General features: G+C 39.2%; 2 protein-coding genes, 1 long non-coding RNA gene and 1 pseudogene across 7 annotated transcripts; 2 read left to right on the top strand and 2 right to left on the bottom strand.

Annotated features, from left to right (window-relative positions):
• The first annotated feature begins 24682 nt into the window (after positions 1 to 24682).
• On the top strand, positions 24683 to 35353 carry METTL21C (methyltransferase 21C, AARS1 lysine). Of its 2 annotated transcripts, XM_081290324.1 has the most exons (5): positions 24683 to 24832; positions 27052 to 27204; positions 30110 to 30261; positions 33864 to 33981; positions 34499 to 35353. In XM_081290324.1, the coding sequence occupies exons 2-5, from the start codon at positions 27078 to 27080 to the stop codon at positions 34891 to 34893; spliced, it is 792 nt and encodes a 263-aa protein (XP_081146450.1). In that variant the 5' UTR covers positions 24683 to 24832; positions 27052 to 27077; the 3' UTR covers positions 34894 to 35353. The 2 variants fall into 2 exon arrangements, with proteins under 2 accessions (XP_081146450.1, XP_081146449.1); XM_081290323.1 differs by lacking the exon at positions 24683 to 24832 and having other exon boundaries at positions 24839 to 27204; positions 34499 to 35350.
• Positions 30268 to 32816, top strand: LOC308646879. Its single transcript, XR_014021503.1, has 2 exons — positions 30268 to 30837; positions 31925 to 32816. It is a non-coding gene; the product is annotated as an uncharacterized lncRNA (long non-coding RNA).
• A 7664-nt stretch (positions 35354 to 43017) lies between the features above and the next one.
• On the bottom strand, positions 43018 to 111247 carry TPP2 (tripeptidyl peptidase 2). Of its 3 annotated transcripts, XM_081291376.1 has the most exons (30): positions 110469 to 111246; positions 103451 to 103579; positions 95487 to 95582; positions 93376 to 93480; positions 91945 to 92069; positions 88546 to 88709; positions 85864 to 86018; positions 85176 to 85252; positions 83107 to 83234; positions 82560 to 82659; positions 79354 to 79502; positions 77438 to 77553; positions 76436 to 76604; positions 75358 to 75515; positions 74401 to 74477; positions 71932 to 72038; positions 69815 to 69969; positions 68612 to 68728; positions 68277 to 68377; positions 66645 to 66741; positions 65574 to 65711; positions 64094 to 64338; positions 63772 to 63850; positions 61964 to 62002; positions 57092 to 57243; positions 53546 to 53642; positions 52362 to 52492; positions 47195 to 47402; positions 45080 to 45199; positions 43018 to 43293 (listed from the first exon to the last, which is right to left on the bottom strand). In XM_081291376.1, exons 1-30 carry the CDS (start codon positions 110631 to 110633, stop codon positions 43204 to 43206), a joined length of 3789 nt encoding a protein of 1262 aa, XP_081147502.1. In that variant the 5' UTR covers positions 110634 to 111246; the 3' UTR covers positions 43018 to 43203. The 3 variants fall into 3 exon arrangements, with proteins under 3 accessions (XP_081147502.1, XP_081147503.1, XP_081147504.1); XM_081291377.1 differs by lacking the exon at positions 61964 to 62002 and having other exon boundaries at positions 110469 to 111245; XM_081291378.1 differs by lacking the exons at positions 43018 to 43293; positions 45080 to 45199 and having other exon boundaries at positions 47234 to 47402; positions 52351 to 52492; positions 110469 to 111247.
• A 10997-nt stretch (positions 111248 to 122244) lies between these two features.
• LOC308652607 (ribonuclease P protein subunit p38-like) lies at positions 122245 to 127224 on the bottom strand (annotated as a pseudogene). Its single transcript has 2 exons — positions 127057 to 127224; positions 122245 to 123077 (listed from the first exon to the last, which is right to left on the bottom strand). The product of its transcript is annotated as a ribonuclease P protein subunit p38-like (transcript).
• Between the last annotated feature and the right edge of the window lie 16955 nt (positions 127225 to 144179).

Here is a 144179-nt window from a genome sequence, read left to right on the forward strand (position 1 = left end):
GAGTCAGCTGACCATGGACTAAGACATCTGGAACCATGAGCCAAAGTAAGCCTCTCCTCTTTCAAGTGTTCTGGTCACAGTGATGAGAAACAGTAACACAGGGGTGTGTGTGTAAAGGGACCTAAATGATAAGGTTTCTCATTCTACCACTTACTACTTTTTAAATATTTGTACTTAAAGTTGTGGGAAGACTCTCAAGTAACCAATTCATAAAACCAACCAGAATCAACACAGCAATAGGTTTTAGAAGAGAAGTACAGTGTCAAATAACATCCTGATCCACATTCTGAGTCTGTAGTTAAGTACTTAAATGCTCATACTAGTGAACTGTGATTACTTATATCTGTATATTTGATCTCCTAGAGCAACCACCAAAATTTCAAAAACACCCCAAAAATTATAAAAGGGATATGCTAACAAAATCTTCAGGTAAATAAAAATGAGATGCTAAAAATATTTCAGGTAACCTTGCTCAAGGAGGTAGGAAAAGGAAAGCAAAACAAAAATCAAAAGGACCAAACTTTTAAAAAATCATAAAATGGTCAACTTAGCTCCTAACATTAACAATTAACTTTCATGTAAATGTTTTAAATATGCCATTAAAGCCAAATTAACAGAGAGGATCAGAATTATGTTGACTATAAGAAACTCATTTCAAAGATAATGATATAAATAAATTGAAAGGTGGAAAAGATATACCAGGCATACACCAATCAAAATAAAACTGGACTAGCTATACTAATATCAGATAAGTCAATTACAGAGCAAAGAAAATTTCCATGGACAGAGTGAGATTAAATGATAGAAGGGTCCATCCTTAAGAAGACTAAATAGTTCTGAGTCATGTATACAGAGAACAGCAGAGCTTCAAAGCATGCTCAGCAAAAACTGACAGACCCAGAAGGAGAAATGGACAGGTCCACATTTGTATTTGGGGATTTCAACACCCTCTTTCAATAACTGGTAGAAAATCAGCAAAGGAGAAAAAATACCTGAACAGCACCATCAACCAAAGTATCACCTAGATCAGTGAGGTCTCTGGGATCCATGATATCTAGCTAGTATTTATTGAATACGTCACCTGACACAGCAAAACAGACTCTCTGTTAATGTGCACCTAGGAATGCACCAAGACAGATAACATCCTAGGTCATAAAACAAGCTGAAAGTACATAGAGTGTGTTTTCTGACCATAATGGGAAAAAATATAGAAAATTGAAAAGAGGTAAAAGGGAAACCCCCACGTATTTAGAAACTGAACAACATACTTCCAAATACTCTATAAAGAAGACATCTCAGTGAAAATTTAAAAACACAATGAACTAAACAAAAATTAAAATATACCACATGGACATGAAGATGTAGCTCTATGGTAGAGTGCTTATCTAGCATGTAAAACACTGAGTTTAATCCCCAACCACACATACAACCCACCAAAAAATAAAGGGAAAAAAAGGAAAATTTACACTAAATAAATCTGTGCACTAGGGCAGAGCTTAGAGGGAAAATCATACTAAATATAAATTTAAAAAGAAAAAGTTCTCAAATTATTTGGCTTTTGCTTCAAGAAATCAGAAAAAAAGAACAAATGCAAAGCAAACAGAAGCAAGAAAATAAGCACAAGAGCAGGAATCAAGAGAATTGAAAGCAATAACAAAAAAGTTATTCAGTTCAAAAGACAGTTCTTTGAAGAGTTTTGAAGGTTCAATAAAATTGATACCTAGACCAACAAATTAAAAAGATACAAATTTGCATGTTCAGAAATTAATTAGGGGATATCACTATAGACCCCCAAAGATATTAAAAGGCATAATAAGACAATACTACAAACAACTTTATGTATATAAATTTGACAATTTAGATGAATTGGATCAATTTCTCAAAAACCAAAAATTATCAAAATATACCATAAATGAAATAAATTATATGACTATTTCTATAACTTTTAAAGAAAATAAGTTCTTATCTTAAATCTTGGAGAAAGAAATCTCCAAGCCTAGATGATTCCACTGGAGAACTATAGCAAACATTTAAGGAAGATATAGTATTACTTCCACACAAGCTCTTCCATAAAATAGAAGAGGAAACATTTCTCAGCTCATCTTAGGATATCAGTATTACCAAAAAGCAAAACCAGATGGAGATAGCCGCCCCCCAAAAAAGTTCTGACTAAAAATCCTCAATAGCATAGATGCATACTTCCTCAAATATGTTAGTATGTTAACACTATGTTTAAAATATACACAAAAAATGTGATTTATTTCAGAAATAAAAACCTGGCTTGATATTTTAAAAAGTGTGCAATCCATCATATAAGAAGCTAAAGAAGAAAAACAACATGATACTCATTGATGTGAAAAAATTAATAAAATTCTGTGCCCATTCATGATAAAAAACACTTAGCAAACTAGGAATACACAAGAACTTCCTCAACCTAATAAAAAGCAATTTTACTGTTCTTAACATCACACTTAATGGTTAAAGGCTGAAATTTTTTCCCTTCAATTCAGGAGATGTTTATTTTGACCACAACAACTAAACAAAGCACTGAAATCCTAACCATTACAATAAGGGGAAAAAAGGCATGTGGATTGTGAAAAAATAAGTAAAACTCTTCCTATTTGTGGACAACATGATTGCTTATGCAGAAATTCCCATTATCATTGGGGGAAGCAATTGGAAGTGTACCTGGGAACCACCTGTGCAATTTTTACAACTTCATATGAGTATAACATTTATTTAAAATAGAAAGTAAAAAGAAACAAAACAAGATTCTGTGTCTGGTCAAGGGGCCATTTTATAGATGGTGACTTTTCCCTGTATCCTCACCTAGGGAAGGGAAGAACTCTGGTCTCTTAAGACTCTTTAAAGGCACAAATCTCATTCATGAGGCACCACCCTCAAGACTTAATCACCTCCCCAGACCCCGCCTCTTAAGACTACCATATTGAGGGTCAGCTTTCAACATGTGGATATGGAGAAGCAAACATTCAGACCATAGCAAAAACGAGCCAACAAGAAGTCCTAGAATTGATATTCTGACATGAAGAAAAGCACATCACTGACCTGCCTTCAAGTTTTTGAATGAAAGGAACTTTGGTGTCCTCATCTAACCAACTCCCAATTTGACTTGTTGGTTGGAGTAGAAGAAAAAGCCCTAGATTGGTTTATAGGCTAATTGCACATGTGTATATTACAAATGTGTATGTTTATTTTTGTCCATCTTTAAAATTTGCTCTGATTAGTTATACATGGCAGTAGAATGCATTTTGACACATCACTCTTCTATTTCTTTCACATTACATATCTAATTCATCACAAAATTCTATTTGTCCTAATAGTCATGAATCTGGCTTCTTCTGATTTTCTCTTCTGCTACTACCCTGAGCTAAGCTCATCACCTTTTGCATGGGGGAAATTCCTAATTGTGCTCCCTCTTTTTCCTTTCTCACCATTCAGCAGAGAAACCAGATCTCTTGCAACTCACAATCACTCGTGGCCCCTCATTTCATTCAAAGGAACATTTTTTTAAAAGGTCTTTACAACAGCCTTCGACATCCTACCTGGTCTGGCTGTCTTCTAACCTTCCAAGTTCGTCTTACACTTCTCTTCCTGTGACTCCATTCTAGCCACCCTGGCTTCCTTTCTGTTCCTCGAATGCACCAGATGTACTTCTACCTGGGACCTTTGCTCTAGCCTAGTTCCCTTCCCACTGAACTTTTCCCCAAACACTTGTTGAATTACTTGAATGAGAAAAGAGAACGAGAATATCAGCGTGATGTACATTTAAAAGGCTTCCATTCCTTCACTAAAATATCCTGCGTGGGTCCCGGGGTGCTACTCTGGTAACATCAAGGAGTTACTTGAATGACATGTACTCTAGGGTCAGATCATATCCTTTGCAGTATCATTTAATAATAGCAACTAAAGGAATTTTTGGAAATAGTAATAGCTAACTCTTGGATCAGGGAAAGCAAGACAGGCCTAGAACTCAAGAGTTGCTTGAAAGCAGTGATTCTTCGAGGAATATTTGTGAGGTACTGCCAAGCGGGACAGAGAGGTCTGTTACAGAAAGGATCCTGCCCAGGGACGTGGCCAGCCAATGGCAATTTGAGCATGTAAAGAACAATTTCTATCAATTTGAAGAGGATGAGTTCATGCAAGCAGAAACAAAAACATTGAGTCTATAATTATGACATGAGTAAAAGTGATGTGAAATATGCCAAAAGATAGCTGTCTCTTAAACACCTCACGTGTTTTGTGATGTCCAAACTATTAGAGAATTCTATCTAACTAGCAAGCCAGATTATGGTGGGGGTACAGTACAAATTTTGTGTGTCATGCAGATTATTTATAACAAATGCTTGTTGCCCCACCTTCAGACTTGTCTAGTTTAGTTTGGTCAGAAAGGAAAAGCAGTTCTTTTTCAAGGGGACAACAGATGTTCCTTTCTGCATCTTCTAGCTGCATGGCCTCCATATGAAAACCTGTTGTTCCATCAGTCTCCTCCAGAAGTCTTTATGCTGTCCTGTGATAGAAGCTTTTGAGACCAATTCAGTAAATTTTCCAGGTGACTTTTGCTCTTCAGCCCTATCACAAAGTCCTGTGAAAGCAATAAAACTAGGCTGGATACCTCCATGGGTGGAGGAAGGAAAAGGGGCAATTGCATAGAAAATTTCCATGGGGGTGGGGCTACCACTGAGTATGCCTAGCATAAGAGAGGCCCTGAGATAGATCCCTAGCACTGCCAAAAGAAAATTCCAGAAATGAATATCTTAAGATATTTTTCAGCCACACTCAAAGAAGAAACTACTTTGCTGAAGGGAAGGTAGAATAAGCCCCTTCTGACCTGACACTCTTCCTTGACTTGTCTTCCTTCTATGTTGAAAATGCACAGCTCCTCAGAGCTCTCTGAAAAGTGCTCAACAGCAATGGAGACAGATGGAACTCAAAGGATGTGAGATTTCATCAACAACCAACAAAAACACTGAGTCCCTACAACCAGGGCTGAATCCTTAGCTACTTCCCACATTAGTGGTGCTACAAAGAACATAGCATGGCCCAGTGTCTCCATGTTGGGATGGTACAGTCATGACTGTGTTCAGACCTCTGGTGATAAACACTGTTAATATTTTGAAACTTGAATGAGTGCATACAGTGGCAAATCTCTGAGAAATGGCTGGCCAACTCAGAAGACAGACTAGAGCTATCCCATGGAAACAAATTTGCCTGTTCATTGATGGAGCACAGTTAGATTGTGTAATGTTAACATACTTTAAAATGAATAACCAAACTTTTAAAATGTTTTGAAAATACTGAACTTCATTGTCAACCCTGAAAGGTCAAGTTTGAAAGAGAGGATTGTTGAAAATGTTCTGTTAGGCCAAACGAGAATCTTTACAGGGCTAGAAGTAATTACTATCACCCTGTCTTTTGCAAATAAATCAAATGAGAGAAAATGACCTCGACTAAAGTTGGAAAGTACAAAACCTCCTATTTAATCATTTCCCATAAGAGTTAAGTATAACTTTTATTCTTTTGTGCCAAATAAAATTTGTAATAGAAAATTAAACTATGAGTGATATACAATAAATAAAATATTCAAAGACTTAGAAAAATCTGTAGTACTACCTTAATGAAAGCATCCCAGCTTTGGAGTCAGACAAACCTGAATTTGATTCTTGTTATTGATTTAATTTATCAATCTCATTTTAAAGCCAAAGAGGAACCAAGGCCACTGTACCATATTAAAGTAGAACTGAGGATGTGGCTTAGTGGTTGAGTGCCCCTGAGTTCAATCCCCAGTAAACCCCCCAACTCCTGAAAAAAAAATAAATAAATCCACAGGGGTAGGGAGAGAACAATTCTGTTACTTTGCAGTAACATAGTGATAGTCCCATACAATTTCACATTCTGTTTCTTTGTAGACTTCATAGCCCCTGCAAGGAAAATATAACTCCAGAACCATTTTTTTCTAATGTCATAACATGATTTTGTAACACTTGAGATGGCTGCTGGTTTTACTGTAACACTGATCTACTCCTGATCCCTTATGCACACCATATACATTTACCCATGGCTTTTCCAGCAACTTGTATTTTTCAGCAATCCAGAAAAGCAGTAACATGTCATCGTAACCAACTCATCAGTAGATTTAGACCAAGAGTATAATCACAGGTTCACAAGAATTGTTACAAAATAAGTCATGTCAGCTCTCCTTGCTGACAAAAGTAGAAAAGAACTCTGGAAAGAAAGGCTTGCCCTTTAGCATGCATCTGAAATGGTTGTGAGCCATGACACAGGAAATGTTCTTGGCGTCAGCATGACTCTGCATCCACTCTCAAGTTAACATGGCACAAATTCTTCAAAACTGTTGCTGAGTACATCCTAAGCACTAAATAATACCATCCTGATGTTCAAAATTGAGGTATGGGACCAGACTCTGAGAGACTATTCGTTGGGGAAGTTCTGTCCTCAAACATGCAGGGAGGTTTATTTTCCAAGATTATTAAGCACAAAGCATTTTGATATATAGTATGTCATCTAACCCCACCCTGGAATTGTTACTCCATTTACAAAGGTAGAAACCAAGGTATAATGGTCCAATACCTTGCCCAAAGTTACTAACAAAGGGGCAGCTGGAGCTCTGCCCTCAGTCTAATTCCCAAGCCTTGTTAGAGAACAGAATACACACTTCACATGACTTTGAAAGCTCAGGTGGGAGATTTTTTTTATATGTTTATTTACTTGTAGATGAACACACAGTATCTTTACTTATTTTTCTGTGGTGCTGAGGGTTGAACCCAGCACCCCCCACAAGCAAGGCAAGCACTTTACCACTGAGCCACAGTTCCAGCCCCAAGGTGTGAGATCTTAAAGGTGCTTTCTTCAGGCTATTTTCAGTCATAGTGAAGAGGCATCCATCCATTCAGCTGTAGTTAGAAAAGTGTCAGGACTCTGGTCTCCTCTATGCCATCTTTGGACCTCCCTCCACATGCCTTGTTTTTTCCAAAGCAGCTTCTCCTAGCCCACAGGGAGCATCCCAGAAGTGGAAGAGCCTGAGCTCACAGCAAGAGGCCCAGGGTTAGACCCAGGTATGTTACTATCTGCAGAAACGCCCTGGGCTTTCTTTTGTAAAGTATGAGGATTGTACTAGATTAATGATTTCCCCCATTTTTCTTTTTTGAGAAGGATTCTTAATAGTCTCGCTATGTTTCCCAGACTTGTCTGCAAGTGGTGGCCTCAAGTGGTCCTCCCACCTCAGCCTCCCAACTACCTGGAAGTGCAGGTGTGTGCCACCATGCCCAGCTCAAGATACTGGATGCTTTAGGTAACCTCAACAGCCTCTTCTTAACCTAAGATGACATTATCTGCAGTGAGCGCTCAGAAAGACTTTTGTTAAAGCTCTAACCAACCTACCACAGTGTCCTCCCCTCTGAACTCATGGCTCATCATTTGCAATGAGCCGTGTACAATGTGCCCAAACATTTAGGTAGTCCAGGGAAAGACTGTAAAGGGAGAGCCACATACCATTTATTTAAATATTTGTTGAGGGCCACAACCAAGTTAAGATGGCACCTGGCACTTTTCCAGGAGGAGTGGTTTGTGAAGTAGCGCCAGAAAGCCATTAAGATGATGAAGATTCCTTAATGACTGACTGCTGTATCTAGACGATGTTAATTAAGTTAAGCTGTGTGTAATTAGTTGGGTATATATACCTCTACTGTCCGGTAAGAAAGCGGCTCCTGCTGTTTCAATCTTCACAAGTTGCTTGTCACCACCCCCCACCCCCAGGTTATTTTGCCCAGCCAGACTGTGGCAAATATTTACAACTTATAAATCAAACTTTCAAGTTGTCATATAAAGTAGGTTCTATCCTTGAAGTGTGACAAATCTTTCCATACGCTGAAGCCCGGGCTTGCATTTACAATCCTCGGAGATCTTGGAGATCTGTCCTGGAAAAGGACATCACAGGCAGGGCCACCCTTGGTTCAGGACTCTGGCTATAGTCCTCCCTCTTCCTTCTTAACAAGGAAGAGGGGCGTTAGGTTCCTGGGTGTGGACACACCAGCACACACACAAGCTCCATCAACTTCCCCTAATGCATACACATAGATGCACACTTATAAATAGCACATAGTGGTCTATAAACAGCAGAAATTTGTTTTTCACAAATTTCTGAAGGCTGAAATTCTAAGTTCTGAAAGTTTCTGAAGTTCTGAAAGCTGGAATTCCAAGATTCAGGGTGCTGGCACGATTGGGTTCTGGTGAACGTTCTCCACCAGGCTGCAGCCTGCTGTCTTTTCATTGTATTCTCTTGGAGAAAGAACAAGAGAACGCTCTGGTATCTCTTTTATGAGGGCTCTAATCCCATTCACAAGGGCTCTACCTCATGACCTCCTTAACCCCCAAAGTCCTACTCCATCACACCAACCTATTTGGGTTAGGACTTCTACAAGCGAATCTTGAGAGAACACAACATTCAGTCCATAACAATAAGTGAATATCTTTTTAAAAAACTTTTAAAATTGTAGATGGACACAATACCATTATTTATTTGTTTTTACATGGTGCTGAGGATCGAACCCAGTGACCTACATGCAAGGCAAGCACTCTATCACTGAGCCACAATCCCAGCCCATAAATATCTTATTTATAGGTTGTTGATGAATTTTTTTTTGCAGATGACCTTTTACGTTACAAGAATATTTAGCATTTATACAGAATTCTAGAAACCTAAATAATCTGTACTCAACCATTTAGATTAAACCACACGTGTATCGCTAGAGTCATAGCTCCAAAATATTTCTTCCCCACTGCATATTCCTCCATATTTGAGTTAATTTTCTAAGTTATTTTTGAGTTATTATTAGTAGACTTCTCTAGTGTATTTATCTCATAGAACCTGAGCTTTATGCTCTCTGAAACTGGCCATATTTGCCCAATTATTTTGAAATATATAGCAAGTTGTTGTAAGCCATACTTAATCTACAGCTCACTGTGTGTTTTTTTGCAAGAACACACTCACTTAACCACCTTCCAAAGCAAGGTATAGAATACTGCCAGCACCTCAGAAGCCTCATCTAGACTCTTCCCAGAAATCACCCCAACAAAACCACTCTTCTGACTCCCATCTCCATAGGCGCACTGTGCCTCTTTATTTGGGGGTGTTATGTATGCATTGTGTCTGGCTTCTTTCACTCAACGTTTTGTTTGTGGCAGTTATCTGTGCAGAACTTGTGGTTTATCCTTATTATGGAATAATACTCCACCACATGAACACATGGCCTTTTATCCATTCTCTTGTCTGCCCTGGAAAATGACTGCAAATGGGAACAAGGGAAAGCATGAGGACAGACACGATGGATGTTCATACAGGAGATTCAGGAGCTGGGACAAGCCCTGGCTGATTCTAATCCATTACTCTGTCAGGTTGAGGAGACTGGTGACCAAATTGTGGTCAGTGCACTTTCAGGGTATCGCAGGTCTGGCAGCAGCTAATGCAAAGTGTTTGCAACTGCTTGTGAGAGACACCAGGTGTTTTCCTTAGATGGGCACCTCTAGGAGCTCTAGTTCTAAAATAAAAAGATTATTAATGCCTCTCATTTCTCTGTCCCTCATGGAATCTGAGTCATCCCTCCCAGGTGCTTCATCGCTGTAAAATTGTCAGACCCTGTTCTGGTTTCTGACAATTTTATTTGTTCCACCTAGTGATCCCCTATTCATACCCAGACCTTCCTCAAACAGGGTAAGGTGCAAGAGGTACAAGGGCATTTTTCATAAACTTAGAATGAAAAATGGTTCACATATGACTTGTGAGGGGTCTTGGTGAGCTGTATGTGAAGCTAAGGGTCCTCATCCTTATGATGCTTATGACGTCAATCCCAGAAGAGAATTCAGGGCCTAAGCCAGAAACAAGTTTGAATCTCCCAGCCTCTTCTTTGTCTAAGCTTCTGTCAAAAAACTATAAAACCAGAAAACTATGGGTTTGCTTTGATGGAAAGCAATAAAAACAAAAACAAAAAGAAGCATTGCAACTGAAAAGGGCCAGAGTGAAATCCGTCTTCAAAACAGGTCCCTTTCTCATCTCCCCACCCGACTTTCATCCTGATTATAGCCTAGGAAGTGGTACAGAGATTATAATCCCTCTGTGGTCACAGCTGTATTCAGTGACCAAGCTGTTTCACTGAGGGGTGTGGACCAGAGAGAGGTGAGGGAAGCAGGGTCAAATCTTTGAATCAAATTTTTTAGATGCTGGCAGGGAGAGTGGAAGCGCTAATGATCCAGAAAGATGACAATATAGCAAAGATGAACTTCAAGGACCTCAATTGAGTGTCCAGAGTTTGCTAATTGAACTGCAACAATAGCATCAAACCTGAAAAAAGTGTCCAGAGGGGCATGGTGCCCCCCATAGCCCCATAAGGGAGCTGAGGTCTGAATTAGTCAAACTGCCAGGAGCAGCACCCTGTGCCCTGCAGCCTCTCCATGGCCAACAAGCAGGTCACCTTGTGGCTGGGCTGCAGTCTCATATGCAGGGCCCCTGCAGCAGGAACATGGAGCTTGGCTTTGTGCCCAAGCTGGGGATGTGTGCCACATCCAGTGCGACTTGGGACCCAGGTAACAAGGTGGCAGTTTGACACGCCAGGCTCCATCCAGGCGTGGCTCTAACAGTGTCATCAGAGAAGGATTCCTGTTTGCATCTGTGTGAGATGGTCCTCTCAGCAGTTACCATTGGCAGCCTCCAAAGAGGGTGTTAATATGGAGTCTGCACAAGAGTGGCAGACCACACATCTGCCATTTGCCAGTGACAACAGCAGAAGAATGATTAACACACAGGACGTCTACACACAAGGAAGAACTGGCCTTCCACAAAAACTGTGTAAGCTCTGACCTCTGGGCAGAGAGACCCCATCTGTCTTTGGTCCTGTGTGGGCAGCATGGCCACAGAGCCCAGGGGACCCCAAACCATTCACTAATGCCCAGGCCAGGCATTTAGGGGAGACTGAATTTAGGGCCCCACAAAGCTACATCTTTGCTTTAGGTGGTGAAGTGGGGGGTGAAATTTCCTTTTGAAGTCCAGAGGTGACTTTTCCACCTAAAGCCAAGGTACTTCCAGGGGGTTGATTGAACTTCATCTTCCACATGGGTCCTTCCCACTTCCCTAGTCATGGGGACCAAACTCACTGACCTGAGAATGGAAAGATCAGTTCACAGAGTCATGTGGCCTCTGTGGGTCAGGTGTGCAGATTCAATGGCAGCCAGAGAGCAAACCAATAGTATTTCTTCGAAAGGGGCGTGCCCTGTGGTCACACTAGGAAAGTAATAAGTCCAGAACTTACAGATGCTCATCTGGGCAGAGACTGTCTCCTGTGGCCAGACTCTCATCAGAATGGTCATTGGTCTCAGGGACTCACAGCTCACAAAAGCCAGGAGTATGAAGAATTCCCAAGGCTACTAACATGTCCCTACATGTGGCTCTTCCCAATTAGAATCTGCTACTGATGGGCAAAAAGTACAAGCTTAGAATACATGGATTCCTACTACACATCCAGATATAGAACATGCTATGGCAAGAACATTAATTAATTTTACATCTTATTAAAAAGCGATAAATCTCATACACTTATTCAAAAGAATCTTTGCTTGTATCTATTTCTGCTTGGGTCCAATCAGGAAAAAGAAACCACTCTACAACTTAAACAAGGAAATTGGAGATAAAAGTATAACAGGGGCTTGGAATAATGGTGCATCCACTCATAAGAGGAAAACTCTAAAGAATGTAGAAATAGCAAACACAGGGAGAAATCACTGTGTTCAGGACTGAGATAGAACTTGCTCTGTCAACAGGACAGAGGTCCAGAGCTCCTTGAGAAGGCACAGCCATGGCTCTCTGGATTGCAGGGGACTCATCGTGATAGTGTTCTGTCCCAGCTTGAGTCTACCCCTCTGCTCCAGAGGGTGCCCGGGAAAGCAGCTCATGGGCAGAATGGAGCTACAAAATTACCCAAGGGTACAGTAGGGGAGGCAAACTGATGACCACTGGGTGCTGTTGGCTGCTCTGCCCTGTGGGAGCTCTGCAGGATCTACACCCCGGGAAACAATGTGCTAGAAACTGGAGAAGCTGCTGGGCTGCAGAAGCACACCTGAGCCAGGAACAGAACCCTTTCTGCGAATCGCCTACTGACAAAGGTTAGCCTCCTTCCAGCTGACTAAGGATACATGTTAAGGTCCCATATCTGTTGGAAGGGACCTTTGCTTGGGTCTTCTATTTTATTGTTGTTGTTGTTGTTGTTGTTATTTGTAGAGCTGGGGATGAGACCCAGGGCTTCATGCATTCTAGGCAAGTACTCTAATACTGAGCTACATCACCATCCTGTGTATCCATCCATGTCTTTAAAAAAGAGAGGTATGTGATAAAATATAAAGTTCAAATCTTAAGTGGTGGGAATTTGGGTGTTTATTAGGTTAGTTTTTAGCTTTCTATATAAGTTTAGCAATGAAAATCTTGGTGAGAAAAGTGATACTTAAACTTGAGAAGCTGGACGCTGGTAGTAGAACTTCTCCACTTACAAAGAAGCTGATTTACACCAACTCTTCAAATCTGTGCGATCTGAATTCTGTTGAGGAAAAAAGCTGGTCCCATGTTTATTCACACATCTTACTTATTCTTTAAATATTTAATGAGCATCTTTTCTATGCCAATAACCAGACCAGGTACATTGTCTCAACTATCATGGTCCTTGGGGTCCAATGGGCAAGAGAGAAATTCTCAGATAATTAAACTGGACTATAAGAAAAGAGAACACAAGACCAGAACTTAGTAAGAAAGTGTTCTAGGCAACCTCCTGGTGGCTGATGTTTGAGTTGTGCTGGAAGGAAATAGTAAGAATTACTTGGGCAGAGAGAGGTAGCAAGAAATTTCCAGAGAGAAAAACAACTGTTTAGAAAAAAGAAAAGTCTTATCTCCATTTTCCACCTATAAAATAACGAAACCAAGAGATGGGGGAAAGCTACACTCTAAGGAACGTCTATAAATGAGCTCTATTCTAAATAAAATGATTTACGCTTCCTGGTGTTAGCGCATTTATAAATGATCTATGATCCTTCCACTCCCACTGTGCCAGGAGAGCTAAAAAAAGAGAGGCTGAATTTGGGTCTCAGTTTCCCAGCAATCTGCTAATGCAGAGGGTTTTAAGTGGTTGGAACAGCTCAGCATGCATTTCAGATTAGAAGCAACGCTTTCTGGGACAGGTGACACAGGTATCTTGGGTGAAATTCACATTTTATCACATTCGTGTCCCCTCTTCAGTGAAAGGAGAGTGACACTTTGGTGCTCTGACCTGTATATCCTGGGCTTCCAAAGAGGCACCGCTAGATGAGGGTGTTGTTTCCATGCGGGTGTAGTGGAGTATTTCCAATCCTATTGCCTATGTATGAAGGCACGCTGCTTTGTTTGGGGAGCGGAGAAGAAGCCACAGTTGTTGTTTCAATACCAAAGTGATTCACACGTCTGGAATGAAGACACAATCCTGCATTGGAGCCACCGATAACGCCATCGCTGTTGCTGTGCTGGGCAGGGAACCAAGGCTGGGCCTAATCAGCTGACTGTCCACACATGTGTAAAGCACTTAAGCTGCCTGCAATTCAGGGTTTCAGCTTGCAGGGACCTGACGATTGACTCCTGACTACCACTTGGGGTTTTCTATTAACGTTGTGAGACAGGGTTAGGAGAATATCGACCCATCAGAATTGTTTTCTCAGAGAGCTGAAATGGAGCCTGACCTATTATTACGAAGAAAGTCTCTTTTAACAAGCTTTCTTAAAGATTTTTGTTGCCATTTACTTTTATTATGTAGGAAGATTTTTAAAAAGTAGATTTTATTTGTTAGAGCAGTTTTAGGTTGTAGAAAATTGAGTGGAAAATACAGAGAATTCCCGTTTACTCTGTGTGCTATGCATCCCTCCCCAGTTTCTCCCTGTCAGTGGCCTGGGCCTCAGTGGTACTTCTGTTACCATTGATGGACTTATGCCGATATATCACCAAAAGCCCCTAGTTTACATTAAGGTTCACTTTTTTTTTCCTACTAGGGATTGAATATTGAATCCTGGGCACTATTTCACAGAGTTACATCCCCAGTCCTTTTTATTTTTTGTTTTGAGATAGGTTCTCACTAAGTTGCTGAGGGTCCTAATTTTAATGAGTCCAGCTTATCCAATTCTTTCTTGATTGGATGAAGGTTTTTTTTTTTTTTTCACTCATTGTTTTCCTTTCTATTCTGGTAAAGATTGCTGTCCTTGCAGCAACCTGCTGGCCTTGGAGAGGTGACTAGCAGGGTGGGAGCTCTCCTCCTCCACACTCTGTCCCAGGTGCTGATGACCTGAGCTTAAAATGAGATAACATTTGCCAACGGGTCTTTAACTGAAAAGTGGCTGTGTGCATGGCGGCAGCATTAAAAAAGAGATCGACGTCTCATTACGGTTGACAGTGTCACTGGAAATCTGAGCATCAAAAGCTGGGAATGGAACCACCATTTGACCCAGCTATTCCCCTTCTCGGTCTATTCCCTAAAGACCTAAAAAGAGCATGCTATAGGGACACTGCTATATCGATGTTCATAGCAGCACAATTCACGATAGCAAGATTGTGGAACCAACCTAGAAGCCCTTCAATAGATGAATGGATTAAAAAATGTGGCATTTATACACAATGGAGTATTACTCTGCAATAAGAAATGACAAAATCATAGAATTTGGAGGGAAATGGATGGCATTAGAGCAGATTATGCTAAGTGAAGCTAGCCAATCCTTAAAAAACAAATGTCAAATGTCTTCTTTGATATAAGGGGAGTAACCAAGGACAGGGTAGAGACGAAGAGCTGGAGAAGAAGATTAACATTAAACAGGGATGATAGGCGGGAGGGAAAGTGAGAGTTAAGGGAAATTGCATGGAATTGGAAGGTGAGCTTCAGGGTTATACACAATTACATATAAGAGGAAAGGAGGAATAGGAGAAAAATATATAAGTGGAAGAAACGATTTATAGTAGAGGGGATGGAGAGACAGAAGGGGAGGGGAGGGGAGGGGAGGGGAGGGGGGACAGTTGAGAATGGGATAGACAGCAGAATTCATCAGTCACTAGAAAGGCAATTTGTAAATCAATGGAAATGTAACTGATGTGACACAGCAATCTGTATACGGGGTAAAAATGGGAGTTCATAACCCACTTGAATCAATCTGTGAAATATGGTATATTAAGAACTATGTAATGTTTTGAACAACCAACAATAAAATAAAAAAAAAAAGGTTGCAAACATCCTCTTTAATTCCAGAGCTTTGAAGAGCTTGTGAACTTCCAGCCACCTCTGGGAGAGTGTGGGTCTGCATCAGTGCCACTGTCTCTGTAAGGGACAAAGATTCTCGGCTGGACCAAACCACACCAGTCCCTGAACCTTCGCTCGGCCTTTCTGTGTTCTTGTAAAAGCTGGTTTAGCAACACTGACCCTGACCCGTGCTCAGTATCTGATCACTCTTCAACTCTCAAAGTCCTGAACTTTCACCACCCCCTGGTGATGTCTGTAGAGAGAATCCTGAGAGGTGGGTACTGCTGGAAGCCCCTGCCCCTGATATTTCCTCTTAACATTTTTCCATTCACTGACAACCCCCCACCCCTCCCCCGCTTTGCTGCTACTCCACTTTGAATTCTCACTCGCCAATGTGAGAGTTAGATCTGAGCCCAGTCCCTCCTCAAGTGCAAAACCCCATTGCCGTGCTGCCCCCTACCTTGATGGTCCTAGGCAAAGTGTGCCTTACCACACTTTAACGATCCTCTTTGGTTTTTTTCCTTTGACAGAAGCACCAGGAATTGTTCTGTGATGTGCAAGATTTTCCTAGTTTACATTAACAAATGTAAATGTAAATGCTTCAGGTTTCTTTCCCCCCATGTGTTATGATAAAAATAAATGCAACTACACCTGACTTTAACTGAATAACTAAAGGCAACAAAAGAAAACAGAGACAGAAATAGAATTGAGAGAGAGGGAGAGAATTACAATGAATTCTCTGGAGCCAGAGGTAGCCTCTAAGGTTCCGTCTTCTGGCCGGGCTGGCCGACCTCGGTGGACTGGTGTGGGAGCTGCCTAATTATGTAAGATATGGAAAGAGGAGAGAAAATCGGAAGGAAGAGAGTAGGAATAGTAACAGAGGACATCATGTCAAGTTTCAAACATTGCTGAAGCTCTAGCCATCAACTATAGGTAGGAATTACATAAATAGACCTTTTTTTTTTTTCCAACAGTGAAGAAAGATTTTCTTTTCATTAGCTCAATAATGCATACTTGTCGTAGAAAACTCAGTCAGTGTCTGCATTAGGACTATAAACCATCCTGCCCCTAGACCTGCTTCAGTGGTGTAGCCCGCCCATCTGGGCTTCATGATCACAACCAAGGACACTTCTCAGGCCCTGTCCCATCTGCTGCTTGACCCCAGGCTTCTCCCTTGCAAGGGCATCAGGCACCCTTGGAACTGCTGGTTCCTAGGCAAGAACAACCCAGAAACATGGTGGAGTCACCCTTGACCAATGCTAACAGGAGCAGATGGAAAGGATTTCCCCCTGGGACCTCTGGGTGAATAGTATTGAGGTGCAGTTCAGAAAGCTCCTGAGAAGGTCCCAGAGAAGTGAGTTCCAGTTACCTGCCACCAGAAAGAGTGCCTGAAGTTGGCTCTCCCTTCTTTGTTTCTTTTCCCGTTTCCCAGCAGCATGTCTTAATCAACCTCACTGGGGGAGGCCAGAGCAAGACGGAATGTAAAGAAGCAACAAAAACCACCCCCCACAAGCCCTCCAGGTGCAACGCACTGGTTACCCTCTACTCAAGCATGGGATCATATCACAAGTGCCTTTTTAAAAATCAGCCTTTACATTCCCTCTAAGATCTGGTACAAGACAGGGATGCCCTCTCTCACCACTTCTGTTCAACATAGTCCTCGAAACACTGGCCAGAGCAATTAGACAGACGAAAGAAATTAAAGGCATAAAAATAGGAAAAGAAGAACTTAAATTATCACTATTTGCAGATGACATGATTCTATACCTAGCAGACCCAAAAGGGTCTACAAAGAAACTATTAGAGCTAATAAATGAATTCAGCAAAGTGGCAGGATATAAAATCAACACGCATAAATCAAAGGCATTCCTGTATATCAGCGACAAACCCTCTGAAATGGAAATGAGGACAACCACTCCATCCACAATATCCCCCCCAAAAATAAAATACTTGGGAATCAACCTAACAAAAGAGGTGAAAGACTTATACAATGAAAACTACAGAACCCTAAAGAGAGATATAGAAGAAGACCTCAGAAGATGGAAAAATATACCCTGTTCATGGATAGGCAGAACTAACATCATCAAAATGGCGATATTACCAAAAGTTCTCTATAAGTTCAATGCAATGCCAATCAAAATCCCAACAGCATTTCTTGTAGAAATAGATAAAACAATCATGAAATTAATATGGAATAATAAAAGACCCAGAATAGCAAAAACAATGCTAAGCAGGAAGTGTGAATCAGGCGGTATAGCAATACCAGACTTCAAACTATACTACAGAGCAATAGTAACAAAAACAGCATGGTACTGGTACCAAAACAGGCGGGTGGACCAATGGTACAGAATAGAGGACACAGTAACCAATCCACAAAACTACAACTATCTTATATTTGATAAAGGGGTTAAAAGCATGCAATGGAGGAAGGATAGCATCTTCAACAAATGGTGCCGGGAAAACTGGAAATCCATTTGCATCAAAATGAAACTGAATCCCTTTCTCTCGCCATGCACAAAAGTTAACTCAAAATGGATCAAGGAGCTTGATATTAAATCAGAGACACAGCATCTGATAGAAGAAAAAGTGGGCTATGATCTACATACTGTGGGGTCGGGCTCCAAATTCCTCAATAGGACACCCATAGCGCAAGAGTTAACAACTAGAATCAACAAATGGGACTTACTCAAACTAAAAAGTTTTTTCTCAGCAAAAGAAACAATAAGAGAGGTAAACAGGGAGCCTACATCCTGGGAACAAATCTTTACTCCACACACTTCAGATAGAGCCCTAATATCCAGAGTATACAAAGAACTCAAAAAATTAGACAATAAGATAACAAATAACCCAATCAACAAATGGGCCAAGGACCTGAACAGACACTTCTCAGAGGAGGACATACAATCAATTAATAAGTACATGAAAAAATGCTCACCATCGCTAGCAGTCAGAGAAATGCAAATCAAAACCACCCTAAGATACCATCTCACTCCAGTAAGATTGGCAGCCATTATGAAGTCCAACAACAACAAGTGCTGGAGAGGATGCGGGGAAAAGGGTACACTTGTTCATTGCTGGTGGGACTGCAAATTGGTGCAGCCAATTTGGAAAGCAGTATGGAGATTTCTTGGAAAGCTGGGAATGGAACCACCATTTGACCCAGCTATTCCCCTTCTCGGTCTATTCCCTAAAGACCTAAAAAGAGCATGCTACAGGGACACTGCTACATCAATGTTCATAGCAGCACAATTCACGATAGCAAGATTGTGGAACCAACCTAGATGCCCTTCAATAGATGAATGGATAAAAAAAAAATGTGGCATTTATACACAATGGAGTATTACTCTGCATTAAAAAATGACAAAATCATAGAATTTGGAGGGAAATGGATGGCATTAGAGCAGATTATGCTAAGTGAAGCTAGCCAATCCTTAAAAAACAAATGCCAAATGACTGCTTTGATATAAGGGGAGTAACCAAGGACAGGGTAGGCATGAAGAGCTTGAGAAGAAGATTAACATTAAACAGGGATGAGAGGTGGGAGGGAAAGGGAGTGAGAAGGGAAATCGCATGGAAATGGAAGGTGATCCTCAGGGTTTTACAAAATTACATATAAGAGGAAATGAGGGGTAAGAGAAGAATAATACAAGTGGAAGAAATGATTTACAGTAGAGGGGGTGGAGAGAGAAAAGGGGAGGGGAGGGAAGGAGAGGGGAGGAGGATAGTAGAGAATAGGATAGACAGCAGAATACATCAGACACTAGAATGGCAACATGTAAATCAATGGAAGTGTAACTGATGTGACACAGCAATCTGTATACGGGGTAAAAATGGGAGTTCATACCCACTTGAATCAAACTGTGAAATATGATATATTAAGAACTACGTAATGTTTTGAACAACCAACAATAAAAAAATCAGCCTTTATAATCATAATAATATTTGCATATCCCTCTTTTCCTTGCTCCCAGCTAATTCCCTCTCCACGCACTAATCCCGGATGCTCATAGGGCCGTGCTCTGACATGAGGAGGCACACAGCCGCACACACGCAGACCACCAGTCGGGCTGCACTAGAATTCTGTGTGCTCACAAGACCCTGGCATCTCAGTGGTCTCTTGCCCCAGGTTTTGTCTCAATGGCATAAGATCAGCAGGCCCTGAGGCAACTTCCTGGGGCAGCTGTGCCCAGGACAGCAGTTGTCCTTGAGGCCGCTGAGCCGTTGAGCAGTTTATGGGATGTCCTCGTGGATTCTCCATCCCAGGTCTTTGCTTTTACTAGGGCAGAGGAGAGGGACTCAGCCCTGCCCAGAGACATTTTCTTCCAGAACTTTCTGGGGTAGATATGGTAAAGGTGTTGAAGGAAACAGAGCCTCAAAAATGAAGTGATTTGTCTGAGGCCCCAGTTGGAAAGCAGGACAAAATTCCCTCGCCGCCTCCTGCAGCCCTCTCCATCTGGATCAGTACTTCAGTAGTGCACGCATTTCCTCCCCATCCTGACACCGTGGCTTTGCAGGAGAGCATGCCTATCAGATCCAGTTTGCCCTGGAAGTGGGGAAAGAATGAAAGGAATTGCCCTCTGAGGAATATCCCAGAATAGTTCCACCAGGTAAACACATTCTTTCCTAATAGAAGCCTGTTTGGAAAAAATTGCCTTTCAGAACAGTAGTCAACTGCTGTTGCTAAAATCAGAGGATGATTAATTACAGCCAAGTCCACCCTAAAAAGTGCCATTTCCCACAGGCAGATGGCAATGTGGAAAGAGCAGGGTGCAGAGGCTGCTGGTTGAGCTGCAGGGTGGCAGAGCTGGGGGTGGCCTGTGCTGCCTTACCCCGAGGGCTCTGGTGGAAGACCAGGGGTCTGTCTTGGGTACTTACATCCATTGTGGAGAATTGGATGTGTGTAGGCATTTCTATTTTTTATTTTATTTTTTGTTAACAGGTCTGACAGTGAAACTAGAATTAAGGCCTATGTTTCCTCCCTACTCTCAAATAAGCCATGTTTCCATAATGTCAAATTTATTTGGATTCATTTGTTCTGGGGTTAAGGCTTTCATTTTTTCAATTTTAAGACAGATTCAATGTCTTTACCAAATTAACACTCTATTTTAAAGACATTTTCTTTGTTAGAATTTTTCATCAAAACCTGCTTCCAAGCACAGCATTCCTCATGGAATTAATACCATAGGCCCTTAGCTCAACCCCAGAGCATTCTTGGCTGCTGTGATTCCACAAAACCTGACAGTTGCCCATTGTGAGTTACATGCTGTTGCAGTTGGAGATCTTTCTAATAAAATTATAATAAAAGTTCTTTGAGAAGAAATCTGCCTTAAGAAATGGATTGGGAAATGAAAGAACAAACAAGGCTTGTTGTGGGAGCAAATGCCCCTTTATTGAGGAACAGCTCTGCATATTTATAGAGCCAGGGGTGGTTTGACAGTTGGCATGGGGTGCTTTTTGATTGGAGGGTAAGGATCAGGTGAGCCAGCAGGGGCTAGTCTGATTGGTGGGTAGGAACAGGTGAGCCAGCAGGGCTCTGATTGGTGGGTAAGGATCATGTGAGCAAGCAGGGCTCTGATTGGTGGGTAAGGATCATGTGAGCCAGCAGAGTGTATGGGTTGGGAACCAAAGGATGTATGTTGTAGGCCCAGAAGAACTTTATGGGCCTAACGGAAGTGTTGATGAGTCATAGGTAGGACCCATTGGGCTTTTTTACCACTAGTATGGGAGTAAGGGGAATGAGCAGGACGGAGGTACCCCTTGCTAAGAAGATCCTGAAAAATCAGGAAATGGTGGAGGGGGTGTGGGTATCCCATACAATCGGGTCAAGTAGGTTAGTGTGGTATTTCATGTCAGCCTCACAAGTGGAGCAGAATGGCCAGTTTTCTGCCAAAGGGGCCAGAAAAGATGAACAGACCGATTCTGGGGCCTGACTGATGCTAGGAGCCTGTATATTGATTGTTGTATTGAATTTAGAGAGAATATCTCAGCCGAGCAAAGGAACTTGACATTGGGGCATAACTAGGAATGTCTGAGAGGTTGGGAAGTTGTCTATGGAACAGAGTAATAGGGGAGTCTTTCTTGGATAGATGGTCTTTCCTCCTACCCCGACAATAGGAGAGGTGGACGGCACTGTTTGCCCCCAGAATTCTGTCAGGACTGAGAAGGTGGCCCCAGTGTCAAGGAGAAAATCAATCTTGTATCCATCCACCTGGATTCGCACCCTGGGTTCCTGTCTATTGATCATTATGGCTGGGGACAAGGACCCAAGGCACCATCAATTTGAAATTTGAAAATAGAAACAAACAACTGTTCTTCAAAATGCTTATAAGTCCATCAAAGCAACTCACTGGTTTTGTGACCGAGCTGCTTTATAGAGTAGATAAGTAACTGACAGCCTTGTGATGAAGTATTTCTCAAGGCTGTATGTTTGGTTTTTCCACTTGATTTGGTGGCGGACCCAGAATCCTCGACAAGAGCCCTCGGAATTCAACCTCCTTGAGTCACATGACACAGTACAAAACATTAATTTATCCGTGATCTTCTTGGGGTGCAATGGGCACCAGGCACCAAATGCTTCAAGGTACATAAACTTTCATTGACTCCTCTGAGACTGCAGGAAGGGTGGGGCTGTCACAGATGTCTGGCTCACAGTGCTCAGACGCATCTGAGTACCCAGCTGCTGCTCTCTTTGTGTCTGAGGTGTTTCTGTAAAAAGACCCCAGAAGCTCTCAGAACCGGGAGTAGAATGATTGTCAAATGCAAGATTTGCCCAGCTCCCCCGCCCTAGTCCAGTGCGGGTGCCCACTGAGGACACGGCTCCTCAGCTCTCGCTTTGCGGGCTGCAGTCTCCCCTGGGTGACTTCTACCTTCTGCCTGAGTTACTCATACTTCCCAGACATGCTCCGGCTCACATGGCTGTCTGCACGTCTGCATCTTAGAGAAACCAGTCTAAGTAAACTGGGGAAGGAAGGTGGTGAAGATGTAGCTCAGCATCGGCCATGTGTTGAGTGCCCTGCAAATGGCTAGTCCACCTCTATTTTACACACGTGGACCCCGAGGGACAAAGGAGACAGGGTACTCACCCACGGTCACTCAGCTAGTAGGTGGAGTGCTCAGGATGGTCATCACCCCGCATGACAGCTCTGGTCCACTGTCTGGACAAGGGCTTCTGGAACGTGGCACTGTTGACATTTGGGGCCGGGTAATATTTTATTTTTGTTTTGTTTTTAATTTTGATTTGTTCTACTTCCTTGTACATGACAGCAGAATGCATTTCAATTCATCGTACCCAAATGGAGTGCAACATTTCAGTTCTCTGGTGCAATCATACCCGTACCTAGGGTAACGATGTCCACCTCGTTCCACCATCTTTCCTGTCCTCATGACCCCTCGTGACCCTCCCCTCTGCCCAATCCAAAGTTCCTCCATTCTTCCCATGCCCACCCCCATCATAGATCAACATCCACGAATCAGAGAAAACATTCAGCCTTTATTTTTGGGGGGATTGGCTTACTTCACTTAGCATAATATTGTCCAACTCCATCCATTCAAGACCAACAAAGAATTACCTGGAGTTGGAGAGTATTACTGATGACTGTCTGGGTCATTCTTTATTGGGGCTTGACCTACGCATTGCGGGATGTTAATCAGCATCCCAGCTGGTGGGCATGGGTCCCCTTAGCATCTCACTGCCTGTTTTGACAACCAAACAAGCAAAACTCCCCAAAATGCAAGATGCCCTCAGTAGGAAGGGAAGGATTCCCCCAAGAGAACCAGGGGCCAGAGAGCCAGCTTTAATCAGAAAAAGCGCAGGGACAAGGGTCTGTGCTGAAGGAGGGAAGCAGAGCGGCCCCATGCAGACAGCCTAGCTTGAACCCCAGGTAAGCCGTCACCGTCTGTGTCTTCTGACTCCAGCCCTGGCCCACCTTTCCAGTGTGCGGGGCCTGCTGGGATCAATTGTTCCACTGCTGTGCTGGTTAGAAAGTTCTTTCCTACTGAGCCCATGCCGCCTCCTGGTAACTGACTTCATCAGTGAGCCCTGCAGAGCCCTGCCGAGGGCTTGATCCCTCCTCATGGGCTGGCACTTGAACTATTTGAAAACAACTCATGTGTGCCCGCCCTGTGCACGGCGCCAGCCCCTCCAGGGCCTCTGGGTGTCTTCCCGGCTGCTCTGGCACTGGGAAAATTCACTCTGAACAACAAAGGCAGCGACCACACGTGCCAGGGAACTATTCTTACAGGGACAATGACATCTGGTGGAATAAGTGACAGGAATGCAGGATGCAATCCCAGAAGTGGACCCACGGGGAGCAGAAGGGTGGTAGGATGGCGGAGCAGGAAAATGCCAGGTCTCCCCAGCACCTGAGGAACTGGAGAGAAGACCCCGAAGCTATGGCACCACAACACATCCAGACAAAGTTCCAAGAAACTGACATAAAGAACAAAAAAAATAGCAATGGCAGAGAAGTGAATGCGAAGGTTGGAATAAGTCGGTATCGATTCAGCTGCTGGTTGAACAGAGCCCTACATAAATGAGAATAATTAGATAATTCCCATTTGCCTGAGGCTTTACTTTACATGACCCATATTCTATTTTAAGGGTTTCCAAGCTCCATTAAGGAGCATGTAATTTTACTCCTTCCTTTAGCTGTCCCTTATTTCCTTAAATAAATCACAGTGGCTTGCTCCTTTTTGGGGGGAGTGAGTATTTCTGATATCCTATTCCTGCTGCCCCTCTGAAACAGCCCAGATGCAACTCTAAGCCTTTGACTCAAGTCCCTTCTAATGGATAGATGTCCTCCTTTCTTCCTCACCAACATCTTCCTTTCCTCTGGCTCATGTTATTTCTGGCTGCCCTGATCGGGTCCTGGGCAGAGTCTGCAGCAGACACTCCCCTCCCTTGAGCCTCAAGGAGTCTGGATGATGAGCACAAAGTTTGTAAGTGGGTAAAGACCCCAGCTGCCACACCTCCACTTCTTTTAAAAGTAAAATGGAAGTCCACCTTGAAACCACACCACAGCAGCTGGGCACCCTCCCGGAAGTCTCTGTTCTGCTGGAGTTATATTCATGGAATTTTTTAATGTTTATTTTTTTGGTAGCTGTACACAATAACTTTTATTTATTTTTATGTGGTGTTGAGGATCGAACCCAGGGCCTTGCACATGAGAGGCGAACGCTCTACCGCTGAAAGATAACCCCAGCCCCATATTTATGGATCTTTTGAGGGAAATTCCATTTCATGTTGCAAGGTCTCTCTCTCTCCCTCCCCCCACGTGTGTGTGTGTGTGTGTGTGTGTGTGTGTGTGTGTGTGTGTGTTGGGGAAGAGAGAGCATGAGAGAGAATCATAGCAAAGCAATGTGCCTCTGCATACTGGTGGGTAATGCTCCCCTAAATAACTTGAGCTTCCACTGGCTGGCTGTTGTTCATGAAAAGCTAATCCTTTCAGGACAGATCTATATAAACACATGATTAAAGGGTGCCCAGAAACCTCAAATCTCTTCTGCTCCATAAGGTAAAGGCATATCTAACAGAAATCATTTTGAGGGTACTAACAAATAATCTTTTTTTAAAAAAAAAACTGTCCAGATCTTTAAAATATATGAATGTACAGTGTAGACACTAAGTAGATTATAGGACTTATTTTTCTGGCTTGTTTTTCAATGTACTGCTGTCTTTTGGGAGGGAATCTGTTATGTCAACTATAATGACAGGGAAGGAGTGACTTTGTCTCACAAGAAAAAGTGTAGCGGGTATTTGAATGGAAACAGGTCTTCTTCTCTTGTGTGCCAGATGCAGAAATGTCTTGAACTTAATGTGCAGCATCTCAGGGTGACATGTGGGAATTCCACATGCAGTGTCACGCTGCAGTCTCCTCTGAAGCCTGGAGATGACGGTAGCAGTTGATATTGTGTGTGTGACAGGCTTTGGTGGGTTACAGCTCTCAATACCCACAGCCCTCCTAGGAGGGGGGACATTATCTGCGCTTTCAACGCAGATCACTTATGGTGGAGCCGCCAGATGCAGGCTTCTCACCAGAGCTGAGGGGTCTGCACTCAGGACCTACTGTGTACTTTTCGGTAGCCAGACTGCTATTTTTTAGGCAGAACCATTAACTTCCTGAAATTGTGGGGAAGTGGAAAAGAAGGAGCAAGTACCTGCAAGAGAAAAAAAAACTCCTGTGTAGCACAGACTGGTGGGACAGTTTCCACTAGTGTGTGAGTTAGAGAACGGGGGCGGGGGTAAATGTTTGAATGGCTGATTCTAGAGTCAGTGGAAAACATCACATTACCTGCACCACAGCCTACTTCCTGTGTGATTCTGATGCCTGGAGGTGAGAGGGGCAGGCCCCCTGTCAGGGTGTGGGATGGAATTCCAGATGCTGCACAGGCTGGGGTCCTTCTCTGTGTGCCTGTTCACTGGTCAACTCCTCACCTGAATAGCTGGCTTCGGTGTGGTGTTTACATGCTCAGTAGTCATGGGTGGGTGAGGTGTCTGGTTGCCATCCTCCACTGGCTGAGACAGTAGGATACAGCAGTGACAGTGTGTGTAGAATAGACCCAGATGGTAAAAATGGGTAAGGAAAAGCATTTATGTTTTGTGAGAAAGACCAGGGTTGTCACTGTCACAGCATGGAGGCAAGCCAAGTGTTGCAAGTAGTTTCAGGGCAAACTAGACAAGGAACACTAAGGCTGAACCCAGGCAGCTTGGGCTGCGCTGACTGGTGGGTACCAGGCAGGGTCTGCAGATGGGCTCCTGCTCTGCCTCAGGGCCCTGTCACTGGCCACCTGCAGCTGCTCTTGGGCTGCTTTTCAATTTCTCCCTGTCTGGATTCCCCACCTGAGACAGGATGTAACAACAGTGCCTGATTCAGGGGGTTGTTGAGAAGGTACACACAGAGCACTACAGCACTGTGCTGGGCAGTGGTGAGCACGGTGGTCCTCAGGCTGCCTCGGGCATTTCTGAGTTGATGCCAGTCAGTGATCCCCATAGCCAGGTCTCCTGTGCCCAGGCAGGTGGAGTTCTCGGTGGCTTATAATCACTTTGGCTCTTCTGTCTCTCACCATTGCCCCATGAGCGAGGCAGATGCTGTCATCCCCTTTCTGCTGGTGAGGAAATGGGTGCTGAGGGGATTAGGTGGCTTGCCAAGTGTGAAGAGTGGGGAGCCAGGCCAGGTTCCTGGCGTGCAGCCCAGTGCTCTCTACCGTCTTCCAACGGAGCCTCAGATGAAAGTAGAGCAGCCTGGCGCTTGCTCCAAACCCTGGCTTGGCTCCTCGGCCATGATACCATTACCCTTTATCATCCCCGATGGTATGCAAAGCGGGGCAGATCTTCTTTATTGGAATTCAGATCCAAAAGTTATTGGAAATGCATTTTAGATCCCCAGAACTTAGTGATGTGTTACAACACTGGGTGACACTAGAGAATGGCAAAGGTTACAAAATAACCAAACCTTGCTCTAGCCCCGAGTGACAGTCTTGTTCCCGGGCTACACCTGCTCTGAGTTTGCCTTTCTCCATGTGAGGACTCGGTTGTGTTTCATCTTCTCTCTGTACCTTGCTCTGCAAAGCCAAATGGCAGTTCCTTGGGTGGCTCCTGGCTCTCCCAGGGAACTAAGCTGAAAAGCAGTTGATCTTTTCAGCTCAGCAGATGCTAAGGCGATAAGCTACACTCTTTGGATCCTTCAGGGAGAGTCAGACTTTCCTTGGGCCAAGTGACACGGGTCTTGTCCAGTTCTTTCCTCCCAGCAGGCTCCAGCTATGGACGCGTGTCTCAGCTCTGCGCAGCAGTTCCTGTGCCTGGGAGAGGCACCGAACTCCCCAGGTGGCTGGTTGGAGGAAGAGGAGGGGGCTCTCCAGGAAGATGGCACCGGGGGACCCCCAGGAGGTAAATTCCTTTTCCTCACTGCCACAGCTTTCCTCAGTTGCTTTCCTAACGATGACATTTTCAAGTTAACTTGGGCCGCAAGAATTTCCATTTCCTTTTAACTCTAAATCCTTACCACAATGAAGCATGGTTGACAACGCCTTTGTGTGTAGACTGAAACATCACCCCGATTTTCTCATTCGCTTTATCAAGTCTGCAACTTTGTTTTATCTTGTATTTAAATCTGAGAGTGCCATATGTTTGTAACAAGAACTTTAAAATATAGTTTGTTCTTTGCCGAAATGCATTCCAGCAGCGTGATGGACCCTTGTCAATCACGGTGCATTTCTCCACTAGGACAGCAGAGTGGCAGTGTAGCTGCATTTCTGGGCACAGCTTCAGAAGTACATAAATAACAGACATAAAAATGGTATCATAGGAGCCATTTAAAACACAATCATTTATAGAGTACAAATATGTCTTAATTCTACTAAATGAGCATGTTATTTATTTTTACTGACTCATTTACATAAAAATGCAACTCTACCTTCTCTCTCAGATCTGATCTCTGAACTACCAGGCTAGCACAGACAAAAATAGATGAAAATATTTAAAGTGTTGCAGTCATACAATTTTCTGTGTTTGTAGAACTTCAGAGGGTCTTATGGGAAAACATTTGTATGCCAGCGTTTCTTAATAGTGTTGATCAGAAAAGTACACCGTCAAGCTCATTCTTTGTCAGTTTACTTACTTGTGAAGGGATGAGCTAGGCAAAATCAATCCACCAACTTTTCCTACAGTTCTGAGAGAAAGATAACTCCCCAACAGGCTGTCCTTGGGAGGAAGGGAGGAAGGTGCACCTGACCACAGGGCAGGGGCGCAGGGGCTGGCAGGTGCTGGCTGCTGTCAGTCTCCCACCCCAGAGGCATGCTGGAGATGGCACTGAATTTCAGGAATTCTGGTTGCGGAACATGCTATATTAAAATTTAGAATATATAGACTTAGAATTCAATAGATTATATTAAAGGCAAATGTCTATTAAGAAGCCTAAACAATAAATGCTCAAAGCTCCTCAGCAGTTACTTTACTCCAGTTCACTCTCAGCCATGCTCTTGAGGTGCTTTCTGGGGGCTGATCTGTGTGCGGGCAATATCGCTGGGCTGTGTGTGGCTGCCTGTATTTCCCATCAAGTGGCAGAAGTTGGGACTCCGCCATGATTGGAGTATTTGCACCAGGGCCTTTGCCAGACACTACAAATCAGGGCTTTTTCCGTCTCTCAGAAGTGGCTGCTCCACCTGCTTCAGCACAGGCAGCCTGTCCTCTGGCTTCTGCCTCTCAGCCCAAGGGTGAGGAGCTGGCCCTCCTTGGTCACTCAGAAGTGCCAGGCTGGTTTTGTTTGGTGTGCATCGCCTCCTATGACAAGAGGCAAGTGAAGGCCTGAAGTCTCCTTCTTACCTGGCAGCCTTCTGACCACCCCTGACAGGGCATGTGACAGCAAAGAGCCCAGTCTCAGGCCACACTGGCTATTTATTGCCAGGCACTTACCAGCTCAGGAAGCTCACCTTTTTGAGATTCCTCTTCCAAGTGGTAGAACATACAGAGGAGAACCATGGCCATGAGCAACACTGGGCAGAGCTCAGGGCATTTTCTGCTAATTTACAAATGACTCACTTCAGCCGTGGTCAAGGATCATCTCCTAAGATACTGCAAATGATACTTCAATAAAGTACAATGAAAAAGGACAAAAAGAAATGAAACCTACATAGACATTTCTGGGCCCTTTCTTCATAACTATACTCAAGGGACATCATCAACTGGTATTTCTAATGCTCACTCCACATTCCCCTACTGATGGGTTAGCCTGTTGGAATCAATATGCCACCTCCCAGCATAGAGCACTCAGGTGCATACTGAAATCAGTGATGTTGGAAATAGCTGTGGAACCTGCCTGCGAGGAGCGGACTGCAGATCAGCTTTCTTCCAAGGCTCACTTTTCTGGTATCCACATCTCCCTCTTCCACCTTGAGTGGCTACTTCTGATGAGGGCATTTCAAATGTTAACTGACAGCTCTTCTCCCAAGCCCAGATTTCACTGCTGTTTAAAGATCTTCTATCGTATCCCAGGCAACAAGGCAAGTTTCCTGCAGATAAAACCAGTCCCTGAGCTAGGAAACTCCTCCCTGCTAATCCCTTCCCAGGGTCCACAGCCCCCCTCCGCCCCCACCAGGAAGGGTCCCTGAGTGCGCGCTCAGCATCCTCCCTCCTGACCTTTCTACCCGCTGCTCTTTTATCCTGAAACCTTCTGGGAAACCCTTAACCATCTGCGATTCTGTGATGTCAGCCCCGTCAGGCGCCCTTCCCCTCATTTTATATGCTATTTGAGAGCGGCTATCGTGGGTCATGGGGGTTAAAGGAGTATTTAAAGTCTTCGTAACTTAATAGCCAGGTCTCATGTGACAGCCGCCCCACTCTAGTGGCCTGTGCCTTTTGAGGGGCAGTTGCGGGAAGGATTTTGGGAGCTCGTGGCAGTCAGCATGTGGGAATGTTACTTCACGTCAAGATCTAAAAATAGCCGGGTTCCTGTTCACCTAGTTCCTCCTTAATTGCAGAGATCTGCTCTCAGGTGCCATGTTCCTGATAATTTCGCTTTCTCCTGACACCAGAACACAGGTTGGGGATGGGTCTTCACCTCTTCAGGAGAAGGGAGAAGCCAAGGGCCTCCTCCAGGGAGGATGCATGATGAAAAGGTCACATCTGAACCTTGTGTCCCATCCCCTCATAGAACACAGTTTGGTGTTAATTGCAGACCCTGGTTGATGGCACTGCCCCACTGGGGGAAAGATTGCTGGTCTCCTCCGTCTTATCCAGTGTAGGTTCACCCCGGATCCATGGAGCATGAAGCCTGTCTTATTTTTGTGCTTCACAGACGCTAACAACATAGAATCGTCTCTTCGTAGCCTCCAGAAATTCGTTCCGACAGATTATGCCAGCTACACTCAGGAGCATTACCAGTTTGCCGGCAAGAAGATAGTCATCCAAGAGTCAATAGAGAGCTATGGAGCGGTGGTGTGGCCAGCGGTGAGCGCATGGTGACGTTTGTGCCCTTAGTCTTTCTGAAGGTGACAGTTTTGTACATCTGTATTGCTGTGGGTAGGTGGCCACCTACTTCTACCTCTTGTGCTTCTCAAGTTGAGGATGGATTACCTGGTCCCCCAGAGATGCTGGTGGTGTGCTTGGACCCCAAAGAAGCATAGCATTTCCTTCAGAAGCATTGGTTTTGCTTTAAGTGATGTTCCTTAAACAATATTTTTATGTTAAATAAACCTGACCTTATTGGGAAGTAGAATGCAGCATGAATACAATTGCTAAGTAAAAAAAAAAAAAAAAGAATATCAGGAATTTAGAGTTTAGACTTTGCAATAGGCACCTTTGGGTCACACCCACTGGCTCTTGACCATCCATACCTCCTTGACTTGATGGATATTTTCACAGAAATATTTAGGAGGTATTATTCCACCTGATGTCACCTCTGTGATGGCCCAGCAAGGATGGTGCAAGAATGGAGGAAAACCTGCCATTTTCAAGCTGCAGGGGCCCAGGTGCTCACTGCACCTCCAATTGCCTCCATTTCCACATTTGAAACCTGGAGTAGAGGTAATGTCTAGTTCCTGACATGGTTATAACAAATGCACTGCTACACGTAAGCCTACATTAATTGTAATTATTAATGCAACACTGTTCTCACCTCCTGACTAAGGACAAGGGAGTTCAGAAAGCTTCCTTGGCTTGATGATAAAGCTATTCTCCTGGGGCACACATGGCTCTTTCCAGCCCAAAGGCTGTCAGCCTGAGCTTAGAAAGGCTCCAGAGCAGAACTTCTCAGCCTTTCTGTTCTGAGTCACACTGAGATCTTATTAAATGCAGACTGTGATTCAGGTGTGGGATGGTGTGAGTGTGTGCATGTCTGTGGTCCTGCATGTCTTAAAAACTCCCCAGTGAGGCACATCTCCTGGTCCAGGATCTTGAGCAGAAGTTCATGACAAGAGGTTCTCAGGAGCTGTCCAGGCAGTCCTGGGAAGTGGTAGCAAGTGAACTGGGAGAAGAGGAGCCAAAGGGCCCCAGGTTTTTAGGGTTCTGCTCCCTTCTAAGCAGAACCTTATTCATGAGTATGATTCTCTTCAAACAAAGGCTTTCTTTTGCTTTAATAAGTTTGAAAATACCTAATGCCTTCCGAAGCTTCCTATTCTAATGAATTTAGCAAATAGACAACCAGAGCGGTGGTAACAGATTAGGAATGGAAACGGCACATTTGTCCACTCAATTGTTTTACACTAAGGCCTCAGCCATTTATGCACCCAAACGCACCTCTCGTGGGATCCCCTGAAAGCTTTAGGAGAATCGCATGTCAAGTGGGAAGACCCTCTGGGTGTCTGCAGGGGCGGAATCTGTGAAGGAGCTCCTTTTAGAGTTTGCTCACAGGGCTAAGAGGGATGGGTGTTTGTCATGTCAAAAGTTGTAGCTGTTCTTGAGAAGGCTTTTATCTCCAGACGACCCCTGACTGGGGCCAGACCCTCCTGGAGGACAGGGCAGCATGTGTCCTCTGGCCAAGCCAGTGCCACTCTCCTCTTGTTGAACGCCCTCACAGAAAAACTCAACTCCTTCCTCAGAACTCCTCTTCTCAACTCTGAGTGCCTTGCCAAGTGCTGCAGGTTGGTGCTATTTGACACCATTGTCTCACCAGGTGGCCTCACCTGGAGTGCCCATCTTTTCACACTTGGCTCACCTCTCCCTGGCACCCAGAATGCAGCCCTGACTCCCAGCAGCTCTATCATGTGCCGCCCCCAACCTGGTATATATCTCCCTGAAATCACTGGAATTAGTTTACAATTGGTTTGCTTACCTCTAGCTCTGCCACCAAATGTCTTGGCAGTAGAGAAAAAGGTGATGTTCATGTTTGCATGTGTCCATTCCCTATGCACACATGAGGATGAAGTAAAGTGACTTATGGGGTAAAATCTGCAGTACTAGCCTTGTTACTGGCAATCATAAGTGGCAGGTCTGGAATCACCCTGGCCACTCCTCTCCAACCTAGACTAGAACCTGGAGTCCAGAGGCAGAAGAGCATATCTATACCTGGGGCCAAAACATAAAAACCAATTATAGAGCTCAATAGTTTTTCATCTCAATGTTCCTTCCCCAGCGCATTGCTAGTGGACACTTCCTTTATATAAATAACGCCTGGAGAAGCAATGCAAATGGAACATTCATTTTCTCTTTCCAGAAATGTCAGGACAAGGTAGAGACAGAATAGAATGAATAAAGGAGAGAGATGGTTGGTTTCATGTATAATGAACAACTTGTCCATACTCAGAGTGTGGTCAGCAGGCCAGCAGGCTGGCTTCACTGGGAGCTTCTCTAGACATGCGGAATTTTGAGCCAGAGCTACAAGAGAAGGATCTGCATCTTTAATAAGCTACCCCGGGGCATTTGTTGGCACACTAAAGTTTGAGAAGCACTGTTCTTTTTTTTTTAAATTCTAATTTGTTATATATAACAGTGGAATGCATTACAATTCATATTATACGTATAGAGCACAATTTTTCATATCGCAGGTTGTACACAAAGTATATTTACACCATTCACATCTTTTTAAATGTACTTAGGGTAATGATGTCCATCTCATCCCACCATCTTTTATACCCCTATGCCCCCTTCTCTCCCCTCCCATCCCTCTACCTTATCTAGAGTTAATCTAATCCTCCCATGTTCCCTCTCCCAACCCCACTATGAATCAGCCTCCTTATATCTGATAAAACATTTGGCATTTGGTTTTTTGGAATTGGCTAATTTCAATATTCTCCAACTCCATCCATTTACCTGCAAATGCCATGATTTTATTCTCTTTTAATGCTGAATAATATTCCATTGTGTATATATGCCACATTTTCTTTATCCATTCATCTATTGAGGGGCATCTGGGTTGGTTCCACAGTTTAGCTATTGTGAATTGTGCTGCTGTAAACATTGATGTGGCTGTGTCCCTGTAGTATGCTGTTTTTAAGCCTTCTATACTTTGGGTATAGACCGAGGAGAGGGATAGCTGGGTCAAATGGTGGTTCCATTCCCAGTTTTCCAAGGAATCTCCATCCTGAAGAAGCACTGTTCTGATAGTCTGTTTCTTTGATGAACCATTTAAGAAAACAAGAATCCAAGAAACTACCCAGTTGTCCAAGATAGCACAGTCCTAACGAAGCTGAATTCTGATTGATTGGGAAGAGAAGTTTTCAAGTTTATATAACACTCTAAATGCAGTTGCAGGCCCAAAATGATGAAATCAGGGGAAGAAGTCGCTGTTTAGCTCCATCTCCCCAATTTGTAAGAGCTGAGCTAATCTACAGATCTCCACCCCCCTGCTTTTTTTGGGAGGGGGGTAGGAATTGATCATAGCTAGTATAGTCAATTTAATGAATTTGTTTCTCCAGTTTGTGACATGCAATTTATCATGACTTTTTATGTTCCAGGCGTCTAAATATGGCATTGAATGAGATTTTGGTTCTTTTGAACCCTTCAATAAATAGGAAATAATGTCTTTCAGTCTTTTAACTCTGAGGGTAGAGGGGTTGCTCCTGATGCCGTGTTCCAGTTCTCAGGTGAAAGTCCCGGTTGTTCGTGGTTTTTAGGCTACAGCTTTGTGCCAGTATTTGGAAGAACATCAAGAGGAGCTGAATCTCCAAGATGCCAAAATACTGGAAATCGGTGCTGGACCAGGCCTTGTTTCCATCGTGGCCAGTATTCTAGGTTTGTTCCTTCCTTCCTTCCTGATCCTGTTGTAAAAGACCTTCACGGTGACAATGACAGAGTGCTTTTTGTGTGGCAGGCAGGCTGTGGTAGGAGCTTGGCCACAATTTCACTCACTGTATCTCCCCAAAATGCCATGTGCCAGGAATTGTGACTGTCACCTGCGGAGATGACTGAGTCTTGGAGGGGCTGAGCAACTCCTCGAGCTCACCTTGTTTTCAAAGTGACTAAGTTGAGAGTCCAGAGGTGACTCTGAGCCCTGGAGGTCTTCACCTCAGGAGTGGGGTGGGGGGTTTGCAGTTACTGACATCTGGGGGCAGGGGAGGGAGAGACCGGGGAGCCTACTAATCACCTTGCTGTGTTCAGAATGGGCCCACACACAAGAAAGAATTGTCCAGCCTGAGCTATGGCAAGCGCAGGCCCGGGGGCCTGGTTCTCTTATGATCTCCGCGAGTGTATCAGTACTCTGGCCGCCCGAAAGTTTCCAGGTGATTGTTACCATCTCTCTCTCATTTAGGAGCTCAAGTCACAGCAACGGATTTACCTGATGTCCTGGGAAACCTTCAGTACAATCTCTTAAAAAATACCCTGAAATGCACAGCACATCTGCCTGAAGTGAAGGAACTGGTGTGGGGGCAAGACCTGGAGCAGAACTTCCCCAGGGCAGCCCTGCATTACGACTATGTCTTGGCCTCTGACGTGGTGTACCACCATTACTTCCTGGACAAGCTGCTCCTCACCATGGTGCACCTTTCCCAGCAGGGGACCGTGGTACTTTGGGCAAACAAGTTCAGGTTCAGCACAGATTATGAATTCTTAGATAAATTCAAGCAGGTTTTTGATACGACTCTCTTAGCTGAATATCCAGAGTCAACCGTCAAACTTTTTAAGGGGACATTAAAATGGGACTAAATAAAACAACTTGTCTTTCAAAATGTGTCTCTTTTGAATCATGTTAGAAGTGGCACAGGGAATCAGACTCACAATTCGTGAACTTGCAAGATGTAACTTAATACTAAAGCAACTTTAAATATATTTCAGATTACTTGAATAATAAAATATCTACAGAGAAAAACATAACATGAAAGTAATTTTGTTGACTTGCAAAAGTCTCAGTTTGTGTTCAACGAGTCTGACATGAGTAAGTTAATAAACAAAGGGATTTCTCCCTTATTTCTGCTGTTGAGCTCAGGTTTTGCACTTGTCAATATACTTTTTCATATGCTTTTTGACACTGAGCTTGAAAAGGTCATTATAACAGTTTGAAGAAACTACTTATACAGATTTTAACTGTAGCAAAGGGGAAGAATTTTGAGTGACAGAAAATGTATCGGTTTCACATTGATTAAAAGTAGAAAATACAGAAACTGCTGGAATGAAGAAACAGGTTCTGTCTTAGGAACTTCTTAGGAGAATTTGTACAAATCCCCTCCCTTTGTGTCTATTACCTGTGACAATTTCAAGGTAAACTTCTTGTCTTGTTTCTTTGTAACTTTATGATCAAAGTTCTTAAATATTAGGAAAGAATGGAATTTTTAGTCTGATAAAAGCTATAGAAAATTAAAAAAAAATAACATACTTAAGAAATTGAGCTTATCCTTTGAGATAGGGAAGAATTTAAAACTCTCAGCTACCACTGTTTCTTTCTAAATTTACACTGGAGATTTTAGCTAATGTGGTAAAAGAAAGAAAATAAACAAAACAGAAGAACTAAAAACTGCACTATTCACAGATGATGGTGACTGTGCTGTGCCAGGCTAGCAAACTTTCTGTAAAGGGCCAGATCATACATATTTTAGACTGAGCAGGCCACTCACTGTTTCTGGAGACTGTTCCTGGCTTTTGGGCATTTACAATCATTTATTAAAAGGTTAAGAACTATTCTTGGCCCGTAAAAACAGGCTGTGAGTTGGATCTGGCCTGCGGGTCATAGTGTGCTGACTCCTAGAACTGTAGGCAATCTACAGTGGAATTACTGGAATTTGAGTTTAGCAAGCCTGTCAAATGTCAACAGGCAAATCTCAACATCACTTATAAACTCTAGCCACAAATAGAAAACAAAATTTCAATAAAGACACAACTTATAATGCAATGTCAAATACATAGAAATAAATATATACCCAAAATATATGAGAACACAATTTATAGCAATGTTTTAAAAGCTTAATGATATCTAATGAAGAAACAAACCAAGTTTGTACATTGGCAAACATTTCAAAGCTGTCAATTTTTTTTTCCAAATTTATCAACATGTTATGCAGTCATTACCAAAATCCCAGTATGCATGCTTGTTTGCACAGCTGATTCTAATTAAAATGAAAAGGTCAAAAGGAGTAGACACATTCCTGAGGAAGAACCTGGAAGATTTACTTTGAGGTCAAGAACTATTCTAAAGATGTGATGATTGAGAAAGCAGTTAGTATTGGTTGCTAAGACTACTACATGGTTATTTCTAAAAGAACTTTAAAGACACTTATAATTTTTTTTTAATTTAAGGGTAAAATACATATTCTACATATAATTTCAAATATTTATTTGCCTGTGTTCTCCTTGATTGATGTTGTCAATTAAGAACATGAGTCTCCAAGGAATACCATGGTGATGTTTTAAAATATTCCTTAATTTCTGCAGATAGATTAAAATTTCTTCTCTTTCAAAATAACTAGTATTAATCAACTAATATCAAGAGCTCTCTGATAAAAATCTCATTTGCAAGATTTTAAAATTAATACTTAAAATAATGAGAGAAAAAATTTTTTATATTCTTTTGGTTTTTTAAATTTGATTTTATTTTTTTAAATACACAACAGCGGAATGCATTACAATTCTTTTTTTTTATTGGTTGTTCACAACATTACAAAGCTCTTGACATATCATAATTCATACATTAGAATCAAGTGAGTTATGAACCCCCAATTTTACCCCATATGCAGATTGCAGAATCACATCGGTTACACATCACATTTTTACATACTGCCATATTAGTGACTGTTGTATTCTGCTACCTTTCCTATCCTCTACTATCCCCCCTCCCCTCCCCTCCCATCTTCTCTCTCTACCCCATCTACTGTAATTCATTTCCCTCCATGTTTGTTATCCCATTCCCCTCATAACCTCTTATATGTAATTTTGTATAACAATGAGGGTCTCCCTCCATTTCCATGCAATTTCCCTTTTTTTCTCCCTTTCCCTCCCACCTCATGTCTCTGTTTAATGTTAATCTTTTCTTCCTGCTCTTCCTCCCTGTTCTGTTCTTAGTTGCTCTCATTATATCAAAGAAGACATTTGGTATTTGTTTTTTAGGGATTGGCTAGCTTCACTAAGCATAATCTGCTCTAGTGCCATCCATTTCCCTGCAAATTCCGTGATTTTGTCATTTTTTAGTGCTGCGTAATACTCCATGGTGTATAAATGCCACATTTTTTTTATCCATTCATCTATTGAAGGGCATCTGGGTTGGTTCCACAGTCTAGCAATTGTGAATTGTGCTGCTATGAACATCGATGTGGCAGTATCCCTGTAGTGTGCTCTTTTAAGGTCTTCAGGAAATAGTCCGAGAAGGGCAATAGCTGGGTCAAATGGTGGTTCCATTCCCAGCTTTCCCAGGAATCTCCATACTGCTTTCCAAATTGGCCACACCCGTTTGCAGTCCCACCAGCAGTGTACAAGAGTACCCTTTTCCCCACATCCTCGCCAGCACTCATTGTTGTTTGACTTCATCATGGCTGCCAATCTTACTGGGGTGAGGTGGTATCTTAGGGTGGTTTTGATTTGCATTTCCTTGACTGCTAGAGATGGTGAGCATTTTTTCATGTACTTGTTGATTGATTGTATATCCTCCTCTGTGAAGTGTTTGTTCATGTCCTTGGCCCATTTGTTGATTGGGTTATTTGTTTTCTTATTGTCTAATTTTTTGAGTTCTTTGTATACTCTGGATATTAGGGCTCTATCTGAAGTGTGAGGAGTAAAAATTTGTTCCCAGGATATAGGCTCCCTATTTACCTCTCTTGTTTCTCTTGCTGAGAAAAAACTTTTCAGTTTAAGAAAGTCCCATTTGTTGATTCTTGTTATTAACTCTTGTGCTATGGGTGTCCTATTAAGGAATTTTGAGCCCGACCCCACAATATGTAGATCGGAGCCAACTTTTTCTTCTATCAGACGGAGAGTCTCTGATTTGATATCTAGCTCCTTGATCCACTTTGAGTTGACTTTTGTGCATGGCGAGAGGAGGGGATTCAGTTTCATTTTGTTGCATATGGATTTCCAGTTTTCCCAACACCATTTGTTGAAGATGCTATTCTTTCTCCATTGCATGTTTTTAGCTCCTTTATCAAATATAAGATAGTTGTAGCTTTGTGGATTAGTCTCTGTGTCCTCTATTCTGTACCATTGGTCCACCCGCCTATTCTGGTACCAGTACCATGCTGTTTTTATTACTATTGCTCTGTAATATAGTTTGAAATCTGGTATCGCTATACCACCTGATTCACACTTCCTGCTTAGAATTGTTTTTGCTATTCTGGGTCTTTTATTTTTCCATATGAATTTCACGATTGTTTTATCTATTTCTACAAGAAATGCCATTGGGATTTTGATTGGCATTGCATTAAACCTATAGAGAACTTTTGGTAATATCACCATTTTGATGATGTTAGTTCTGCCTATCCATGAACAAGGAAAAAATATGGAACGCTTCACGAATTTGCGTGTCATCCTTGTGCAGTACAATTCTTATTACACATATAGAGCACAATTTTTCATCTTTTTATATAAAGTATGTTCATGCCAATTCATGTCTTTATAGATGTACTTTTTTTGCATTACAATTCTTATTACACATATATACCACGATTTTTCATATCTCTGTATATAAAGTATGTTGATAACCAATTCGTGTCTTCATACATGTACTTTGGATAATGATGTCCATCACATTCCACCATCCTTGCTAATCCCCTACCCTCTCCCTTTCCCTCCCACCCCTCTTTCCTATCTAGAATTCACCTATTCCTCCCATGCTCCCCCTCCCTACCCCAGTATGAATCAGCCTCCCTTATATCAGAGAAAACATTCTGCATTTGTTTTTTGGGGATTGGCTAACTTCACTTAGCATTATCTTCTCCAATGCCACCCATTTACCTGCAAATGCCATGATTTTATTTTGTATATCCTACTTCCACCAAGTAGATAAACAAAAAGTTAATTCTTGGCTGAGGCAATAGCCTTAATTTCCTTCTCTCAAAAGGGAAGAAAAATGCCTTTTGCAATGACCTCTCCTAGAATATAGAAATCATAAGATCAGGCCCCGAAAGCAGATGAACAGTTGTAGGAAGTGACAGATGTCTTCACAGCTGGACAATGTTTGGCAAGCAGGGGATGCTCACCTAGATTCCTGATGACCCACCCAGTGGCTGCTGCCTCTGTCCAGTGAGCGAGGGTGGGAAAGGTTAAGTCAATCTGGACATCATTCGTTAGTGTGAGTTTCAGTAACCAAGTCAGTTAATATTAACATAGGCATGTTGGTAAACGGAAAACAGAGTTCAGAAGTTGACCCACGTGTGTGGTCAACTGATTTTGACAAAGGTGCCAAGATAATTTAATTGGAAAGTATAGATTTTAAAGCCAGTGGTATTAGAATGATCATAAACACACACAACACTCCTGAACCTTCTTTCACTGCATACACAAAAATTAAATTGAAAGAGATCATAAACCTAAATTCAAGAGCTACAGCTATGCCAACTGTAAAACTTCCAGAGGGAATCAAGGTAAATCTTCATTACCTTGGGTTAGCCAAAGATTATCTTAGCTGTGATACCAGAAATACAAATCATAAATGAAAAAAATTGTGATCTTAACCTTATGAAAATTAAAAATCTTTACTCTTCAAAAGACACCATTAAGAAATACACTGGGCTGGATGCAGTGGTACACACCTGTAGGCTGAGACAGGAGGACTGCAAGTTCAAGGTCAGCCTTAGTAACAGTGAGGCCTAAAGAAACTTAGTGAGACCCTGTCTCAAAAGATAAAAAGGGCTGGGATGTGGCTCAGGAGCATAGTGCCCTTGAGTTTAATTCCTAGTACCAAAGGGGGAAAAAAACCAACATTGGGCAAAAATGTTTATGAAGCATTTCTGGAAAAGGGGTTGTATCCAAAACATACAAAAAACTCCTACAACTCAATAATGGGACAGACAATCCAACTGAAAAAATAAGGGTGGTGGTGGTGGACTAGAACAGAAACTCCATGAAAGAAGACACACAAATGTCTATTATTTGTAATAGAAATGCAAATTAAATCCACAATGAGATACTAGAACTCAACCAAACACTAGAATGACTAAAGAAGCTGAAAAATATCAAGTGTCTGTGAGGGTGTGTAAAACTTTCACACTTTGAAAGTGGGGATGCAAGATGGTATAGCCACTTTGGAAAACAGTTTGCTGGTTTCTTCCAATGTTTGAAAGGAAATATACCATTCAACAGCAGTTTTCTTTCTAGATGTGGGTAAACAAAATGTGTTTACATCGTACAATGCAGAACTACTCAGCAATATAAATAACCCTGGTGTTCTGCAGAAAAGACAAAGCTCCCCCAACACCTCTTGATCCACTGTCCCTGGAGACCAGAGTGCATGTGCAGAGACCTGCCTACAGATGCCCAGGTGTCCTTCCTATTAGAAGGACACACCTTCCTTTCCTGGAGTTCCTAGGAAGGGATGCGTCTGCTTCCTTTTTCAGTTTAGTGTCCTTTACTACCGATGTTGGTTTTCTCGTCTTGTTTTATTATGTTCAGACTCATGGTTCTGAGCTCATTTATTTCTTACTCTTGAAGAAACCCCTCCCTGCAAGTTGTTTTTGGATGGGCTAGTGGTGAAAGGGTTCCTCTTATCCATCTCCCTACACACAGGCTTCTTGGATCCTAGAGGTGAAGAAGATACATATATTCCTAATGCTGTTGGGCCGTGAGTGCAGAGAATGAAAACTACACAAGACTGTTAGTTCAGATTAAATAATTTTTGAGCTGGAGCTCACACACCAAATCCAACACTGTAGTAGTTTCCTGGTCAGGCATAAGCTTGTCATTGCCTGAGCCAGGTTAGACAGCAAGGCTAGCACTTCCAGCATTGCACCCTGGACTTCTTGGGGTGGGATAAAGTGAGAAAGAGGTGTCTTGAGATTTGTGGTGTCCCAGAGGAGGATCATGCTGGACTGTTCTGGGGTAAAGATGCAGGTAATATTAGGACTGAGAAATCACATGACAGCAAAATCACCAATAATGATTGGGAGCTGCTTATCACTGGAAATGGGTCACAGAACTAGTATTGAGCACACACTCTATGTAATGTTTCTTTAAAAAGTTATCTTTACCCACCTCTTTGTTTTTAGTGGGTATGGGCAAACGCTGGCTACTCTGACCAGAAGCAGACTGAAAAGCACCATCTTACCTCTTGCAGGCTTTCTTACATTATTCTTAATCTAATCACATAGAAAGAAACAGGAATGATTTTTGCTGACATGTTCTTCTAGAGCTCACTCAGGTTCTACTGTCCCCAAGGCAGCACAGTAAGATCTGGACAGAACCCAGCAGCTGCCCCTGGCTGTAACATTTGTGAAGGAATGTGCAGTCCAATAAAACCCTCATTACAAAAACAGGAGGCCCCAGGGCCATGACCAACTGATGTAGGAACCTGCCCAAGGTGGTCAAAGAACAGGTTCTGAAAGTGGTAATCAGTCAGTTGGCAGTGTGAGCTTGAGAAGTAGTCACCGTACTCTTTCCAGATTTTCATTCTCTTATAGGACTAAACCTACACTATATGGGGATTTCAATGTGTGCAGATGAAAGTACTTGTCATACCATGAGAGAACATGTCCAAGTGGCCGTTCACAAAGGAACTTTTGACTGTGGACACTGTGTGCAAAATGTTTTTTGTGTACATTTGTGTTTTCTTATAAAGGCTCTAATGCTTTCATCAGATAAAAAGCAGTTCTGAGTGACTTAGACTAGATTAGTTGGTAGGTCTTTTACAACAGTAAAATTCTATAGGAACAAGATGAAAAAAACCACACATACACACAAACAATTTGCTATTCAATAAGTGATTACAGATGTTTTAATATTATCTATTTCTGTCTATTTCATGGAGGCAGGATAAAAGAAGCAAGAATAGTAACCAGGAAAAAAAAGATAATAAAAAGCTGAACATACACAAAAGCCATTCACACAATAAGAACTGGAAATATATTCAAATAATTGCAAGCCTATAAGAAATGGTATAAAATAAATTACTTGTTTATTTTTTGTCTGTAGATTTAATATATATTATTTGTTTTAACCCCCAATTTGATTTATGAAAAATTAAGACCAACTTTAAGAAGCTTCAATATTCACTTTTATTATTTATTAAAAAAAATTAAGGTATCAGAGTGCATATGGTGTACTGTGATTCCGGTTTTGCACATTTATTCATGTGTTTTACATTATTTCAACTTTAATAAACATACCACGTGTGTATCTTTACAATACCTGATAAAGAGTCAGCTGTCTGGCACTTATACACGCATAATTAATTCATTCTGATACTGTGTACTTCAAGGATGTAAAAAATGACTTGCCTATCATAACCACAAGTTGAAAATTTATTGAAACAGTTATGTTCTAGCAAATGCTACACATTTGTGAAGGTTTTATTTTTTTCCCCTTAATTGAATGTAAACATTTGCAAAAAAAAAAAAAAAAAAAAAAACCTGGAAATGAGGTTTTGTTAATTTTTAGTCCAATAAATAATTTTAGCTACGCTCAATGTAGCTTTTTTTAAGGCCTTTATACAATTGAAAAAAAATTAAAGTTGAGCGTGTTAAAACCCTGTTCATTTATAAAATAAAAAATAGAATTTTACAGGTTTGCGTTAAAAGTTGCTGTTCTGAACCTATCATGCATGTAAGAAGCTGTGACCCAAATCAAAGTGCTCGGGGTTGGCAGCAAGGTTTATCCTCTCCTGCCAGCCATCTGAGGCATTAAGAAAACACCATGATGTCAGAGTCTACGTTTACATGTATTAAGCCACACGCCAGTGAATTCTCTGATAAATACACATTGTTTTAATGATCAGTATTGATAGTGGATGAAAACATGCATTAGACTAAAAATGCCACAAATTTGTTCTTATATCCATTCACTATAAAACTTTCCTTTTTAAAATTTAAAGTCTTGGTTCTTATTTTAGAATACACAATAATCAGGAGGATACATGATGGGGAGCCAGTTTTCAGTAAAAGATGCACAATGGGTCCATCCAAGTAATTTCATCAGCTACAATAAAACACAATTAATATATTACTAAGAGATGACAGATTTCCAAGCTCAATATTTAGTGTGAATTATCCATCAACTATTTAGTAACAGTAAAATAACAGCAGACAGAATCTTCCTTTTTTCCATCAACCAACCCTAAGTCCACCACCCATTGACCTTCTTTCTTCCCTAGTACCCAGCTTTCTTATCAACCAACCAACTTTCCACCAACCGGCCCTCCCTCCCACGTGACCATGACTGCTACAACCTTCCTTCTTTCCTCTTATCAACCTTGCCATAGTCCCTTCTGTCCAGCCTAACTTCCTTACCTTGCTGCTACCACCCTAACCTCCTTTCACTCATTTGTTCTGGGTGCCTGCTGTTAGGTAGGACACTGTTCTAGGCACTGAGAAGATAGCTAACTAAACCAACTCTCCACCTTCAGGAAACAGGATCCATCAGGAAAAACAAATAAGCAAGTATGAAGTTACTGATCTGGTATACAATGAAAACAAATGATACACCACAGGGTACAACTGGGAAGCTAGATGGGCAAGTATGGATCTCTGAGGAGGTGGCGTGTAAGATGAACTTTCCATATAGACACTACAGGCAATGTTCAGGGCCTTCAGTGGGAAGGGTGTGGTTGTTTGCAGCCACTGTGGAGAGTTTGGTGTGGCAGAAACAGTGAAGAGGAAGTGTGGTGTGGACGTGGTTGGAGAAAGGTAGGCAAGAACCCATGGGCTACAGGGAGGGGTTGGATTTATTCTAATGTGACAGAGATGCCTAGTAGGCATCAAAAGACATCTTTCTGGCTGTTGGGTGCAGAACAGACAGTAGTGGGGCAGAGTTGAGGGGAGACACATTAGGAAATAATGCCAAATGTCAATCTCTGGAAGCGCCACTGGCTTTCACATTTGTATAATATAGCTCAAAAATTATATTCTATGATGAAAACCACACTAGACACAATAACAACTAGCTCCAGAAAAAGCTCTCTTACCCAAGTAAAAGATCTGAAGAACCTACTTTAAACTGTATTACAATTTGGACTCACTGGCTAATGCACGCTTGTATACAGAAAAAGTTCCAAGGGTAAACATAATCTACAGCTCACTGTGCCAAACAATTCTGTAGAAACCTACTGATCCATTTTACATCCAGATTTAGCTTTATATACAAATATAAGTGCCCTACACTAGATCCTGAGCTGCATCTGGCGCCACCAAAACTCCCTGCTGTCATATATCATTCAGGCATAAAACAATTATGCATTCAAAGACAATTGCAGGAATAATTTCTGCAAAATTCCGTAAGTTTTTTATATTAACTTGTATAGAAAGCTCAACTATAGAATTTCTTATACAACGTGATACATGGTAAAATAATTAACAAAAGTGGCCTAGGATCTCAAGTGAAGAAAATCAAATACAAGCTCTGAGTTCAATCATTTTAGGACTGTGGTATTAAAAGAAAGTTAAAGGAGTCAAAAGTTTAGTTAAAAGAAAGTTTTCTTCATAAAGGAAAATTCTGTCTTCTAATTATATAAAATAATGCATTTTTTTCTTGTTGAAAAGATCTGGAGCTAATACAAGTTTTTCCCCTGGCCCCACAGAAGTGAAGAATGTTTTTAAAATTTAAATAGTTTACTGAGGTCTCTTATACACATTACATTAATTAAAGTAATAACTGGTCATGATAACATCAGTATTGCTATGTCACTGCCATAAGCCCTTTAAAAGTCTCTCGTCACTGTGCAATACTGAAGTAACACTTAAAAAAAGACAATTTTAACATCACTTACTTGAATACAATTTTTCCAGTTTTCTTTTGTTGGTTTTTCTTCCACAAGTTTAGTTGCAAATTTAAGGCCTCTCCCATACATTTTATTTACTAATGCATGCTTGTATGCAAATGTCAAAACCTATGACATAGAACAAGATCAAGGTTATCTATGAAATGGTTACATTTTAAAGCATGTAACTTTAATAATAGAAGAATTAAGGCTTTAACAGAAGTGTAACTAAAATGAATGTGCTACATCAAACACATTTTAAAACACTTTAAAAAACAAATAGTGTCTTTGAAAGGACTGAGTAATTCCATAGATGAGGTAATTTATTTTGGGGAAGAAAAACAGTAATATGAGAGGTCACTAGCTGTTGAAATCTACTTTAAAATACCTCTTCATATAAAAGAAACCAGAGTTAACACAAATAATTGCAAAAACAAAAATTAGGGCAGGTATACAAAAAAAAAATGTAGAGACTCACTATAAATCACTAAAATTGTAAATGAGGATAAGTTCAAAAAAGTTATCAAATTATATACACAGGTCCCTTTTGTACAAGTTTTGTACCTTTAATTATTACATTTGTCAAATCTACTTGTAATAATTTATTTACATTTTGGACTCCATTTTAGAATGTAGAGAATGTCCTCAAAGAAAGGACTCCTGTTACACTGATTTGTATTCTGGAGCCAAGCAAGTGTTTAACAACCGAGCCGCAAATGTAGTGAACAGACTAGTCAAGGAGTGCATAGGCAGCATTATCCCTAAAGGTCTTATTGTTAGGTCCACCAAGTGTTCACAGGCTCTGCTACATTCCCTAACAGACAGGGCCCAGGTTCTTGTTCATTTTAGCTTCCAGCTGTCTTGGCACACAGCAGAACTTCAATAACTGTTAATAACAATAGGAAAATTGTTGGGGACCTTCCATCTACTTAATACCATTCATAACACCCTAGGGTAGGTACTGTCCCTATCCTCATTCAATAGATAAAAAAACGAGGTATCAAAATTAGCAATTTGCCTAAATTCACAAACTAAAAAATGGTAGAGAGGCAGAAGTCTAACTCCAGGGATGGAGTTTAAGATCTAAGTTCCTAACTTCTGTGCAATTTTGACTCCTTTAGTTTCCTGAATGAGACTGAGTACCCTTCAGTAAATCTATTCTGTACTGTGGAAGGAAATCCGAAGCGTATAGAAAGAATTTTTTCCTACTTTCAGGGTTCTTTGGTGCAAGTTACCATAGTTAATTCTGAGATCAAGCTGCTGACAACTAAAATAAAGAGATGGTCTGTGCTGGGTGAGGAAAATTCTGCTGCTTTACTTTGTGCCTTCATCGCTACAGCAAGGAAGACCGACAGAAACTTATAGTTATATAATCTCTTCTCTCCTCTCTCTGCAGTACTGGGGTGCTCTACCACTGTGCAACATCCCCAGTCCTTTTGATTTTTTTGAGATAGGGTCTTGCTAAATTGCTGAGGCTGGCCTCAAACTTTGGTTCCTCCTGCCTCAACCTCTTGAGTAGCTGGGATTAAAGGAGTATACTGCATCTGGCTTAGTAATAATAGTATAATAGTATAATAATAATAGTATAATATAATATATAATATTATATATATATTATAGCAGAGAGCTGAAGGGAACTGAAAACATTTTAATAAATAAAATCTAAAAAAGTTCATCAATGTTACATTTTTTCAAAAAAGGGTTCAGAACAGAGTAGCTTCCAATTAAAATAATTATTTAGAAGTTAGGGGGTTTTGAGGAAAAAAATATCTAAGCAATCAGTATAACTGCCCCTCAATACACACATTAGCACATCAACAAGGTGAGGAGGCCTGAAGATGTTTCTAGAAGACCTCTCTGATTTACCTTCATACATAACTGGTTTAACTAAAAGACTATTACATGTATTTTCAAATTGCTTTGAGGCTCATCATGGTTAAACAGACCCTCTGTAGACGTACAGTAATGGTAAATGTTTTCAAAACAGGCAGGACAAACATGAGGCACAGGGTCACGGAGTCCTCCTCAGAGCCGAGCTGAGAGCTTCCTTTCATTCTTCCCTTCCTTTTTTGGCAGCAGTGAGGCTCAAGAGAGTTTGTGTTAAAACAAGGAGCAGAAGGTTACCTTATTGTCAAAAAGGTCAGTCCATTTTGTAGTTTCCCAAAATGTCTCTGACAGAGACTCCAAAGCACACTCTCCTTCGTCTTCCTTTACTTCTGCGTCACCAGCCGCTGCCCCATCGTGAGCCTGCGTGTGAAGAAGGTGGTCCGCCAGGGCACATCCTTTCCTACAAAGGGCATCTACCAGGGTGGACTTCTGTTTGTCCATATCACTGAATAGTAATTAAAAAAATATTTCACAGATTAGCAAAATTTGTTATCATGACCATATTACCTAAAATTAAATTGCATGCAGTCTTTTACCTAAGATTTACAATGCAGAAATATTTTAGACTCACATATGTACATATTTGTATTTTACATCAAATACGATTCCTTATATCAACAAACATTAAATGAGCCATTGTCACACACAGAGATTAAGTGAATCAGAAAGTTGTGCTTGGTCAAAACAGAATGCCATCAGCAACAGAGCTGAAAGGGCAATCAGCTCTTAACTGATTCTCAGCTACAGAACCCTAGGCCAATTCTCTGTAGTCTCCAGATTTCTTACAAAAAGCCTTTTTTCTTTTTCTTTTCTTTTTTTTTTTTTTTTTTTTTTTGTGGTGAGAGGCAAGCACTCTACCAACTGAGCTATATCCCGAGTCTTCTAGATTTCTTACAAATAGCCATTATTATATCTTCACTTGTGGATATGGACAGGAAGACAGGTTCTTCTAGGCATGAATTTTTATGTACAAATAGAGCAAACATAATGTTTACTCTGAATATGCCAGTAACCATCCTAGCATTTAACATATTAATTCATTTAACTCAATTCTGTAAGATATTCATTATCCCCATTTTGTGAAGGAGAAAACTGAAACCCTAAGAGATTGGGAATTTACCCACAGACCTGTAGTGAGGAAGTGGCCAATGTGGAATTCAGGCTAGCAGTCTGCCTCTGCAACATGCGCTCAGTCCCTAGAGTGAACTGCTTTGCTCTGGTGCAGGAACAGTATGCACAGGTGCCTGGGACATACTGACACTCAACAACTATCAAGTGAAACAGGTACCACCTTCCTTCAAGGAAAAGCAAATCTCTAGAATGCTTGCTGATTTCTGGCATTCTGTCTGACTCATGTCAGATACAAATGAAGACCATGAGGATTGAGAGTGCTGAGCAAATGACCAGGAGGCATGAAGCTGTGGATGCCCTAGGAGTAAGACTGCTCTGAAGGAGCCAGGGTGAAGCGTGTGACCGTGGAAACACCGGGACTAATCAATAAGAATTAGTAGGAAAGGCAATTCCCAGCCCAACAGCTCGGGGGCTCCGGGGCTCATCCATTAACCTTGCACACTGAGTCCTGTTAATTCAAGAGGCAACATGGTAGGGCGTGGGAAGACTAAGTACCATGAAAACGTTGCTACTAAAACATTGCCCGAGACAGGTGCATTCTGGGGTCCAAAGTCCATCTGGTTCTGTGAGGTCTTGCCTAAGAAGCCATTACAATTTTAACACAGTTGCAAAGTAGATAAAATTTGTCTATAAGCTTTAAAGAACCACATTCACTCACTTTTTGTGGAAACATGTCTGAGAGCTGCTTGGTCACTCTGGACTTAAGAACAACAGGATTTATGAGTTGACTTTGGTGGCATCTACACGGCTTCTCATTTACTGAGTGACCCTCTTTCTCCCACCTTTCAGATACCCTCTCTGCAGTCTTTCATTTATGTTTTATGACAACCTGGGAGTCAGGCACAACTATTAGTTCCCTTTGTGAGAAGAAGGGGCACTGAGGAACAGAGCTGGATGGCATGACGGGATTCGTCACTCTCACCGTGACTGGCCCCTCCTGACTGCTCAGAAAAGGGCTGGAAGGATGCAGAAGGCAAGCTGGGGGCAATCTGGGTGCTCTGAACTTGCCAAACCTGGAATAAATCACCTGCAAGGTGCCTTTCTATTTCAGCATCCTCTGACTCAGTCGTCTAATTTCCACACATCTGGAATATTCTATTCCTATACTCTTGTCCCTTAGTAACAAATTGCTCAGACAGAATGCACCTATTAACTCCTGGGGCTTTCCCCACTCAGGAAAGGCAGCTTTCTCTTCTGTAGGCTTCTGTATCTTAAAATGCTGATTATATTTCATCTTTACATTCTATCTGGAAGTTTCATCTGCTGTATTAGATTATAAGTTTTCTTAAAGTAATGTACCTTGTTCATTTTTTTAAGTTCTCCCCAGTGAAGTCTTACATACAGTATTTGCTCAATAAACATCTTTTGAATCAGATCTAGTTAAGTATCCATGAACTGATCTCACTACATTTTGGAAGCAACTTAAGTAAATCCTAAATTTAACTTTAATGATTAAGTAAGTGGTTTAAATGTAACTAAAAGTTGGTATCAGATGACATACAAAAAGCCAGTATCATTTTGAGGATTGTAAAATGGCCATTGTATTATTTTTCATGAGTGACTGAAGTGAAAACAATTTTGCATGAAAATGAGAAATCAATGATTAATAAGTCTGCTGCTACCTGCTAACAGGTAATACCCCAAAGGAAAAAATAACCATTTCCTGATAGCATCTCCTCGAAAGCAACTTATCTTAAACACTGCCCCTTCAAGTTTTCAAATAAAAGTATTCTACTCTAAGTCAACCTGTTCAGAGTCCAAAGAGAGGTCCCAGGAAATGGACAAACTGATCCAATGTTGTCAGAATCTTAAAGCCAGCTTAATTCAGCATTTTAGTGCATTTTGGCTGTCAAAGTTTATTTCAAAGCCCTGACAGGTATGCTGTTTAACAGCAAGCACTCTGTGATTATCACTATATCCGTCAACAGTTGTCAAGAGTTCAGGGTTCAGTACTCTCCAAAGGGCAGAAGCTGAAGAAAACACTTGAGATGAAAACAGTGGGGAAGAATACATTTCTGGCTCACTGTAACCTGGAACTGAGTTTCCTCCATGGATAAAATTTAAAAAACACAGGCAAAATATCAGGAGAGAAAAATGGACCTTAATATTTACTGAAATATCAATATGAGCCAGAGGTGTTGTTTCACATACACTTGAATGTGGGGAAATCATATTATTTTCACAAAGTAACTGATGCTAGATAGCAGGCGTAGGAGACAGCTGACATCAGGGGCCATGATGAGGTTGATCGGGGAAGGTGCAGAATGGGCCTTGACCCCTGGGGTTCTGGAAAGGCAGGTGTAACGTGATCAAGGCAGACTCCTGCAGTGGGGTGGAACACTGACTGGTGTGAAGCAAGGAGAACTGCAGTGTAGGCCGGTCGTGCACAGCCAGGAGCCATGCGGGCACAGGAGCCAGTGCTGAGGCCAGGCTAGGTCCTGCCGTGCCTGAGTGCAGCTTGCAGGGAAGGGAGGACAAGGTGCAGTGCCGGGCTGGAAGATCAGCCCTGGGGAAGGGAGTCTCATCCTGGAGGCAGAAAGGAAGGTGGCGAGAGTAGGTGCAGCAGGGAGTGAAAAAGGAGCCACGTGCGCTCCACAAGACAGGGCAGGTACATATGGAGAAATGAAAGGCACGACGGGTCACAAACTCTGGCTTTCCCATTTCCAGAATGGCTCCTTGGCCAGGTCCTCTTAACCTCCCCGAGCACCACTTTCTCCCCTATGAGACTGGGATGAAAATGTCCTACTTCACAGGTTGTTTGGAAGACTCACTACAAATGAGGTAATACATTTCAAAGCCCCAAAGAGTGCAGTACACGTTGGCACTTGAAAAACAGTTACTTATTGTAATAATTAATAATATTGACAAAAGGGCAAGTTTATAAAAATTTCTTATTTGGAAAATATGAGAGGGCAGTAACAATGGCCAAATGGCCAGTGTTTTTTAATAAATTTTATTCCACTTGAAAATTACTGCTTATGAGATATTCATAAGATCTTATAATGTCAATATGAACAAGGTGGCAAGAATTCAAGCAATTTCCAATTCCAAATACTTTAGAAAAAAGTACTGAATAAAGCAAATTGAATTTTTAAGGAAAATCATTTAAGGTAGCTGAAGCAATTTAGGTTATTACTTACAATAACTAAAGGAATGAGGATATTTTTACCCTTGCAAGTTAATGACACCCAATGTTGAAAATAAATCAGTGAGAGGAAAACCGGATGCAGGTGAACTACAATGTGATAGTGAGAATTCACAGAAGGGTGGGCCAGGCATGGTGGTACATTCCTATAATCCCAGTGACTCAGGAGGCTGAGGCCAGAGGATTACAAGTTGCAGGCCAGCGCCAGCAACCGAGAAAGACCCTGTCTCAGAAAAGGGACAAGGATGAAGGTCAGTGGTAGAGCACTTGCAAAGTTCTGGGCTCAATCCTTAGCACCACCAAAAAAAAAAAAAAAAAAAAAAAAAAAAAAAAGAAGAAGAAGAAGAAAGTTCACAGAAGGGTATAAGAGACCAAACACGGAACACAGCCTGGTTCAGACCACTGGACCATCACACCTCTCACATACACACCTGGGTGGAAAGAACCACACCAACCACCAGTAAACCCAGTTAAGCTCCAATATCTGCATACAGCCTTAGGTCTTACAAAGACTAAACTATAAACTCCCCCCCTTACCATTCTCCCAGGTAAAGAGAGCTACAGAAAACTAAGGTTGCTAAATAACAGGTTTAACCTAATTTTTAAGATAATTTGTTCTATGAGGCATTACAAACTACAATTTACATTTTTCCTTACTTTTTTTTTTTTTTTTGGTGGTGCTGGGGATTGAACCCAGGCCTTGTGACTGTGAGGCAAGCACTCTAGTAACTGAGCTATGTCCCCAGACCCCTAAAATTTACACTTTTCATGCTAAGGGTCAATAAATCATTTAAAAATTAATTTCTAGGTGCCATGCTTTGGCCCTCTCAATTTGTTCAGGTCACATAAACCCCCAAGGGGAGAGACTACTTGGTCACAGCTACTCAAACCACTCCACCCTGACACACTTAATGGTACAGAAAGCAAAATGCTTTTCTGGCTGAGTCTTAAAAGGACTGAAGAAAATTATTACAACATTTCTAAGGAGGGAGTACCCAAATATTGATAATCTTGATTATAGGCAAAACCAGACATCAGAAAATAATATCCTCAATAACATTAGTCCCTAATTTTTATACAAATAACTAAGAAATGAGATGCAAGAAAGATTATTTACTGGTTAGGTACTTTTTTATAGTAGCTGCATCAGGCCTGGGGTCAGTCTTCATTGCAATATAAACTGCTAGTGCCGTCTGATCTATATGAGAAATTACAGCATTTGCAGCTTCAACAATTTCATTAAGTCTCTTCATTCGTTCCTGGGGAGAAAAAAAAGAAATTGAAAACTGGGTATATTGCTCAGTACAATAAAGCATTTGATTTTTGTTGTCTCGACCATGAGAGCCGTGTCTGCAGTGAGATCATCTATATCTACATGCAGCCCAGAGGCTCTGTCCTATTTCCTGATGAAGACTCTGGTAGTTGCCAACATCTCTGGAAAACTTGAGTGCAGACATAAATATACCTAACTTACACTTCCTGCTATAGATCAACAGTGAGAGTAAACCATACATGAAGTTTGTAAAAAAAATTTTTTTTTGGTTTGTCTTTTTACAAAGGACACCTATTTTCTGCATGTCATAAGATTTCAGAGATGTGATTGGCTATGTTGTTCCACACATGAAAACAGAAGTAAAAAAAAATAAAGAAGAAAAGCACTATCTGATGAAATAAACTGTTTTCTAATCAATCATAAAATAGATGAGAGTAACAAGATTATTATAATCATAGCGTCCAACTGTGATTCACCAGAGTGCTCAGCAGTTGGCTTTTCTCCTATTCAAGTCTTTTAAGAGCTCTCTTTTAAACACACTCTAGGTGACCTGCCACCTTTCCTGATTTCTAACTGATTATGACCAGCAATTCCCTCCTGCCATGGTCCACCTTACAACTGTCTGGAACTGTGGCTAATCCTTATGAATGAGAATCACTAATGAAGTTAACACGAAGCAGGAACTTTTGCACCACACGTGTTCACATTTCTACCTGGCCAGGAACTTGCCCTTTGGGTTACGGTCACAAGTCAACCACAGGCTATCTTCTCTACTACCCCTTCTCACTAACCACAAGACTACTAGGTCACACCACATACACACCACATGCTACCCAGCACTGCTGCCAGTCAACTCCGAGCAGTGGCTGGTTCCTATAATCACACTGATGAAAACAGTAACGGGACACTTGATTTGAGTCAATATGTGTTAGTTGGCAAGAACAGACTACAAAGATAAGGATTAACCTCTATTTGAAGTACAAAACTTATCTAATATTACAGACAAAATAAGATTTATTAAAAAAAGAAAATGCCCAACCTTTTCAGCATCCAATTGATGAAGCCGTGCAACATACAGGGGAAGGTAAGTAGGATAGGTTTCTTTCAATTCATTATAAATGTCACTAGAATCCAGCCTATGGAGGTAAGAGAGAGAAACATTCACTATTTACTTCTAAAAAGAACATTTATCTTCTGTATTTTTTTTGGGGGGGTAGCAGGGATTCAACTCAGGGGCACTTGACCACTGACCCACATCCCCAGCCCTATTTTGTATTTTATTTAGAGACAGGGTCTCAATGAGTTGCTTAGTGCCTTGCCATTGCAGAGGCTGGCTATGAACTTGCAATCCTCCTGCCTCAGCCTCCCAAGCCACTGGGATTATAGGTGTGCAGCACCATGCCTGGTTTATCATCTCTATTGTTTAACATTGTTTGAAAGTTCCAGTCAAAAAAGACATCAATTTGAAATACAGATGTCATTGACAAAGATGGTCACTATTTGCAGGTACAAATGCTTACCTAGAATACCAAGAACAGTAAACTGAAAGTTATTTCATATAAGAGTTCTTTTAGATGTTCAGATGAAAATAAACACCAACAGCTTTCTTACATACCAGCTATAAACAGATTTGTTAAAAATGAGGAAAACCACATGGCTATTAAAAAGGAGAAAACAGCACATTCACAAAATAGCAAGAAAGATTAAAGGTCTAGAAATGCCTAAGATCTATCTGAAGAAAATTCTAGACTTTTCCAAAAATTCTAAAGTATCAAATAAAGAGACATAAAGCAATGTTTTCCTGTGGTTTTGATGCACCTTTCCCTGAGGACTAAGGATAAGGACGGTGACCATCTTTTCATGTGCTTATTGGCTTTTTATAATCTTCATTTTAGAAATGTCTGTTGAGACTCTTTGACTATTTATAAAACTGGGCCATCTTGGAGAGGATTATGCTCAGTGGCAGAGCACTTGCCTCACACATGTGAGGCACTGGGTTCAATCCTTAGCACTACATAAACTAATAAAAGTATTGTGTCCATCTAGAACTGAAAAAAAAAAAAAAAAAAAAAAAAAAAAAAAAACCCAAACTGGGCCATCCAACTCAGGATTACCGACTTGTAATTTTTTATATATTCTGATACAAGCTCCTCAGAGATTAAAAAAAATATATATATATATATGTATGTGTATATATATATATACATTTTAACTCGCTCTTCTCACTGTCCTGATGCTATGCCTTCAGACAAAAATGTTTTTAATTTTGAATCGTGTAATCCATGATGTTTCTAAGATTTACCATGATGTCTTCATTCAGAAACTTAAGTTCTTTGTCACATTTTTAAGTAAATTTGTGTAGAAGATGTAAGGCAAAAGGTCCACCTTAATTCTTTGTCTGCAGAGCTATCTAACTAACCCTGTACCTTTGTTAAAACATCAGTTTTTCCTCACTGAACGGTTTTGACATTGGTACCTTGTCAAAATACAAGTGGCAGGAAAAGGACATATTTTTCTGCATGACAATCCTACTTTTGGAGCTGGGCACTCTTGGTGGACGGAGGGAGGGAGCCTGGGGTGTCCTTGGCTTCCTGGCCAGATGTGGTATCACAGCGCCCTGAGCACTGGGGTCCAGTGTTCTCATCACACTTCCCAACTAGGATGAGGTAACAAGAGAGCCCAACTGTGAACACCAGAATGCTCAGCAGCTGGCTCTTCTCTTATTCAAGTCTTTCAAAAGCAGAAGGGAATCCCCACTTCCAGAATGCATTCTGCTAGAACCGAGCCTCAGCAACAGGTGGCTGGAAAGACATGAGAAATGATGTCCTGGTTCCTCCTGAAAACAAAGTGCTCCCTCTCATGGGAGCTGGGTGAGAGAGAGCCTGTGGCCACACTGGCACCAGTTTGAAGTTAAATTTCTGTTTCACTGAATTGAGAGTGAAGAGTGAGCAGTGGTCTTTGCTGGAACACCACAGACTTTCACTTTTCTTACCATTTTTGAAGATATTTCTGAGCATGTTTCTTCACTTGCTGTGCACCCTTAGGATAATTTTTAGAGTGTTGTTCTTTAAAAAAAATAATTTTTCACTAGTTTTACTGGGGAGCAGAATTATTGGGGTTCTCAGGCTATCATCACTATACAAGTCAATCTCTGCAATTTCACTTTTGATAAATTTACGTTGTATTGTTAAGTACTCATCCTCCAATAAGTCAGAGTAAGACTGACTCCTGGTTGAGATACAATCTAGCTTTAAATGGGAAGGTATATTTGCATGTGGACCCACACATAACGGTTCAATCCTTGGGAATTATTTTTACATTATAAAGACTTCTGTTCCCTCCAAGACTTCATAACTGCAATCATGCATATATAGTCAGCTAAAGGGACTCCCACAGAAAACCAGTGATGAGAGAAACACTGCATACAAGTGGAAAAAGAAACTCATTCAACTACATAGAATAAAATATTGTAGAAAAAGTAAGCCTAGGGGCTGGGGTTGTGGCTCAGTGGTAGAGCGCTCGCCTAGCACATGCGAGGCCGGGTTTGATTCTCAGCACCACATAAAAATAAAAATAAAATAAAGGCACTGTGTCCAACTACAACTAAAAAAAGAAAGAAAGAAAGAAAAAGTAAGCCTAAACTCAAAGTTGTTGTAAAATCTGTGACAAATACAGAAAAATATTAATATCTTTTATATTAAATTTAAACTGACAAGAAAAATCTAATGTTCCAATAAAAGACTGGGCAAAGAACATATTTATAATTGACAGAAGCTATACAAATAACAAATAACTTGCAAAAAGCTCAATTTTAGTGACTAAAGAAGTGTAATTACATAATTTAAGACAGCAATAATGGCCTCTTTTTGGCATCCTGTAGTGTATATACACACACACACACACACACACACACACACACACACACATGAAATAGAAATTATATTTGCACTAGAAGGCAATTTAGCAGAGCAGATCAAGATGACTTAAAAATTAATGTCTGACTAAAAAACTACACTATGCTACCTGATGGAAGTTAAAGAAATCTTTATAAAAATGGTCACACAGCATAGTGAAGAGTTTTAAATACATATATGCTAAATGTTTAAATAGATTACACTGTATCCATAGGACCATCAACTATACAGTAATTAAAAATGGTTCTTTAATGGGCTACTAAATCACATAGGAAATGCTCATAACCCCCCACCCCCAATAACTGGAAAGCTAGGACACATTATCATTCACACTGCTAAATGTAAAAATATAGAGAAAAATAATAAAAGGACAATGATTATCTTTGTATGGTTGGAAAAAGTTTTCTTTCTTTTCCTTTGTATACCTATCTACCAATAAAATTATCTTCAAGAGCAAATTAAAGTGATTGAAATATTAATTTTTTTGTCACAAAAGATTATTATAAAAATGAATATATGTATGTGTATATATATATGAAACATTTAGAAGAAATTGTAATCCTACTATCCATTATTAGCAGTTTTGGATAGAATGTGGATATCTACACAATATTGTAGTTGGGAAAGCAAAACTAAATATCTGGAGGAATAAAACCCACTCAAAAACTTACTTTGTCATCCACTGAATTTTTAGATCCCGTAATGCTTCAGTAAACTCTTCTTTTAAATCTTTCTCTTTTTCTGAATCTTTTTCTTTGTCTTTGCTGCCATTCTTAGTCTTTGTTGGTGGGGGTATTAGGTAGTAATGAACAGGAATTACATCCTATGAATGTAGAGAGAGAATTTTAGATTAATATGCTTAATTTTTTGTACCATAAAATCATCTTCAATAACTGAATATCATGTAATATATATATCATGTTGTGTCTGAATTGTACTACCTTATATTCCAGATTCTAAGGGTCATAATACATCAAAAGTGTCCACCTGTAATCACAATACCCCCCAACTTTAAAGTACTAATACTTTTAATAGTACCTTTAAAAATAAAGGAGATAAGAACAAACTTTTCTCCAGTTGAGTGTATTTGGTATTCTTAGCTTTATAACTCATATCTGACAGATTAATGAGTCTGTTTACCTTTCACATTTTAAATTTAAGCAGGAGAGGGAATAAGTTAAAGATATAAAGAGATAAGATCCTCATTTTCTAAGTAAATCTACTCCTTTGTTTAACCAATAGGACTTGGTGAGCTCCTTCCATGTGTCAGACAATGCTCTAACAGGTGAAAAAAAGTGCAGACAAGGACCTTTCCTGTCCTTACAGACACACATTCTAACTGGCGAAGTGAGAAATACACGTACAAGAAAGTAAGTGATTTCTGATAGTTTGAAGTCACTAACAATAAAAGAACTCAGAGTGATGGTTAGGTAAGGTGAGGGAACCAGTGTAGACAGAATGGCAATGGAAACCTAAATGGATCTAAAATGAGCACATGAATGAGTATAAATAAACCTAAATAATCTAACTGAAGAGAGAATGAGACATACCCAGTTCAGTAATTAGGTTTTGAAGGCAGAAGGTTTAGCAGCAGACACAGTAAACAGGATTTGATGAAATATAGTTAAACAAATAGATGTTAAGTACTTAGCAGAGCCTAGCGCAACAGTTTTATGCAAAATAGTTGATTTAAGACACAACTAAAGAATTCTGCTTTTAAATGACTTGATCCTATGTGGATTAAATTTTTTCGTTTGTTTTTTAAATACCTCCCTATAATATTTGGAGAATGGATCACAGAAGGCAAAAGAAGAGGCAGGGAAACAAACCTAGGAATTGTGACATGGCGTTAGAAAGAAGGACAGGCTGTGGAAATAGAAGAAAATGAACAGAAAAATTGTTTGAAGGAATCACCAACAGTGCTTGCTGACATTGCTGAAAACTACTGGGATGAGTAAGACCACCAGGACAGGAGATGGGGAAAGAGAAGCCCTGGGCTTGTCCCAAAGCATTCTACTATCTAGAGGCACTGTGATTGAGAAAGCAAGCAAAAGCAATCTGGGGTCGGGGACACCTTGAGGAAAAACCACCATGAAGACAGGAGCAACCAAGTGATGGCAGAGCTGGGGTGGTGCTCGACAGGGAAGAAGGTGAGCTGACACCTGGCAGAAAGGAGCCTGTGGCCACCTTGGGAAGAGCAGTGCAGTGGGATAAAGGCCAAGGAAGGAAGAGAATAGGGAGGGAGCAAGTCTATACATGTTCTGAGAACTTTTACTCTGTAGAGAACATAGAAATGGAGTATAAAAACATTTGTTTCATAGCAGGAAGGCTTTTCTTATGAAAAGTAATGCACTGTGTGGCAAATGAAATCACATATTACCACACTAGGTTTGTTTTGGTTATCTTTAAATCATTATTTATAAAGTTAGTTTCTCAAATGCTATCTTCATGTTCATATTAAAAATAATGTTAAATTAAAGCATATGTTCCATTTAGTTAAGTTTCTAAAAGCAGAACAAATTATGTTATCAAAAAGACTTTTACTGCCATCATTATAGTATTTAAGAAAAAAAAAATTCACATACATTGAGACAAAGATAGCAGTACAAGGCCCTATTCCTCCAAACAGAGTTTTTCAGTGTATATATACTATATAAATATGTTCACTTTAACAAAGTTCTCAGTGGAATTCAATTTTGGGTATAAAATGCTATCACAGTAAATCTGAAGAATACTGCTGTAATTTTAATAGTGTTTCAACACAAAACAATAACTATTATCTCATAATTCATTTATAGCACAGAAAACCACTTTGACATGAGATTCTGAACGAACACATCTGCAGCCATTTGGGACCCCTCTGCTTCTGAGGCCAGGGATAGGGCCTGAATAAGGACTTTATCTGAAGTGTGAAACCGGAAAAAACAAACAAACAAACAAACAAACAAGCTATTGCTTAGCTTTTTTAGGACCTTGCCATAGTTCTTGAGGTTGACTCTCCTGAGTGGGTGTGGCCTTGGGCAAAGCCTAGGTAAAGTGTTTGCTAATAGTCTACCACCAAGGACCTACTGAAACACTGCCTTGGCACTGTCTGCTGCACAGACACCAGGCATCCAGGAATTAAAGACAGAAGAGGTTTCCAGTCTTCATTTTCTGTTAAGGCAGTTCGCTTTATCGTCAGTATGTTAGAGTGAGAATGCTGCTTGCCAGGCAACCCCCATTCATTCTAACAGTTTCCCAGACTAGGAAGAACTGTGACATCTCTGGATAGGAAAACCATGTAGTATTTACTGTAAGGCAATTTCTCCTCTGGAACTCAGAGGTAAGGCATTTTCTATTATTGTGTTAATACTGAAGAAAGAAAACAGAACTAATTAAAAATGAGAAATCCACTAAAATAATTTATAATAAAAAATTAACAAAGACCTATAAAAAGCAGAAAGAAATCCCATAATAGAAAGCTTAATCTATTAGGAAAAATATAAAAGAAAAGTTTATGATGAATTATCTTAAGCAAAAAGCAAGCCTTTATAATCAGTACCATTATAAATGCTAGTAGAATTCTATAAAATACTTCAGAACAAGAATTTATTATCAAAATTATAAGTCTGATAGTTTTAATTCATTTATTATCAAAAGAAAAATGAGGCTGCCTTTCATTTGTGATATCAAAATCATTTTATTCTTTTTTTATAATAAGTATCTTTTCAACCTGCTTCTCAAGGCTCAATGTAAAGTCAATTTAATAGAAATAGTTTTGTACCTTAAATCTTGATTTGGGTTTAAAAAGACAGCCAAGAAGCATCATCAGAGCAGAAAAGCTCTGAAGAGTATTCCATAGTAGACATTTAATGGTAAATAATAATTTTTTTATTCCACTTATGCACAAAGGATTTCAGTAGTGTTCAAACTGACACAAAGTCAAACTCACCTGTCAAACTACTCTTTTAGCAGCATAACATTGCCATTTATATTCTGATTCAAAAATGCAAATTCTCTAGTTCTTAAATTATTATTAACTGTAAATTCAAAAATTCAAAGCTTCATACAAACTAAAATAACTAAAGATTAATGCTATATATGATCTTTTAAAAGTAACTAAATTCTTTCACATTGTATATCCATACACAATTTTCTTTGTAATGTGCCTACACTACTTATTTTAAAGTTAGAGCCTACACTTGCACTGAAGACAGGAAGGAACAGGCAGAAGTCACTATAGTGCCCAAGTTCCTCATACAAAGCCTTACTAGCCATCTAGCCATGACAATCTGATTCATTCAACTCTTTCCTACCTTGCACATCTTAACACAAACAAATCCCACCAGAATGCCTCCAAAGTCAACCAAAATATATAAGAGGAAAGAAAGAAAAAACAAACAAACAAACAAAAACCTAATTGGGCATGACCTTGATGATATGCATCTCCTATCTTCAATGACTCCTAGAATACTTTCTCCCCATTCTTGAAAGCAATGACTTTCAAACTATCTTCATGACAAACCAAAGATGCAAACATCAATATATATAATGAAATACAGTTTTTACATGCTGCCTTCATTTCTTCAAATAAATTTACCTGACCCCCAAATGGGTCAAAATGTCCACTTCAGACATATTGGTCTTTATTCTTCTATCTGGGAAGATAATTTCTGGGGTGTACTGTGTTTGAACAAAGCATTTATTGTTGTACAACAGTATGAACATTTTAATAAAGGAATTTTACCTATTATAAAATGGTGATCCCCAGTTCCATAGCACTAGAAATTAAGAAACATAGTTATCTTTTGTCTATGTCTTAAAACACTACTGACTCTCCACTGCAGTTACTTCCTGCTGAAGCAAAAGCTAAACGGTGCCAGTGGAGCTTCACTAAATGTGAATCCCTTTAAATTTTCTTTGTTGAGTTACATTTGGCTCTAGCTGTTAACAGGATCCCTTATGTGCTATGGGGAAGTCAAGCAGACCACTGGAAGGCAAAATCTGTTCATATTTAGTATACGCTTTAATTTTTTTGTCAGCAGTTCTTATTTCTGGTCCTGTGATCTCCATTGATGTCTTTTGTCTCCATCCTTCCAGAACAGGATAGATTCAAGAGCCGGGAATAAACTTCACTTCAGAAAGCTGGAATATTTTATTAATCATATCAATCCAGTTTAAAAGTGATTTTCATTTTGTATATAAGTGCTTTGGCCTCTATGGCTAAATTTTTAGGATGATCTCTTTATAAGATTTTAGATAAACAAAATTCCAAATTTTATTACTTCATATCATATCTGTGGCAATAAATGAATAACATTAAAATGTTTTGATACACAGGAACAATAGGAGTCTTCCAGCAATTTACAATTGGAAAAAGCCTTTAGAAAAGCAGTATGTCAACACTGCTTGTAGGTACAGTGAAGAGCGCTGTACTGCAGAATGTAAAGAAAGGAAACTAAGGGTGAGATTTAAAATAAAAAGATTTATAATAGTGACAGAAAGTTTAACTAATATGTAAATAAGGTTTTAAGACATTGTTTTTAAGAACTGACAATCAGTACCTTTTTAAATTTTCCTTGTCGTTTGGCTGCAGACTGCCCCTGGGAGTTAGAACGACATTCTGTAAGAAAACATGCACAATCTACACAGGATGGAGACACCACCTCTGTCTAATTTTCTTCTGACTTGCATTCCACCTGCATGTGTCTGTGATCCAAATGGCATGCTTTTATACAAAGCAACATTGCCACTTCAAATATAAGTATGCTACTCTAAGAACAAATGTTTTTCAGCTTTTTATCTAAAGTATTTAGTGACCAAAGTTCATTGCTTAAGATTAAACACAAATTCAGCTGACAGTCTGCAGGGCCTGATTCTAAAGGGTGTCATCACAATAATGCAAGCCTATGCATTCTAATAAAAAGCATCATTCAGGGTTATCATGAAAGTCAAACAGAAGTAAAACAAACAGTTACTTCCCATCTGCCAAAAACATCAGGAAAGCAAAACTACTGAAGAAAGATTCAATAAATAATGCAATGGAAATTATAATGCACTCAACAGCTTAGGTTACTGCTCTAAGAAAGTCTACCTTACTGACTACAGTTAACTAACCATGGTTCATGCCACCCGGCTGTAATTTCACAATTGCTTCTGAAACTGCAGTCAGGAAGTACTAACAATTTATGATATTTCAATTCCTTCCTGTTATGCTTGTCACACAAAGTGGACTCTTCACAAGAGTCATCTGTCATCTGGGTGAAAAGTTCAGAGCTGCAGCCTCATATCTGAAGCAGCTATGCTTCCAAGGAAATGAAATCTACAAAAAAGACTATAAGGATTTCTTAAATTCCAATATCAACTACTGACTTACTTCAAATTATACTAAAGAATAACTTAGAAATGAGACCCAAGAAACATTGGGACAAACAATTTTTCTAAGTACAAAATTCCTAAATTATGCTTCAATGGCAGTGAATAAATGACCTTGTTTCAACAGTGGCAAAAAATAAATTAGACTTTAAGATGTATAAAATTTCATTTTGATAACATTAATAAATCCCAGCATCAAGTGGTAGACTTACTTAGCTTTGTAAGAATTAATGCTAAGCTGTAAGAATGCAAAGCTGTTAAGAATGATAACTTTAATGAATATTGAGCTAAAATGACTCTATGACAAAAGGTGACGGATGTAAGTACCATTCTCATAGTGAATTTGTAATGAAAACACAGATGGAAAAAACTGACAAATACCTATAAAGTTGTAATATTTGTTTCTAAACTATGACAACCAGAAACAGGTTTCTAAGAGAAAGCATAATTTTGAGACAATAAAAGGCAATGCTAAAAGACATTTATTTGCCTACATTAATTATGTAAGATTTCAATAAGAGAAAGGTTTGCTCAAGTGTGAAAAATGTTGTACATTTGTAATAAATGTTCTAATTGGCTTTTAGAAGCAACCCAAGACAATGTGATTTACTCTAATTTCTATAATATTAGTGAAAATTCTACAGCATGCTTCAATTTTAAAGATTTCATTTATTTAAGCCAAGTTTGATTTGAATCTACAGGTTTCATAAGAAACTCAAGTACATCTGCCACTGAGGCAGGATGGATTCAGGGCCACAGCACACAGGCTTGTGGAAAAGACTAAATATTTAGAAAATATGACACATTTTAAAAGACAGGCAAATATTAATCCTGGTTCACTAGTTACTTGAGGAAAAATACTTTAAAACTGCTTCCCCTCTACCCACTGCCCATGGATATTTTCTTTTACCCAAACCGAAATGTGGAATTAATTCCCATCTTTAGAGAAATGGAAATTTTGAAACAGATAGTTTCAGTGTAAATAACTAATACTTACAGCTTTTTTGCCAAGTTCAGTCTTTGACAATGTTAGTGATCCTGCAAGGTAGCATCCAGGTCCCGCCCCTTTAGGTATTCTAATGGGAGAATTAAAGAGGGAAAAAAGCAACAAAGAAGAAAGTTTCACAAAGATAATTAGGGGAAAAACATCAAAACAATTCTGTGCTGAAAAAATTCCCCATAGCTAAGATTTCAAAGAAATAAATTCAGTTTAAAGTGACAACATTCTATAAAAATTTGGCCTAATACAATGAACTCAAATTGGAAAGACCACAGTTCAGGTGTTCACAGACCACAGTATCAGCAAAGTCATCACTTACTTGTCATCAGGTAAGGAAGTAACAAAGAATGGTTGGTTATATTTGGGTGGTAATGTCAAGTTGCTTGATTTCTTCTTTCCTAGAAGTGCAAGGCTATGATTTTCATGAATATCTAAGCTCAAGGTATTAGATAACCTATGAGAAACAATAAATGGAAGGTCTTTAAGACGCTCCAGGTCACTGATTTGTTCATGACGAATCTGTAGTCGAATTGTATAATCTCCTTTCTCCAATTTCAAAGAATACTAAAAAAGAAAAACAAAACTAAACTAAACATTTGGGAAAAGTTAAATTTAATCAAGCAAAAAGAGATGACAATAAGAGGATAAGAGAGGGACACACAAGTGAACAAGATGCACAAGCTAAGTGCCTCATGTGCCAATGAGCAGACAGATCAGGACACTGAGCTGCCGCCCCTGGTCACACAGGTAGTGAAGCACAGGAAGTTCAAGTCAGGTCAGACTCCTAGGCCCTTACTCTTCCCACAACAGAATACTGCCATATTCTTGGCTAAACCAGTGTCCATTCTAGACTGATAAAAGCAATGATTTTTTTTTTCTCTCTCTTTTTTTTTTTTTTTTAGTCCACGGGTCCTCAAAGACACATACAAACTACAAAAAGTGCTGTATAATATCTAAAACAAATACACATGGTGCATTGCCTACATATGACTTCTGGTAATGTTTACACTGTAACTCAAATGTCACACCCCTTTACAGCAAACAAGAAAGAGGAAGCCAGCAGAGATCAAGGAATACACAGTGATAATGTTCATGGAGAATGGATGTTGTATTTTGCATCTGCACTTTCTTCTGAGAAGATCTGAAAAGTAACCAAAGTAACGGCACTGCAGTGATTCAGTCTGCACCAAGATGAGACTACTGCTTGCTTTGAGGAAAACAAATTTCAATCATGGATAAGATTTCTATAAATTATAATTATAAGCACTTAATATACAGTTGTCAAATTAAGAAGTAGATTTGAAAGTGGTAACAAACTGAAGCCACCTGGACACTGCTTAATGTTCCCTTTAGCTCATTAGACCTGGGGTCACTTCGAGGTGCTCACGTACCTAGGATGATTTGCCTTCCACTTTCACATAGGTAATGGCAGTGTGTAGGAAGGAGAAATACTACAAACAGCTACACTGGGCTAGGGGTGTAGCTCAGTGGAAAAGCATGTACTTAGGATGCACAAGACCCCAGCACCTTAAACAACAACAAACTACACTGCTCAGGGCCCACAGGCATCATGCACGCCCTCCTCTAACCCCACACAATCAGCTTAACTACATGGAGGAAGAGCTGTCAATCTGTTCCTGAACAACCACAATAGGCAAGAAAGTTCCTGTAGTTTGTAAAAGTACTAAACTGCAAGACCATGGCATCTTTAAAATGCACAAATATTACAATAACAAGAAATTAGGGTTTTATGGGATAGTTTCTGTTAGTCTAACAAATCATCACTGCCAATTTTATACCTGATGTGGATAGGCATCACCTGAGCCCATCTGTCTTTTGTTCTGGTCAAAAATAATCCAAAGTTGGCTGTCAAATTCTGATTCATATAACAATTCACAAAGAAGTGGGCAGCTTGGAGTTACTTCTCCACTCTTAGGCTATAAAAAAAAAAAAAGGCTAATTATACAATGTGATTTATACATATAATTTCTTTCCCTTTTTTGGGGGGTACAGGGGATTGAACTCAGGGGCACTTGACCATTGAGCCATATCCCCAGCCCTATTTTGCATTTTATTTAGAAACAGGGTCTCATTGAGTTGCTCAGTGCCTCGTTTTTGCCGATGCTGGATTTGAACTCACGATCCTCCTGCCTCAGCCTCCTTAACTGCTGTTTACATATGATTTCTAATACAGATTTTGAATACTGGTGTCAAGATAAAGACTTTTTCATTAAAAAGTATTCAGAATGCTTTCTTCTGAAACTTATGAAAATGCAGAACATCTAGTATTTTGATACTAATTAAAGACACTTTTCTTTACAAATGTTAAAAAATACAAACATAGCTATTATGTTCTCGTTGACCAAGCAATAAATATTCTTCAAGACCTCTAATTACTTTATAAAATTGAAATCTGACAATTTATTGACATCTATTATTTCCCTAACACCAAAACCAAATTCATATTCATCAATGACTGTTTTACTGAAATCTCACTATAAAAACTCTGATCCAGTGTTTACACTGGTTTCAAGTACTGTCACACTCATTCCACCTGGGAGCCATTCTGAGCTTTTACTCCTCCGAAGCCCCCTTTGGCAAGCTATCATGCCTGGCACCATGGTCCAAAGGACTATGCCACATCCAAGGCATCTAATCACTCTGGGTCAGATGGCATTAAGGAACAGGTATTACTAAAAGGTCACTACTAAATTATGCTTTGTGACTTCCATCAGAATGGTACTTAGATGAGTAGAAACCGTAATTTCCTAAGCATAATCCCAAACTAACCAGAGTTAATAAATTGACTCTCTGATTCATGAAACACAACATTTCATCATGTGGATATACTTTACCAGGCAAACACTTACTTGATGAAAGTTATATGTCAGGATCATCTCATAAAGTTGACGATTATTTGGCAAAACATCTCTTGCTCCTAAAGGTTTTGTTTTTGCACTCACTGGGCTACAATAAAGCAATCACACATTTGATTTGATTCAAGAGTTCATTTAAGAAGACAAAATGGTAAGCAACAATATTTATAACATATTACAAAAGTTACAATGAGTATGCCTAAAAATTGCTTTTTTCAGTATACCTCATAATATTTTAATCATTAACACATATGGTTCTTTATTGCCTGAGTCATAGCAACACAGTTTAAATTTTGCAATAAATATTAGAAAGACAATATTTTCAGGATAAAAATATTATTAAATATTGCAAATAGCTCTTAGCCCAACTAAATCTCACCACTAGGGTGGACAATCACTAATAGTGCTGAAGGACAGGCTTTGATTTTGCATCCGGTTCAAACTGCTGGTAGTGCTGTACTGCCATGGCAGGGCCATAATATGCCCTTGTCCACATAGGGAATAGCATTTAATTTTTTTAATATCCTCTAATACAAGTCACTGTACAAATTTTTTACAAAAAAAGCACTGAGATTAGGAGAATCACTTTTTAAAATAGTTAAAAATGTCAAATTTATTAATGTTATTATCCCATTTTTATAATGTTAGCAGAGATAGCCTGTGGATAGCACAATACAGATGATTCTATTTGTTCATTTTATAATTTGTAAGACACATACACACATATAAAGTGCTCTCTCTCTCTGGGTCACTGAGCCACATCCCCAGCCCTATTTTGTATTTTCCTTAGAGACAGGGTCTCACTGAGTTGCTTAGCGCTTGCCTCACACTGCTGAGGCTGGCTTTGAACTTGAGATTTTTCTTTCTCAGCCTCCCAAGGTACTGGAATTACAGGTGTGCACCACTGCACCAGGCCTCTCTCTCTTTTTTGATTATAACATTCACAGGACTTTCTAATTACCAGATTCTGGCCTATAGTGAGTCCTAGATACTAAAAGCAAAGGCTTTGTGTCACTGATACTTAGTTCAAATTTTTGAGATTTAGGGGTAAGACTTCCAAGAAGATACAAGCTAGACATACCCTCAACTACTATTCCCTACGAGGTTCTCTTAATGCATTTACTACCATGCTGTATGCTGCTATGGGACAAGGTCAGATTAAACAATAAAAAACAAGTACTCTCCTTAACACAGCAAGAGTGAGCATGTAGCTCAGCTGCCTGTTTTCTAGGGGAGCTGCTGAGGCACAGAGTCCAAAAAGACCTGCCAGCATTATGAGTTCTGGAAGTGACTGGCTAAGGATGCACATATTAAAATCAGAGATTATGTTAACTTGTTGCTTTCTGTCAAGAAATGAAAAGGCTAATGTCCATGATCCTAACTTATCCTGACAGGATCACCTATCCTCTGTCCTGAGCTTTGCCAGCCAAGTGGGACAGTGAGGACAGAAACTGCTGCTGGGCTGCCTTGCAGAGACACATGAAGGCTCCTAAGCTGCAAAGTCAAACTAGATTCTCATCTCCAGTGTTCACATAGCTTAAGAAAAACGACTTTTCAAAGAATGTAAGAGATTCCCCACCCACCACCCACCATCAACATTTGTAGCCCCTAAACACTGAGTGATACCGTAGTGTTTGGACCCAATTCTTCAAAGTTATGCAGGGAGCCAGATCTTCGTATTTTAAGGACGACTGAACATCAAAACGGTTGATTCCTTCTGATGCGTGCTACAAAGGATATTTAACAAATTAATTTCCCAAACTTTAACTGAAAATAAAAAGTACTTTATGTCTAATATAAATGTATCTAATGTAAAATTTATAAACACCTATGAACAAAGATTATTATTTTCAGAACCACAGATAATTTCTCCAATAAGGTTTAAATATAAACAATGAAATTAGTTTTCAATAACACAAATAAATGACATTTAAAAATGATGAAAATATCACAGAACTTACAATGTTCAACTGAGGAGCAGTGCAAACTATTCCATGGAAAGAAATGGTATAATCAATATTGACATCACTTAGACTTGCCCACCAACGAGCAATACAAAATTCAATTGCTTTCCCACCCTGCAGATAAAAATAAGAATAAATTATAATATATAGATCCCTATTTCCTCTAATTACAAAATACAAAAATTAGCTGTTTTTTTAAGCAATTATTTTCTTATTTATAACAAAACTCAAAGGACTTTTGTCATTTGTGCTAGGTGTTGTTAGGCACTGTAGATGTAGACTTAGATGATTACTGGTACTTAAATACACAACTATTTATCATAATCTTACACTTCTTATCAAAACATTTGAGGCATCTTTTGAAAGCATATACAGTAAAATAATGCTGAAAAAGTGGAATAAAAACTAGGATCAAAAGAAAACTTAAGAGAGGATAAGAGAAAGGATAAAACTTTATAAGGCATATTCAATAGGCACAGTTGAATTTTAGTCTAAGAGCCTCCTGCAAACTAAAAGAAAATCAGAATTATGGTGACACCTTTCTCCCTGTTAAATAATAAAAGCAAAAAGCGGAAGAAAAACTGTTCCTAGCCCTGTTTTAAATTAGTTTTTTTTAGAAATCAAGTGCATTAGAAAGTTTAAAGAGAGCAACCATGTAACACTGATGCAGTGCAAGGACACGGAAGTAACAGGAACATGAAGCAGGAGATGTGGGAGAGACACACAGACTCAGAGCACAAGTGTGTGGAAGAATAGGGTAAGTCCACCTGCCTCACTTCTTACACTACAGCCAAGGGTAGAGACCTGTCCTGGTGAGGTAATCTGAACGCCAAGCCCCTCAGATTCTTAAGGCATTAATAAAATAAGTGACCTGGAGAAAAGTGTTCCATAAGGAAATAATTATATAGAGGAAACAATTAAAACCAAGGTCCAAATTATGAAGTGTCAGAATCTACAAGATTAGCACTTTTCTTTGACTAAATTATTCAAGAGTTAAAAAAGGATGAATATTTTTGTCCAATATTTAGGTTTAAGTACCCTAATTAGACTTCATTAGACTTCATACTTCATTTAATTTGTATGAACAAAATATAGAGTCCCAATGTGCTCTGGGTAGAAACTATTAAGTCAAATTCAAATAGTTAGTCTTAGCCCCCACCAAAAAGGAAAGTGAGATTTCAATCTGTTAATCACACTTACTAGGACAGGAAAAGCTTCTGTCAGAGTTCCTTTTTCTGGAAGGGAGCAAAACTTATAGAATTCATGACTTCGATATGCTCTTTGCTTCACAAGCTGCACTGCATGAAGAACAAACTTGGCTGACACCTCAGAAGAACATGAACACACAGTAACTTCTAGAATAAGAAGGAAAGAAGCAAAGCTTTAAACTAGCCAGATTTAAAATATGGTTTTAACAATGACCTTTTGTTTAGGTGGTAACATATAAAGAATAAAATGATATACTGAAATGAAACCTGTGTACCTCCTTAAAAACACAGAAACAGAATATTAATAAAGCCAGAGGGCAGAAGATAATCTGCAGAAAAGAGATAAATGGGTATTAAACTAAGCTGCCTCTTGCTGCAAGCACCCGGTGACACAAGCAGCCCACAGGTGCATAACAATTATCCTTATCAGGTACCTACCTCTCTCTTAAAGATCCTTCTTTTTGCTGGTTTTAGCTGAAAACCAATCAATACCTCATATAGTAAAGAAGATTATAATTTTTAAAACCTCTACTATTTATCCTGGCCTAAATTCCATTAGCATCTATTCATTCAACTTATTTGGTAATTTTTCCTAGTCTCTCCTGTCTCTCTTGATCTGTCTCCATCTGGTCTACTTCTACTTGCTTAGCTTGACCAGAAGGCAGTGCTGGAAATGAGCCTAAACCACGTGAGGCAAGACCAGCAGCTCATCAAAAGAATATTCTCTATTCTAATTCAAGGGAAATGGAGCAAGGTTCAGTTCTCTGTGGTTCCCAAGGACAAGTGGGCACACAGCTCTTGGAACCTAATCAGTTGCTGAGAGTACAAAATCTAGCATTATGACAATATTTCTAATTATTTGAAATAGTAACCATTGTAATACACTTTTACTCTAACATTGTAAAATGCTCTGAAATACTTGCATTCTAGATAATTCAATAACTTTTTAAAACAAAAAAAAAGTATTTTCAATACCAACCTACACAAATCATAACCAGGGCAGTATACCCACTGTCATTTTCCACTAAATAAATATTAAATTCAATATTCAGTATTAATTAATATTTTTTTACTCTTTAATATCATTGGCCTTGAACTGTACAACTCTGAGAAGGCCTATATGATGCTACTACAGAGATGTTCAATTTAGCACCTCTAACCCTGAGCCCCAGAAGAACTGTCAAGGATATAAATATCAAAATGGACAAGCTATGTCTCAGATGCTTCATAAGCTCTTGAATCTTTTAATTTAAACATAATTAGCTAAAAGAGAAGTTTGGTTAATTAAGCAACCTGCCCCAAGTAAGCATTAAGGTAAGACAGAGTCTGGATCTGAAGCCCAAACTTGTCAGTCTCCAAAGCTCCACTGCTCCATGCTGCCTTCCTCTGATCCAGGTTCTCTTAATCACCAAGTAAGTCAGAAGTTTGGACTGGAGGCTCACAAGGACTCTCCTTGGGGAAAGGCCTCTAGAAGCAATCCTTCTCTATGTAGCTCACTACCTCCCCCTCTGAAAAGGACCTGGAACACAGATTATGCATAAAAGTATGTGTGGGGAATGAGTCTAGTGCACCTCCTGACTATCGTCTGTGGTGGACAAAGAGGAAGAAAGCAACACTCTAACAGGGGTGCAGTTCAACAGGATATACTGGACCCTGTTTCAATCCGGCACTCTAACTTGCAGTTTTTGTTATTTATTACTTTGCCTTTACCACATTATATGTAATAAGGAAACTCTTGCATTTCCGGTGATATCAAGAGGGAGGGAGACAGACAAACTGCATTTAGACAAATGACCAGAAGATAGTACAAGGAACCACAGAGATAACAAACTCTTCTCAATGAGGTCTCACACATGTATTTCATGATTTCATTTTAAGCAAATGCTCAAAAGAGATATATACAAGCACAAAATGCTTTTTTAAGCCAAATATAAACCATTTTTAATAAGGATACTTATTGGCCTAGACAAGATAACCTGTGTAAAATGCTGAACAGTGTGTCCACACCCTAGAGGTATTCAGTAATGCTGGCTATTAATTTAAATTGGGTTCACATATTTATAACACATAATCATCCAAAATAAGAGGTCCAGACAAATTTTTACTTACCAGCCCATGTTGCACCCTCAGGAACCTCAATGAAATGCCTTCTAATCTGACCAGGTTTAAAATGTACATCTGTAAAGGCTAGATCATAATGTGAAGATTCATTTACTCTGAAAATTAACAAAAAATTATTAAATGTGATATTGTCATAAAATAGTTATGTTTGTAACATGCCCACTAGCACTCTAGATCTTATACAATACATGCAAGAGTAGTTCACCAGAAATGAACACTGGGACTTGTTATTTCTTAGGTATAGGTGGACACAATCTCTTTATTTTTTATTTATTTTTTATTTTTTTTTTTAAGAGAGAGAGAGAGAGAGAGAGAGAGAGAGAGAGAGAGGGAGAGAGAGAGAGAAAGAGAGAATTTTTAATATTTATTTTTTAGTTCTCGGCGGACACAACATCTTTGTTGGTATGTGGTGCTGAGGATCGAACCCAGGCCGCACGCATGCCAGGCGAGCGCGCTACCGCTTGAGCCACATCCCCAGCCCTTTATTTTTTATTTTATTTTATTGTATTTTTTTTTTTTGAGAGAGAGAGAGAGAGAGAGAGAGAGAGAGAGAGAGAGAGAGAGAGAGAAAGAATTTTTTTAATATTTATTTTTTAGGTTTTTTTCGGCGGACACAACATCTTTGTTTGTATGTGGTGCTGAGGATGGAACCTGGGCCACACGCATGCCAGGAGAGCGCGCTGCCGCTTGAGCCACATCCCCAGCCCAATCTCTTTATTTTTATGTGGTGCTAAGGATCAAACCCAGTGCCTCGTGCATGCTAGGTAAGTGCTCTACCTCTGAGCTACAACGCAGCCCTTATTTTATAATTTGTAAGACACACACACACATTTAAAAAGCTCATACGCCCTTTTTTTTTTCTTAAAGGAATTCTACAATATTCACAAAATTTTCTAATTTCTAGATTAAGGACTATAGTGAATCCTAGATATTAAAATAAAAGGTAGTGTATATTTTTGTGGCATTGATAAGTGTCTGCAGCTATGATAAAAACTGGTGTCAAGCCCCTCATGTAGCTTCAAAAATGCCCCCATACTATAAAAATAGTAAAGACAAACCATTTCCATGAGAAATTAAATTAAAAAAATTAAAAGTCAAATGTATAAGTACCTTCTACAGAAAGTGTATGTAGGACATACACTTATGTATGTAGGACAAACATTTAATGAGTGTTTATATAAGGTAGCTAGAAATGTAACAATGAGTAAAATATGATCCTTTGATCTAGTCGAATTAGTGGGGAGAGAGATATTTTACACAGTAGGGACATGTCAGGGAAAACTGATGAAGAATTTTTGGTTCATTCAAAGGGAACCTGCAGAATCTTCCTGGAAGAGAAAACGTTATCAGATGATTGTTGAAGGTCTTACACAGAGCCTTGTTGAAATTTCCATTGCACTTCTAGGCAATGTATGACCAAAAATTTAACTTCTTTCCCACATACATGCCATTTTTAAAATTGATTTCCTTAATTTCATCCTCTATGCTTCATAGGGCTGAGATCCACCTGAGTAACTAACTCAACAGAAACTGGTAATTTAGAACTGCTACTTATTTTCAGTATTCAAAATCCAATCTCACAGTTTATCTACTAATCAGTTTGTTTTGCACATCCTGTTTAATAGGGTCCATATAGGATGAAGTAAGATATAGTCTCTGACTCCAGAGGGCTCACAGTCAAACAGCATAAATTAAATAAGTAAATTTTGTCCTGAGCCGTGTAAAGTGCCATGATGTAGGGACTACTTTTATTCAGATGCCCAGAAATGAGCCTGGTCAGTTAAAGGCTCCAGTGCAGCAAAGGCTTCAGTCGAGCAAATGCTCTCATCAACTGTAAAAATCTGGAGAGTCTGGGTGGAAAGCTGCTCAGAACCTGCACCTTGGTGTATGGCATGATAGGAAGCACTGGGTTGGGGCTAGAGCTGTGAGGAGTCATCACTTGCTATTTTAAGGAACCTAAACTTGATACTTGGAGCTGCCAGTGATGTATTTTAAGCAGGAGTAACATGATCAAATGTGAACTCCTTGGTTCCAGGGTGGACAGAGAGGAAAGGGTTAAGAGTCTGGAAGCACAAAGTGACTAGAAAGGAGGAAGAGCCAGGAAAGCAAGGAGGGTGGTGTGGAGAAGGATGAAACAGCTCTTCCAAGGGCCGCAGAGGGCTTGGGGAAGCGGAAGGCTATGCTACTCTTTCCCATGGAGCTCGGCAGCAGCCCCTACACCAGTATATTCAGTGAAGGGGGTGGGGAGGAGGCCAGATGCCATCCATGGTTCTCACAGCCAACAGGGACCAGCAGGGCTGACTACATGCCACCGACAAAAGGGAGGAAGACGCGAACTAAGACTAAGCTCTGGTTACCTGGTTCTGTGGCCTAGTAATCCAAAAAGTCCACAGTATCCCACACATAGCTATTAACAACTTAGATGTAAAAATAAGTTGTGAACAATCTCTTACTTACTTTGCTGCTATAACCGCAGTGATAGGAACTCTGAACAGAGGCCCTGCATTGGGGGAGGCTATGTCATAGCCGCAAACCTTGAAAGAAACACAGTTTCAATATCTATAAATATACTTGTAGAACAGGGAGTTTAAAGGGATAATCTAGTCATAGAATGAATTAATCTTAAAACTGAAAGGTCCCACACATAAGTGGAACAGGTTTCCTGACACTAAGTCACATAATATTATTAGCAAAAAGCCCTAACAAATGCATATGTAAAAACCTTTAAATAATTGAGCATAATAGGGAAATGAGACATCAAATTTAAAAAATTGTTTTTTAATGACTCAACTGCAAACTAGCTCAAACTAGCATCACAGACAACATTGGAGGTAGTTATTGTTTACATACAACTACCATGTATCTAACATCTGCTTTCTCCACCTGAGTATGCAACTTAGGTTCAACCCAATCAACCAATTGATGAATTAGAAGGAAACCTAACTGAAAAGGCTTTACTGTTCTGCTTGTTTCTCTTGTCTTCTTCACACAAGGACACATTATATTCTTACTGTACCCAACTGCTTAAATGAATATAGGTAGACCAGATGAGCTACAAACTCTGGTAAGTAGAAAGGCTGAGTTGATTCTTAACAAGAAAGCAACATCTTAGAAATATACTTGGAATTGTTTACCTTTTTACTCTTAAACATGTTATCCACCTGCTTTTTATTTTTGTTGTTTTGTTTTTTTGTTACTGGGGATTGAACCTGGGGCACTCGACCACTGAACTACAATCTTAGCCCTTTTTATTTTTGAGACAGGGTCTTGCTAAGTTGCCCAGGCTGGCCTTGAACTTGTGATCCTCCTGCCTCAGCCTCTCATTTTTACTGGGAATATGGGCCTGCACCACTGCACTTGGCCTCTCAAAACATTTTAAAGAGTAAAGAAATGAAAATGAAGATATGCCAATACCTCTGTATAATGCAATCCTTCTCGTAAGCCTCTGGGGTCCACACGTATGTTTATGTGTCTACATTGATTCATGAGTTCCAAATGGCTGGGACACTGAACCCAAGATGAGTTTGAAGTTAAAGCTAAATGAAGCTGAAGGGATATTTTTTCAGAGTTTTCTGGCATTAAAAAGACCAAAAATTAAAATCAGCATTTCCCCCCTTTCATTTCAAAAAGTTCTATCTCTTGTCAAGAAATTTCAACAACTTAGTTTAGTCTGTTCTAAAATGTACTAGACATCGCACCCAAAGCACAACAAAACTGTCATAAGTCTTCCTTGCATTTTAGTGTACTCTTGAGGATCTCATTCATAATTCTCACCAGACACTGCTATGCCTTAAAATACAGAATTTTAGTGGACATGTTACATCATTGTGTGCAGGTAACAGAACTTGAGTGAAATAAAGACTGTCAAATATACAGTGATGAGTTTCCCTGACACCTGTTGTTCCCCTCAGCTGCTACTACTTCTCACTCTCACCTGAAAGCTCTGGCTTATAACCAAGTAGTAAGTGGGAAAAGAAAGGGAATGTTACTTTACTATCAATTTAATAAAACATAGGTCACTGCAGTCCTGTCCTGCTGTTTTCCTTGGTGGTTGAGATGCTAACTGAATTACCATGGTACTGGGGTCCTTAATTGCTCTAGTTTCCCTTAAGTTTATTAACTTTTTATACTTATTTTTTTTGCATTACGATTCTTAATTCACCATTATACAATAACTTATCACATCTAATTATGTATGAGATATGTTGACACCAAATTCAAATCTTCATACATGTATTTTGTATAACGATGAGGGTCTCCTTTCACCATCCATGCTATTCCCCTTCTCCCTCCCTTTCCGTCCCACCCCTATTCTCTATCTAGAGGTAATCTTCCTCCATTGCTACTCCCTCAAGTTTATTAGTTTTAAATAATCATCTTGTCAGTTCTTACTTCTCTTCAGACCATTGGCCACATAGCATCCCCCTGTCAAGCAGCATTTGTCTGAACCATCAACATGAACACTTCAGCTCACTGCCAGCCTCCTACTTACCTGTGTTCTCTGGAAATACAGGCTCAATGCCAACACCATGATCTGAAGGTGCAGCCACCTGAACAGGATCTCGGAGGTAGATGCCACGGTTATTTCCAACAGTAACAGTAAAACCTAGTCTATTAGCAAATGATGTATTCTGAACGAGGTAGTCATAGGCTTTGTCAACCTAATTAAAAGAATATAACTGGTAAGATAAAATGGATGAAGAAAATATTTTATTACAAATTACCAATTAACTTGACGTCAGTTATAACAAACTACTATAAACAAAAAGTCAGTTTCTATATTCACTGTATACTACTCAATACTCCCTCCAACTCAGATGCCAATTCTACATTTTTACCACTAGATGAACATTCCATTTCACTCTGTTCACATTGTTAATGAATGCTGGAATTGATCCACCTGCCATTATGACTGACAAGTTTTTGCTTCTACTTCTGTTTTGAATTTCCAGCCTCTATACGTCTGTTTCTCTTTAGTATAACGAATCTGTCCTAACTATAAAATTTGGTTTTGGTTGTTTTTTTGCCCTACTATAGCCACATAATTTGGAATTTATTTTTATTTTTTTAAAGAGAGAGAGAGAGAGAATTTTTTTTTTTTTTTTTTTTTTTTTTGGTAAATGGACACAACACAATGCCTTTATTTTTTTTTTTTTTAATGTGGTGCTGAGAATCGAACCTGGGTTGCACCTGTGCTAGGCGAGTGCTCTACTGCTGAGCCACAATCCCAGCCCCATAATCTGGAATTTAGACACAGTGAATCATGTTACAATAGATGATACTATTATTATTATTATTTAATGAGGTAACTTTTTTCCCCCATTGCTTTATTCATTTATTTTTTATGTGGTGCTGAGGATTGAACCCAGGCCTCACATGTGCTAGGCAAAGGCCTCACATGTGCTAGGCAAGTGCTCTATCAATGAGCCACAACCCCAGCCCTCTACATTATTATTTTAAGGGTGCTTTAAGTTTCTCATACAGACAACAATACCTGAATAATACCATGTCCTTGGGCAAATACTTCTATGTTGTCAGCCTTCACTGCAGTGTTTTCTAAAGCTCTTCTGACTGAATGAACTGTATATTCAACATTATTAGCTTTTAGACCTAAAATTAAAAAACAAACAAAAGAAAACTGTGTTAGTGAGCCTGCTACTGGAAACTTTCTTTCTCCAATCAGTGTAACAAGTAGTCTCTGGTTTTTCATGTCTTGAATTTCAACACTTATTTTAAAATCTCTTCTTAAAAACTGAACTCAATAGTCTGGCTCAATTGCCCGCATTGCAGACTTCACTCAAAAATCAATGCATACTGATTGGCAGGCTGCACAAAGGTGACATCAATGCACAAAGCAGACACCCAATGGCATCTGAATGATATTTTCTTTTTTTAAATGGACACAATACCTTTATTTATTTTTATGTGGTACTGAGGAACGAACTCAAGTGTCTCACACATGCAAGGCAAGCGCTCTACCACTGAGCTTTGGCCCCTGCTCCTGAATGACATTTTCTTTAAGGTACTATTGGTCAAACACCACGGTTACTGGCAGCAGATTTCAATTCACATGCATCAGGGAACTAAGGCAAAAGGCAGCTGAGGTTTTGTAACAGACCAACTAAATGAGAATCTTTAAGGACTGGATCCAGAGATTGTGATTTATTACAAGCTTCCCAGGGGATTCTAGCATGAAGCCAGGTTTGAAACTATGGGAAGGTTATAAAAGGCTTTTATACTGTTACTGATAAAAAGATGACTGCTGAACCATTTTTATCCTCTCCAGAGCTCATGAAACACATAAAAATGTACTGTAATAAGCCATAAGAGCAAATCAAGGACATAATCAATTTTGTTCATGAGAATCAAAAAAAAAAAAAAAAAAAAAGATAGAGCGCTATCAGAGGAATAGGTAGATGACCTGGACTTACAGAATGCACAGGAATTTGGCACAGCCTGTAATCCCCACTGCTAGAGAGGCTGAGGCAGGAGGAGCCCAAGTTCAAGGCCAGCCTGGGTTAAAGACCTTGACCCACAATAAAATTAAAAAGGGCTGGGTATGTAGCTCAGGGATACAGCACTCACCTAGCATGCACGAGGCAATGAGTTCAACCTCTAGTACCCTCACCCCACCCTGCCACAGAATGCATAGGCGTTTGCAGGTCTGAAAAGGATTTAGGGGCAGAGATATGCTCAAAGATAGGTGATGCTGAATAGGACTAGAAATGAGGTAGAGACATCAGTGACCATCCGGAGAATTCTGACTCAAACTGGCAAATGATGTGGCACTGATAGGTGTTTTAAAATCAGTGATTAAAAAACTATTGGCTTTTGTTGTTATCTCTCTGGCATCAGCAGAGAGGAGTTGACCAGGCACATGGGCAGAAGAAGACAGCTGCGGTAGTCAGAAAAGGGGTGAATGAAGAAGGCAGGGAGACCAACCTTGAACAGAGGGGCACTTCTGAGGAGGGAGCTTCACTGCAGCTTGTCCACCCTGAGTCTCAGGCCACCCTGATGGTGCCCTCTTTAACATTGCATATCATCCTAGATATACTTCTGTTCCATTTAATTCTTCTCTATATCATTTATCACATTCCAATGTGTAATACAAGCACTTTTAAAATTTTGTTCAAAGTTTGTCTCCCCCAATTATAACATAAACTTGAAATAGGCAAGGTATTTTACATGTTCTGTTCATTAACTTAGCCTCTGATAAGCAAAGAGCCAATAAATATGTTTGCCAAATGAATGAATAAGCAAATGGTCATTATTACATAAATCATTTTCTACTCAAAACTTTACTTTGTGTCCAGGACATTACCAAATAAACCATGTTTTCTCACCATGAGAACTGCAGAAAACATGCAGTCAGCAGTAGGAGAAGAGGACGGTCACAGGCAATATCCTCACCTGAGAGTATCAGGGCAATGCCCCCACACGCGTTAGGGGAAGACATCGACGTCCCGTTCATTAGCTGAGTCCCCCTCAACGTCCAGTTAGGGACAGAAGCAATGGCTCCTCCTGGTGCACTGATACTCACTCCAAGGGCCCCGTCGGCACTAAACAGAAAGCCATTGAGGTTTGTTCATGATGGTGAAACTGGGATATATATGGGCATTCTTGAGAAGGCCACTGGTCAAATCCATTATAGTCCAAAACCATGGACTACTTGTAGTCATTACATATAAAGACAAAGATATCATCATGGGGAATCATGGGGGGGGGGGGACCTAGCACAGCTATTTCCCCGTCAGGCAGCAGTTATTTTTTCCTCACAAGTGGATAGAAATCTGCCTGTGTGTATATGTATCTGGGTTTATGTGTGACGGGTCAAAGATATCAGGTACATTTAGAGAGAAAAAATAAATGTTCAGACTCCTTGGTGAAGTTTTCCACTGTTTATAATCTAATTCAGTATTATATAATAGAAAAATAAAGTGGGTCATATATGTAATTTGAAATTTTCTAAGAGCCACATTTTAAAAAAACTAACAGGAGACTGGTGAAATTAGTTTTAATAACGTTTTATTTAACAGAACATATCCAAAATATCATTTCAAAATGTAGTTGATAGAAAAGAATAAAAATGAGTTAGCTTACTTTTTTTTTTTTTTTTTTTTTGCACTAAGACAACTTCAGACCAACCTCACAAGACTGGTGGCTGACAGACTGGACAGCTCAAGTTTAAAAGGACTACCTAGTTGAGGCCTTCCATAATAAGACTAAGGAGCTAAAAGCCCTTGGAGTTATGATCACACTCACGCTGTCATCCAACACAGTTCTATTCTATTCCCCCCCAGAGGCCGTTCTTCCACTATGATTCTCCCCCAATCAATTGAGCTTTTGCTTCTGGCTAGAAACATTAGGGCAATTTGGTCTTACATTTTTACAGAGCTGAAGACAATGCACATATATCACTTCCAAAATGCATCAGTGGCACCTTTTTAGTGAATATCTTTACATGAATATTATTGGGTAAATATCTGTTGACCCATAAAGATGCTCACACCATATCCCTGAGTGACAAAAATACATGAACAGCATGATTTCCCATTTATGGTCAGAAGAATGACTAAAAGAATGTTTACCAAACGTCATACATACATATATACCACTCACAGATAATGAGATTTAGTATGATTTTTACTTCCTTACTTGCACTATGTTATCTACCAATATTCACAATGAGCAACGGATATTTTATAATTGAAAAAATAACAAGTTGAAAGAGTCATGAATTTTAACTGAGTACTTTCAATTGCTCATTTTTACCTTTTCACTAGTCTGTAAACTGGCTGGCAAATCTTAAAGTATTTTCGAAGTATTTAAAACAGTATTCTAAAAATGAGTTTAATGAATGTTTCTTTGAAATTAACAACAACGACAACAAAAATAAGTGATATTTTCCTCCTAAACTATTATACAAAAGAGAAACTCAAGCCCTTTTATGTAGACATTATGGGGTAGTCTGTCTTGGAGAGGCCACACCTGCAAACACCAAGAAATCAAAAAAATATATGGTATGTGTAATGCTCAATACTGAAGGAGAGGAAGTGGCTTTCAAAGAGCACTATGGAATATATTCTATTTATGATCATTAATCCATGTTTTATACTTTATACCTGTTTAATAATTAAACCAAGTATTTGTAATAATATTTCATGTGTATACAGGTAAGCATGCAACAAACTCTCTTAGAACAAATGATTTGTGAACTGATATCTGCTTTAATCTAAGCTTCCCTTACAATTCATGAGCTGTGTTGTTTTATTAAAATATATTCTTTATACATTTTTTGTTTTGTTTTGTAGTTTGGTGCTGTGGACTGAACCCAGTTTAACAGTTTACACATGTTAAACCTGTACTCTATCACTGAGCTACAACCCCCTACCCCTAGCACTTGAAATAATTCTTTAAATGTTCTATGGCAAATAAGATTGGCAAAGGTTGGAGTAAAGAATTCTCTAATATTTTGTTTTTATATTGACCCTAACACATTTTAATAATTTGATACTTTAGTTAACTGAACAAAGAACACATAAACCTTTGCTAACTTTTGACTCTTAGTCATTCTTACTCAGTGACATTAGTTGGGCTACTGAGGGCAGTCTACGATCATGGTAGGAAATAAAGCTTTCCAATCCATAGAGATTGCCAGTCTGACTATTTTCTATGACAGTCTATATAATAAAGTAATGGAATAAGTTTACATTTTAAAGAAGAAATTACCTAGAGAAGATTAGGAAGATATGTGCAATTCAAAGAATTAACTTTATCATATTTGCTCTGATTCTAGCCAATTTTTGAATCTTATCTTCCAGTATTCTTTATTATCTAATTTATACTCCAAACACATCCAACTAATAGTTACTTCCTCCCAAACCACTTAGTTTTGTATAATAAATTATTTTTATAGTACAACCTGCTTATCTTTGGGTTCAAGCTGTCCTCACCATATAGAACTCCCTTCTCTCTCAATGTTCTATCCATCCTTTAAAGGTTGACTCCAATACTACCTCCTCCATGAAGGGTTCAGGTGACTGCTCCCACCTCTGTGGTCCCATTTCCTACAATGACATTCTGAATGTGGATAACAACCTTCATGCCTTGCCTATTTAGTGCTGATCTGAACTCAAAAGTCTATTCTTCTAAATTAACTCCAAAGAGGCAAAGATATGAATTAAAATAGGCTTTATTTTTCGGAGGGTGTCTGTACTAACTGATGTAATAAGGGACTATAAAAATTAGGACTCAACATACCTCGAGAAAGATAATCAGTTCCCTGAATTAGACTAATATAGTTCAGAGGGTGTCAGCGAACCTAAACACCTGATAAACCTAAACACTGATAAATGTCATTTATCAATCAGAACCTGCTCACTTATGGATCTTATCCAAGAGGTTCAAAGGTTATAACTTCAAGAGCATGAACACAGGTACACAGGCTCTGTAACTGCAATGCTTTAACAAACATTTAGGGCTTCTGTTACACCAAAGCTCAAATATCAAAATTATTTAAAACGAGGCCATCACCACTTATTATCTAAAACTCTGCCTCCCAGCCACATAAAATATAACCAAGTACATGTAATGGTCCCATGTACTGCCTCACGCACCTTGGGCCTCTTGAAGACCATGTGTACTGATTTGCAGGTAATTTCTCTCTCAGGGAATACTCCGCAACCATCATATCAGGGGAAACATAAGCACCAACACCTGTGAGACGAATTTTTATCATTAACAAAAGGAATCAAAATTCACTCAATGGATCTTAATTTTCCCAATGAAATCCACTGTTCACATGGATAAACTGCTTAATACCTATACCAATTCTCTCATGAAACAGAAGAGAAAATTTAACAGGGAAACGTACCATGTAGCACACATTATTCCAAGCCCTCTGCTAACTTAGAATGTTATTATGCCATCTTTTCCTAATAATGTACCAAAAGATGTATATCTGTTTTTCTATTAGACAAATTATTCCAGGCTTCCTTAAATTGTAATAAATTCTAGACAAGCTGTTTTCCCCATTAGACTTTGTTTCCTGAGGACACATTTGGTCTACAGTGTTTTGCACAGAGGAGAGATATAATTAACATTTGATCACCATTTTGGTCTGCTTGTTTTTAAACATTTCTATTTCTAAAGCAGGAAACTAACCTATCACACTTGACGTGGTGCCACCTGGACAACCGACGGTGGAAAGGCATGGACCGTTATTTCCAGCACTGGAAACGTAAATGATATTGTGCTTCCATACTGCTTCATTAATTACTTCACAGATTCTCCTGAAAAAGAATATTCCTTTAAATAACACTGTCCCATTTCTTATTTATATAAACAACAAATTACAAATAGGATTCAAACTGTAAAAGTTAAACAGTAACTATAAGGAAGGGGTGTGCATTCAAATCACTCAGTTGACCTTCTTAAACTAAAAATACACAGCCTCTACTGCCTAAGTATATAGAGTACCAAAATACTATTTAAATATATGGTTACATAAATGTTGGCAGGTCTACTTTTGGTGGAATATGATATAGTGATTTTAAATGAGGTACTCATTGGATTTTAGCATAGGTAAGGAGTTATGAGACCAGTAAGTATAGGAAAAATGCTAGATGCAAAACTTTATATGGAAATAATACACTACAAAGTACTACAATATTAGCAGTGTCTGGAGAGTAGAGCAGTAAATTGTTCCATTTCTACCCCCACTTGAAAGTATTTAGAGACAGTCTTCAAGGTATTCCTATGCATATTTTCACCAGGAATTATGTAACCCAAAAAGCTAGTATATTTAGTGGCAAAGATAAAGTGGAAATAAGGTACAACTGGTGACTGTGACTGTAAGATGTGAGAAATCTGATCAGAGATCTTTACAGACAACAAGAAAACTTTACCGGCATTTATTAAAGAGAAAGAAGTTAGCCAGGTGCAGTGATGCATTTCTATAATCCCAGTGGCTTGGGAGGCTGAGGCAGTAGGATCACAAGTTCAAAGCCAACCTCAGCGATTTAGGAAGTCCCTAAGCAACTCAGCAAGACCCTGTCTCTAATATAAAAAAGGGCTGGGGATATGGCTCAGCAGTTAAGTGCCTTTGGGTTCAGTCCCCAGTACCAAAAAAAAAAAAAAAAAAAAAAAGGAGGTGGAGAAGTTAGATCATGAAAAAGAAAATGGAGTTAATATAAAAAAGGTATAGAGTAAAGATTCACCAAAGTCCCAAGTATGAATATCTGAGCAAGGGAAGAATATTGGGGAAAGATAACTTTAAAAGAATGAATGTCCAAGGAGAGGAGAATACACTTGTAGGAAAAAAAGATACTGAGGCAAGAGGAGAAGGGACAGGATTGTGCGGAAGAAGAAACAAGAGGATGGGGTGCACACTGCAGGGCAGTCAAGTGTCCTCTCACAAGAAACACAGCAAAATAATTTCAAAACAACAAACTACAGGGTCTAACTTGGTGAAAATTCCCATTTTGAAAAGATTTCAAATATAAAGTTTTATAAACCAGATAACTGGTGTATTTTAGTGGCTTGGTGGTTGGAGACGGGGAGAGATGACTGGTAAATAAGTACTCTAAATACACTAATTTAAATAGATACTACTGTGAAGAAAAAAAGACACAGAAATATCAGGTCAATGCCATAGCACTGGATTTGGAGCAATATGACACTGATGACACAGCAAGGGAGGGGTGAGCGGGTTGAGGAAACACACTCTTCACGTGCAGAGAGTGCATGTGTCCAACCACCAGTGAGTTCTGCAAATTAGCTGCAGGGCCACTGAAGGGAACAGCAAGGTTTTGGCAAGCCTAGGGGTTGGTCAGGCAAGGCTGAGGAAGGCTCCAGGGTGACTGTAAAACAGTAATTATAACAATGGACAGTCTGAGGGTCTAATCTGGTTGGCAAGGAAAGTAAGGATGCCGTGGAGCCATCAGTGAAAAATACCAGAGGGCTTGGTAGCCTGAAAGTCTCAGGAGAACAATTATGGTGGCTGGCTACCCCAGCCACAAGGGAGTGCTCAGTATTGAGATTTCAGGTATGGTGCAGTGACTGGTACTGAATCATAGAGAAGACACAGGAATTGGGGCCTGAGGGCTAGGCCACATGGTTTTCATCTCACCACAGGGCTGCTGTTGTCCACTGTGATGTTCAATCCATATGTTTAAAATATTTCATGTATGCCAGCCGAGGTTCTATAGTAACAGCTGTCAGGGAATACTCACCCAGAATTTGGCCAGTGAGTTGCTTCTCCATAGCTGTAGTTGACAAGATCACACTTATGATTTATGACTTCTATCATCTATTAAAGATTAAGAGCCTAGTTTAGGCAGCTGAACTAATTTAGTTTCTAATTTACAAACAGTAGAAAATATAAAAGCACGTAATTATATAGTTTCTTGACCAATCATTCTCCAATTTATAAGTTATTTCCATACATAATAATAAATAAAAACCAAAGGGCAGGAGGAGACAAAACACTATAGTAGTCAGTAAAAAATAAAACCAGTATTTCTAGAATGGAATGGGACTGGAGGAGGACAGCAGCAAGCCTAGTCCTCACTAGGTTTAAAATCACTAAAGTTACATGTCAAAATGAAATATGGAGTATTAAAAATTTTTAATTCCTTTTAGGCTAATGGAGAAAGCTGGCTAAGATGACATCTTCTTTAAAAGTATCACAAAATTGCTTGCTACAGAATTTACTAGAAATTGTAAGTATAAAATAGATATTTTCTTCCACAAAGGTTTTAAACCAAAAACTTTTTTCGTAATAAATTTTATTAAAAATAATTTTAAAAGTAGACAAAATGCAGTTCAATGTATTTTTGGTAAACCAGAAGCACTTTTTAAAAACCCTAAAAATATCCAAGATTAATCATTAATCTAAATCAACAATTCATAAACACTCACAGCTCTTATGAGACCTGTGCCTGTTTCCATTGTGCTTAATCTTGTATCACCAATTTTTATTGATAGAATTTGAGCACCAGGAGCTACTCCATTCCGTTCAGGTTCTTCTGGAAAATGCCCGGCAGCTATACTAGCTACGTGTGTGCCATGAGCTCCTAGAAGCAACAAGGAAGGAAATGACAAAATATTTTCCCATATGAGAATTTTAACCATTCGTTTCAATCTACATATTATTAGTCATTTCAGTCACTATATGTTGGTTATATACTCTTAAGACATTTGAAAAAGTGTTTCACCAAAGAGGATATCCAAATGGCAAATAAGAAGGAAAAATGTTCAAATTCATTAGTTATCTGGAAACTGCAAATTAAAGCCACAATGAGATGCCTCTATGTAATTTTTCAGGATGGCTAAATTTCTGAGGGCTGACAGTAGAAGTGTGGGCTGGGTGGAAGTGCAAGCTGAGCAGGCACCTTCCTGCCCCTATCTACACACCTGACAGAAATGCACACACATGTACAACAAGACATTCACAAAGCATTCATGGCAGCAATATTTGTATAATTCAAAAACCAAAACAACTTTCAGGTCCATTAATAGTAAATGGACATATGGTATCATCAATTCACAGAACTGACAATTAACTGCAATAAATATGAACTTCTATGTACTGAGATGAAGCTCACAAAATAAGGTTGAACTAAAATTCCATACAAAAGGATTTATATTGTTTATATAAATAGAAAAAGGTTGAACCATATGAAATTGCCACTATTTTATCATGTCTAACTTATAAAAGACAACATCATATGGCCCAAAGTAATGTGGCAGTGGAAATGAGGATAGTAGTTAAATTTGGGGTAGGGGTAAGGACACCGAGTAGCAAGATACAAGATGGGGGCTTTTACAATATTTTATTTTTGACGTGGGTGGTAGTTACACAGGATCATCTACTTTGTGATAATTCAAGGAGTATACAATTTGTGATTTGTATGCTTTCCTGTACATGTTACATATCAATAAAGTAAAACAAAAACCTAAGTGAGAAGTTTCTTAGGAGACATGAAGAAAAACATGCAACTACTGTCAGGAAACCAACATAAGTACAATGATAACAGCAGGTGGCCCTGGGCCTATTTATATTAGGGACAGATGAGAGGTGGAGCTCCAGAAGCGACCCAACAAGACCCTTCCAGGTGGGTTGGCCACTATGCTGAGATGACTTTGTTCTAACCAAGTGCTGTCACATCCCACAAGAAAATGTGCACCCAATGCTGCCAATTCTACTTCCTTACTTTTTTCTAACCTTGCTGCCTGCACACAATAGTCACAGTGGCTATAATAAAGAAGACTGACCATGCCACAAACTGCAGAGGATGAGGAGCACCTGGAGGTCTGCTGAGGTAGTCCCAGAGGAAAACAGTTTGGGAGCTTTTAAAGTTCAACATATATTTAGCACATCCAGCCAGTTCTCCTTGAGATGGGTCCAAAATAAACAAAACCCTATTTCTACACAGAAACTTATACACAAATGTTGAAACAACCTTATTGTCCATCAATAAGTGAATAAACAAACAGTGAGGTACATTCACATGATAAAATATGATTCAGCAAAATGAGGAGCACACTACAATCACAGCAGTGACCAACCTCAAAATCACTGTGCTGAGTGAAAGAGGCAGGCAAAAAAAATCATATTTCTTATTCTACTTATTTAAAATTTTGGAAAATACAAAGTAATCTAGAATGACAGAAAGCAGATCAGTGGCTTTGGGGATGTGGGCAGAGACTGGATCACAAAGGAAGACAGCTGGCTGCTGGAGGCAATACTATCTTGGTGGTAGCTTATCAGGTGTACATACATCAAAACTTATCAAATTATAGATGCATGTGCAGTTTACTGTACTTCAGCTATACCTCAATGGACCTGGGGGTGAAAGAGCTAGTCACCTTCCTTCATTCTCTTTTCTCCCTCCCCCAAAGTAACCATTTTGAAGCTAGTGTGCGTAATCTTTGCATGTTTTTATTCTTTCACCAAAGAAATACACATATACATAAACATTGCATAGTACTTATTTGGTATGTTTTTAAATTTTACTGTTTTTATTATCAATATAGTTTTTCATTAAAACTAATTTGATTACTATGTAATATTCCATAATATGAATAACATAATTTTAAAAAACCTACTGTTTTTATCCCTCGAGGCAAGAGCAAAAAGTTTTATATAAAGGATAGAACACAGAAGGGGGGGAGGGAGAAGGAGGGGGGGACACCAAAAAAAGGGGCAAAATCCTACTTTTTGTTAATGGATATTTAGGTGGGTTCCAACCATTTTGAAATCACACAGAAAGCTGTGTTGAGGATCGCTCTAAATGATTCTCCATACTCATGAGTGAATTTTTTAAAGGTGAATATATTTGGAAGTGACATTACTATTTATAAGAATCATGTTGATGAATTTTGTGACATTGGTCTATATGCTTATAGTCTCAGAATGGATAGTACATGGTTATGACTTTAAAAAACAACACAAATCAAACCACAGCTATGATTCTAGACCTAATCCTTCAGTGGTAATCTCTAGATTAAATTCTCTAGAAAGTTGCTTTGAGCTACAGAAATTTATTGTCTTGCTACTCCATAAATTTATCTCTCATTAGTAAATCTGAAACAGAATACCTCCACTGGTCACAATGGAGAGCAGGTTTCCGTCATCATAAATATTAACAGAGTAATTCAACATCTCAGCTGTGCCAAAAGAACCATATTCTTGGGCTTCTTTGTAGTTTCTCAATACAGTAGATTTGCTCAAGTCCCCATCTTCATTTGAATCAATGCAGGCTCTGTTAATTGAAAGAAAAAGCAAGTTTCAAAATACATCATTTTCTCACCTTTCTAAAGAAGATCACACACTACAGTGTCCTCTGTTTTCTTCTTACTACCTTCCTACTCCCAGCATCACAAACACAGCAATCCTTTGCTTCACAGAGGCAGCAGGAAGGGTCAGGTCAAAGAGTGCCCAGGATGCTTAGGCCTATGCACAAAGACCTCAGAATGCTGTCTGTCACAGACACTAGGCAGAAATCCATGAGGCCACTAAAGAAATAAGAAATGAGAACTAGAGCTCGGGCTGGAGCTTTAAGATAGGATGGTTCAGATACACGGCCTAGGTAGGCCTTAATTCCTGCTACTTCTGTTAGTATTTAGTCTGTGAGCTGGATAGCTTATGCAGGATCCTTGAAACTAGATGAACTATACTGAGTGCAGTCTCATTCAGACTTTGGGCAAACTTTTTTTTTTTTTTTTTATAAAGAGCATTTTCTACATAATTTTACTCTACTTGTTCTTTCCTCGTTTTGTTAGCTATTTAAACATACATGTACACACACATGTATATGTATGAAGCATCAAACAAAAATAAACAAGTGAAAGGATGATCAGTAGAGTAGAGAAAGGAGAATGGGGGAGGGAAGGGGAAGGAGAATGGGGGGTGTCACCCAGGACTGAAATGGAATAAATCAAATTCCATGCATGTATGATTTTGTCAAATGAACCCAACTAGTATGTGTAACTATAATGTTCTAATAAAACTTCATACATATTTCAAATACTTTGGAAGACAATCTGATTAAAATTACATATATTAATTATTTAAAAAGTCATAAATGATACACAACATTTAACTATCAATATTATGCTTTTGGTCCTTAGACCTTAAGACATGTTTGTTTACATAAGAACTGTGTTTTTTCAAGTTAAGCAAGTCAGTCAAAATTGCTAAAGTGAACACTGAAATCCCTCTAGTTTTGCACATGGATCATTTACCATAAATATCGAAGCACATGCATCATTAACAAACTAAGCATTTAGGAGGAAGGATCCTTCAAAATCTGTTTTTACACATATACCAACAGTGATATCCCAAAATGATTTACAACATTTCAAAAGAACTGAACACCTATGAGGAAAATGAAGCAAAAAGAAAACAAGTAGCACATCAAACAGAATCAGGATTGAGGTGAACATTTAAAATGTATATCACCAAATCATCTATGTTAGAAAGCGCAAAACATGTGTCTCCAAAATGTATGTATTTGGCCAGCATCCCTCCAGGAAGGCATCTAATAAGTGCTCCCATCTCTCCCTCTCAGTCTTCTGATCACCACAGTCTATCTCCCGAATGTGTCCATTTCTCTATTTCCACTGTTTCTTCCTTACCTATGCTGCCTGATGAGTTGATGGCCTGTCTGTAGCTACAGTGATTTCTTCAAGTCTGATCATCTGATTCCTGCTTTAAACCATTCTACATCTTCCAATGGCTCTCATCATAATGTTGAAACTCCACAAAGGCCTCACTATCAAACCTCTACTTACCTCCCTATGTCCTCCTCCTACTACTCACTCCGTGGCCATACCAAGTTTCTACACTTCCTCCAGTGACCTCTATTCTTTTCTTCCACCTTCAAAGCTCTTTTCTATTCTCTACTTAATTAATTGTGCTGATAATTCGTTTCAACTTAAGATGTTCCTTCTGGGAAATTCTTGATGCTTCTTAGCTTGGTTCCATGTTTAAAACACATGCTTCCACAGAGTCTAAAATTCATGGAATAGCTTCTATACTACAAAGAAAGCACTCAATAAACACTTGACAAATAATGAAAGAATTAATGAGTCAACAACATCCCATAGCAAATGCAATGACACTTTCTAGGTCAGCTTCTTATAATGAGCATCAGCGTGGAGTGACTCAACAATACAAGTATCTGCCTAAGTAACTCCATAGAGCACAAATATGAGTGTTGCAAGAGTACAACTTTATGAAGGTCTGGTTGGCTGAATTCAAGGAGCTGCTGTTGGAATCCAGAGAAAAGGAACATGGAATGAGGTTCACAGAGCATACGAGTGAGAGTGAGGAGAGGCTGAGATTAAATATATTACTTGACATTTTCCACACATTTCTTTGTCAATTATGGAAAGAATCCACAGTTTTCATCAAGAATTACAAAGGAAATGTGACATAATGAGGTCAAACACCACCCAAAAGAAACTGATTAATAACCTTTTCTTTATGCAATTCTCTGTAAACAGTTTCTCTCCACCTGTTTTGCTCCATTTTGAATGAAATCAAGTTTGACACTATACATTCTGACAAATGCTCAAAGAAAAGAGTATCATTATTTATCTCTGCTAAATGCAGAGACAGGGGTTCATAATTAGAAGTGGGTAGGAAGGGGCAGACTTGACATTCTTAACAAAAACAAAACAAAGTACTTAAAGAATAGGTCACTTTACCTCCCCTCAGAAACAGCTGACATTTCTGAAATGAGAAATGAGAACATTTACAGATAGTAGCTAAACTGTAAATTCATGCTAGGTACTGTGAGATCTTCAAGAGTCTCCTCAAAAAAAGTCTGAAATCAAAGTACTACAGGATATACTATATCATATTTAAAAAAAAAAAAAAAGGTTAAATTGTTTCTGGTAGCACCAGAAAGCTATTTTTCATTGATTATAATAAAATTTTCTGGGGCTGGGGATGTGGCTCAAGCGGTAGCACGCTCGCCTGGCATGCGTGCGGCCCGGGTTCGATCCTCAGCACCACATACAAACAAAGATGTTGTGTCCGCCGAGAACTAAAAAAAAATAAATATTAAAAATTCTCTCTCTCTCCTCTCTCACTCTCTCTTTTAAAAATAAATAAATAAATAAATAAAATTTTCTAAAATATTCCACTGGGATTTTAGATTTTATCAGTTCTATTGTCTGACTAAATATCATTTCCAACACAAATGTTCTAAAAGAAGTATCACGCATAGTTGTTAGCCAATGGCTACAAGTGAATCATTTTATCAGATTGCTGGAAGAATAAGGAAACTTTCTGGAAATACACTGGTGCCCTGGGCTCTACTAACTAAGAGTTCAAAAGGTTTGTCCAAAACTAAAGCTGATTTGGGTCTCAAATAGATTCACTGATTGATAATGTCACACAAACCAAAACTTTGTATAGCTCTAAGAGTTTAATGTTCTTCAGAAAGAGAGAGAGACCCTTTCAAGTGAAGATCTATACAAAAAACTCACCTCCAAGCTTCACCATCATGCCATACCAGGCAGTCATACACAGGACCAGGATCACTATATTTTTTCTCAAAAGAATTTAGCAATTCCACTTGACTTTGAAGCTCTTCCTTGATTAGTTTGTTCACCTAATTAATTACAAAATCAATTAATATTTAGTATATTTTGTGCTTCTGAAAGTTACATCAACATATGACCAAAGACATAGTGTTAACCAATAGTAAAATCATTTTGCTTCTGAAAACTGTAGTTCAATTACATATTAAATGTATATAAAAGGAAAAAGTTAAATTTGTATATAGGTATATAGGACATTAGTTCCCTTTTTGTTAAACTGGGGATTGAACCCAGGGGCATTTTAACACTGAGCTACATCCTCAGTACTTTATTTTCTATTTGAGACAGGGTCTCACTAAGTTGCTCAGGCCATCACTAAATTATTGAGGGGAGCCTTGAACTTATAATCCTCCTGCCTTAGCCTCCTGCGTGGCTGGGATTATAGGTGTCATTGCCATGCCCAACCTTAGGCCATTAGTTCTGAACTCTAACTGTCCTTTAATTAGTGGTTCTAGGAAGCTTTAATAATGCCTATCTCCCTCACAAGGCTTGAATTAAATTTTCTATAACACAAGTACAGTCAGTTTTAAAAGCTCTTCGTGTGATTCTAATAGCCGTCAGAGCTGGGAACCATTTTTGGTTAAGAAAAGTACATGCATGTATTAAAAGAATAATTCAGAAGGATAAACACCAAACTGTGGTGATCATGCCTGTGAGGTGAGAATATGAAGGCTTTTCATTGATTACATTGATTCAAAAACACTTAATGGGCAAGACACAGAACAATGATTATTCTTATACACTTATTATGGGAATATAAATTGCTACAATCACTTTATGACCTACCAAAAGGCATATACAACAATAGCATTATTCTTAATAATAAAAAACAAAGCAAGAAACAATATTAAAAATGGACAAACTGTGGTTCATTCTTGGAAGAAAACATCTGGAGTAATGAAAAAGAACTGCAGCACCCAGAGCCTAGATGCACATCACACCACTGTGCAAAGGATGAGCTCACAGAAGACCACATGCTGCCAGCTTCCACCTCACCAAACTACCCTGTGGTACCACCAGTCAGGGAACAGCTGGCTCTGAGAAGAGGGGTGGATTTCCTGGTGCAGCTTATAGGAGAGAATCCAAAAGACACACTTAGCACTTACTTTCTTTTACCTACATTTATTATGTGTTAAGTTTTGAAACACTGATACATATGTAAATTGACTTCAGCTTCAACAATTATGGAAAAATATAAAATTGACCCGAGGAGAACATTATGAAAAAGGAAAATCTGCGAGAGCATTCTACTTATTCCCCAAGCACCCGGTTATATGGTTGTGTGGCAACATCTAGATACAAGTGACTAGCACCAACTTGGGAAGAGCCGTTGTTGGCAACATCAAATTCTTCCTGTTTTCTACAGGCTTCTGCAAGGGCCACTCTGTGAACAGGATCCCAGATTTTTTCCTTCCGTTCCTTCTGCAATGACAAAAAAGTGACCTTACGATTCAACTGACAAATACTCAGTTAAACCTCAATGATAGTTTATATACATGGACTTTGATGTCAACAGATGTGATGCTCGACCATTCTCATGTGAGGGTTTAAAAAAATCACTTCTAAGGAAGTTGATGAAGTAACAGATCAATTATTAATAAGTGGTTAGTTAATTCATTGCAATCAGAATTTAAGAGAACAAGTTTACCAAGACATGTATTTTTAATATTCATATTCTCCAATTTAAATCCTAACCTTCTCTAACAATACCTAATACCATGTTCATAACCTGAATTTTCATCTAAGAGCAAAACATGTATCCTGGGCCCACACAAAATTGGGGAATGCAGTGAAGCAAGAGCAAGCAGAGGACCAGAGGAAGGCTGTAACTGTGTTTCAGACATGTGTTCCTCCTCAACTTCCTTCCTCTCTAGGTTTTTTTCATCTGCTTTGACAGGATATGGTTCTGTGTTATTGAAACTAGCCTTAAATCTCCAGTTTCTTTAACCCATAGTGTCTCCTGACAGAAGTCTGCTAGTTTATGAAACCTTTCCAGAAAAATAGGCAATTCAGCTAAGCTAAAGGAAAGGTCCACTTCAACTTAACCTCTCCATTTGTATGACAATTTGTACCTATACAACACAATTAATTTTAATACACTGCACACAACTGCCATAGTGTCTGTGTACTTCAGCCTGAAACTTTAAAATAGTACTTAGTTAGAGTTACATGTATGAGAGTAACTTCTGGTTCATGGACCCCAGGGGAAGCAAACAACACTGTGATCAGATCATGGGGCCACAAATCTTATCCATCAAGATCAGTTTCAAGAACTCTATCTTTAAAAAAAAAAAAAAAAAAAAAAAAAAAAAATATATATATATATATATATATATATTTTAGTTGTACACAATACCTTTATTTTGTTTGTTTATTTTTATGTGGTGCTGAGGATCAAACCCAGGGCCTCCTACATGCTAGGCAAGCATTCTACCGCTGAGCCACAACCCCAGCCCAAGAACTCTATCTTTTTTACCATTGAAACATTGGATGTGTATCAGTACTAGTGTCACAGCAGACTTCTAAAGTGGTACTGACCAATTCAGTATCCATTAGCCACATGTTGCTATTTAAACTTAAAACATTACATAAAATTACAGTTCCAATTCCATAGTCCCACTAGCCACATTCAAATTCTCAGTAGGCTTGGTGGCTAGTGGCTCCCCTAATGGACACAGCAGATAACCAACACTTCAAACACTCTCATCATTACAAAAAGTTCTATGGAATAGCACTATTTTAAAGCAGGCTCCTTACCACTCTTATTTATGACTCTTCTACCTCTAATGACCGAGTTGTGTTTTTTACATTGGTATTTCAGTAGTGTTAGGTCGACTGATTCTTTTCTTAATACTGAATACTAATAAACTAGGAACAAAAAGGTCAGCCAAGGGCTGGGGTTGTATGTGGTACCTCTACCACATGCAAGGCACTGGGTTACATCCTTAGCACCACATAAAAATAAATAAATAAAATAAAAAATAAATGTATGTAAAAAAGAAAAAAGAAGTTCAGTCAAACAGCAAGGAAAAAATGAGCAAATTATAAAAACTACAGGAACAAGAATAAATAAGGAGGCCTGAACTTTAAATGAGTTGTCTTTAACCTTTATCAAGTAAAAATCCTTTCAAAAATTCAATGAAAGCTCTATGCCATCTCCCAGAAAAACACAAATAAAGTATGAGTGTAATTTCAGTGTGTACAGATTCCCCAACCTTATCCACGCATTCAGGATTAAAAACCATGTCTTTAAATGGATAACATTCCAATGAACAGAATTGATTTTAAACAGTCATTTTTAAAAAAGCTTCCAAACACCCAAAAAAATTAAGAGTTAAGGAGATTTTATGACAATTTTATTTTCCCCCAAGAGGAATAAAATCTGAAAAAGGAAATATCGGAGTCACTGATACTAAGTTGTACATTACCTGTATCCTTTCCTTGAGAGCCTTTGGATAGAAGTCATAGCCATTTTTAATGCCAATATGATATTTGCCTGAAGGATTTGTCCAGCTTGCAGGAATCTATAGAAAAAAGAAAATTGTTCCTTCAGTCAATGCCTCCCAATGCCAATGATTCACCACTGGGGAGAGTATTTTACATCAACTCCAATAGCTCATGTTGAATTAGCAGGCCCATGTATTCGAGGACTACTTTCAATATTCTAAGTAGTCACTTAATATCTCTGACTTTTTTTTTCATCTGTAAATAAGATGATTCAACTACACTTCCAAAGTGCTTCCAAAATATACTGTCTCATTAAACCACAAAAATTATTATTAGTTCTTTTTCCTTTACTTTCTTTTTTTGTGTGTGTGTGCAGATACTGTAGATTGAACTTAGGGCTTCAGACATGTGGGCAAATGCTCTTCATCTAGTCCTATTTATTTTGAGACAGGGTCTCACTAAGTTGCTCAGGGTTGGCCTTAGCAACTGTGATCCTCCTGCCTTAGCCTCCCCAAGTAGCTGAGATTACAGGGATAGGCCATATTTTTTCTTTTTAGTTATAGATGAACAAACAGTATCTTTATTTATTTCTGTGTGGTGTTGAGGATTGAACCCAGTGCCTCACACATGCAAAGCAGGCGCTTTACCACTGAGCTACGGCCTCAGCCCCATGATTAGTTCTTAAACATAGCCAACACTTCATCTCCTCCTTCGATAGGAAGCAATTTAACAACCTTTTCTACACTTAAAATTCCTTTTAAGAAAAAGAACCTCACTCTCCTCTACAACGCCACAGGGATAATGCAAAGATACTGAACAAGAGCTCTTCGAGTCCTTATGAAAAATGCTCTATCAAACCATGTTAATTACATATAAAATCTTTCCAACGATCTCACAGTATTTAAAAATAACACTTGAAGCTTTAATTAATAGAATGATATAAATAGTATGCCCAGTTTCCAAATGGAGCAAGCAAAGCAACAAAGAGAAATTAAATTACCCACCCAAATAACAGAAGTGTCAAAAACTGGAACTTAGTTCCGTTGTAGAGACCAAAAAATTCAGTACAAAGGACATAGGATTTATAATCAGATCAATATGGCTGTGAATCTAAACTTTACCAATAACAAGGGGCAACTGCAAGACTATTTCTTCTTCTGGACAAGGAAGAAAACAATCCCTTTTTAGTATTCTTAAGAATAACAAAGTGCACTAAGCATCAACCCATCTGAAACGTCAACATGTGGGTATGTACTCATGCTCTCTGTAGCACAGGACTCCAACTATCAAGCATTAAAGTGTGCAGATTATAAGATGAGCTATCAACCCCTTGGAATTGGCCGACTCATCAATCCTCACTTGTGCATTTTCTTCACCCAAGTATCTTCTGGGCAGAAAACTTTTGGGTGAACTTTTCCCACAACTAAATACAGGAAAACATCATTAAAGGCCTATGTGTCATTAATGATTTCTCAATCAACTAGTTATCTAGATAATGTAAAAGTTCAAATATGCTAGCTATAAACTAGTACTTATCAGTTTTCTTTTGATAATAGGGATTCTTTACTATTCTTGCAACAGCCCATGGAATTACAAAAACAATAACAAAGTGTGACGACAGCATAGTTAATCATAACAGAACCACAAGCAGCCACTACACCACTATAGGGGCGTCATGACCCTCAGCTAATGTCAGCTTCTTTCTAGGAAAAGACTACCAAAAGCTGTGAAATGCTCAAGGAGTAAACAGAAATCGCTAATAAAAACACTGAAAAATAATACAATCAAAATAATCCAATAAAATAATTTATATTTAATTCTCAAATATAGCAAAATCTGTAGGATCCATGGAATCAGATCACAACTATATATTTTCCTTAGTGAAGGCAGATTAGATAGTTATAAAAATTACACATGAAAAAAATCAGAGAATAAGGTATAATTATGGTTATGCTATTTAATCATAACTAAGGTAGAGTAAAGCTAACTGTAGCCTATGAGACAATTATGCAATACATTATTTTACGCATTTGAGTATTGTATATAATTGAAGTTATTTTTGGTCTCTAAGAATCAAACTTTGCATTTTGACCGTTTTAAGCTGATCTTTAAAATGGTTCAAATTCCACAACCACCACAGTGCAATAAGGCTGATTTTCATGTGACATATATAAAAATCTCATTATTCTCTCAAAGAGAGAGAGCCTAACAAAGAGAACATCTTTCTTAATGAGTCAAGTGTCATTATGAGTGTTGCCATACTATTAGTAAGATCCAACATCCTTTTAGTTTTGTCGTTGTTGTTGTTATTGTTTGTTTGTATTTGCTTTTTGCCTCAAAACTACTTCAGCCTCATGGCACATGCCAGTGTACATACGCCAGTTCCTTGGCTGCTGCTGCATTTAAACACTGTACTATTTCTGGCCACATTATTTAGTATTTGGATTTATCTTTAAATTTTTAAAAAATATATAAGTCTAAATCTTTATGATTTAAAAAATAACTTCGACTTAAATGTAGTAAAATAAAAAGAAAAGAAAAACAAAACATTCCTCCCTTCCAAAATTAGAATGGGAGGGGGCAACCACCCAAAACCCAAAAAGAGAACAGAAAACGAGGATTCACAAGGTCAACAACACATTTTGAAGTTTGCACAGTAAAAAGGAGGAACTGAAACTCAGTGGGGGAAATCATGGAATATCTGATTTTGGAACACTGGGTCTATGGAAAAAAGGAAATTGGACTTCTATTTCAAACTAAGCATAAAATCAATTCCAGTTGAATTCCAGAACAAATGAGAGAAAAACTGAAACTTTTTAGAAATATAAAAGAATATCTTCATGATCATGGGGTCAAGAACTCAGAGAGATTAATAAAACCTTAATCAGCTAGGTGCAGTGGTGTACACCTGTAATCCCAGCTACTCAGAAGACTAAGGCAGGAGGATGGCAAATTTGAGGCCAGTCTCAGTAACTTAGCAAGACCTGTTTAAAAGTAAGTGCCAGGACTGTAACTCAGTGGTAGAGCACCTGCCTAGTTAGCATCATGAGGCAGCCCTAGGTTCAATCCTCAGCACCTCAAACATATACACACCCTAATCAAAAGGTCAAAGATATTCAATTACATTTAAAAACTTCTAGGCATCAAGATTCATTATGTGGAAAGTAAAAAACATGTACAGAACGGGAGAAAACCCCTGCAACACAGGCGAGTGAAGGGCAGGTGAGCCCACAAAGTCAGTAAGAAAGCAACAGACAACTCAGCAAAATAAACAAAGAAGCAAAGGACCCTTAATAAGTACTCCATAGAGAAAAAAATCAAAATTCCAAACACATGAAAAGGCACTCAATTTCATTAGTAAACAGAGAAGTGCAAATTAAGACCACAATATGATATACCTAGATTCCCAACACATTTTCAAAAATTAAAGTCTGATTATACCAAGTTTTAGAAAGGCAGTAGAAATACTTGGAAGAACTGTTTGGCATGACCCATTAGAGCTGGATTTCCATGAGTCAGCAATTTCACTTCTAGGCATGCACTGGAGATGGGTACAAGAATTGCTAATGAGGGCTGGGGCTGTAGCTAGTGGCAGAGTGCTTGCCTAGCACATGTGAGGTACTGGGTTCAATCCTTAGCACTGCATAAAAATAAACAGATAAAATAAAGGCATTCTGTTCATCTATAACAACAACAACATGTTAAGGACAGTCCCAAACTGTAAATAACAACCATTCACCACAGCAGAATGGCTAGAATGTGCTATATATAAACCATGGCATACTACACAGCTTGGCTACTAAACAAATTACTGCGACATGCAACAACATAGAGAAATCTCATGAATCTTAAAGAATATCAAATTTTGCAAAACACCACCAAGGGAAGAAGATGTAAAATATTACAGAAATGAGGATATTCATGTGAAGCTCAAAAACAGATAAACTAAACAATGTGTGTATTCACACACCCATAGTAAAATTACAAAGGAAAGCAAAGAAGTAATTATCACAAAAACTGAAATGGTTGTGATATGGGAAAAGGCAGGAATTTTATGAGATATGGCAGTATTCGTTGTCTTGACCTGTATGCTGGATATAACATGTTTGCTTTAATCACTCATAAAACCGTACTTATGCATTTCACACACTTTATGGATGCACATTTTACAATAAAGGCTTAAGATTCTATTCACTTTTTGCTTCTACCTGCTCATAGGAGAATCACCAGCTCTAAGTAATAGACCACTAGCTTCTCACTAGTAAAAACGATATGAATATCGTTTTTAGAGAAAGAGACTACTGAAATGTTCAAAGCACTAAGTGGTCATTCATCTTAAACTGGGAGAGGACTAAAAGACTGTCAGCAGTTTATGGGCTATTTGGAAGACAAATAGAATACAGACATTTATTTTAAAACAAGACTAAGTCAAAGAAACTTGAAGGTCATACTGTAGTGTTGCTTTCTGAAAATTGTGTACTAAAGAACTGGAGAGAGCTAACTAGCCAGAGTACCAGTGCCTAATAACTGCTTTCTTTGCTGACTACTGAAAAACATTTAACACCTGTGTGTGGGTACATTTTCTGTGTGAATGGAGAATGAAGCTGGAACCAGGAAGACAGGCATAACGTTTGTGTAAAGAGCAATTTGGTCTCCCACTGCCTCACTCCACATCCTGTCCAAACTTCACCAATCAATAAACTCTTCCTATGTGAGCCAGAAAGAAGTTGGGACATACAAAGCAAAGGAGAGAGAAGAAACACTGGAAATAGTCTACATGTGGTACACTCAGGCCATTATGCATGGCAGAGATTTACCAAATACTAAAGCCAATCCCAAAAAACCAAAGGCCAAATGTTCTCTCTGATGCGTATATGCTAATCCACAACAAAGGAGGGTGGGGAGAGGAAGAATAGAAAGAAGTCCATTGGATTAGACAAAAGGAAACAAGGAAAGGGAGGGGGAGGGGAATAGGAAGGACAGTAGAATTAACTGGACATAATTTTTCTAGCCTTGTATATTTGAATACACAAGCAGGGTAAATCTGCATCATGTACAACCACAAGAATAGGATCCTGGGGCTGGGGATGTGGCTCAAGCAGTAGCGCGCTCGCCTGGCATGCGTGCGGCCCAGGTTCGATCCTCAGCACTACATACCAACAAAGATGTTGTGTCCGCCGAGAACTAAAAAATAAATATTAAAAATTCTCTCTCTCTCTCGCTCTCCTCTCTCTCTTAAAAAAAAAAAGAATAGGATCCTAATTAGAATAAATTATACTCCTTGTTTGTATAACATGCCAATGTATGTATGTTTGTATAACATACATTCTAGCGATGTGTAAAACTAAAAAGAATAAAAAACAAAACAAAAAACAAAAAAGCTTATTTGTCCCTCTTCCTACTCAATTTCAGGCCAAACAGGCTAAGGTTCTCTTTCAGGTAACTAGTATGGGGGGTACACTAATATTTTGAGGTCCTCAAAAACAGCATCATTATCTTACAATGAAACTCACCACCAAAAGACTCTACACAAGCAAGAGAGCTTCCACACCTTGTGAAGCCCTCCTAAAGAAGAGAGTCAGGAATGAATAGACACCCAAGGGAAATATCCAAAGTAGAAAGCAAAGAACAAAGGAGAAAAGGAAGGTGAGGTGGTGCAGAAGGAGGAAGAGATGGCAGAGGTGAACAAGAAAGAAAGGAAAGGAGGAGGGGTTAGAAGCAGAGGAGGAAGCTAAGAAAAGAAAATGGGAAAAAGAGGAAGGTAAGTAGAAAGAGGAAGAAAAGATATCAAAATAATAAAAAATAAACCAGCAAAAAGAAGATCAGTAGGGAAGAGAGGAGATATAGGGGAAGGGAGACAGGAGAGAAGGGGAGGAATGGGAATTGAAATCAAATTCCATGAATGTATGATTTTTTTCAAAATGGACCCAACTATTATGTATAACTATAATACTAATACTCTAGAATTTTTTTTTTTGGTAGGAGGAGGAGGAGGAGAAAAGAAACAAGTTGAAAAAAATTATATTGTCAAAGATAAAAAGTTGCAAACATGATACAAAAACATGCCTAACACGCCTGAAAGAATATGAAGGGACTTCAGAGTTAGAAGATAATGTTGAGAAAATTTTGGAACTCTCTCACAAAGAGAAAAAGAGAAGAAAAAGCAATAGGGGCTGGAGATGTGGCTCAAGCAGTAGCGCGCTCGACTGGCATGCGTGCGGCCCGGGTTCGATCCTCAGCACCACATACAAAGAAAGATGTTGTGTCCGCCGATAAATAAAAAATAAATATCAATCTCTCTCTCTCTGAAAAAAAAAAAAAAGTAATAAAGAGAGAACAACACAAAATTAGAGGACCCATTCAAGTGGTCCAATGTCCATATCCTAGGTCCTACTTAATAGGAATTTCAGAAATAAGAATGCAATAATGCAATAATTGCTTGGAAATAAAAGGCCTGAGAGTTAAGTCTTTTTCCTCTGCATGTTAATTTTACAGATAAAGTCTAAAATTAGAAAAAAATATTAAAAAATATAAAAGTATTTGCATGTTATCTAAAACACTGAAAAGAATATACTGTATTGAAAATTAAGCCTGGTGGGAGATGGAACTTATTAGAAACCTTGTAGACACTTTTTTTTTTCTAGGTACTGGGATTGAACTGGGTGGGGTGGGGACGGGGGTGGGGTGGGGACGGATTTGACCACTGAGCCACATCCCCAGCCCTATTTTGTATTTTATTTAGAGACAAGGTCTCACTGAGTTGCTTAGCACCTCATTTTTGCGGAGGCTGGCTGTGAACTTGTGATCCTCCTGCCTCAGCCTCTTGAGCAGTTAGGATTACAGGTGTGTACACCACCATGCCCAGTGTCTTTTTATACTATGCAGACACTGAACACAGTTAAAATTTTAAACCACATTATACTGATGGGCTGAGAATACATAGCAGTAGAGCTAAAGAAAATATGTCATCAAGTTGAGGGGAAAAAAAAACTTCAGGCATCAATCTTAATTGTATTAATCTTATTTAATATGGTTTTATAAGTACAAACAACTCTAGCTTTGAGTGCTAGTAACTCAGTTCAGGTGGCTTATTTAAAGCATGTGTTACTATATTTATTTAAGATTCTAAATCTGTAAGTCTTATTAATATTTTAGAGTAACATATTTCACTCCAAACTAATTCTACTTCTTGATTTGAAAGCCAGAATACTGAATCACAGTCAAATTCTTGTCATCCTCCTTACTCATTAGCTGATATACCTCGTATTACAGGTATTTGCCACTGTGCTCAGTACTTTTTCTACCTTTCTATTCAAAATTTAAAACAGAATTTGTCAACCTATTGAAAAAAAAAAATCCCAACAACAAAACAATGGCTTCTTCCAAAATTGTCCTAATGATCCCCACTTCCTGGCAGCATGCTCCTATGAAATCCCCTCCCCTAAGACGTGCTATGGATTTATAACACATTTTTGGTTAAATTATGGTTATATCCAATAAACAGAATGAAGTGAAGTGATGAGCTATCACTTCTAAGATGACTTTACAAAGATCATGGCTTTCATCTTGGGCACTCTCTGGTTCATTCACCCTGAGGGAATCCAGTTACCATGCTGTCAAGCAGCACTATGGAAAGAACCAAGGGCAGCCTGTGTAACTCTGGCTAGGCCTGGCTAAGCCTGCCCCTCTAAGTAGACAGTCTGGGCCAAGAGTTTGCAATCTTGAGATCCTCACTGGAGACACCCAGGTAAGTCAAACCCAGATTCCGGACTCACAGAAAATGATGACATCAACTGTCTATCATTTCAAACTATGAGATTTTGGGAGTAATTTGTTATGCAGCAACTCCCCGACCACCAAATGTAATCTAAAAACATTACACACTTTGAGGCAACAGTACAAAAACAAAAGTTTAAATAACATTCAATAAGATAAAAGCGCTGACCTTAAGTACTCTTCCTGAAAGACCAATAATTTCACCATCTTTTGGCTCTACTTCTGTAGCAGTGTTCACATCACCACTTCCTGTTGTATCAATGATATCAATGATTTTTGGTTTTCCGTCCGTAGTAACCTGAAAATCAAGACAATTATAATATGAATTAGATATTAGGTTTTTATCCTTAAAGAAGCACAAATGTGTGTGAATGTGCAAAACTTCTTACAAATATCTGCATTCATTTTATGTATGTATGTACATATATGTACATGTGCATGAGTGTGTGTTGTATGTCAGGGAATAGACCCTGGGCCTAAAGCACACTAGCAAAGCGCTCTACCACTGTGTTGCATCCCCAAGAGAACTGTATTGTTTTAAGTCAAAAGCCTAACGAATATTAACCAGCAAATCTTATCATGAAAACACAGAATCAATCAAGTGGTTTCATATATTCATAAACATTTACAAAATATTTAGGTGTACAAAAATTCCTTACCTGACAGATCACTTACTAAAGAAATCATCAATAAATAAAAAAGAAAAATATGGAGAGTTATACAGGGAAGGGAGACAGGTGGTGTGGGCTTTTAATTTTACCTCAGCTGATCAAGGAAGGCTCAGCTGATCAGGTAACATTTGAGAAAGGATTTGATGGAGGAGAACTTTAGGGTGGATATGTGCAAAACCTTAGGGAACAAACGTTCAGGACTATTTCATTACCGTCATAGGAGCACTGCAATCTAACAAATGCCAAGCCCCCACATCTGTTTTTCTCTAGGCTTTGCCATTTCAGGAATCATCACACATCCAGCTGCTCATGCCAGAAACTCAGAAGTCCTTCACCCGATTCTCTAGTTTATGCTTCACCAGAGGCTATCAGGATTCCAGTTAATTCTTCCTCTAATACAGAATTCAAATTCCTCTTCTATGATTCTCACTACCATTGTTCTGATCCTCCAAACCATTAGCAGCTCTTGTCTTTCTAATGTAGTTTACTCCTTAGGGGTCCCTCAGATTCCACTGTTGGCCCCAAGGAAAGCAATATTAAAAAAGCTTATGAGGTCTCTCCTTTAAATCCTTCAGTGCACCCACAAAGCACTCAATAGGAGAATCCCTGCTCCACCTGACTTCTGCCATTCCCAGTCACTGCCATCTCTAACCATGCTCACCTCCTTTCAATTAGAATGTACCAAACCTTTTCCTTTCTGTACACAAGGGTCAGTATTTTGTACAAAAGTCTGCCTGGAATTCTTTCTTCATTGTTTCACAGTATGCTATCTTATATTTCAGTTTTCTAGTAAAGTGTCACCCCTTCAGAAAGGATTCCCCAATGACCTCTTTTAAATGGTTGCCTTCCCAAACTCGATCATTCTTTCATACTGTATCCTGTTTCCATCACAGAACATAATTCAATTTGTAAATACACAGATGATTCCTTATCAATTTCTTCTATCAGAATATACGCTCCCCATAACAGCAAGGATTATGTCTGTTTTACTTACCAACATATACCCAACACATAACAGTGCTTGCTGGGTACTCAAGAAATATTTATTTCATTACTGAAAGATCCAACACCAATTACTCAGCATTAAATGTTAATTTGGGGAAGGTATGGTTTCTTGCCAGCTACAAATCATCATTTGAGCCATAATATGATTGCTACAGAAAATAGTACAATATTTTCATACTGTTTTCATGGGGAAAATCACTACCAGGCTCTTTCTGGGCTAGTTTTACAAAGTGTATTTGCTGCATTCAGGATATATGTACTAAGTTACCAGCAGGATTCAGGCAGAGAAATACAAAGCCTGGAAAAAGTGGACCACTACCCTCAAGAAAGAGGAAGGTAACAAATGTCAACAGTATAACAGAGTATAAAGGCTTCAGACTTGCTTTCCACTTGGGGAATTCATACTCTTAAGACAAGCTTCATGTCCACTTTTGAATCTTTCTGACCAATGCATCCCTCCCCAACTCTACATATTTCCATACCCCAAGGAAGGAGAGGGAAACTTACTAATTGGAGGAAACAACACACTTTTTTCTTTACCATGCTGGCTGGTGGACCGCAAATCTTATTTCCATCATGTTGCCATAGAACTGAGAGCCTGGAACCTTGAAGAAGCCTAATAGGCCTCCAGGGTACAAATGTTATTTTTATAAATGGTAATTCTTTAGCAGGATATTATTTCTTTTAGCTGTCTGTACTACTAACAAAAATTCTGATAATCAGAAGCCTCCATTTCATAACCAGAAAAAAAAAAATGATCACTGTAGAAATCATACCAAGCTCTAACAAAATTGTACCAAAATTTAAATCTCTTATTGATTTTGAAAGAATGAAATAAGTATCTTAAATAACAAAGTAACAAAGAAAATCTACCAAATTAAAAATGAAAATACTACCACATAATTAAAACTAAATAGATCATGTATTAACAACAACAACAACAACAACAAAAACAATTTATACAAAGATGGATTCCAAATAAATACATAATTTGGAAAATACCCCATAACCTATCTTCACCTTCATTCAAGGAGGAAACATCATTGACCTGAAGTCAAGAATAACAAAAGATTACTAATAAGTCAGACAGAGATCCTTCTAATTAGAAACCTAATTACCAGTATAAAGCACAGGAAAAAGCTTAATGAGATATGATGGCTGATTTACCATCTACTATTTCCACAAGCTTTCCTTATAAAGATCTTTCTCTCTTTCACTCTCATACACATTATATACACAAATTCGCATAAAAATTTCTCATATATCCAATTTTTCTATCCAGGTATTTTTCTTACTTTAACATTATTGGCGACCATGCCATTGAAGACTGAACAACAACAACAACAAAAAGAACAACAGAATTCAGGGTTAGAAAGAAGATATTTTAAAAAACCAAACTAGGTAGAATTTTGCAAAAGAGCTTTGGGAGGAGAAGTAAACTGAACTGCTAGAACTAGAACTACATCCTTTATCTTTGAGGAGGGAGAGGTGTCACATGGGAAAGCACTGAAAGCCTGCAAAGAGTAATTATGGGTACAGCCAAGATAATAAGCCCTGTGTCCTGGGGTGGGAGACAGAGAGATGCTTACTGAGATACACTGGCTAGACAACAGAAGCTGCCCATAGGTTTTCCCAAAATGTCAAGGATCTAAATTACTTTATGTATCCACTGTTACCATCTTGGTGGAGGACTGATGAGAGTTGGAAGCCATTCGCTAAACACTTGCAGAGCAGACTAGAAGAAAAAGAGCGAAGTTTGCAAACTAAACCAGACGAACAAAGTCAATGTGTTTGAAATTTCAGGGGAGATACTGAAATGTTCTTTTAAGCAAGAGAAGATTTCATATGCAAAGATTATTTAGTGAATTTTATTTTGAGAACAAAATTAATAAGACAGTCTTTGCTTATAGAATGTTTACTATCAGTTGAGAAAACAGGTGAGTCAAGATAATTATAAGACTATTAATAATAGATGTAAATATATAAAAGTATACAAAAATAAAACCCAACTTGAGGAATGATGAAAAGCTAACTGGGAAAAAAGTAATAAAATTAAGAACCGCCAGGTGCACTGGTGCACGCCTGTAATCCAAGCAGCTAGAGAGGCTGAGGAAAGAGGATCATGAGTTCAAAGCCAGCCTCCGCAAAAGCAAGGTGCTAAGCAACTCAGTGAGACCTTGTCTCTAAATAAAATACAAAATAGGGCTGGGGGTGTGACTCAGGTGAGTTCAATCCCCAGTACCAGAAAAAAAAAAAGGAACCAATGACCTATATATGTGGTTATTTACTTATTATACTCTATTATATTTGAGTGAGCATAAAATAGATTTTTATAGAACTACTTGTATTCTCCTTCCCCAAATTCTTCCCCCCAACTCAAGAAGACACTGGACTTTCTTATTATACAAAGATATTCCTTTTTTTCCATTCATCAAAAATATTTAGCATTATAAGCAGATTTTATACAAAATAAATTTTGATATATGCTTTCAAAGAATCTTAACTAGTAAACATATATGTGAGCAGAAACAGTAAATTACTTTTAAGTCCTATTGGTGGTATGAACAGATTGTTATGAGGGCAAAGAAGGCAAAAAATGGAACTCTATTAGCAGGGTTTGGGGCTTATTCATATTTGAAGCCATAGGCCCTAACATAAAAGCTAGTTCATATATGGTGGGGAGGCTGAACTAAATCAGTGAGTTTCCCAAAAGTAATGGGATCCAGACCTCGTTGAGTCTTAAAAGGATTAAGCGGGAGTTTACAGTGATTGTAGAAGGCCTCCTGGCAGAATACACTTCATGCAAAGGCATGTGCTGGGAAAACACCTGCAACATCTGGATGTAGAGACAATGGAGTGCTCAAGAAGGAAACAAGGGTAACAGTGGGGGCTGGAGGGGCTATGAACAGAAGAAATGGTGGGGATTGAGACTACACAGGAGGCTGCTAGAGGTGGACCATACAGGGTCTTATGTACAAAGTTCAAATCCTTGGAATTTTATTCAAAAGCAATTAGAATTCCAGATTTTTTTTTAAATAAAGTTTGCTTTTTAACAAAAACAGCTTATCTATGTGAAGAATGGATCAAAGAGAAGCTAAACTGGTGGCTGCCTCATGTGTATTTTCTAGTCCTGCCTATGAAATCTGCCTGTTTACCTTTATTGCCTGTTCCTCTCCCCATCTCTGTTAATAGCCAGAGTCTACAAAATGTTTAACCCAACCGTAGGCATCTGGCAAGTGCTTAAATATTTGCTGAGGAAATATTTAACCATTTACTTATCACTCCTTTCATGCTGTTCATGCTCCACTTTTAACACTGCTGGATAGCTATCATAAAAGAGAACTTGGTCCAAGGAAGTCACACAGCAATGCCAATTCACGTGTTACTCCTTATTTTCAACTGTGCCTCTAGTCCATTACTCAGATCCCATTTGGTTCTCCAAATAGCCAATTTGGCTTTCTCTTCCTTCCTTTATTTCTATCCACCTTCTCACCTTAATGATGAATACATATATCTACAAAATAAATTTGTCAAAGGTAAAAGGAAAAAAGTCTTTTAAAAACCCACTCATGTTTGCCAGCCATCTTACTGAATCTCTTTTAAGTGGCCCTATTTAAGTCAATACCTCATACTTAAAGTTGTTAGAAGAGTTATGTTTTCATTTGATTTCGATATTATTTGAATATTTGTTATTATATGCAATAATATACATTTGACCTTCAAATAGTTGGTGAGTAAAGACTCAGCATAAACTCCTTCTGCTAAATTTATTTACTTAAAAAAGTTATCATTGATTTTATGCTTCTCTTGAGAGCTTTAAAAGTCACATGTAATTAATCTTTTCAATTTTCATAGCAACAGTATGGGCTGAACACTATTTTTACTTTACAGAGTATAACTAATTTGATAAGCAGATCTGGAAATTCTACAAAGAAATATCCACAGCAATACTGCTCCAAACTTTTCTCATCCTCTTATGCTGACAAAAAAAAAAAAAGTGAACCACTTAACCCAGCTGTTTTCCTCCCACATATCCCTACAAAAAGTAAATATCACAACAGAATGGGAAGCACTACTACTCTGTAACAAAGCCTCAATGAACCCAGAGTTTTCCTGTTTTAAGTCTTAGGAATTATTAACATAATAACTACTACACAAATACAGTTGCCTGGAGGAAAGGCATCACCTCTTCCTCTTCTAATTTATAGAAGCTGCCACATTAAGGTGTGTTGCACTTCAGAGCAGCAATGCAGAATTAACACCAGGAAGCAAGATTTCCAGAGAGTGGCCAGACTGCTACCCACACCCACCTTGCTCCAAGTTATTAAATTCCAAAGTGCTACCTCAATTATCAGAAAGCACAATAAAGGATCTGAAAGGGGAGGAACATGGAGGGAAGGGGGAGAGAAAAAGAATTATTAAACATCACTGTTTAGTGTAGAAAGAGGGCTAAGATTTACAGATGAAGAATAAGGAAGTGATCAGCATACAGTAGGGTTAATTAGGGAAGACTTTGACTTGAATAATGATTATATGCTGTTTATTAGTAGAATTCAGTAAAAGGCTAAATTTACAAAAGCCAAAGTTTCAACACAGATGGTTTTTAGAACTGAGACATCTTTTAAAATTACCTTTCAGTATCTTTATATGATCTATAAAGTATATGATCTATAGTATCTTTCTATGATCTAAAGATATTTGACTAAGGTAAAACTAAATAATTTTAAAACAGTAATCAAGTATGTTCTCGTATGTTTTGAGGTTTTTAAAAATAGAAGTGCCTCGAAAGTGCACCCAAACCAAACGAAATTGGCTTCTCTTTATGTAAAACGAAGACCAAGCCACAAGAATAGATGACCCTAAACAAACACATTGCAGACAGCTTAAAAATTGAATAAGCATAACTATTAGAGGAAATGATTCCGGAAGTGGACTCGGTTATCTTCTGGAAACCCATTTTGGCGTTTAAAGATAAACTATTCTTCCTAAAACCAAATCTTCCAAACGACAGCATAAAAATGAAGTTCTGATAGCCTTATCTTTTCCCCACCCCTGGCCCCCAATAATAAAAACCCTACAATTCTTGTTTAACAATATCAGCTGCTGGGTGTCCAAGACAAGAGGGTCCGCAGAGACCGCGACGAGATGGGAAGGAACCCGGAGGTGGCCGGCCTGGCGGTGCCCAAGCAAAAAGGGGCTTTCCCGGGCCACGACGTGGACCCGGGCTCCCAGGACCAACCGCGCCAGGCAGCCTGCTTTTGTCTGGGCCGGGAACTCGGCCCAGCCCGGGCCCTCGCCCACCCCGCGCCCGCGGTGCCTGGGCGCCGCCGGTCCCCTGCGCGGACACCGGTGCCTCCGCGCCCGGCTCTGCCCTCTGCCTCCTCCCGGCGCCCAGCTCCCGGCGCTGCCCACCCCGGCCCGGGCTCGGCCGTAGAGCGGGGCTCCGGCCTGGGAGGCTGTGTCCCGCCCGCGTCTCTCGTCCTCGCACCGGGCCCCCGGGGGCTGCCTCACCTGCATGCCCGGGGCCCCGGGGTCGACCCCCGTGTCCAGGACGGCGATGAGCACCCCCCGCCCGTCATACTCCGGGTAGCGGCACAGGAAGGAGGTGGCCCCGGTCTCTTTCTTCGGCAGGAGACCGTGAAACGGGAAGGGCTCCTCGGTCGCGGCGGTGGCCATGGACGCAGGCTGGAGGACAGACGAGGAAGAGGCAAACTGCCAGGCTGCGCGCGGACGAGCAACGCGAGGACACCCGGGCGGCCGCGGGGCAGCGGCGGGGGCGAGGAGCGGGGCCTTTCCGCCGCCAGCCAATCCCGGCCCGCCAGAGCGGGGCGGCCAATCAGGCGCTGCTACGTAAGCTAACGGCGCCGCGCTCCGGAGCCGGGCCGGAGTGTGGCCCGGGCTGCAGCGGGGGGGGCGGAGTCTGGGCGCACTGCTGGAGGGTTCGGTTCTCGAACTCGCCTTTGTGGAGTCCCGCCGCTGGCACGTTTAGGAGCGCCGCCCTTTAAGCAGAAGGTTCTGGATCGAAACGCTCCGCAGGAAGGCGGGGGAGGCAGGGCCGCGTGGCAGGAGGAGCGGGAACCCGGCTACGCGGCCGACGGTGGTTTCCGAACTTGAGGTTGTGGAGAAAACTTTCCGTGCGGTCACTGCAGGGCCCCCGCCTGGTGCCACCCGAGCAGCCGGGGCCCGCGATATCGGCCAAGTCCCAAACACGCGTTTTTTGAAAGAGAGGTCTTAGATTCAGTGGTCAAGGTTTTGTGTTCCCAGTCTTGTGTCGCTTTCGTGGGGCGTTGGGGTGGGACGCATAGGGTGGGGATAGGCAGTCGTTTCAGTCAACAGGAAGTGGGCTGCTGGCCGCTCTTGGGCTGTGTGGCCTGAACCGGGAGCCTGACAGGGGCCCCTCCTATCCTCCTTGCTTACAGTTGGCATCCGGGACGTCTGAAAAAGTTTTGTTTTTTGGTTTTTTAAATTGAAGTTCTTAATTGCTCCTTAAGGTTCTTCTCTTAATTATCGCGCCATAATTTACAGTTTTTCAGATTCAGACTCACTGTAGTGGTAATCATTTACTGCTGCAGTAGTAGTCCTTTAATGATCTGTGTGTTTGTGTTCATTTCAGGGTAATCGAAGCTTTCCGTGTGCCAAAAAGCCGATTGGCAACTGAGACTTATCTTCTCAGATAGGACACCCCCCCCCCTCCCAACTGAACCCAGGGGTGCACTGAGCTACTTCCCAGCCCTTCCCTCCCTTTTGAGACAGGGTCTTATTTAGTTGCCCAGGCTGCCCTTGAAATTGTGATCCTGCTACCTTAGCCTCCCCAGTCGCTGGCATTATAGACCTGTGTCACCTGCCTGGCTCAGAGCAGTGTTTTTATTACATTTAGTGAAATCTCGAATGACAAAGGAAAGAAGTTGGGCTGAAATAGAGTTAAAATTAATTTCGTATTGTTCCAGTAGTTTTGCATTGTGGTATGATTACATATGTTCTGCTTTTTGCATTACATAACGGACTAGTTGTAAGTCTGGTAAACTACCATAATTTCAAAATAGTGAAGTGAGCATAAATGAGATATCTGTAACAACCACACAGATGAACTGATTTTTGCTGGTGACTGAGTGACAGTTACTGCTACTATTGTTATGGTTATTGTCTACACTTATAATTAAAGGAAACAATTATGAGTTTGGTGAAAATGAAGGGTTTTTTTTTCCTATGCAGGTCTCTCTCTCTCTCTCTCTCTCTCTCTCTCTCTCTCTCTCTCTCTCTCTTCTCTCTCTCGCCCAGTGCCTCGCAAGTGCTAGGCAAGTCCTCTACCACTGCACTACAACCCAAGCCCCAGCCCCCTTACACAAGTTTTGAGCCCCTCAGATTCTGTGCATGGACTCCAGGATAAGAATGCCTGGTAAAGAGAATTCCTTTGTATGCCAGTTTCGGAAACCCAGAATTCAGGAGACTTTCCATGAATTCTCAAAAATTATTCTAATGGCTGTGCAGTGGTTTTGGCCAATTCCTTGAACTTCATTCATTCCAAAGAGTTAGAGATGCATATTCTCTCTGATTGAGAGGAAAAGAAGAAAAGTTAATGTTCTTCTTATTTCTAATTGTGTTTACATTACCTGTAGAAAATAGATTACTTGAGCAGGATGGAAAAAAAGAATGAAAAACTCTAGAAAGACATTCAACCTATAACATCAGTGAAATGACTCATGATTTGAAATGAACTGAAGTTTAGTCCCTTCATTTTACAGATGAGGAAACAAAGCTGAACAGTTGAACTGACTACCATGAGTTACAAAACCAGTTATTTGAAAAGGTAGTTTCCTGGTCTTATCTCCAGTATTTTCTTCCACGCCATGTTGTACCATCTGAAAGCATGACTCTCCACTCATTGAATGGATAAGGAATGTTCATTATGAAACCTAAGTGGCAGAATTTTTATTATATTCCTGTAATAGTCTTCAAGTTATTATTTTTTGTAAGTATCCCATAAAGATGTTTTATAAAAACTATCTGTTGTACAATTGTAAGTTGACATAACTTTGTCATCATAAGATTAAGAAAGTATAATGGACATAAATACTGGCGTTCTTTAAGGAAACTTTATATCACCCATTTAAATATAACCAGTTGAGTATAACTCTTTGATGTCAACCATTGTGTTTTTTATAAAATACATTTAAAGTCATACACTTTATATCACTTTTTCTTCTTGAAAGTTTATTTCCATTCTACACAGAATTTTAATGTGATTTCCATTTATAATGGACATATTGGGCATATTGATTATTTATCATTTCTGGACAAAAATACATCTAATATTTAATTTTTAGAAATTTTCTGAGATCGAAGTTTTAACATTTTTTCTTCTGGATTAAATTAGATTTTGATTTCAAAGTTCATCTTCACAACATGAAAAAAATATTCAGCTTTGATTAAAAGTTACAGATGGTAGAGTATTTCCCTAGTTTGTGTATGCCATGCATTCATTCCCAACACAACAAAAGAAAAAAATTATAGAACAGAACAATATTTTTAAAATGCAGCTTTTGAAAAGATGCATGATGTGAATAAGACATACTTTGATTAATGACAAGTCTGTTGTAGTTACAAGGATAGGGTTTCCATGGCTGTTTCTCTTGTAAAATTGAAACCATCCACAGATAACCTTTTAGCAACACCAGGATATGGAAGTATTATGTAACTTGCCTCAAAGGTGACATGAACAAGATTCAGAAGCGCAGCCACTCCCGTTCTTATGAGCCACTCATGATAAATGTCATCTTTTGCTATAACCTTTGCCTAAGTTGGAGAAAAGGTGGATTTAATGAGACAAATGAAAAGTTTAAGATAACACAGCAAAGCACTATATGCCATTATGCTTTGGTGTTTATTTCCTGCAGCTGTCCCTCATAGATTCTGGGATAATTTTGAAAAACTGGAGCCTTTTACTAATTGTGATTTAAAACTTATTCTTGATATAAAAGTACATAGAACTGGGTATGGGACTTTGATTAAAAGTTTTACAGACAATATTTTTTAAAATTATCTTTATTTGATGCTTCAAAGGCTATTACACCTGTAGGCAGTACAGAATAAGATGATTTAGGATTTGTGTCTTTTTTTCTAAAATATGGGAGACCCAGCCATAAAATGAGACAAGCAAAAGAGAATATAGATCTGTCCTTCCACCACACGCACACTGGCAGGTAAGTTTAGAAAAGAGTAGATGGGATGTTTAATTTATTGTATTGAAATTATTTGTGAGTTTGTACCACAATTTAAAAACCACTATTTTATTTTTTTGAAAGACTTGTTTATTCATAGTTGATGGCTTTGAAGAAGATCTCTCAGTTGGCCAAAGAGGATGAGGAGGTCTGCCACTCTTACTTCACCCTCCAGAGATAGCAAGGAAATGGTGCAGAGGCTCTACATCTGGCTAGTTTTTTCTAAATCTTGATGTTTTAGTGATTCCATCTTTGTGTTTATATCTTATTATGTCTAAGTTTCTGCTCATCTGTACCAATCTGGGTCTGTCTGTGAGTTTCAATGTCTTTGTGAAATCTCAACTCACTACCTACTAACTTCTTAACTCTATTAAGATATTGTGTATCTTCATAATACTTAAGCTTGAGTATTAAATCATGTGTCTCTCCTCTCTAGATGCTAACTTCTAAAGGATAGATACCTAAAAATATGGTAGGCCCTCGACAGATATTTGAACAAACCTGTGATTAGTGGATCCACTTAGTTGCTCATTTTGGTCTCTACATTTGTGTCTCATACTTTCTGTCTTGGTTGTGCCTTAAGGTTTCTGTCCTGATCCAGATGTCTAAATTCATCACTGTGTGAGACACCAGTTCACAGAGGCCGGGTCATGGGCATCCCAGTGACTGGGGTGTAGTGCACCTTGGTGTCTCATGTGCTGTCCCAAGTTCTTCTGGCTCTGTCAGAACTCCATTCTGGGGTTTGCTCTGCCTCTTGTCATCTCTCAGGTTTAGTCCATTGGGCTCTGTCTATCTCAGCCTTCTTCAGAGTCTCACCAGCAAACGCATGTGACTGAGCAGGATGATACTTTTATCACCTGACAGAGGTAGCAAACTGTGATGCAAGTCTGACGTTGAGCAAAAAGGATAGGGAAAGAAGATTGAGTAGTAGTGTCCCAAATAAGACCTTTAAGACCTTAAAGCTTGGAATAGCTTTAACTCAATACAGAGTCATTTATTCTTCATCTTCAAGCTAAGGTGTTATATCCTTATGCATCTTTATATGTTTTTCTCCTTTGATTGAATGACATTCTCAGCTAAGAAGAATTTTTAAATGTTGAGTAGGTTTGTGCTTCTTTACAATTTGACAGTTCATTGAATATGGGAAAGAAACAATGAAAATATAGATGAGTAAAACAAGGCTCAGACATGGGAGGAGAAGGAAGGAGAGAAAGGGACAAAACAGTTAATAGACCAAGGTGTTAGTCACCCTATGTAAAGTCAAGTAACAGGCTGGGTGCACAAAAACTCACATAGCATTGTCCAAAACAGGAAGTGCTGAATCAGATGACAATGCCCCCCGTTCATATCACTTGTCCCACTTGAGGCTGCAAGTCAATATATAGGTCTAGTGAAAGGCAATATTGCTGCACCATATCATTTAGAGAATACTTTTAAATCATTCTGTAGGCTCTTTCTTCATGCTCTTGTTTCCTTTGCTGTAAAGAAACTTTTTAGTTTGATACCATCCCATTTATTGATTCTTGATTTTACTTGCATTTTAGGAATCTTGTTCAGGAAGTCAGTTCCTAAACTGACATGATGGAGAGTTGGACCTATATTTTCTTCTAGTAGGCTCAAGGTCTCTAGTCTAATGCCCATGTCCTTGATCCACTTGGAGTTGAGTTTTGTGTGGGTGAGAGAGAGGGATTAAATTTCATTCTGCTATATATGGATTTCCAGTTTTCCCAGTACCATTTGTTGAAGAGGCTATCTTTTCTCTAATGTATGTTCATGGCACTTTTGTCTAGTATGAGATAACTGTATTTATGTGGGTTTGTCTCTGTGCCTTTTATTCTGTTCCATTGGCTTTTATGTCTATTTTGACACCAATATTATGCTGCTTTTGTTACTATAGCTGTGTAGTTTTATTTATTTATTTGGTACCAGGAATTGAACTCAGAGGTGCTTAACCACTGAGTCATATCTCCAGCCCCCTCCCCCCTTTTTTTCTTTTTACATTTTATTTAGAGACAGGGTTTCACTAAGTTGCTGAGACTGGCTTTGAATTCATAATCCTCTTGCCTCAGCCTCCCAAGATGCTGTGATGATAGATGTGCACCACCACGCCCAGCATCTGTAGTATAATTTAAGGTCTGGTATTGTTATGCTTCAGAGTGTGAAGAGAGAGCCTACAGAATGAGAGAAAACTATTTGCCACCTGCACCTCAGATAAAGTGTTAATCTCTAGGAAATATAACACCAAAACAAACAAACAAACAAAAGTGAAACAAATAGCCCAATTAATAAATGGGCAAAGGAACTGAATAGACACTTCACAAAAGAAATACAAATAGCAAACAAATACATGAAAAAAATGTTCAAAATCTCTAGTAACTAGAGAAGTGCAAATTAAAACTATGCTGGGATTTCAGAATGGCAACAATAAAGAATACAAGCAACAATAAATGTTGGCAAGAATATGGGGAAAAGGTACATTCATACATTGCTGGCGGGACTGCAAATTGCTGCAACCATTATGGAAAGCAGTATTATATTCCTCAGAAAACTTGGAATGGAACCACCATTTGACCAAGCTAGCTCACTCCTTGGTTTATACCCAAAGGATTTAAAGTCATCATACTACAGTGACAGAGCTATATTGATATTTATAGCAGCTCAACTTATAGTAGCTAAGCTATAGAACCAACCTAGGTGCCCTTAGCAGATGAATGGATAAAGAAAATGTGGTATATAAATGCAATGTAATATTACTCAGCCATAAAAAAGAATTGACTATGACTTTTGCCAGTAAATGGATGGATCTAGAGACTGGCATACTAAGTGAAATAAGCCAATCTCAAAAAACCAAAGATTTGAATGTTCTGATATGCAGATGCTAACATACAACAAGAAGTGAGTGAGTGAGGGAAGAACAGAAGTTCAATGGATTAGACAAAGGGAATGAATGCAAAGGGGGAATAGGAATACGACAGTGGAATGAATCAGACATAACTTTCCAGTGTTCGTATATGAATATACCACAGTGAATCTCAATCTCAGGTATAACCAAATAATGGGATCCTAATGAGAATTGTTATAGTCAATATATGTATAATTATAAAAATACATAACTCTACTGTCATGTATCTCCAAAATGAAAAAAAAAAATTAAAAATGAGAATTCTTTTAAATCAAATTCCCTAAACTGTAGGGGTCATATAAGCATTCAGCATATTCCAGCTGTTGGAGTCCTCAAGATTTACAGCAAGGACTCCCACAGGTAGCTCCCAGCCTCTGACTGATTGCAATAGGAATACTGGAGAGTGTCAATTTCTGGGAGACAGAGAATTTCTCTGATAGCTGTCTTAAGTTCCAGAACCCTCCAGTGGATTTGCCAAGCCTTCCCTACTGCATGGTTGTTTGGGACACTACTACTTAATCTTCTTTCCCTCTCCTTTTTGTTCAAGGTCCGACTTGTATCACAGCTTGCTACCTCTGTCAGACTTTTGCAAACCTTTGACTATTTCCTCTTGTATAACTTCTTCCCCAACAGAGAATCCTTGCTTGTCTAATTCTGTCTTGGTATCTGCTTTGTGGAGGAGCCAGAGTAAAATTCTGTACATAAAATATACACACATTCCCATATGTATGTATAAATGTATACAGTATACCTAAGAAGTCTCAACGCACTGTAGTCTAAAGCAAAGCTTCCTGATTGGATTTATCCTCTCAGTCCTGGGGAATCTTCAGAGTTTGACTATGGACCTCCCAGATTGATTGCCAGAGGCGCTAAGGAGGTCACTCATTTTCTTCAGTGTGCCATACAAATATTCTCATTTTCTATGAGTATCGTGATGTAGGAAAGGCTGGAAAACCTTGATTTCAGGGATATCCATCTCTGGAGACATCAAAATGAAGACTACTAGTAGTAAATTCTTAGTATGTGTCAGCACATTTTAATTGCCCATTTCCTATGTGGCAATCATTTACTCCAAAGCCAGATATGAATTAGATTTCATTTCTACCATTAAAAATTTATTTGCTACATTCTCTCACTTTTGAGCAAAATAGCTTGTTCTAGTAGCTGGTAATAGCTAATTTCACGGAGGTCCCCACTTACTATCCCTGTTTCTGAGCCAATAATTGGTCTTCGGAATACAGTAGTCTCCCCTTATCTATGGTTTCACTTTTCATGGTTCCAGTTACCTACAGTGAGCTGCAGCCCAAAAATAATAAGTGGAGAAATCTAGAAATTAACAACTCTTCAGTTTTTAATTGCACATCTTTTTGATGAAACCAGATGGAATCTCTTGTCATTTCGATTCATCATGCCTGGACTATGAATCATCTCTTCATCCAGTGTATCTAGACTGCACATCTTACCTTCATAACAGTTACTTGATAGCAGTCTTGGTTATCAGTGCATTATCTAGAGTTAGGTACTATCTATGGTTTTAGGCACTAGTATATTTGTAAACAAGTATACTGACTTGAGGTATAACTAGCTGATACAGTCTATGAGCTGAGAGGGCTTACAAATGGGAAGTCAGACAACTGAACGATTATAAGGAAAGTGGAGAGAAATTCTGGAAAATTAAAGTTGTAGAGGTCACAGACTGATAGGGCAAGGCAGTGGTCAATAGCCACCCATGTCTAGCCACTTGAGGATATCAGTGTTGGGAAACAGGAGACCTGGTTTTGGGAGACTAGGAACCTGAACTTCAGTCCTGGTTGTTTTGGCTTATGATTTTAGACAAAAAAATTCTCTGGGCCTCAATTTGTGTGGAAGGGTAATAATGGAGAGCCTTTTTTTCTTTTTATTTAGTGTTGAACATTTTTTTAAGTTTTTAAAGTTTTACATTTGTGATATAATAAGATGTAGGATTTCTGATTCTTAAAGAGGTTATCCTTTGATGTTTGGTTATTGGCTTAGAGGTTGTAGAAGTCTATTATTTTGTTCTTAAGCACTTTATGAATTCAGTCTTGGTCCTTGATTGGTAAAATGGTTCCATCATCTTCTTAGCAATGTTTCTTGAGGATATTCAGAGCAGTCTGACCAACCTGATGGTTCTCATGAAATTGTAAATCCTCAATTCTATTAATCCCACTGAGTTCTGCTATTTGAAAACAAAGTTTTCCTTCTCAAACAGTTTCTCTGCCATCTGGTGATATAAGAGAGAACATTGAGGATACTAGAACAATTTTAACATCGGGATAGTGAGCAGCTTTGCCAGTGGCTCTAAGACTCCAGATTGGACAAGCTGGAACAACTGTTAGTCCAAAGTGAACCTATTGTGATGTTAGCCACCACCTAGACAGCCTCCTTCTGGGCTAACAGACCCTCCTTCTGGGGTGTCTAGCAGATCCACCAATGGAGGAAGCATGTCATAAGCAATCAGCTGCTAGATGTGCAGGTGGGCCCTACAGCCATGTGGCTCAGGGCTCAGGCTCCCCACTTCTGGATAGAGGACTGAGTGCTGCAGGAGCTGGAACAGCACCCTCAGCTTGCTTGCATCAGTGACAGTGACAGATTCCCATGGTGTAAATTTCTTTGTAGTCAGAAAAGAGAGAAAAATCTTGAATCAATTTTGTCCTTGATCTTAGACAAAAGATTGAGAAGCAATTAAATCAATTTCAAAATGGTGTACTTTATTGTCAGTTAATCTAAGAGAATTTTAAAGATGTGCCCCAGGACAGAGAAGGGACAGTGTTCTTTCAGCATAGTAGGGCCAGGGTCATACAAGAAATAGAGCCAATGTTACATATGTAGGAGAAGTATGTGTTTTTCATGCAGAAAAAATTAGATGCCTTTGGAAAGAAATGAATACTTGGAGTGGTCAGATGTATTTAATTTTAAAGACTGTATTTAATGGAGGTAAACAAGTCATAGACCACAGTGAAAGTCTTGCACCATTCATCCTCTCTTTGGATCCAAAGCTGCTCTTTATCCCCTCCCCTCACAACCTGCTGTCCCTGGGATGGAAGGTTTACCTCTTCTCTCTGCAGAACCAGTAGAAATTGGGCAGAAAAATAATTTTATTTCCAGAGGTTATTAGTGCCTGGAGATTTAAAGACATTAAAAAAGAATGTAGCAGGTGATTATCTGATTATTTGTTTAAGGCAGATGGTATGCCCCAGGACAAGCAGGAGGAGGGCTTAGTACTAGGCTTCTCTCTGTGTGCAGCCCAGACACTAACTCCATCATGAGCACAAGACCCTCTCTGTGGCCTTCTCCAGCGGCTTCACTGCCTCCTCAGTAAATAATTGCTTCAAACCTCTGCCTCAATCAAGATAGTCCAGGCTATGCCATGACAGCACAGAAGCCAAGTTTCTGTGATATAAATGACATTTCTCACTTGTGCTACATTTTTACTCTAGGGGCACATGGGATGCTGCTCCCGCTTATTTTTGCTCTTAGATGCAGGTTGAAAGAGGAGGCACTACCCATTGTAGCTGGTCACCGTGGCAGGGGAAACAAGAATGTGGGGAAGCATGCACTAGCTGTTAGAGTTTCAATTATTTCTGCTCTTATTCTGTTGACCAAAGCAAGTCCTTTGGCCAAGTCCAAGTTTAAGGGAGCAGAAAAACGAGATTATGGTGATAGTTTCCCATGGTGTAAATTTCTTTGAAAGTCAGAAGGAAGAAAAAGTCTTGAATCAATTTATTCTTGATCTTACACAAAAGATTGAGAAGTAATTTAATCAATTTCAAAGTGGTGTACTCTATTGTTAGTTAATATAAGAGAATTTTAAAGATGTTCTCCAGGACAGACCAGGACAGAGAAGGGGCCATGTGCAAAGGAATGGTCAATCTTCTTGTGCTCAGATGACTTATAGATACATTATTTTATTTCTTCCAGGATGGAACCTGGGAAATCCAAGATCAAGTTGTGGGCAAACTCAGAGTCCTGTGAGGGGCTGCTTTGTGATTCACAAATGGCCATCTTTTTTCACTGAGTAAAATAAGGGGGAAGGGCAAGGGAAGTCTCTGAGGCCTCTTTTCCAAGGCACTAATTTCTTTCCTGAGGACTCCCATCTCATCATGACCTAGGTCCCTTCCACCTTCAAAAGCCATCTCTGGGGACTGGGATTCAACATGTGAACTTTGGGTAGATACATATATGGAGTCTGTGGCAAGAACAATAAGCAGGATATTTGAACAGCCCTGATTACTACCACACCCTCACTGATGTTCTGTTTGTTTTCGCTCTAGTGAAACATTGATAATGTCATATCTACAACAGGAAGTGTATCCCCTTCTGTGGTCAGTATCCTTGTCTGAACTGCAAGTCAGACAGTGAGGGGCAAATACTCACAAATTACCTTATAGTGAAACAGTACAGCAAATAAGGCAGGTTGTCTGAGAGTCAGAGCTTTCTAGCTGTGCACCTAGGACCTAAGTGCATCATGAATTGCCTTGAGCTGTACACCGTGTCCTTCCTGGGTAAAGATTAGTGCTCCATAATGCTTACTAACTTCTCATGCTGCCTCCTACTCAGAGTAAGTTCTCAAAGTTAATCTTTGTGTGTTTGCTTAACTTATTTTAACTTTCCAGTTTTCATGCCACTTGGTTATTACCAATTCTGTTGTTTTGGTGTTCTTATATGTGAGATGAGAAATGTGTTAGGAAAACAGAACAGCATTATTCTTGCTAGTGCAATACAGGAAGACAGGAATGCCCAAGAGACATCTCAATTTGAAGAATGTAAAAATTTTTAGACTCCTTTAAATTGTGTATTCTTCCAGAAAGATCTTATGTATATAAAAAATATGCATACTTATCTATCTACCTGTCTATCTATAATATGCACATATTTATATCTTTCCTATTCCCTTTTTCACACAAATGGTAGTATAGTATATTGAAAAAGCATAGTATGCTCTCTCTTCTATATTTTTGACTTTTCAATATTTCCTGATTAATATTAGTACACAGAATTATTATTCTTTGTTTTTTAATCATGATACTATTAATTTGTTTGGATATATCATTGTCTTTTCAATATATATGTATATTTCACTTTGTTTCAAGGCTTCTTTACGAGGTGTCCTTTTATAGATTGCTTGAAATGAAAAGTTTATACAAGATTATTTTGAAGTAGTATTTTTACTTTTGGGTGGTTTCCTTATCTTATTAGGGTTGGGAATCAGTTTCTTTATTTTAAGAAGCTGTAATGCTACAGAGACCTGCTGACCTTTAAGTTTTCTCTTGTGCTTTGAGAAGTCTTCAAATGAAGTTTCCAAAGTCTCTTTATCTTGGCTTCCCAAAGATTCAGTCTCTAAATTGTCTCAAGAATCTTCAATTCTGTTTTGAAGCCAAGGTACAGTTAAACTGGTCACTCTGGGAATGATAGCTCTTACTTTGTCCACAAAGTCAGTGGTGTTTTTTTTTTATTTTTTATTTTTTTGAACCCCACTGCTAGCACACATTTTAAGCCAATGACACGGTGGAGTGTCTCACTGAGACTGGGAATCTGACAGGCAAGAACAATTCTGTTTACACTTAACTGAATCAAGTGTGAGGCGATGATGGCAGGCTTGACAGACTTGACTGACTTACACACCAGAACCAAGAGCAGTTTCCGCCTTTCCAAGGCTCTGGTGACTTCATTAACACTGACGGCAAGCTGCTTCCTGACTCGCACAGGCATCCACCCTGACACTTGCTGGTTAGCTTCTGCCTTTTTGTTCTTCAAATTCTAACTAGTATCAACATCTAGGCTTCATCTTTCTACCCTGTGCTTCTTTATAAAAGGTGTTCTTTTCCCATTTTTTTTATTATCTTCAATTTTTCAAAGTCCAGTAGATTTGAACTTCTGCTCAAGTGTCTGTAATATGAAGTGTATGTCCTCCCTCTCCAGAGTGTTCCAACAGACAGCATAGGGGTTGTTCAATGATGTCTTTAAGACTAGAGGTCTTGTCTTGTGAATGGGTGGCTTATGTGTGTTCCATTCCCCACCTTAGAGAAATTCAATCTATGGTCTCTCCTTAAAGGAAGAAAGGCTGTAAGCCACCTATGTTTCCACAGTAGGTGATTGACTAGGCATAGTCTCCTGGTTAGAGGCAAATAGAAAGATGCAGAGAGGTATATGCTTTATGGTGGAGGCTTGGAGTGATTTTCCTGGAAGCTAAATTTCCAGGGTTTCGTGAAGTCTTAGAACCTCTGTTTTTCCAGGTCTACTCTATGGCTCTATGCAGAAAAGCCCAGGCCACAGAGCCTCAGCTTTTGGACTGAAATGTGACTCCTTGTATCCTAATATAAAACACTCTAACTTGAATTTCTTTGGAATTTTTTCTGACTTAAAAGAGTTTTAACACAAATGGTGCATATCTGTATTTTAGCAGCTGAGGAGGCTGAGTCGGGAGGATCTCAAGTTTGAAGTCAACGTCAGCAATTTAGTGAGGCTTTCCTCAAAATAAAAAAAAAAATAAGAACAGGACTGGGAATATAACTCTGTGGTAAAGTGCATCTGGATTCAATTCCCAGTATAAAAACAAACAAACAAAATAACTGTAACAGGGCATTTTGTCAGCTTTCCCTTACTATAACAAATACCTGAGAGTAAAAATATTTTTTCAGTATTGGGGATTTAATCCCAAGGTGCTTAACCTGAGCCACATCCCCTGAGCCACATATTTTATTTTGAGACAGGATCTGGATAATTTGCTTAGGGCCTCACTAAGTTGCTGAGACTTGCCTTGAATTTGTAAACCTCCTGCCTCAGCCTGCTGAGCTGTTGGGATTATAGGCATGAATTTATAGACAGGAAAAGTTTATAAAGAGCAAATTTATAAAGAGAAAAGGTTTAGTTTGGCTCATGGGTTCAAGATTTCAAACACTGATTATTGGTGGGACACATTGCTTTAGTTGTTATGGTGGCACATCATAGCAGGAGCATTTGGCAGAGTCACACTAGTTACTTCATGGCCTGGAAGCAAAGGAGAAGAGGAAGACAGGGCTTGGGTCCCGCCATCCCCTGCAGATCCCCATGACCTCAGGACTCCCACTAGGCCCTGTCTCCTAAAGGTGCCATACCTCCCAGTAACACCACACAAGGTAAAGGGGATCCAGCCTTTGGGGGGAAATTAAGATCTCAACTGTAGCACTGCATTTATTCTGTTTCACCCCAATTTCTGACATGTGTTAATCAACAAAAACATACTCTCTCCGAGTTTTCTAATAATAAATTCCTATGTTGATGATGAACATTAAATAGTACAATGAAGGAATTGTTCAAGGTGTAGTTCCTGCCTTATTGTGGCTTCACTGCACAAAGCACCCCAGAGAGCACTGGGTCTCTCCATGGGCTCAGGCCAGGACCTGCCTGTCTGAAATCATTTCTAGCACCTGTGTGGGATTTCATAAATCCTAATCATCTCCCACACTTGGGGTGCCAGAAAAACCAGTTAGGTTTAGGTTTACAATCATAAGTTGATTCAAATGATGACCCCAAGCACCCTGAATTGAGCAAGAGAGGCAGAGAATATGGTAGGAAGGCAGGCAGTCACAAGTTAAAGGATCTTGTCTTCTGTGTTTCGTTCTGCTTCTAATTAACTAATTGACCTTTAACAAGATCTCTGTTTCCTCAACTATAAATTTGAGGGTTTTATAAGAGACAAGTGAGAAACAATACCTTCCACAGTGGCAAAACATCATTACTATTATTATAAGGAGACTACGTGGTAGAGATGCAATAAACCAAACCAGTCATTATCAGCATTCCACTACCTCAAGACTTAAAAATACAGATAAACTGGTGATTTTTTAAAAAGTACTATTAAGTTTGCAAGAAATGTTTTTTTGTTAAATCAGTTTAGACATAGTAAAGAGAACTTATAAAGTTGTTTCCTTGAGGTAGATAAGATATATACCCAGTGTACATATTAAAATCAGGAAGCTGTTATCACTTAAATACTGGGCAAAAAGTTTCCTCAGCCAGTGTCTCAAATCTTGTCCAAAGATCTTAATCACCCAAGTGTTCTTATAATAATACAGTGTTCTTTCAGACCTACTGACTCTGAATCTCTCATGGAGGTCTACAATATATATTTTAAATAAAGAGCCCAGTGATTCTTACCATCAGGGAAGCTTGGGAAATGCTAAGCTCAACCATACTATGTGCTGAACTCATTCCTAAGATTGCTTTTTAGTAGAGAAAATTAAAACTGGAAAGTTTCTTTAAGATCTTCTTATTCCATTGGGTAGTGTGCCAGTTATCAATTTATTGCCTTTCAGCTTCAAATCCATCCTTCTCTGCTCTGCCGTGTGATACAGACTCTGGACCCTGGGAACATGGCTCCCTTCCCAGCTGGCACAATTTTAAGATCTGCCAATTTTCTGCCATCAGTTGTCTCCAATTAACCCCCTCCAATCTTTTCCAGAAGCCTAGGATTAGACTCCACCCACCCCAAAACTGGAAAATGAATGTTTCTTCTTAAAAGATTTTCTTTGGGTTTCAGGACAGTGCTCTGCTGATTGTCCACCTGTTCCCCTGCTTCAGTGTCCTCTACTAGCTCCTCCTTTTCTTCTGCCTTCTGATGTCTGCTTGCTATAGAACTCAGTCTACCTACACTTAGCTCCCCGGATGATGATATTTTATTGCATGGCCTTAAGTGACATTGACTTCCTGAAGATTCCAAAATTGGAACCTCCAGTTGGACCTCCTGAAACTCCAGCTGCTTGTCTGGTATCTCCACTCACATATACTGGATGGGAATCTTAAACTTTCCATGCTACAAACTTAACTGTGCAACTTCTCCAGTCTGCTCTTCTTTCAGCACTTGTCAGTTAACAGAAATGTTATGTTTCTAGTTGTTCAAGGCCAAAAATTTTGTCTCCTCACTCTCTGGTCCTACATTAAATCTATCAGCAAAATGTGTTGGCTCAGTCTTCAAAATACCCAGAATCTGATTGCTTCTCATCACCTCCACAGCAACCTTCTTAATCCAAGCCAGTTGGTGTGTTGTCTGGGTTGGAGAGGATCCTCCTTTCTCAGGATAGGCGAGGTCGACCTATAGTCCAAGTGACCTCCTAGATCTCAGTGCTTCACAGCCCTCCATCTTTTCTGGCACAGTAATCATTGCATTGTTCCTTGACATCTTATGTTCAGGCCCTGGCTTGTGGATCAGCTGTAGACAAGTACATGACCACTGACCTTGTGGCCAAGAGAAAAAAGGGGCATGTTGGATGATATGATGGCTTTGAAAGCTTCACCTGGACTCAAAATATGTTCCTTCTGCTTCCACTTCCATGATCAAAGCATGGGCATGCTGAGTTCAACATGACAGGAATGCAGAGTTGATTCTTGCTCTTCATAGAAGTTACGATCTGTAAGGTCACAACAAACACTAGATCAGCAAATATTAAACCTTGGCTCCAAAGTTAGGAAGTACAGGATCAGTTTGCTATATGTTTGTGGTCACAATGTTTTTATTAGCTAAAACACTATTTGCCAACATCTTTGTAAAACAAGTCAGTCTCATGGGTTTTTTTTAAAATATATGACAGCAGAATGCATTAAAATTCCTATTGCACATATAGAGCACACTTTTTTATATCTGGTTGTATACAAAGTATATTCACACCAATTTGTGTTTCATACAAATCTCATGTTTTTTTAAAAAACTTTCTTTCACACAACACTTTTTTAAAAAAAATTCTCAGTAGATATTCTTATCTCTATTTTTATATTGGGGAAATAGAAATGAAAGCAACCATTATCCTGGGATGTATCCAATGGCAGCTTTTTGTTCCATAGGACTAAGGAAGACACTGAGAAATTAAAAGTTGTTTGGAAGAATCCAGGTGTGGTTGCTTTGTATATTGCGATAGGTAGAAGGGATGAGGTGAAGTGTGAAGGCCCCTCACATCCTCCATCTTTCCTCAGACTGTCCTGGAACCTGGGCAGAGAAAGTGCGGTCCACATTTCCTGCTTCTCGGGATGGTTGATGGACAGGCAGCAATGGAGAATGACATGCAGGAGGAATGATGGTGGGCTGCCCAGTCATGTTGTCCTGATCAGCCCCACTGGGCACTTTGGAGGCCAACACGCTGGATGGCAGCTCCATAGGCCAATCCTTGCCAACCCAGGTGCTTCCAGCATGTCGCTCTGTGTGAGTGGCCTCTCCAGGACCGCTAGCTAACTTTTATAAAGTCTTCCTCTGTCTCCTGATCTGCAGACTTGCCCCACCCACAGGCTGAACAATTGTCCTGCCCTATGGCCTTTTGCAACAAGCAAGCCAGCCAGCCAGGGCTAGCTGAGAAGGTTGACCGTTGTCCTCACACTGGGTAACATTAACATGATTTTTTTTTTTTTTTTTTTGCTTTCTGCCTCAAAACAATACTGTATACTGTGTCTTTTAACCAACAGTTATTTCATTGATCTGCCATTTTGGCCTCTTTTTCATATCACACACTGTACATGTTAACTTTATTACTTTCTGGATTGATTTTACATACAAATTAACAAATTCCCTCATCTTTTTTTCTGGGATTGCCCTATTGTTGATTCATTAACATTGACTTCATGGCCAACAGCACTAACACTTGTGCCTGAATGAAGCTTATCTAATGAGAGTATTTTCTCTACAAGGTGCATTATCATCTTGTGTTTGAGAACACCAGATAGCACTTTAGCATATAATGAGGAGTGTGGGCATTTTAACATCAAAATTACCAAAGAAAGCACACAAAAATGCAAACCTCCCTCCCCCAAAAAATCCACATCAGTGACCACAATTCCCAAAGGACACCTGTTAATCTTATGAAAACTGAGACAAGATGATAGTGTTCCCTTGGTTGACCTCATTGAGAAACTTGTCTATTGGGCAACTTGAATTTTTCTTTACCTGGAGTAATGATTTGAAGTCACAAGTAAATTTTAGGGAGTGGGTAAACTTGCAAATATGGAACCCATGAATAACGAGAGTCACTTGTATCCTCTTCCCTTGGGACAACCATGAGATTTTCATGAACAGTAGTGGGATCTACTGCACCTCCTGGCTGACCTCCCTGAGTTAGTCTTTGCCCACTTTTTTATCATCACACAGAAGCCAGAATGATCCTGTTGCAAAGCAATTCAAATTCTGTTGCTTACCTGCTGCAACTTTCTGAAAGCTGCTCACATTGTTCAAATAAAGATGACGTGCTTAGGAGCGTTTGAGTGTGCCTCTGCCCCTTCCCCTACCACTGACCACTAGCATCTAACTTTACTCTGCTGCAGCCCTAGCACAGCCACTGTGCTGCACTGACTAAGTGTATTCCTTGGGGCCTGGAATGTTCTCCTCCAGGGTTCCCACTACTTTCTTCCTCACTTCCTTCATCCCCTGCTCAAATATCTTAAGTATGTCCTTCCTTTCCAAATTACTTAAAATTGACTTCATTTTGTATTCTATTCTCTCTTGTATTGCCTTTTGACACTTGCATTTTTAAAAATTCTTTCTCGTGCTTGTTCATTTTACACACTTGTTGCTGCAAGCTCCTTCGTGAAGGTGCCCAGCACAAACAAGCAAATCATTGACTACTGGAGGAAGAGATAAGGGCTCAGGTCACCAAAGTTCATTCTATAGAACAAAGTTTGAGTTAAAATAAATAGATACAATGTAGAAATTGTAAGATTTTCATTTGTTCCCTTATTAAATAGTGGAGAAATAGTAATTACTGGAGTTAGGTATATTCACTTGGAGAAGGGATGACTGAATCCAGTTTTGAAGATAGGAAGGTTTGTGCTCTGGTAGAAAGTAGAAATTGTTACATATGTCAAAGAGAGGTGAATTTTGCAATGGCAGCAGTTTCAGAGCTGGAGGAGTGTGCAGTACCACACTTGTTTGACTTTTAGAGCTGACCAAGACTGAATGAATCCATATCGTCATCATTACTCTCCTCTAGCAGGGAATCTAGTAGTCCATAGGAAATGCCCTACCCTAAATAAAATGCTGAACATAAAGCACTAAGATAGTACTTGGTATATAGTAAGTGCTCAATAAACAGTTATTATTAATAAGATTGGAAAGGAAGCTCAGATCCTCAATTTTCTCTGTCATCACTGCAGTTGTACAGCATCCTAAACATCTCCTTTAGAGTTTTTGGAGTATAAGATCATTCAACAAATGTTCATAGCCCATCTACTGTGTGCCAAATGATCCTATAGACACAGCAGGGAGCAAGAATGTCCCTTTTCTTAAGAAACTCCTAGTTTCATGGATGGTGTCATACCATGTGAGGAATTTGGGGGCAGGAACTAAATACACTGCTCAGCCAGGCTGATTAGTTTCCTTTCTTTTGTCTCAACCATGAGGATGACCTTTATAAAGAGACTAAGACCAAACTGAAGCCTTCCTTCTCCAACCTTTGGATCCCAGACTGGTTGTTTGCTCCACGGAATTTCTGGCTGAAAAACTCCTGCATGCATCTACTGTACAGGCATCATAGTCTGAATTAAATTCTATCCTTTTCATTTTTTCCACACTCTCTAATTTTATTTGGGTCATCTAGTTATTAGTAATTCTTGGCCTACAAACCAGTACAAAGAAAGAATGGGCAGAATGCACAGATATGATGGACTGGAATATCCCAAATCCAGGAACGCCCAATGCAAATTCTGCCTGTTGCCGACTGGCGGTGGTACTTTGGTTAAATTACTTAATTTGTTTTAAAGAAGTGATTACTGTGCCTCCCTCACAATATAAACCAGGTGTGTAGTAGATGCTCAATAAATGTCAGTTCCACCTACTCATGTCATATACTTGAGATTGGAAGGGGTTACTGGAGTGGAAAACCATGCAGTCTGCTTATAATTCAGGTATAGTGAACAGTTAGGCTAGTTAAGAAAGACTTTGGAAAGAATAAGTAAAGTGACATACAGACTGATAAGAATTTCAATTTAATTCAAAAAACAAAATTTTGAGCAGCAGTTCAAAATGACCCTTTAAGATATTTTTTTTTTGATCCCTAAAAGAAAACTGATATGTGGAAAGAAGTGGTAGGAAAATTAATGTGTCCCACTTATATTTGCAAATTGGTTAACAATGTAAAGCAGAAGTTCAGCCATACATCACAGTAATCCAGTGACAAATTGGATTCTGCTGCAGGGTAGAAACTTAAATGCCTCTTCTGGAATATTTAATCAACTGGCAAGATGCTTAGGACAAAAGTCAATCAGCAAATCTCACCAGTGAAATTAATTGTAAGATTTTTTACATGAAGGAAAGTTAAGTAGTTCTACTCAGTGAGAAATACAGCTGCTACTAAAAAATTTTATGGGGAAGCATGCGGTCATGATAGCAAACTTTTAAAATACATGTTCATTTTTACATTATAATTTCACTGTAATTACCATCAATAGAAATATACATTTGTTGGTTCTTTCATCCATATAACCTTTGATCCAACATCTATTTTGTTTGTGCGTGTGCATGTACGTGCGTCTGATCAAATTCTAGAAAACTTAGATCAAAACCAGTTTCTTTGGTCAGCATTGGCTTTGCAATAGTGCCACCTTCTGGCTGGAGATCACCTTCACAAGCCAGCCCTTGTCCACACTTGTCCTTTGGTGCTTGTTCAATTGATTTTGTTGCAGAATGAATGTTTGAATTAGACATGGTAAACCAGTTCCTGCAGGCTACCCTTGAAGATGCTGGTTGGAATGTGCTAAAAGACAAAAAAAAAAAATCACACAAATAAAAGACAACATAAAGAAAATAGAACTCAGAGAAAAACAGGTAAAAATACAGTCAATAGCAGGGATTAGCATGTTTGCTTGCTTTTGGTTGTGCGGATCTCCTTTAGAAAGGTACAACACAACTGAATAAGATGAAGAAAGGGTCAGATGAAATGATCATCCCCAAAGGCGTAGGGATTTTCTGTAGTTTTGAACAGAGGGAACTCAGTGTCTCATGACTGTTCTGGGAAGAACAACTGTGGCAGCACAGGGTAAAGGCAGCCTCTTGAAACCAGGAGTTGGGAGAGGTAGTGCCACACTCTACAGATCATGCCAACACCATAGGTCTCATTAGAGTGAAGGGAGAGGAACATAAAACACGAACATAGACATTTTACATTTATTATCTAATAATTCTTGCAATAACCATGCCTTACAGTGAGTCTAACCACCTTTGTAAATACGAGATCCTAGAAGCTCAAAAAAGTAAGTGTCTTGGTAATGTTTGTAGAATGCATAAGTGACAGCCCTGTTTCTGACTTCATGTGTATTTTATTTGACTATTTTTTAATTTTCAGAAAAAGGGAGACATGAGCTAATGTTCATTCTTCTAGCATTTACTTTGTGCTACACATTACACTAAGTGTTTTTCATATATGGCTGCATTTACTTTATAAAATAGTATTGCATAATCACAGTGCTTTTCCCGACTTGGAGCTCAAATGTGCTACTATTAATAGCATATTATTATTGTCACTTGTCTCATCCAAGAACAAAGTCTTCCCTTCTTTTCTTTCCCTTTCTCTCTTGCTTATATCCCAGCACCATGAGATGTAATTCTAATGTGTAGTGCATATATTTATTTGCACAGATGTGCTACTGCAAAATGTGTGCTGCTGTTATGCCTGCCTTCATTCTAACTGATGTGTGGGTGACTTTTTTTTTAACTGGGGATCGAACTTGGGATCACTGATCCACACCCCAGCTCTATTTTGTATTTTATTTACAGATAGGGTCTCACTGAGTTGCTTAGCACCCAGGTTTTGCTGAGGCTGGTTTTGAACTCGTGATACTCCTGCATCAGCCTCCTGAACTGCTAGGATTACAAGCATGTATCACTGCGCCCAGCCATGTGCATGATTTGCTTGTCTCATTTTACTTCTTTATTCACGCAACACTGTTTTAAAAATCCTTATGTGTTGTTCTGTGTGCACGAGTGGATTACTTCTAACAGTTGGCTAATGCTGCATTATGTGCCTCAGTTTACCATGCCACTCCCCAAGGGTGGCAGAGCAGTGCCCACCCTAATGCAAGCCTTTCAAAGACCTGAGGGTGGGAATTCCTGTCAGATACGTATCTGGGATTTCTCACCAGGCAATTGAGCAGCAGCATAAGTGTTCTGATGGAGGCAAACCCACTGTTCCCCAGAATGGCTGCCCGGAATCGGGCCAGGGCCCTGCAGCAGCCTAAGCTTCCCTAAATACTCATCTCAGCCACAGTGGGATTATCCAGCTTTCTAATTTCTTTTTGTCCTATTAATCTAAAATAAAACCTTGTCATTGCTTTAATTGGATATTTTGATAACCAGATCATTTGAACCTTTTAAAGGCCTTGGCCCCTAATGCTTCCTATTGAGGTCTTTTGACTGGTTCTTAAGGATCTGTGGGAGAGTCACAGATGTTCTGTTTGTCCCATTTCTAGATATGCAGAGAATGACTTGGCAAGGTTAAGTGACTCCTTGGAGGTCATCAGAGCAAGCTGTGAAGCAGACATTTGAACACAATACTATTCCTCTGCAAAGCTGGGCATTAGGGACAGCATGTTGTCTATTCATCTTGACCTTGTATTTCTTAACCTTGGTCATTAGATAAGGAAACTGTGGGGTTTCAATTGTTAAATAACTCTTCAGCCAATGAAAAGATGATTACCCAAAGCAAAAGCAAATGGGCTGGGGATGTAATTCAGTGGTTAAGCTCTCCTGGGTTGAATAATTGCTACCAAAATAAAAAAAAATCAAAAGCAAAAGAATGAAGTTGTGTTTCCTTCGTTTAATGCATTCTTCCCCTTGCATACATTCCTCCTAAAAATGAGTTTGTTTTTAATAAACCAAAACCAAAAGAAGATTAATTCCCCATATTTCTATCAACTTGTGATAAACTCTGTGTCATGTCATGCCTGTTTTCCTGAATTGCCTTGAAAACATGCGTAAGTGTGTAAGGCATCTACAATGTGCAAAACCCCCTCCTAGAAACCTTGAGAAACAGGCAGGACCACGATTTTACAGATCTCTTTGATTTCCATCTAGAGGACACTTTAAAGGCAAGAACCAAATCCTCAAATTGCTTATGATCTTTGCACTTAATACCTGTCTTGATGAGGTTCTTTACGTAATTCTTGTGGCAGACTGCAGACACATAGGCTATTGTTTATTCTCAAATTTAAGTTCACATTTATTCATCAAAATAAGTTTCTTATCTCTGTAAGAAGGGCCAATGATAATTTAAAATGAATTTGTAGTTAAAAAGGCATATAAAGCAGGCAGGCAAGAGGTTTAATATCATCTCGTATGTTTGTCAGAGCTTTATTGCTATATTTAAAGATTTCCACGTGACTTCACTAACACTTTAGCAATAACTAGCATTACTAATGTAGACATTATCTAAAATGGTTAAAAGTTGGCAAATTTACTGATTAAAGAATAATGTATTAGTTTGAACTTTTTAGATGATGAGCTGATGGTTCCCAGAGGCTGAGGGGAAGGGATATGGGAGAAGAAGTTGGTGAAGTACACAGGATTTCAGTTAGACAGGAAGAATAAGTTCGTATCATACTTCATGGTGACTAGTTAATGAACATGTTTTCTATAATGAAATTGCAAAGAGAGTAGATTTTAGGTGTGCTTATCACAGAAAAAAATATGTGAAATAATACACATGTTAAATAGCATGGTTTAACCATTCCACAATGTACGTACACACACACATATATATATATCAAACTATAGTATATATTGCCACAGTCCGGCTGGGCAAAATAACTGGGAGGTGACAAGCAACTTGTGAAGGTTGAAGCGGGAACTGCTTTATTGCGGGGAAACTCAGCGGGAACTGAGTGGGAACTCAAGATAGTGGGCACCCAAGGTAGCGGGAGCCGCTTTATTGTGGAACAGCAGAGGTATATATATATACCTAACTGATTACACACAGGTTGACTCAATTAGCATCATCTAGATACAGCAGTCAGCCAATAAGGAATCCCCACCAACTTAATAACTTGGTGGAGTTGCCTCACAAACTACTCCTCCTGGCAAACTGCCAGGCGCCATCTTGACTTGATTTGCGGTCCCCAACATCTCCCCCCTTTTGTTTTATTAAACAACAAGTATGTAGTTTAGGGACAGTGCCTATTTTAGGTTGTTCCATACATATGGTCCTTACCCATCATTGGATGGTCTGACCTCAAATCGTCAGCCTCATGGCTTAGGTTGGTACCATTGTAATTGGATCTTACCTGTCTTTGACTACCGGCCCAACATTTTTAGCCATACTTGTGGATAACAACCATAGTGGTTTTTACACAGACACCATAAACAACCTGCCACAAGCAGAAGGAGGAGGATACAAAATGCCACGATACCAAGCCAATTGATGGCTCCAAGTAAGAAGCCCTTAGAAAAATTGTACCACCAATGACACTGTCAGCAAATATACCCTGGTACTATTACAATTTGTTGTATCAATAGATCAGTTAATAATCCATATAAGTGATACATAGTCCAGGCAAGATCTGTAAGCAGCTTAAAGCAGAGGAATCCACCAATATGTCCATTCCTTCTCGAAGCAAATCAACTCTTTGGTTGAGCATCAGAATTCCATTTCTAAGATGACCATCAATAATGTTTTGTGTTTGTAAAGCTTGTGCCACTTGTTGAGTTACATTATTTATTTATGCAGCAGTTTATACAGTTTGTGTGATAGCTATCGCAGAAGCTGCAGCACCACCAGCAGCAGAAACAGCAACAGCTGTGATGATGGTAGCTGTAATTCCGAAGTCTATTTTTGTCTTCACTGGCACTGGGATGAAGGTAGGAATTCTGGCAATGATGGCTAAAGAAAATTGTGTAGCGTTCCAGCAGGCACTAAGAAAACAATTTTCTGAATATTTTAGTACATTATCCTGAATAGAATTATTAGATATAATGAAAGGGAAATGTGAAAGTAAACAAACAGATCTGTTAACCTCCATTTTTGTTCACATTTTAAAACAATCCTTGTAAATTTCTGAATTTAGGTAGATTATTTCATAGACATCAACATTTTTTTGAACACCTAGAAAAACTTGTAAGCTTAATTTTAAAGACATCTTTACTTTCATTACCCAATTTAAATTGAGCTGTTTAAATCACGTGAATAAAAGATATTTGGATCCATTTTTTAAAAAATTTTCATGAGCGCTCCTCATATATCTGCCAATTTTCATATCATGTATATGACATATGGACATACGCACATACAGACATACAACACATAACACAAGTGTGCACACATAACACAATAGTAAAGGCCTTGTAGCTTTTCACAGGCAAAATCTCCATTGCGATGTTTAAAAACTCCACAGTTGATCAAAAAATAGAACTGATCAGAAAAACATTAACCTAAGTCTGTATGAGCTCAAAAAATAACATTGAAAAAGAATCCTGGCTACCACCTGGGTTTGACTCTTCTTTTGATATCCCATCCTTCTTCCTGTAACTTGCATATGGGTCTGAAGGTATTCCCACAAGCAAGCCTCAAGGTTTTTTACATTTGAAATAGGACTTAATGGTGCTCATTATTCATTAGCCTCCAGGTGTGGGAGAAACATTGTCGCAGATGTAAGGATAGCTAAACTGGAGTTCTGGATATCAGCTGTTATGGATTTGAGCCAAATCATCTTCTTTGTGGTCTGTAGAAATCGCTTTAGTTAGTCTCTCTGGAATCCAAATCGGCTGCTATTCTCCCTGTGGAAACACACAAACAGACCCCCGACTCCAGACAATCACTGGGTCAGGACTTTTCCATTGTCCTGTTAGAATATCCTTCCAAAGTACCTTGGGCTTATGTACATTTTTTGGACACATGTGCCTTTCCGCAGCACTAAGCCCTGATAAATCCAATTTTAAAAAGTTTAGAGTAAAAAGGGTTATGTTAAGTTTATATTTGGGGGATATATATCCCTTCCCAATTCCCTCTTTTTTTTTAGTAAGTATGTTTTAATAGTTTGATGAGCTCTTTCAACTATGCCTTGTCCCTGTGTATTATATGGGATTCCTGTTATATGAGTAATGCCAAATGATGAGCAAAATTGCTTGAAAGAAGTAGAAGTATAGCCAAGGCCATTATCTGTTTTTAACTGTTTTGGAATGCTCACAGTGGCAAAATTTTGTAAACAATGAGATATAACATCTTTAGTTTTTTTCTCCGGTATGAAGGGAGCCCATCAAATATCCAGAAGAAGTATCAACTGTAACATGCAAATATTTTAATTTTCCAAATTCTGGCAAATGTGTGACATTCATTTGCCATATATGATTAGATATCAGTCCTCTAGGATTGATTCCAAGATTAACTTGTGGTAAAAAGGTCACACAATTTTGACATTGTTTTATTATATGTCTAGCTTGTTCCTTAGTTATTTTAAAACGCTTTTGTAAAGTATTAGCATTGACATGGAAGGATTTGTGAAAATTTGTAGCTTCTTTTAGTATTGAAAAAAACATGTATGTCATGTGTAGTTTTATCTGCTAAATCATTGCCCAAACTAAGGGCTCCAGGCAATCCTGTATGTGCCCTGATATGTCCTATGAAGAATGGATCTTTTTTGTCCCAGATTAGACTTTGTATAGTGGAAAACAAAGAGAAAACAGTAGAGGAAGGGGAAATCCTACCAGCATCTTCAAGGGATATTATAGCATTAACTATATATTGACTGTCAGAAAATAAATTAAATACAGAATCTTTAAACATCACAAAAGCTTGTAATAGTGCATTAAGCTTTACCTTTTGAGCTGATTGTTTGGGTACTAAAAATGTACAAGTTTGATCAGGGGTAACTACTGCTGCTGTACCATTATTTGACCCATCAGTAAATATTATTGGAGCATTCATGATAGGTGTTTTTCTTGTCATTTTTGGAAAAACTACAGGATGCGAGGACCAAAAAGACAACAAAGGATTAGATGGTAAATGGTTATCAAATGAACAAATAGATTTGCATATGATTATTGCCCAAGTATTTAACTCATTAGCTAACTCATCAATTTGATCCATAGTATATGGAGTAATAATTTTATTAGGAGAAATTCCAAACACTCTCTTTGCTGCTTTTATTCCTTTGAGTATTAATTGTCCTACACACTCAGGATACTTAATAAGAATAGTATTAGGAGAATAAGATAAATGTATCCATAATAATGGACCTTCTTGCCAAAATACTCCTGTAGGAATATTTTTTGTTAGTAGTACAATAAATAATAAAGGCAAACTTATATCAATTCTATCCAGATGCATATTTTCCATATATGTTTCAATGAGTTTTAATGTCTTTCTTGCTTCAGGCATTAACATGCGGGGTGAATTTGGATCTGATGGACTTTTTAGGATATCAAATAAAGGTCCCAACTCTCCTGTTGGTATGCCTAGATAAGGCCTTATCCAATTTATGTCTCCTAATAATATTTGAAAGTTGTTAAGTGTTTTAAGTTGATCTACTCGTATTTGAATTTTTGGTGGACGGACCATGGTCGAGGATAATAGAACTCCTAAATAATTAATTGGAAAATTTAATTGTACTTTATCTATTGCTATCTCTAGATTATAATTTTTTAATAAGTTTGTAAGTGTGGCATAACATTCTAGCATTGTATTTTTATCTTTGTTTGCTAATAATACATCGTCCATATAATGAAATACTTGTAGTTCAGGATTTTGATTTCTAAGTAGCTGGATTGCTTTGTCAACATAAATTTGACACATAGTAGGGCTGTTTGCCATCCCTTGAGGGAGTACTTTCCATTCATATCTCTGATCAGAACCTTCATGATTCAGCTCAGGGACAGTAAATGCAAAACGTGGACTATCCTCAGGATGAATTGGAATGGAAAAAAAAAACAATCTTTAATATCTATAACTAAAACATACCAGGTTTTTGGCAAAGCAGACAATTGAGGAATCCCAGATTGAGCAGGTCCCATGATAACCATCTCGTAATTAATAGCTCTTAAATCCTGTAATAATCTCCATTTGCCAGATTTCTTTTTTAATAACAAAAATGGGAGTATTATGGGGAGATACAGAAGGTTGTATATGTCCCTCTGCTAATTGTTGATTGACCAGGTCATGGGCTGCTTATATCTTTTCTTTAGTCAGGGGCCACTGAAGAACCCATACTGGCCTTTCTGATTTCCAAGTAATTTTTATTGTCTCAGTGACCCCTTCTGAAAACCCAATTCATGTGTATCTGCTTTTTGATCTATTTGTATTGGTGCCGCTATACCTTGTCCTTGTTCTCCTAATCCTTTTCCTTTCCTAAAACCTTGTCCAGCCATAATAGGGAGCACATTTGGATTGATATGTGGAATGTTATTGTTAATGTTAATCCCAGTTGACCTAAAACATCTTGTCCCCATAAATTTATAGGAAGATGATCCAATACATATGGTTGTATAGTTCCTTCACATCCTTCAGGATCCTTCCATTTTAATACCATCACACTTCTATGGGGATTAGTCTCCACTCCTAGGCCTCAAAGCTTTTGAGTGGCTTGTTGTAAAGGCCAGTCTTTTGGCCATTCTTGACGAGAGATGATGCTAAGATCTGCACCTGTGTCTAGCAGTCCATTAAAATCATGTCCTTGAACAGTTAACTTTAACATAGGGTGAGAATCTAAATTTAAAGAAAGCATAGCCCAATCTATACCTGTGGAGCCAAATCCTTTGGAACCTCTTTTACGGTATGACTAAAAAATTTGTCATGTGAGCTGTAGTATTAATAACTGTGCAATCCTATCTCCTGGTGAAATTACTGAGATACCCCTTGGAGAAGTAGCTATAATTTTTATCTCACCTTTGTAATCGGGATCAATTACCCCAGGACTTATCATAAGTCCTTTTAGTGTAGAAGAACTGTGTCCCAATAATAAGCCTACTGTTCCTTGGGGAATAAGTCCTTTTACCCCCGTGGGAATGATTTGAACTCCCATCTCTGGAGTTAGTACTGGTCTGGTGGAGGCGCAGATGATCAATCCTGCGCTTCCTCTGGTTTGTTTGCTAAGGGAGTTAATGGATAATGTGTCCTGGGCACTACCCTGATGGTGTTGCTGGGTTCCTTCAATGCCCCATATATTTGTAGTCGTGGGCCCCGGGGAATCGGGCCCCCTTGTCCGTTTTTTGGCAACAGAGTACCCTCTACAGTAGTCTGAGAATGGCATTCATAAGCCCAATGTTTTCCTCTACGACATCGTGGGCAAACACCTGGTATTTTTCTTTTTTGATCATACCCAGTTTTGTTACTTGTTTTAAACTCTCCTCCTATGGGGCAATTCCTTCTAAAATGTCCTGCTTGACCACAATTATAACATGTTTTTGGCCTGGCACCTAAAGCCTGTTGTACTGCAGCTGCCAAGACTTGCCCCTGTACCACTGGTTCATAAATATCTCTACACAATTTAATGTATGCATTTAAGTCTTTACATTTCCAAGGTCTAATGGCCTCTCTACAGCATCTATTGGCTTGTTCGTAGGCTAGTTTTTTTATTAATGGCATCACTTGTTCTACATCCCCAAAGACTCTGCTTGCTGTTTGTATAAGCCTATACACAATCTCAGCGTATGGTTCATTCTATCTTTTTTAGATCTTCACCATGATGGTCCCATTGTGATATATTTAACAACCCTTCCTTAAAGAACCATGGGCTACATTTTTGTATCGTATCAATGTATGCTCTAACTGCTCTTGGTTTTATTGGGGTACCTCCTTTCTTTAGCAATTTACTTAACACCCTTTCGGTTTGATTCTTACTAACTTCTGATCCCATATTTCCATAACAAAGATAACACAACCCACTAAGATAACACAAAAAAACCCGAAACAAAACGAAACAAAAACGGAAAAAAACACATTGTATCAATTTTTCTATTTTCTTGAAATGTCCATCCGTCCTCTTGCCCTATCTCTTCTTCAGGGGCGATCAGCTTTTCTCCCGTCCCATTTATTTCTAGGGACAGGCAGCTTAAAAATGAAACAAAGACGAAACAAAATGAAACAAGAACACACTGTTTCTTGAAATGGTCACACATCCTCTCACCGTATCCTCAGGGGCGAGCAGCTTACCTTGTCACTTACTCCCAAGCGTCCTGGAGCTCCCCATACGGGCCACCATTTGCTGCAGTCTGGCTGGGCAAAATAACCGGGAGGTGACAAGCAACTTGTGAAGGTTGCAGGGAAACTCAGCGGGAACTGAGCGGGAACTCAAGATAGTGGGCACCCAAGGTAGCGGGAGCTGCTTTATTGTGGAACACCAGAGGTATATATATCTAACTGATTACACACAGCTTGACTCAATTAGCATCATCTAGATACAGCAGTCAGCCAATAAGGAATCTCCACCAACTTAATGACTCAGTGGCGTTGCCTCACAAACTACTCCTCCTGGCAAACTGCCAGGCGCCATCTTGACTTGATTTGTGGTCCCCAACTATATATATAAATAATTTGTGTGTATGTTTATTTAAAAACCTTTCCAAAAATATAAATAACCCCCAATATAGTCAAAGCTATGTAATCCAACAAGAAAACAGAATCTGAGAGGCTTTATTATATTTTAAAGAAAATTTAAATGCCAGTTTGAGAAGTGTTATTCTTAGTAAATACTATAGTGGTGATAGTTTCTAGTTGTATTTTTTACTTTTACCCATTGATGTGTCCTGGATTCTTCTTTCATTGAAATACATTGCTTATACTGTTAGAAATCATTAATTTGGCATTTATTTAAATGTTAAAAATAAAAATTTGAAAACAAACAAAGCATAGAAGATACAGAGACAAACCCACAAAAAATACAGTTATTTCATACTAGACAAAGCTGCCATAAATATACATTGGAGAAAAAAATAGCCTCTTCAACAAATGGTGCTGGGGAAACTGAAAACCTATATATAGCAAAATGAAGTTAAAGCCCTATCTCACCATGCACAAAACTCAAATCAAAGTGGATCAAGGACTTAGACACTGTAGAACAGAGACACTGTGCCTACTAGAAGGAGTAGGCTGAAATCTCTATCATGTAGGCATAGGAACTGAATTCCTTAATGTGACTCCTAAAGTGTAAGAAGTAAAATCAAGAATCAATAAATGGGATGGCATCAAACTAAAAAGCTTCTTCACAGCAAAGGAAACAATCAAGAATGTGAAGAGAGAGCCTATAGAATGGGAGAAGTATTTGCCACCTGAACCTCAGGTACAGTGTTAATCTTCAGAATATATAAAGAACTTGAAAAAACTTAACAATAACCCAATCAATAAATGGGAAAAGAAACAAAACAGACACTTCACAGAAGAAATACAAATGGTCAACAAATATATGAAAAATTGTTCAACATCTCTAGAAATTAGAGAAATGCAATGTAAAACTACACTGTAATTTCATCTCACTCCATTCAGAATGGCAATAATCAAGGATACAAACAGCAATAATTATTGGTTAGGATGTGGGGAAAAGATACACTCATATATTGCTGGTGGGACTACAAATTGGTGCAATCACTCTGGAAAGCACTATGAAGATTCCTCAGAAAACTTGGGATGGAACCACCATTTGACCCAGTTTTCTCACTCCTCGGCATATATCCAAAAGACTTAAAATCAACATACTTCAGTGATGTGGCCACATGAATGTTTATAGCAGCTCAATTCACAATAGCTAAGCTATGGAACCAACCTAGGTGCCCTTCAACAGGTAAATGGATAAAGAAAATGTGGTGTATATACACAATGTGATATTATTCAGCCTTAAAGAAAAATGAAATTATGGCATTTGCCAGTAAATGGATGTAACTGGAGACGATCATGCTAAGTGAAATAAGATAATCCCAAAAAACCAAAGGCTGAATGTTCTCTCTGATATGCAGATGCTAACACACAATAAGATGAGGTGGAGAATAGAAGTTCAGAGGATTAGACAAGGTGAATTAAGGGCAGGGAGGAAGGTTGGATATAGGAAAAACAGTAGAATTTATTGGACAGAACTTTCCTATGCTTATATATGAGTGCACAACCAGTGCAACTCCACATCATGTACAAGCACGGAAATGGGAGGTTATACATGTATGTATGATATGTCACAATACCTTCTACTGCCAGATATAACTATATAGAACAAATACATTAATTGCAAAAAAAACCAAACAAATGAGGCTATTATAAAAGTTAGGAATTGTATTTTATTGCCAATTTCAGGTATCTAAAATAACAGTGACCCCACAATGTTTTCCAGAACTCCCCTTGCAGACATTTGTGATCAGTTCATGGCTGACTTGGTATCAGAGAGCCAGGAGCCTTCTTCTTACTCTGCACCTGGGTCTGCCTCCTTAAGGTTTCTACTGCATGACAGATGGGGCTCTAGACTTTATATTCATGTTCCAAGAAGAAGAAAGAAGATAGAACAAAAAGAGTGTGTCTGTCAGTGTAGTAAATACCTTACAAACCTCTGCTACCACTTACATATTACTGACCTTTCTCTGCAAGGGAGCCTGGGAAGAGAGGTTTAGTTGGCCTCATGACACAACATAAAGGTTTTTTTTTTCCATCAAGGGAAAATAAATATTGGAGAAACTAGCAGCATCTGACAAAAATCTTAATCATCTTTTTCTTTCAGTATAGGATCACCCACTAAGAATATATGTTTAAATATCTTAAATAACACTACAAGTAATAATGAATATAAAGTCTTAGATATTAAAAAGTTTTAAACCTATAAGCAACAATATCACACTATCTGATCTTAAAAATAACTGAAAAACTGTAATAAACAAAACTGCATGATACTGCAATAAAAACAAACATAAACCAGTGGAAGAGAGAGGCCAGAAATAAATCCACACATTTATTATCAACTGACCTTTGACAAAGTTGCCAAAAATTCACAATGATTAAAGAATCGTCATTTCAACAGTGCTGAGAAATTGGATATCTACATACAGAAGGATGAAATTGAGCCCTTATCTCACACCATATGCAAAAAATCAACTCAAAATGAATTCAAGACTTTAAGACCAGAAACTCTAAAGCTAGTAGGATAAAATACAGGGAGAAAAACTTCATGACATAGGTATTGACAAAGTTTTTTTTTTTTTGGATATGACCCTGAAAGCACAAGAAACAAAAGCAAAAATGAACCAACGGAATTGCATCAAACTAAAAGGCTTCTGCACAGCAAATGAAACAATGGAGTGAAGAGACAAGATACAAATGGGAGGAAATGCTTGCAAACCTTACTCTGATAAGGGGTTAATAGCCAACATATATAAGGAATTCAACTCAGCAACAAGAAAACAAATAGCCTGAGCAAAAGACCTAACTAAACACTTCTTCAAGAAGACTTACAAATGGCCACTAGAGGGTTTTTTTTTTGCTTGTTTTTTGTTTTTTTTTTTTCTGCTCAGGATCACTAGGCAATGCTGAGCTGACGTGGATCTGGGGCCAACAATTTGGGCCTCTCAGAACACACACCGAGCCTGGATCAGCTGCATTCAAGCTCCAGTTCGCCTGCTTCTCGTGACTCAGCACTAATGATCCCGCTGAAATAACTGGTCAGCTCTTCTAAACTTACAGAGGTAAAAGCCAACCGAGCCTTCATAGGCAGTGGCCACACGATTGAAACGGAGCTTGGGAGAAACAGTCAGGACCCACCCATTGCATTGGTCACCCGGCAAAGGGAAGGAACGGTCACCATTTGCATGGGATACCACCATGGCAGAGAACTGATGTCACGGGAGGAGGAGATAACTTCATTGAAACCAGCGGTGACAGGTGTGTAATCCCCTAGCCATCCCTCTCCACACAGTGGGGAAACCTTAAGGGCCCCTCCCAGCTCTCCTGTAAGGGCCCCTCCCAGCTCTCCTGTGAGCACGATAGCCAGACCGAGGGAATCAGGAGTGGCTCAGGACTCAAGGCGCGGAACTCCCGGCTACCGCTCCCACCAGTGCTGACAACTGAGGTCTCTTGCACCAGCTACCGGGGGCGTGGCTACTGGAGGGCAAGCAAATTCGCTGGGGGTTCTCAGCCCCAAGCTCTACAAACTTAGGGTCTGAGGGAGGCAAACAGGGAGAGT

Source organism: Spermophilus citellus, assembly GCF_964194105.1.
Source record: "Spermophilus citellus genome assembly, chromosome: 1".
NCBI lineage: Eukaryota > Metazoa > Chordata > Mammalia > Rodentia > Sciuridae > Spermophilus > Spermophilus citellus.

Bases quoted from the DNA above. Each gene is read 5' to 3' on its own strand.
- METTL21C (XM_081290324.1), top strand. From the start codon at position 27,078: ATGGACGCGTGTCTCAGCTCTGCGCAGCAGTTCCTGTGCCTGGGAGAG. The intron at 27,205-30,109 runs GTAAATTCCTTT...TGTGCTTCACAG, and splicing joins CACCGGGGGACCCCCAGGAG to ACGCTAACAACATAGAATCG. The intron at 30,262-33,863 runs GTGAGCGCATGG...CGTGGTTTTTAG, and splicing joins GAGCGGTGGTGTGGCCAGCG to GCTACAGCTTTGTGCCAGTA.
- TPP2 (XM_081291376.1), bottom strand. From the start codon at position 110,633: ATGGCCACCGCCGCGACCGAGGAGCCCTTCCCGTTTCACGGTCTCCTG. The intron at 65,712-66,644 runs GTAAGTGTTTGC...TTTTTTTTATAG, and splicing joins TGACATATAACTTTCATCAA to CCTAAGAGTGGAGAAGTAAC. The intron at 57,244-61,963 runs GTACTGATTGTC...CTACATTCATAG, and splicing joins GACAAGGAAAATTTAAAAAG to GATGTAATTCCTGTTCATTA.